The sequence below is a fragment of the Panthera onca genome, chromosome X, assembly GCF_046562875.1.
Source record: "Panthera onca isolate mPanOnc1 chromosome X, mPanOnc1 haplotype 2, whole genome shotgun sequence".
Classification (NCBI taxonomy): domain Eukaryota; kingdom Metazoa; phylum Chordata; class Mammalia; order Carnivora; family Felidae; genus Panthera; species Panthera onca.
The window spans coordinates 32233441-32377619 of NC_138357.1; the positions used below are offsets into that span (position 1 = coordinate 32233441).

At 40.2% G+C, this 144179-nt stretch overlaps 1 protein-coding gene across 2 annotated transcripts; it reads right to left on the reverse strand.

Moving 5' to 3' along the window:
* Window positions 1-909: 909 nt before the first annotated feature.
* Window positions 910-83379, reverse strand: WDR44 (WD repeat domain 44). 2 transcript variants are annotated; one of them, XM_081792787.1, is made up of 20 exons: window positions 82886-83379; window positions 52658-52691; window positions 46219-46293; window positions 40848-41484; window positions 40228-40358; window positions 38799-38894; window positions 36299-36435; window positions 35181-35264; window positions 31919-32025; window positions 30792-30943; window positions 28394-28532; window positions 26978-27042; window positions 16629-16742; window positions 12475-12597; window positions 8245-8436; window positions 7961-8062; window positions 7122-7237; window positions 6140-6267; window positions 5041-5139; window positions 910-2071 (listed from the first exon to the last, which is right to left on the reverse strand). In XM_081792787.1, the coding sequence occupies exons 1-20, from the start codon at window positions 82960-82962 to the stop codon at window positions 1977-1979; spliced, it is 2703 nt and encodes a 900-aa protein (XP_081648913.1). In that variant the 5' UTR covers window positions 82963-83379; the 3' UTR covers window positions 910-1976. The 2 variants fall into 2 exon arrangements, with proteins under 2 accessions (XP_081648913.1, XP_081648912.1); XM_081792786.1 differs by having other exon boundaries at window positions 5005-5139.
* Between the last annotated feature and the right edge of the window lie 60800 nt (window positions 83380-144179).

Consider the following 144179-nt stretch of genomic DNA (forward strand, 5'->3'; position numbering starts at 1 on the left):
ACCAAAGCCCGATGCAGGGCTCGAACTCAAAAACAGTGAGATTATGACCTTAGCCAAAACCAAGAGTCGGATGCTTAGCCAACTGAGCCTCCCAGGCACCCCTCTTTGTATACGTCTTGATTCTGTTTTCAAATTCACTTTGTGATTTGTAAACCTGCAGTGTATTTATGTAGTGATAGCAAACATTCTAAAAACTAAACTGAGCTATGTCAGTGTTACTCTCTCAAACTTGCATCCCAACTATTTTTTGCCTTTTTGCTTCAGAAACCACATAAAACCTACCAGGAAGTATTCATACGGCAGCATCCCAATTATCTGCAGTTTTAACGATTAGCACCACAGTGGACTACAAGTCCTCAGGCAGAAGTCAGTGAAAGCCAAGCTGCCTTGAAGAGTTGAAGACATCAAGCTCTTTGAAACACTAGACCGTCCTACTGCCACCTAGATCTGGAGACTAAAGACACTGACTGGTTAGCAAGCCAGTGGGGTAACAGCTCCATGTGTCAGGCAGAGTACAGAAGAGTGAGCAGAGAGGGCCGGGAGGGAGGAGAGAATAACTCCGGAAAGAGGAGGAAAGCAGCACGGGGGGCGGGGGGAGTGGAAACCAAGGCAAACTAGAATATCCAGAACACTCCAAGACCATGCTCATTGATAAGGATAGGATCATGGCTCCCTGGCTTCTCACGTAGATACCGAAAACAAATGCAATAAAGAACACATAGACGTTCAGATGAACTCTTATTCAGAAATAGAAAAAAACTATTATGTTTCTTAAAGGTATGTAGCCAATGCATTATAACGGGGTCTAAAACCTGACCTTCTGCTTGCTAAAAATCGAAGCATAAAACAAGACCTTGTTTTTCTTACATTGCTCAGTTTACCAAAGTCATCAGAAAATAAAGTCACATATTTAACAAGTGTTTGGCGACCAACTTTTAATATACATATTTAATTTTCAGAAACATATGCTAACCATCAACAACATGATCAGGGTTCCATTGCCCCAGATGTTATTTCATTGGTACATTATATCAATATTTACAAAGGCTTTCAAATTCAACAACACAAAACAGAACAGCTTAATTTTTAAAACTACAATGCTTTAAAAAAATGTAAACAGTTCATTTTTACATTATTGTAAAAAAGAAGACTCACTCCTTAACGCGGCTTAATTTTTTTAAGTGAGCAAAGCCTGGTGCTCATGGATAAAGAATGAAAAGAATCCTTTACATAGAAACATTGTGCTCCAGTGTGGCAAAAAAAAAAAAAAAAAAAAAAAGAAGAAGAAGAAGAAGAAAAAAGAACAAAGAAAAAGAAAGAAAAAGGCAAAAAGAAAAAAAAAAGAGAAAAAAAGAGAAAGAAAAATTATGTATATATACATACAAAGAAAAGAACCCTAAGTCCACAATTTAGACCACAAAAAAAATCTTGTCTCCAAATTGAGAAATTTATAAAAACCATTTACACATGGTTGTTGACCTATTGAAAACCTGTATAACATTTTCAAAACAGTAACTCAGTCAATACCACTTCTCTGAAAAATGAAATTCTGTGCAAAAGAAATTGTTTAAGCTAGAAACAAGACTCCCCCCCTCCCTGTAAGGGGCCAAAAGGGCCACTGAAATAATTTAACTCTGTTAGATTTAGTGCATGTAACCAAAAGGCACACACATGTGATTAATATATTAATATATTTTCATGCAGAAACCTGTGCATGTTCACAATTATATAACAAAAACACAAATATAACAAAACATAAAGCCTAATGTTTGGCAATGTTATTCTAGCCACTTTTCTTTCTAATCTATCAGTCCAGGGTTTAGAGCTCATTAACACTGCCTCTCAAAAAATATATTATATTTGAACAACTTCCAATAAAAATTAAAAAAAAAATGTTAGCCTGAAACAGTATATTTTTTTCAGTTCTGATACATATAGAAACTTACTAATATGTTTATTTTAAATGTCATTTCAAATTAAGATACATTTTTCCTTTTGTTAATAAACACTTTGATAGCTCCAGTGAAGTCAGCAGAAAGAAGAACTTCTGTATTATCTGTCTTCAGAATACCTTAAAAGCATAAAAAAAAGTTTTTAGTTGATTTTAAAGGAATGTAGAGCCTGCCATTATAAGTGTCACACGCTCATGACCCCACACCTTTTCCCCACGTTTTGTCTTTTTTTTTTTTCTTCAAGATTTTAAGTAATCTCTTCACCCAACATGGGGCTCGAACTCACAACCCCAAGGATCAAGAGTCACACGCTCTATTGACTAGACCAGCCAGGAGCCCCATGGTCTTTCTTTTCTAGATCGCTCCTGTAGTCCTTTCACTCTCCTGTACCTCTCCTCCTCTGTGAGGCTCACTTCCCCATACCATATCTTAGCTGGTCTTTCCCTGGCAGGGGATTACAGTTGCTAGGGGCTGGATGCCTGGACTTACTGCCAGGCAGCAGAGGCTTCGAAACTGCCCATTGCTTCACTTCAGGGCAAGAGGCTACTGTGTGATTCAGCCCCAGAAATGGAACGCTGGCAGCATGGGATCAGCTGGGCAAGTGTGTTGCTAACAGGGGTCTCTAATGAGGTTGACAGTGAGGTTCACTGTCAGGCAGACGTACTGAAATCGCCATGAAATGAAGTACGTACGATCGCTCTGGGAATGCTGACAGAGACTTTTTGCCTCTATGGTTTGTACTGGAGAGCTAGGTAGCTATGCTGAATGGCAAAATGCTTACCTCTCATTTGCCGTAAAAAGCATTTAACAAACAAAATTCTCGACTCTACTATGCATAGGCAAAAACCGTAGATTTATGAAGTACTGATTAATAAGGAAGAAAATAATCTAAACTTTAATTGGAAAGTTGTGCACAGAACGAGTTAAGACCAAATGGCTTCATTTAGATTTGCTAAAAACACATCCTAAGCCTGTGAACATTCCTTACCACCCTTTGGCGTATCTCAAAGTTGTCCCATGCGGCAGTAGCAGCAGCAAAGGACTTGAGATATGAGACATGAGAAAGGCTAGAGAAAAAATAATTCGTCGTGTACAGATAAATGCTTTATAAGATATGACAATAATGAAGATGACTGGTCTACGCACCAGGCATTTTGCTAGACACTTTATATATTACACATTCTTTTTCGTTTTTATTACAACCTTATAAACTAGGTATTGTCACTATTTTCTACACGAGGAAAAATGAAGTGTAAATTGCCAACTATGTCAGAAATAGAGAGGGCAATCAGATCTATTTTATGATTTTATACCACGAGTTTCAGAGTTTATTCTTAGATTTTACCTCAATAGGTACAAAACGGCAAACAAAATCTGAGTATGACACATTAAAAGTTGTGCCTTTTTAGAAAGGACCCAGTGAGTTAACTGAACCTTGTTAATATGGTGCGGGGTTTTTTTTGTTTTTTTTTTTTAAAGTTGGCTTCATGCTCCCACAGAGCCCAATGCACGGCTTGAACTCATGAACCTGAGGTCAAGACCTGAGCTGAGATCAAGAGTAGGACACTTAAACCAACTGGGCCACCCGGGTGCCCCAGTATGGTGCAGTTTTGAAAAGTTTTTTTAAAAACTTTTTCCGGGTGCCTGGGTAGTTGCTCAGTCAGTGAAGGGTCGGGACTCTTGATGTGGGCTCAGGTCATGATCTCACGGTTCAGGAGTCTGAGCCCCGTATCAGGCTCTGCGCTGACAGTGCAGAGCCTGCTTGGGATTCTCTCTCTCTGCTCCTATCCTGCCCTCTCTCAACAAATAAACATTAAAAAAAAAAAAAAAAAAAAGCCAGAAATTTCCGTGAAATGTATACAGGAGTTGTATAGAGTTTATATAAAAAGGTATTACTGGGAGAGGAAAAAAAAGAAGAAGAAAAAACCCCAAATGCCTTAAAAGAGAATGCCAGATCTGATTCAGAGAAAAAAAAAAGACAAAAGAAAAAGAAAAAAAATATTTTCAAACAGGCGGTTTAGTAAAGGTAATCCTGACTTGGTGTCTTTTTAAATCTTGTGACTGAAGGGAGTACTAGGCTGAAGTTGATCCCTGCTCTTACAGACAGAAGAAATACTGTATTCTGTGCAGTGTACCGTGCAATGACACCACAAGGGAAACCACCTGAGATTAAATGAAGTAAAAATACTTGAGAACTCTGAAGTATTCAAATACTTTAGGAAGCCCCGTTTGTGCACTGTATCTTCTGTTGTGTCTTTAAAAGTCTCTAAAAGGCCTAGTTGTAGGCCGTAGAACAACAAAGGGATTTAATAAACCGTTCTGGAACTCGTCTTAATAATACAGATTTGTCAACAACTAGTCCGAATTTAAACAGTCTCACCATACACTTAAGGACTAGCAGGGACCATTTTTATATAATGGGCACCTAATACTACTTGTTGGTGGTTTCTTTTCACTTCCTAATCTGATCATTTTATATAACTGGAATTACTCCTCATTTCTCTAGGCGTATGCTGCAAATCGCAGGAAAGCAAAGGCTTGTAAATAGCTATGTATCTGAGAAGTTACAAAGCTATAAATTTGTGGCAAGTAGAAAAAGCACTGCTTTCATTTTGGTTTAATTCATTTGTTCAACACGTGCTTATTAGGACCAAGTAGAAGCAGGCAAGCGCTGTGCTAGGCCCCGGCACTCCAACAACACACAGGACGTAACAAGTCTCTGTTCTCAGAGAGGACAGTCTACTAGAAGAGGCAGATAATAAAGAAATTTTGTATTTGTATGTCTTGTTAGCATGTCTCCAAGGGAAACAACTGCCCGTAAAAAAATTACGAACTTTCAAAATTTTCATTTTTAATTCCCAGATAAATTTAAATGAAGTAAAACTTGCAAGCAACAGGTTACTGAAATAGTCACAAAGGGATACGACCATCACGTTGTAAATAAGAAGTATCCTCTGTACTCATGAAAACCTCATAATACCCGATGTAGGTCAATGAGACTACTAAATGCTGGCTAGAGAAAACGTAGGACAAACAAAATAGGAGTACCTACCAGAGGGCATGGTATCCAAAACTTCGGCGTCTTCACCTTTTTCGTTCCCTTCTGACTTCTCAGATTGCACATCCAAAGACAACATCAAACTTGGGTTTGGAGCAAAGATGGCCGACGTAACAACTGCATTATGTGCTGGGGAAAAAAATTTACTTCAGATTAACTCGTAAATTTGATTCTAAACATCAAGACAAAAAGTGTCATATGCAAAAAATATAATAGTGTATGTTTATGTTAATATCCTTTAAAATGAAATATCCCAAAAGTAGGGGTACCTGGGTGGCTCAGTCGGCTAAGCAGCTGACTCTTGATTTCGGATCAGGTCATGATCCCACAGTTCAAGGGATCAAGCCCTGCGTCAGACTCTGCACAGACAGTGTGGAGCCTACTTGGGATTCATTCTCTCCCCCCACCCCCGCCTCTCCCCGCTTGTGCGTGCGTGCTCTCTCTCTCTCAAAATAAACATTGAAAAAACAAAACAAAAGGATATTCTAAAAAAAAAAAAATACCTCATACAAGCGTACCTCAGAGATATTGCAGGTTTTGTTCCAGACGATTGTAATAAAGCAAATATCACAATAAAGCAAGTCAAATGATTTTTTTTGGCTTCCCAGTGCATATAAAAAAATATGTCTACATGTACTTAGTCTATTAACATACAACAGAATTAGGTTTACAAAAACACTGTACATACCTTAATTAAAAAATGCTTAATGCTAAAAAGTAGTAACCATCATCTGAGCTTTCAGTGAGTCATAATCACTGATCAGTTCACCATAGCAAATATAGCAAAAGTTTGAAATATTACAAGAATGACCACAATGTGACAGAGAGACACAAAGTGAGCAAATGCTGTTGAAAAAAACCTCCCAATTTGTAAAAAACGCAGTATTGGCGAAGCACAAAAAAATGAGGTATGCCTGTACAAATTCTGAGATTCCATGACCTCCCAAATTTTAGACAAGTACAGGTTCTTCCTTGGTATGGAGAAATCAAACAAAGCCGAATACAAAGCAAAAGCGGTTATAACTGCCAAACTGTCTCTGAAACAATGCCTACACAAATTTACTCATAGTACACCTCCACTTTAACTTTATTCGCTTAAGAAGTCACACAAAAGTAGGCATTTACTTACCTTTAATACCTTCCCAAAAGTCATTACGGTCTCTCCTGACTGAAGTAAACTTGCTGAGGTCATGGTAAGTACTCCAGATATAAACATACTTATCTTCTGAGCCACTGACAAGGTAACTAAAATCATGGCTAGATTTGGGAAAGAAAGAAAAAAACCTCAGTTTGGATTTATTTTTTTTAAGTTTCCCTCTATGAGTGCTTCCTCCTTGAAAACACCTAAGCAAACACCCGAGAGAGCGTGTTGAAATATAGACTCCTAGTCTCACTCCAGAGGATCCGAACATGCAGGTTTGACACGGAGGCCAGAGGCGTGAGGATTTTCGTTAAAGCTCTAGGTAACTGTGCTGCTAGCTAACCCACACTGGGAGAAACGCCCACGTGAGACAGGAAAGAGAGGAGAATGCTTTACCAGTTACATTTCCCGGTAATTACTGGGTAATTCAAGAAGAAAGGAGAACCGTGAAGAAAAGGGCTGAAAGAAAGAGGGCTCTAAGGAAGAAGAGGCAGTTCTTCCAGGAGAGTCTCCAGACCCCAAATTAAGAGTTCAAATAATACTGTCATGCAAAGGCGTAAATACAGGATACTGTACTTTAGGGTGTTAAAATGCCTTATTAGCTTCAGTACCTAAAAGGATAAAGACCATGGGTGGGTGGCAGATAAACTTCCTCTTAAAAAGCTTACATAATAAAGTACAGATGCACAAATTCCAGAGCTGGGAGTCTTCTAATCCTAGCGCTGCCACTAAGCAGTAACTTTAGACCAGTTACTTAATTTTCCGAGTCTGGGTTTCTTTGACAGCAGAATAGGGGCAATTCTAACTGTATCTACTAAACAGGTGGATAAGGTAAGTACTGAATGATAATAACAAGAGACAGCAGTTGTAAAAGTGCAAAGAAACTAAACATAAGGCACAGATCAAAGAAAATATGGGAGCAGGGGAGAAATAGTCTAGCTCTTTTGGGAATTTTTCATTGCCGATTTACCTGAAACTTGCTTTGATCTGGCTGCTACTGTTGACATAACCCTTATACTTCATGGACAGTGACAAATCTCTAAGATCATATAGTCTGATTCTGGAGTCATTTGAGGTTACCAGTATCTAAAAATAAATTAAAGAAAAAGTTAAAAATATCATCTTTTTTTTTTTTTTTTTTAATTTTTTTTTTTTAACGTTTTATTTATTTTTGAGACAGAGAGAGACAGAGCATGAACGGGGGAGGGCAGAGAGAGAGGGAGACACAGAGTCGGAAGCAGGCTCCAGGCTCTGAGCCATCAGCCCAGAGCCCGACGCGGGGCTCGAACTCACGGACCGCGAGATCGTGACCTGAGCCGAAGTCGGACGACCAACTGACTGAGCCACCCAGGCGCCCCAAAAATATCATCTTTTTTTTTTTTTTTTTTTTTTTTTTTTTTTTTTTTTAAATTTTTTTATTTTTATTTTTGGGACAGAGAGAGACAGAGCATGAACGGGGGAGGGACAGAGAAAGAGGGAGACACAGAATCGGAAACAGGCTCCAGGCTCTGAGCCATCAGCCCAGAGCCCGACGCGGGGCTCGAACTCACGGACCGTGAGATCGTGACCTGGCTGAAGTCGGACGCTCAACCGACTGCGCCACCCAGGCGCCCCAAAAATATCATCTTTTAATCTACGTTAAGGTATAACCAAAAACGGTATCACGTACACATATATAGCGAGAATATACCTCACAACTACAAAATGCTGTATTTCACATGAGAGAAAATATATTCTTAAGCCCACGTAGTAAGAGTTTTCAGGAGTCTATATATAGTGTGAAGAGAGATGGTTTTGAATGCTTATTACCTTATTTTCTCCGGGTAAAGGTTCAATGCCAGTAATTTTTCTTCCAACTTTGTTGCGTCCTCTGGTAGATCGGACATGTATTTGTGTGTGGTATTTCAAATGCTAAAAAGAAATCACAAATTTAAAACACGAGAATAAGAAGGAACCTCAAAGATCATCTGATCCAACTTGTAGACAGACATGGTGTTATTGGCCCCGATTTATAAAGCCCAGAGAGGATACACCAAGTTTATATAAAACCACTAAGTATTCCATTATGTAATTTATACAAGATAATCATTTACCTCGGTATCATAGAAAATACATCTGCCATCATATGTCCCAATTACTGCGTATTTGCCATTCTGACAGAAATTCGCAGCTGTGATCAATTTTGTTTGACCGTCTACTTCATTCCACAAAGCCACTTTTTTGTCAGGTATGTTCCAAAGGCGGAGCTTTCCATCCAATGACCCACTCAGAAAATACCTGTCATCCTAAAAATGTGGCAAAAGAAAAAGCTTTGGTTTTACCAGATCAAGAAAAATTCATTAGTGAATCAAAACATAAAGCCTATTAGGAAATAATGTTGAAAATATGTAGATCCTGAGGCGCCTGGGTGACTCAGTCGGTTGAGTGTCTGACTTCGTCTCAGGTCATGATCTCATGGTTCCTGAGTTCAAGCCTCGCGTTGGGCTCTCCATTGCCTGCACAGAGCCTGCTTTGGACTTTCTGTCCCCCTTCTCTCTCTGCCCCTCCCCTGCTTGTGCTGTCTCTCTCATAAATAAATAAACATTAAAAAAAATTATTAAAAAAAAATGTAGATCCCATTGAAAAAATATTATTCTTCAAGCATTATTATTATTATGATTTTAAGATTTTTAAGTAATCTCACTCAACGTAGAGCCTGAATTCAAACCCTGAGGAGATCAAGAGGGCTCGGTTGGTTGAGGGGCACCCAGGTGGCTCATTTGGTTGAGCGTCTGACTCTTGATTTCGGCTCAGGTCATGATCTCACGGTTTGTGGGTTCGGGCCCTGCAATGGGTTCTGCGCTGACGGTGTGGAGCCTGCTTGGGATCCTCTCCCTCTCTGTCTCTCTGCCTCTCCCCTGCTCAGGCATGCTCTCTCTCTCTCAAAATAAATAAACTTTAAAAAAAAAAAAAAAAGAGGGCTCAGTTGGTTGAGCATCCGACTCTTGATATCAGCTCAGGTCACGATCCTAGGATTGTGGGATTGGGCTCAGCATGGAACCTGCTTCTCTCTCTCTCTCCCCCCTGCTTTTTCTCTAAAATTAAAAAAAAAAAAAAAAAAAAAAAAGTCATACAGTCCACCGACTGAGACAGCCAGGCGCCCTCAAGCAAACATTATTTTATTCACTAAGAATAACAATTAGAGGGGCGCCTGGGTGGCTCAGTCGGTTAAGCGTCCAACTTCAGCTTGGGTCGTGATCTCGTGGTTCGTGAGTTGGAGCCCCACATCGGGCTCTGTGCTGCCAGCTCAGAGCCTGGAGCCTGCTTCGGATTCTGTGTCTCCCTCTCTCTCTGCCCTTCCCCTGCTCACACTCTGTCTCACTCTCTCTGTCAAAATGAATAGACATTAAAAAATTAAAAAAAAAACAAACCAATTAGAAACTTCAGTATTCGCTTTGGAAATAGGACTTTCTAATTGCTTTATCATATCCTCAAACTGCTTTTCCCAAGGTATAGATGTTAATGGATAATGTGTTTAGAGTGTATATTGTGTAGGAGAATGGTTCAAGTAAGTTTGAGACATTCTGGGTTCCAGAAAGTTAAAGAGGATTCTCAGTTAACATGCGTTCTCAGTCTCCAAAGGAGGGATAAAGTATGTAGTGTTCTCCAATTTATTTAACCAGGGACTTTCCTGGTGGGGGGTGGTGGTTGGGAGGGAGTCAGGCAGGAACTTCAAGGAGCAGGCCTGGGTAAAAACTATCCTGTAATGATACGTTTGTTCGCATCCTCCTCCTCCCTCTGGGATACATGTAAATACTTGGATAGAAGAGTAATGCCGGTTAGCCCACAGAACCAGTTATTTATGTGGGAACTTTGACAGGGTGTCAGTAGGAAATCACTTCAGTATTCAAATTCTCAGTCTCAAAGCAGGGGTTCTCAACAGGGGGCACCTTGGCTCCACAGGGGACAACAAGCAATGTCTGGAGACATTTCTGACTGTCACAACTTGGGGGTGGGGGGCTACTGGCATCTAGTGGGTAGAGGTTAAACATTCTGCGATGCACAGGACTTTCTTCCCTCTACAACAAAGAATTATCCAGCTCAAAATGTCAACAGTGCCGAGGGTGAGAAACCCTGCTCTAAACTAAACCAGGCCTACCACTAAACTAAACTGGTCTAATTTTTGATAACATAAGAATTAAGAGTAAAATAATTGGGATGCCAAAACAAGAAACCTTCCCTTCTCTGCTCAAGGCTATTATTCTTACCTACCCCAGGGCCTGTCAAGAACAATCTACGCAGATTGGACACCTTTATGGCTATGGTAGAGTAGGCTCTGCTCAATGTCTATCAGTAGAAGAGCAGAACAAGTAAAAATACTTCATCTTGGTCTTATAATTCAGAATTTTATTTACATACATGTGTATATGTGTGTGTGTGTGTGTGTACACGTGTGTGTGTGTGTGTGTGTACATGTGTGTGCATGTGTTATCTTCATTTTACTATTTCTTTTGTAATTCTGCTACCCTCCTTCCAGGTAACATTACATAAGAGAGTCACATTTCCTAAGAAAATGTCAACACCACACCATCCTTCCCTAGCCCCTCTTAAAAATCCTTCAGATCTGTAGATTTTTAGAATTAGGGCTTTTTAGTTTCCAAAATAGAAACCAAATAAAAGAAGAGAAAAACTACTGGCTAGAGAGGAACCTTAATAAAAAGTACTACATAGATAACCATCACCACCCAATACCTCTCTCTTTCCATCCTGACACATTATAGTTAAAATAGAGGTGAGGGAAGGATTTTGCTCACGGTCGTGGACAGGAATAAAGCCATTCTTTTGTTGCACCTTGGATGACAGGATGGGGGTGTTATTCTGAAAGAAGCCTCAAAAAGCTTGATGGTCAAAACGGATAAGGTATCAACACAGATGAAATATTTTTAATTTGCCAAAGGTCTTAACCAAAGTCTTCTAAGGGTTCAAAATTATTACTGTCTCCATATCATAAACCCGCCCAGGGAGGGAAATTATACTGAGGAAGAAAAAAAGTCCTCTCCTAATCTGGGAAAAAAGGGGAAGAAATGTGAATATATAACCGAAACGTTGCATTAAAATGACAACGGGTGTTAAACATACAGAGATGAGGACGTGACTAGAAATGTTGATTCACACATCCGCGTAGGGGAGGGCAAGTCAGGTCGGCTCAAGGCCTCCATTTAGTTCGATCTAGCTAGTGGAGTGACACCACACAGGACTCCTCTTGTGCTTCTAGTTGCGAAGAGCAAAACGTAATTAAAGCCTTACTCATTTGGTGGCTCTATCCTACAAAAACATAAGATAGGTCAGCAATTCCATGATGAATTTTCCTCCTCTGGTTGAAATCGTACCAAATACTTCTTTTTCAGAGGAAAGATAGGGATTTTCTACACTGAAAATGAATAAGGATAGACCTCAAGATTAACAGTATTTTCAGGGGCACCTGGGTGGCTCAGTCGGTTGAGCGTCCGACTTCGGCTCAGGTCATGGTCTCATGGTTTGTGAGTCCAAGCCCCACACTGGGCTCTGTGCTGATGGCTCAGAGCCTGGAGCCTACTTCAGTGTCTGTGTCTCCCTCTCTCTCTGCCCCTCCCCCGCTCCTGCTCTGTCTCTCGAAAATAAATAAATGTTAAAAAAAGAAATTTAAAAATAAATTAATTAAAAAAAAGATTAACAATATTTCCAGGGAGCCTGGCTGGCTCAGTCGGTAGAGTAATGGGACTCTTGATCTCAGGGTGGTGAGTTCAAGCCCCACATTGGGCGTAGAGCTTACTAAAAAAAATAAAAAAAACAAAACAAAAAAACACACAAACCCCTCCTGCAAACACACACACACTGTATTTCCAGACATTACACAGGAATTCAGTATATCTTGTAATGAATTTTGGTCTTTGCCTCTTTCAACCTTTTCCTCTTTGTCTCTTCCCACCCTACCCCTCCCACTATTCTTGCCTATATGCTTCCCTCCTATTTATTCACCTGCTGTCTCCTCTTCTTCCTCCGTCTCTAATCTCTCTCACCTTTAATAGAATACTTGAGTTCTTTATTTATACCCTGCATGTCTTATTAAAGATTTGGGATGACTTTTCATTCTTATAGTTGGACCATAACACTTCCAGTTCTTCTAATACAGATTAACAAAATATTTCCTTTCTAAGCAAAATGAAACACTAAATTAAGTTGTCCTTAACTATGTGGCTGTTAATAATTTTTTTTTTCCTGTAGTCCAACTGTCCTCCAGAGAAGCCAGGTTCCCTCACCTTCCTTATAGTACAACAAAAAAAAATACATAAACAATTACTTACTCTTGGATGGAAAGCTATGGCAGTGACAAAATCTATATGTTGAAAACAGCAAAGGCATTCTCTTCGGGAAATGTGCCATAACCTGACTGTTTTATCCATCGAAGAAGAAAGCAGGAAGTAGTTCTATTGAGAAATTGACATTGATCATTTTATCACCCTATGAAAAAATACTACATACACAATAATAAAAGCAAACTTTTGGTTTTATGTATCTCAATAGTTTTGTTATTGCTATATCTAGCATCAGAAAGAACAAAAAGATTACCCATTTCATTTGGAAGATCCCATTTTTCCCCAGTTAAATACCGTATTCTTTTGATTCTAAGACTTTCCTGTATTACCTGTTCTGAAATTAGAATCTTATGATCTAGGTGAAAAAAAATCTGCTAGGCACTGAGAGGACTAAGGTGTATCTTACTTATTATAGTCCGCATATATGGAAACTTAGCTATGAATACAAGGCATCTATTCATTTGATGGTCACTTCAGTTCAGTTACCCTGACATTGGCAACGCTGGCGAATTTTAACTCCCCAGAATTCCCTAATTGTCACTTAAAATGCCTTCAAAAAGATTACCCTATAATGCAGCATGCAAATGAAAAATTACTGTGCACCTGTCACACCACAGGCAAGAAAATGAGAGAAGAGAAATCGTCAAACGTCTCAGAATAGATCATAGAATTTTCAAAGGTAAAAGAGGGTAGTGTAACTGCTTTAGGCATTGTGATGGCCCCATCACCCAGGAACCAAACATTTATCTATCAAATGCTTCAGCTGGCAGAAATTCTTTAACTTTTCAACATAATCTATTTAAGGAGAGAACTATGAGTTATACTGAACGAGGAAACCCAAATGAGACACTATTCTTTGGTATGCCTAAAGGTGCTAAACAAACCAAAGTAATGGTGACATTTATTGAATACTTGCAATGTGCTAAAGACTGTTCTTAACACTATATTATGAGGTAGGTATATGATTATCCCCTTTTACAAATGAGAACACTGAGGCACAGATGCTAAATAATTTGTCGAAGACTACATAGCTCATTGGTGGCAAAACTGAGATTTAAACCTACGTAGTCTGCCCTTAGGTCCAGACTCTAACCACTACACTCTTCTGCAGAGTGCTTAAGTAGAACACATGTTTAAACAAAAAGCCACAAGATGCTTTGTCATCTACTAAAAGTAATAAACAATCTTTAATCTTTGAATGTAAAAAGACTAAGTGCAAATACTGATTTAGATAGGTACTGCAATGATAAATAAATGCTATTTGGGGCTAGTTTTAAAAGTGTACACTTTGTGTGGTATGCCTGTTTTTAAATAGATCATGAAACGTACAATTAAAAAATTGAACTTTGGGGCGCCTGGGTGGCGCAGTCGGTTAAGCGTCCGACTTCAGCCAGGTCACGATCTCGCGGTCCGTGAGTTCAAGCCCCGCGTCGGGCTCTGGGCTGATGGCTCGGAGCCTGGAGCCTGTTTCCGATTCTGTGTCTCCCTCTCTCTCTGCCCCTCCCCCGTTCATGCTCTGTCTCTCTCTGTCCCAAAAATAAATAAAAAACGTTGAAAAAAAAAATTAAAAAAAATTGAACTTTGAGGGGTGCCAGTTGGGTAAGCGTCTGACTATTTTGGTTCAGGTCATGATCTCATGGTTCTTAAAAGTTCGAGTCCCGCATCAAGCTCCATGCTGACAGTGCAGAGCCTGCTTAGGATTCTCTCTCTCCCTCTCTCTCTGCCCCTCTGCTGTTCGTGCATGTTCTCTCTCTCAAAATAAATAAATAAACTTTAAAAAAAAGCCCTGGGGCACCTGGGTGGCTCAGTCGATAAAGTGTCCGACTTCGGCTCAGGTCATGATCTCACGGTTCTTGGGTTTGAGCCCCGCGACGGGCTCTGTGCTGACAGCTCGGAGCCTGGAGCCTGCTTCAGATTGTGCCCCTCCCCTGCTCGTGCTCTCTCTCTCTCTCAAGAATAAATGAAATATTAAAAAAAAAAATTCCCTAAATCTATGGTTTGCTCATTAAGTTGATTTTATTTGATTCTTGCAATAGTCCATTGCTTTAAGCATATGAAAGAAATATGAAAACATCCCTAAAAGCGAAGACACTAGAGACATGCTAAGACGTGTTTCACTATGCCAAGTTCTGTTCAGTAAATACTTATTGAATAAGTGAAATTAAATAATTTTCTTGAATTTCATGATCTTCAGAAGTCAAAGAAATTAGATTCAAACCTAAGTTCTACCTATAGCTAGTTTTGTGGTGTCAGATGGGTCAGAGACCCAGCCTCCTCAACTACAAAATGAAGTACCATAGGGGCACCTGGGTGGCTCAGTCAGTTAAGTGTCTGACTTCAGCTCAGGTCATGATCTCACAGTCTGTGAGTTCGAGCCCTGCGTCGGGCTCTGTGCTGATAGCTCAGAGCTTGGAGCCTGCTTCGGATTCTGTGTCTCCCTCTCTCTGCCCCTCCCTCACTCACACTCTGTCTCTCTCTCTCTCAAAAATAAACGTGAAAAAAAATTTTTTTAAGCAAAATGAAATGCCATCTACCTCACAGGTTACTGTAAGAATTAACAAGGTAATTCTCATTACCTGGCACAAAGTAAGTCTTCAAGACGTAGAAAACCCACTATAAATACTGATTACGCTAGATCCTGAAGAGAAACAACAGTAAAATAAAATCTGGTCCCTACTCTGGAATGTCTTACAATCCTGTTGTAAATAATACCTAGAAATGTGCATGAGTAAACAGGTAAAAAAGAAAGTTAAAGAGAAGAACATCCAGACAGACAGATGAAGGCCTTAAGAACAAAAAAGTTTCCTGGAAAAGAAATTCTGCCTTATGATCCCAGAGTGACTCCTGCTGAATTTCTAGCCTGCCAGACTGCCCTACAGATTTCAACTTGGCTACACCCACAACTGAGCGATCCAATTCCCTAAAATAAATCTCCTTATGCATATATGTTCTCTTGGGTGTGTGACTCTGGAGAACCCTGACGGATAAGTGGTCAACGGAGATCTAATTTCTTCCAGTCAGCATTACACCCGTACAAAATATTGGGTTGCTTTAAGAAAATAAAAGGAGTGCAAGGTTCCCAATTATGTGCTTTGTACTTCTTATCCCAGATGAATGTGATTATCAGATTAAGGACACTTTAGATTTCCATCTCTGACAACTCAGATTTCACACAGGGTTGGGGAGGAGTATAAAGACACAATCAGGGCTCAGTTTAAAACCAGACTACCAGGTGAGGTCTAAACTTCTTCCGAGTTAGAGAAAGACATTATGACAGATGGTTTTTGAAAAGCATCCAGAACATGTAAACAAGTATGGCAGGAGTAGCAATTCATAAATGGAGTGATTCAAAGCTGGAGCTCTGAGAAAGCCTGACTTGCCTAAGGAAACCAGCAGTAACTTTGTGGTACGTGAGGTTCTCCTGACACAGTGAAAATATATGGGCAACACTGGTATCTCTAATAGTATTCCGTTTACTCCGTTGACCTTTCTCAGTTTAAGGCTTTTCAATATTCTAAATATATTTTAGATCCTGATTACTGACAAATTTTAATACGAAGGAAGGGTAAGGTATTACGCAAAAATTCAAAACACTGTTTCATGCTTTAAACATGTTCAATAAAATTTGAAGTATCTTTAAATTTTTGCAAAACTGCTCAGATATTTGTTCCGTGGCAAAATAGGCCCTCTACTTCTGAAATAATTTTGCTCTAAGGAAAAAAGAAAACATAAAACGATGCCTTATCAAAGATTCATATATTTGCAAACTTAATGATTTAACAAATATAGCAGATTAGCCAAAGCAGTCCTGATTAGATAAATCGGACTTCACCTTCGCAGCGCAAGTCGAAAGTCGTATCCATTTCGCGGAGAATACTTTGCAAAATTACTTTGTAAGAGAAGCAAAAAGTACAAGGGTGTAGACAGATCCAGACAGAAACTGTTAAGTAATATAAACATTTTCTTATTTGCCTAATGTGATGTTTCTTTTTTTTTTATGTTTCTCCTCTTTTAATCGATAACTTCCAGGAAGTAAAGACAGTCACTCGACAGTGTGACAATCATACAGATAAAACATTCGTTTTTATCCTAAAGTCATAGTTACATAGGATTCATACACACTTCGACTAACAATTTCTTACTTTGGACCATGAAAGATCAAGGAGATCAGCAGTGTGTCCTTTGTATTTGCAAAACGGCCGCTGCCGGAATGGTGCATTTTTGTCCTCAGGGTCTTCGTCGGCTCCACCGCACACCTATTTAGACACAAAGACAAATGTTGTAAGCGGAGAACCAGAGGCTTCGTACTCGTCCCACCCCATCCGTTCTCTCGGCATTCTGTATGCTGCCTGACTGAAATCTCGATCTACCGAAAACAAACTCCCCTTTACGATGAACCTCCTACTGACCGCTTATTCGCCTCCCTGTCCTAATGAAACAGGATCGTCCCTGAAGACACTGTGCTGTCACCATCTTTCCCTCCCTGACAGAGCCCCTGCCTTGTCCTTTTCTGAGCATCTGTTCCCTCAGGAGAGGTGGGAGCCAGCCCCAGGGTGTGAATCATGCTTGGTCTGAGCTAGTCACGATGAGCTCATTCCCTTTCCCAGTGAAGACCGGTTTGGGCATGGGCATGCGCTACCATTTTTGTCAATTAGGCAGGAGGGCAAGTTCATTGAGGGGAGTGAGGGGGAAGATAGGGGGACGTTTCTAGAAAGATGTCCTCACTCTTAAAAAGGGCCACACTAAAGGGACGCTCCTGCCTCTGAACGCTGCTGTCCGTGTGACACCCGAGACTGTAGTTGCCATCTTACCACCGTGAGGGGAACAGACCCAAGAAAGGCAGACCAAGAGCAAAGCAGGAGGACGGTAGAACCCTGGCGACATTACTGAGCTGTGGAATTAACCAACCCTGGAACCGCCTTACCTCCAGACTTGCTTCCTCATTGTTTAAGCCATTTTCAGTTGGATTTCTGTTATTTGAAGTCAAAAGCATCCTGACAGAGGTAGGTAGAAAATAATGCCATACATGTGTGCCACGCATTTAGTTTACAACATGCTTTTGTATTCATTACCTGAATGAATCCTAATGACTCTGTCAAGGAGGTATATTAACATTATGAAGATGAAGAAATTAAGAAAAAAACCCCGAGGCTCAGAGAGGTCAGGATAACATATTAGAGGACACACGGCCACCTGTAAACAGCAGAACCAAAGCAGAAATACAACTCTAAGTTCAGAGATCGCCCCTCAAATGTTGTCGAGGATGTAGCCTGAGCCAAAACATGGAGCTCTTAGCGATAAGCTGCGAGTATTTACGGAAGGGGGCGGGATGACGGGGACGGAGGAAGAGTGCGTGCAGACACGGCGTGGGACTAGAGCGGACAGGTACTCTGGGAACAGACTGTAAAGAGCCTCGGATTTGCGGCTGAAAAGTTCAAACATTCTAAGGCGATGGGGAGAGCCAGCACAGGTTTCTGAAAAGAAAAAAAATCACACGAGGTGACTGGCGCTTCAGAAAGAGGAAGCTGGGCAAGAAGGTAACAGACGGTATGGAGAAAGAGCAGAGGCAGGAAGGGCCGTCGGTAAAGTGTACCTAACACAATGAGGGCTTAAACTAGGACGGTGGCCATGAGAACAGATAAAAACCACCGCTACTGTGTGTCTAGAACTTTACGGTGTATAATAAAAACCTCCTCCTATCCTCTGTGGAGGCAGAGCAGCCGCAACCCATGCCCTGACCTTCCGCCAGGCACTCCCACTCCTGCAGGACTCCAGCCGCGCCCTCGAACTGTGCTGCCGGCCTAGCGAGCGCGCCTCGAATACAGAACACCCAACGGGCCTGCCCTCTTGCATAAAATTCGGCATTCTGCTTAAGAATCGCTTCCATTTCAGGAACTTCTCGGCAGAATTCCTCTAGCAGTGATTCCAGATCTTATTTTTCTCCTCAAATGTCCCTTTTCTTCTCCTTATATTCTGTATGTCTTTCCAAATGACTTAAATAAATTCTTTGACTGTAAATACATGCCCAATAGAGACTGCTGAGAAAGCACGGGAAGTAGAGAAACTAAAATTAAAACAACAATCTGCTAACATTTTGATTGCCTTCATCTTTCCGTTGTAAACAAACATTCACTGAAATCACTGTGCACAAGATTCACTGTCTTCTTTTTATTATACCACGAGCATCCTAGGTATTTCACTCTCTGAAAACATTTACTAGCTGCATATGCATGTGCCATAATTTAATCACGCTCCGACTTGTTGGTCATTTAGACATCTCCAACTTTTTGCTAGCATAAACGGCAATTCACTGAACATCCTGGAACATAAACCTTTACCCCGATTTTATTATTTATCTTAATACAAAAGGTATTATGGTCAAAAGGTTTAAACCTGAGACTTTAACAGCATCTTCTGTTATTTGTTTTAATAAAAGCGGGCCTATTTACTAAACAGAATTTTAGAAATACAGAGAAGTATAAGGAATCAAATAAAAATGACCTAAAATCCTACCACCTAGAGATGACTACTAGTAATAATTTAGCATTTTTTTCCCAAAGATTTTATTTTTAAGTAATCTCTACACCTAATGTGGGGCTTGAACTCACAACCCCCAGATCAAGAGTCCTATGTTCTACCGACTAAGTCAGCCACGTACCCCTATCTGGTGATTTCTTTCTGATAGGTTTTTAAAGGTAAAATTATTAATGGTAGAATCACCAAGTAAAATGTATTTTATCTATCTATCTATCTATCTATCTATCTATCTCTCTATAGATATCTACACCTAGAGAGAGATTTAGACCTTCTAAATCACCATATATTTATATCTCCATATAAACATATATAAAACTTTATTATGGCCATTTCAAACATACACCGAAACAGAATAATGTAATAAATGGTATAACAAACCCATACATACATCACCTGCTTTAATGATTATCAGTATCTTACTCATGTTGTTTTAGCACTCTCCCACTTTTAAGTTTTGTTTATTTTTGCTGCAACACTTAAAGCAAGACCTAAACACTGTTGTTACCAGTAAATGCTCATGGGCTTTATGTATTTCCAACTAATAAGCGCTCTTTTAAATATAACTACCATGCCATTATCACACCTAAAAAATATCATTCGTATCATCTAATGTCTAATCCATATTCAAATATCCTGGTTATCTAAAAATGTCATTTTAAAGCTGGACTGCTATGAAAACTTGTAAGCCTTTTGATATTTATTACATTGACTATATACCAGATAACTGTGTTAATTATCTGAGATAACAAAATAAGACACTTCTTACCTTCTTATGATCTAGTCTCAGTACTTAAAAGCCAGAAGGAACCTTTTACAATATATCAGATTATGTCATATTCTCTGTTCAAAGACCCTTCACTGGCTTCCATCTTTCTCAGAGTAAAAGACACAGTCTTTGCATTGGCTTGCAAATCGACTGCCCCTCCACACCTCTTGTGACTTCATTTTTTCTTTTCTTTTAATTAAAAAATACATTTTTTAATGTCTATTTTTGAGAGAGATAGAGTGTGAGCTGGGGAGGGGCAGAGAGAGAGGGAGACACAGAATCCAAAGCGGACTCCAGGCTCTGAGCTGTCAGCACAGAGTGCGATGCGGGGCTCGAACTCACCAAGCTCAAGATCATGACCTGAGCTGAAGTCAGCCGCTCAACCAACTGAGCCACCCAGGCACCCCTGTGACTTCATTTTCTACTACCTTCCCCCCTTGCTCACTAGCTCTGGCTACTCAGGCCTCAATGCTCTTGATGGTTTTTTTTGGGTTTTTTTGGCTTAAGTTTTTATTTTAATTCCAGTTAGTTAACATACCGTGTTATGTTAGTTTCAGGTGTACAATAATTCAACAGTTCCATACATCACTCGGTGCTCATCACAACAAGTGCACTCCTTTATCCCCATCACCTATTTCACCCATCCCCCATCCCCCCAATAATGCTGTTTCTGGAACACACCAGAACTCATTTGCCATTCCCTCTACCTGGAATGCAAGACAGCCACATGATCACTCCCTCACTTCTTTCAGATTCTGCTCAAATGACCACCTCTGGGTGAAGCTTTGCTCACCCACCTTATTTATTCCCTGTTACCTCACTTTATCTGCTTTATTTTCATCTACGAAACTTACCACTTTCTAATAATCACAAAACTATGTATTTTGTTTCTCTGTCTCCCACCACTAAAATTTAAGCTTCACAAAAGATATTTTTGTCTCTTTTGCTCACTACTATATAGCCTCGATTTCCTACAACACTGATGAATACATAGTAAGCCCTCAATAAATATTTATGGACTAAATGAAGACACAGTGCTAGACCTTACAATGACAATCAGTGGAGCATAATGGTTAACAGCATAAGTTTTTCCCAAGACAGGTCAGAGATGGGTTCTAACTCTGACGCGATATACCAACTGTGTGAAACCGGTGAGTTGCTTAACATCTCTCAGCCTTCCTCATCTGTAAAACAGGACTCTTAACAGTACCTCACAACAGTACCAGGGCTATTGTGAGGTTAAACGAGATAAGATATCAACTGCACTTAGCAAAGTACATGGCACAGAATAAGGGCTCATAAAATGTTAGCTGTTGTTACATAAACTGATGTATTATATAGTGAGTGCCTTTAAAAGAAATATGAGCAAAGTATCATGAGGACAGTGAGGGAGTATATGAATACTTATGCACTGGGCAAAGTAAGAAATGCTCAAGCGAGGAGACTTGACTCTTAAACGAATTGGCCAGGCAAAGGCGAATAGTAAATATACTCAATCAACAAAGGGTTTGACATTTTTGTTGGGGCAACAATGAACAACCGAGTGAGTTCAGAACATAAGGTTTGCGAGAGGGAAGGGTGAAAAATAACAATGACAGCTGAGGTCAGGCTGATCTCTGAAAGACTGAGCCAAACTAAGGAATTTGGACTTAAATCTGTAGGAAAAAAAGAGAGAACTAAAAGCAGTACTTAAACAGGAAAGGAACATGATCAGATGTGTTTTATAGGAAAGTAATTCTGTTAGCAATGAGGATGAAAGACTGGAATCTGGGAGAATAACTATCATGGTCCAAGTAAGAGATAAAGGCCCAGATTATAACAGTGGAAATGAAAGGAATGGCCAGATTCCAAAGACATTTCTGAGATCAAGTGGGCGGGATTTGATGAATGAGCAAACGTTGAAGGGAGAGAAGACTAAACAGTGAACACAGTTTCTAACTCGGGGAAGATACGGGTGTTAATTAACTGACATCAAGTACACTATCAAAGGAGGGGCTATCTAGGGAAAATGATACTTAATTCTGCTTTGGACATATATTATCACCATTGATACCGGTTTTTTGCCACACAGGGCTCCTTGACAGGAACTGTCCATAGCTCCTTTATATTTTCAGTGCCTAACACACTGTAGAAATGTAATAATTGTTGTTGACTGAACCAAAGCTAAACCAATGCATATTTTTAATAAAATGCTATACATGTACAATTTCACAAAAATTACCTCTCACCCCCCCTTAATCCAAGTTTTATGTCCAAATAATCTTGAAGGAGATCAGATTGTGTGACCTCAAATATTCCCTTTGCATAAAGATTATTTTGAGCTGAAGGCAACTGAAAAGAAACAGACACAAGAAAAGGTATCTGCTCTCCCCGCTTCTACCTGAAAGCAGAGCATGAAATTCTCTTTGTGAAGGTATCTCCCCTTCACCTCTTCTTTGCCAGGAATGGGAGAATAAAGCTTACCTCTGGAGACAGTACTAAATAATCTTCATCTTCCATTAGTTTCCCCCAAGATTTTTACCTGGTCACAATTTACTATACCTAAAGCCCAACCCCTCACCTCCTTTGTGTTGTCACTTCTCCACAAACTTACTGCTTTTGTCAAAATGATGTATGAGCCCCTGGGTCTAATTGCTTCTTTAGGTATTCACTATTCTTCTATGAGGGCCTCCATATGCATGTATAATAAACTGTTTCTCCTACGAATCTGTCTTTTGTCAGGTTATTCACGGATCCTAGCTGCAAAATCCTGGCTGCAGAACCTCAGAGAGTAGAGCGAACTTTTTCCTCCCCTACAATCTCTGAAAAATTCAAAGCAGCAGTTAAATGCTAGAACACCCATACTAATGTTCCACTAATCAAGCACACCAAACATAGATTTAACCCAAGAAAAGCACCCATTTCTAGGTAAACCGCATAGTTACAACACCTAGTGTCAAGGAGAGATTTTACAAAATCTCTAGCGTAATGGAGCAAACGAGGCATGCCTTCTTCCTTTCTTCCTTACTTCAACGGAGCTACTTTTGAAAATCAACAGGAATGGAGAGCATAAGAGGCAGAATTCTAGGCATGGCATGACCAATGAGCAGGTCCGTGATCTTGGGTGTGCTGGTCTGTATGCCCAACTGTATAATAGGTACTTTTGGGTATTCTATTTTACATGAATGCTAACGAAAATGAGGATGCAGGTGGAAAAATAAATATATCACTATCACGAGAAAAGAGGAAAGAACACACACATCAGGAAAATAAAAAAATGAATAAGCTACGCCGTGTATACTGCCCCTCACTGCAGCTAACGCTAGGTTCAAAGATAATAGCAGATACCACACTCCAAAGGCATATGAAGTAGAGGATCCTTCTAACGGTCTCCAAATAGAATGACCAAAGCGAAGGAGCACCAATCTTTTCCTGAAGACAACAGATACAAATGCTACTCCACTGCCACAGGAAAAAAGCACAGTACTCCAGGGGTCACTACTTTGGTGTCAAAGAAATACTACACTCCTTATTTAAAAGGACTGTTTTCAAACAAGATCGGGAGTTACTTGGGTCTTTTGGGGGATGGGGTGCGGTGGATGGACATAGTTGAGGAAGTCTGTCGGTAGGGTTGTTGAAATAAGCATAACACAAGGTGGTGCAAATAGTTCCCGTTTTTAGTGGTCGTCGATGTCTGGAAACCTTATGGGGAATTAAACTAATAAAAGCAAACCCTTTTCCCTAAAGCAAAGTGGTTAAAATCTGTACCGCTACATTAGTCAGGGAAAGCTTCATGAAGGAAGTAGGCCTTGAAGACTGGGCAAGCTTTGAATAGAAAGAAGGGAGCACCGCAGGCATCCAGATAAAGGAGGGCAGGAACGAAGCACAGAAGCAGGAATCCAACACCGATTCGGGCCCACCACAGTAAGGCACCAGGTCAGGTTCCAAGGACACTAAAATCTGGGAAGTACACTTTTTTGCCTTAAATCAGCCTAGAGTCTAACCAGTGAGACAAACTCGTAAGTAATAACAGTGTCAAAGGACCTGTAATGTTCTGTCAGAACACAAATCAGGGACAATTTTGCCTGCTTGATTCAAGGAAGATAATAAGAGAAGAAGAGAAGAGATTTGAACTGAATCCTTGTGTGTGTGTGTGTGTGTGTACTGAATCCCGAAGGATGAGCCGGGCTCAGCCCCGTGAGGAAATGGGGCAGGGAGGGCGCTGCCGGCAAAGCAGACACCGAAGACGAAGGCACGGGAGTGATAGATACCGTAGGGTAAGGACAGACCTACGTTCGGTAAGGCAAGTAGGATACATAGGCACCAGGGAATTAGAGCGGAGTTAAAAAGGTAAGATGAGGCAAGATCAGGAAGGACCTTATCCTGCAGGTGACAAGGAGCCACTGGAAGATTTTAAACCACAAAATGGCATCAGATCTATTATTTTGACAAAAAGCTGGGGACGGCAGAGAAAATGAACTGGGTACAGACCAGAAAAGCAATTAGGAGGCTGCAGCAAACATTTAAATGGGTATTCAGGACCTAGATAACGTGAGTGACAATGGGGAACGAGGGGACGGATTCCGTGGGCATTTGTAGGTGGAGGAAGCGTGGATAGAAATTTATAACTAATTTCATATGTGGGTAAGGAAAAAAATAAGTAATGGAGTATTTTCTGACTGAGTTAGAAAAGGAACTTATGGATGGTAATGCCATTAAAGAAGGCTCACAAAGGGCACCTGCGTGGCTCAGTTGGTTAACTGTCTGATTTTGACTCGGGTCATGATCTCAGTTTGTGGGTTCGAGCCCCATGTTGGGCTCAGTGCTGACAGTGCAGAGCCTGCTTGGGATTCTTTCTCTCTGTCCCTCCCCTGCTTGCTCTCTCTCTCTCAAAAATAAATAAATAAACTTAAAAAGAAAAAAAAAAAGATGAAAAACTGAAAAAAAAAAAAAAGGCGGCTCAAAAGAGAGAGGCAGGGTTGTGGGTAGGTGATACAAATATCTCCATAAGTGACCATTCAACACCTAGCCAGTTACCCAATCTGGACAGCTGACACTCATCCTCGGCTACCATCTGCCTCCCCACCTAGTCGGTCACCTAGTGCCAGAGGTCCGACTTCTTTCACATCTCTCAAATTCAGCTCATCTTTATGGTTTCTAGACCCACTGCTTCATAATCGAAGTACTGTTTCTCTCCTGGGTTGGTAACCTCTTAGGTGGTCTCCCTGTCTCTAGCCTGGAGCCCCGATCTAATCAATCCTTTCCAGCGCTACCAGAATGCTCTTTCTGAAACAAAAATCTGAACGTTAAAAAAAATTTTTTCAGTGTTTATTTTTGAGAGACAGAGAGCGAGCGAGCGAGCACGGGGGAGGGGCAGAGAGAGGGGAGACACGGAATGTGAAGCAGGCTCCAGGTTCTGAGCTGTCAGCACAGAGCCCGATGTGGGGCTCGAACTCATGAGTTGTGAGATCTTGACCTGAGCCGAAGTCAGATGCTTAACTGACCGAGCCACCCAGGTGCCGCAAAAATCTGAACATTTTAATTAAGCTCCTGATCGAAATCCTTCAAACCCTTGTTCCCCTAGCAGCCTGCAGGACAAAGTCCAAATGTCTTAACACACAAAAGGTCATGTAAAATCCTAACCCTGCCCGCCTCTCCTCCAACTCTCACACAGGCCCACTCTGCTCTAGCCGCTTGGAACTTGTGGTAGCACCGTTCACGTGCCATGCTGTTTTGGCCTGTGTTTTAGCACTCGCTACTCGCTCTGATGAACCCCTTCCTTCCTTCTCTCACACAGTTAACTCCTGGCTCACTCACAAAGCCTCCAGAAAGCTTTTCCTCACGCGCTGATTCATAAGGATACCTCCTATACTTGTGTAGTACCCTCTGAAGAGTATTCCCATCCAATACTAGGACTGTGGGTATATACTATTTCACTAGTCGGCATAGCCCTTGAGGCCAAAGACTAGGTCTCACTGGATTTGCAGAATCTAGCAGTATCTGGCACACGTAACAAGCAGTCAAAGAACATTTGTCGAGGGACTTCAGTTTGAGACCTATTCATTGATGTGCGTGGTGAATGTGCTGATGGAGAGATTCTCTATATATTGTGTTTTTTTTTTAATCTTTATTTTTGAGAGAGAGAGAGACAGAGTGCGAGCAGGGGAGGAACAGAGAGAGAGGGAGACACAGAATCCCAAGCAGGATCCAGGCTCTGAGCTGTCAGCACAGAGCCTGATGCAGGGCTTGAACTCACAACGTGAGATCATGACCTGAGCCGAAGTCGGACGCTTAACCGACTGAGCCACCCAGGCGCCCCAAGATTCTCTATATATTGTTATGTGAAAAGGGCAGCATGCCCAATAAGATCTCATCCTTGTTTAAAAACCATACAGCTATTAAAAGGAAACAGGAATTATGAAGGTAAAGCCAGTTCAGGACTGGAGGCAATGAATGAATATGTCAAATGAGGATGGCCAAGGACACAACCCTGAGAAACAGCAACATTTAAGTGGGAGGAAGAGGAAGAGACGGCATGCATATAGGAAGAGAACGAGGGAAAACAGAACCATAGAAAGCTGAGAAGAGTAAGTTTAGAGTGGGGAATAGTGTCAAACACTACAGAGCCAATGAGACCCCAGGAAAATACTGCTGAGCAGGTGGACATTTTAGGTTCTTTGTTTGTATCATTCCTGTGTAGATCAATACACACGAAGCACAGGGAAGAGCTCAGAATAATAATCCCTCCATTCTGCTTTTTAGGTTTAAAATTGGTTATATTTGACCTTCCAGCTCTGAGACCAAATGAAAATCAAGATATTTTAAAGTACCTGAAAGTGTGATAAAGCATTTATTAAACCAAAAAGGTAGAAAAATCTAAATAGTTTAGTATCTTTTTTTCTTTCCTTAATCACCCCTTACTCAGTATCCATTATTTTTTTAAATTCTAACATGGATTTGAGGGGAGGGGATTTTGTTTTATTTAAGTTAACATTGGTAGTTTGGTAGCTTGAGTAGTATCATTCACTGTATGACAACTTTTCAATATCACAAATTTTCATTTACTAATTCTAATAGAAAAAAACTTGTTTCTAACATATCTTAATTTTACATTAAGTGCTTTCATGAACTACAATTTCTAATAGACGATAAGGTACTTCATGGGAAGCAAATCAAATTATATTAGTAACTATTAAATAAAGAACATACCCCTGTATCTGTATCAGACTTTGATGAGTTCAGACTTTCCTGAGAAGGTGATGGAGACACACGTCCTAAAAACAACATAATGATAAAAAGGCATATGTGTATACACACACACACACACACACACACACACACACACAAAACATCAATCAGAAATAATGACATAGTAACACCTAATTAATAGTTGTAGAATGTAACATTCTGAAAAAACACATTTTTTTAAAATAGGCTCCATGCCTAATGTGGGGCTCGAACTCTCGACCCTGAGATCAAGAGTTGCAGGCTCTACTGACTGAGCCAGCCAGGTGCTCTGAGAAAATACATTTTCAAAATAAATGAAGCGTTGACTCGTTAGACACCAAAATATTGTTTTTATCACTTTCAATCAAAAAATCTTTATAAGCCATATTCCCACTTTAATAAAATACTGTTAGATCCTCATTATTCGTAGTGAATACAAAGATGAACAATAAAGGGGCACAAAGGGTCTAGGTTAGTAGAAGTCTCGAGGGCCACTTAGTCTTTCTGTTCCAGGCAGGGCAATAAAAGAAATGTATCGTAAACATAGCTTAACTTTTTGCCAACCCGTTATCATCTTCAATTATGTATCATAACATAATGCAAGCAATACCCACAGGGCTACTAAAGTGTACAGGGCCTCGTTTGCCAGTTTAGTGGATCTCCCTGGGTTTCTATGTTCCTCAAATTGGTGCTTCAAATATACTCTATACTCCAGCCCATGGCCACTGATTCTCCTTTCTCCCATCCCTTAATTTCTTGTTGCAGCCTTAGTTGACTGGGGAAGGGACAGGTTTGTGGAGAAAATGTATTGGAGTTATGTAATTATGAGAAAAGAATCCCATAAACATAAAGCTTCTATTTACATTGATTCAACATACGTTCCTGATAAGTTACCAATATACAGAAAGATTTCACAGTTGTAATCATTGTGTACATACATCACTCTCTGAGGTTTCTCTTTTCCATTTAACCTTTTATCATATACCCTTCGATGTACGACAAATCACATTTACTCTTCATGGCTATGTCTCCTTTATCTTTATTATTGGATGGATATTATTATTCTCATTCTTTTTCTAGAGTTATCAGGTCTTTCATTTTAATCCAGGATAGAACTAAAGGTTGCCAGGGGACACCAAGTAACCTTGTTCCCAATGGTTGATGAAATAAACCCTGCGCTACACCTCAAAAGGGATCAAGTCAAAAACTTTGTGGTAGCGTTTTTCAGGGGATTTAGATGATTTTTCGGTGTTGACTTCTGTCTACTTTTGGGTTTGTGGCTATTATGAAAAGTAGTGATTGCTGCAAATGGTTGCCAGATAAAAGAGCATTATACCTAAAATGTAAAAATACCAGATGTCTCTAGAGTTTTAAAGCCCACAAATAAGTGAAAAATACCTTCAGTATTGTATTTCATTCGCATATTGTTGAAATAGTCAAAAGCATTTTTTAAGGCCCATATTCTCACTACATTGTCTTGTCCAGCTGAGGCAAGTAATCGGCCACAGTGAGAAAATTTCATGGTCCAAACGGCTCCCTATGAAAAGAAAGGAAGGCTCAAAGTTATTACTTTAAAAATTGAAACGTTATTTTCTTTCAGATTTTATTATTTTTTTAAAGTTTATTTATTTTGGGGGGGGCAGAGAGAAGAGGGAGACAGAGAATCCCAAGCAGGCTCCACATAGTCAGCACACAGCCAGATGTGGGGCTCAATCCCAAGACCTGATCCTGGGTCTCACTCATTCATGGAGTGAGATCACGACCTGAGCCAAAACGAAGAGTTGGACACTTAACCGAATGAGACACCCAGGCACCCCTCAGGTTTTATTTTTAAGTAATCTCTACACCCAACATAGGGCTTGAACTTACAAACCCGAGATCAAGTTGCATGCTCTACTGACTGAGCCATCCACGTGCCCCTAAGAGCTGAAACATTATTTTTAAGCCAAAGTAAGGAATTATGCTAAATTATACATACTAAGGTAAGGCTCACATTACTAACACCACTTAAGGCCAATAGTCCAATGATGCTACAACAGCACAAAGAGGAACTTTTAGGAGAAAGGCGGGATAAAATAGTAATTTACCATAACCTAAACTAACAACTTCAAAGCCCCAAGCCATATCCACATATTAATGGAAATGGAGTTGTGAGGTGGCCACGAATCACTGTAAAAACAAATCCTGGGACGCCTGGGTAGCTCAGTCGGTTAAGCATCTGACTCTTGATTTTGGCTCAGGTCATGATCTCATGGTTCATAAGATCGAGCCCCATGTTGGGCTCTGGGCTCTCAGCGTGGACCCCATGTGGGATATTCTTTCTCTCTCGAAATAAATAAATAAACATTAAAAAAACCCCACAGGTCTTAGTTTGGGATCTCAGTCTCCTAGCTGAACATAAGGGGGAAGTGGGATCGGAAGAGGCAGAGCCCTCAGGCTAGCACTAGCACTCCTGCTCAAGGCTGAGGGAAATGTAAGGGCCACCTTAGCAGGGACCCTCATGGCACTGGGCATTTATAAGTATTGAAATGCTGTGGTCTCATTCCTGTTTTTTTCCCCCCAGAAACAAGGTTTCAGAGTATATGGCTAGAATTCCCTGATACTGCTAACAATAGGGGAGTGTGTGTGTGTGTGTGTGTGTATGTGTGTGTGTGTGTGTGTGTATGTGTCTGTGTGTTGGGGGGTGGTTAACGAATATAAACCCTTAAATTGGAAAAGCCAAACGTTATTACAAGAAATACTGTTATGTCTACTATTACAACACATACCTATGCAGAACAAAAAGATTATCCAAGTTATGGGGTGCCTGGCTGACTCAGTTGGGAGAGCATGCGACTCTTGGTCTCAGGATTGTGAGTTAGAGCCCCGTGTTGGGTATAAAGATCACTTAATAAATAAACTTAAAAAAAAAAAAAGATACTCCTCCCTTTAAAAAACAAAAAAAGATTTTCCAAGTTAGAGGCAACAGCTCATTTACTGGAATAACACTGATTTCCACAAAATTCAAGTATATTAAAAAATTTGTAAAAAAAAAAAATTTGTTACTTGGAACCTACTACAATGAGATTTTACTTAAAACTGGAAGTAATGAAAGTGAATTAAAACAGTACAAAAAAATTCATCAGTTCCTTAAGGACATGACTATAATCAAGTCAAACATTTCATATGTAGATTATAAGCACCAAAGTTTAAATTCCAATCTGGCTGCCATCTGATAGGTTTATGGTTGCTTCCTTCCAATTAAGCCAAATTTTAGATTTAAAATCTAAATAGATACATAGATTCCCTGATCAAGGAGCCATAGCATCATCTGTCCAATTCTGAGTTCAGTACCACCTTCCCTGTGTTCCTAGCATTTTTAAGGGGTAACTGCAATATCATTGGTACATTTTAACTGATAGAAAACTTGTACCTCTCTCTCCTGGTTTTAGCCGCCATCTTACAAAATACATCGAACTACTGAAATATTTGTTAATTATTTAAAATATACCCAGGGAACATTTTAAATGTCTTCCAAAGTGTGATAGACCACCTTGTAAATTTAACTCTTTCAAATTTGGTACCTTTACATAGCTTTCTTAAAGATACGAGCTTAGAGTTGACTTATTCAATAACGTTCACTTCTTGAACAGTAATTCGGAGAGAGACTCTGAAGTCATCAAATCATGTTAATATCAATTTATTCTTCTTGAGTCAGTTTAGAAAAATTACATATATAACAAAGGATTGCCTTTATAGAAGCCAAAGTACTCCTCTCAATGAAAACAGAATCCTGAAAAATATAAACGTTTCTTACCATATGCTCACCACTAAGATCTTGCACCACTTTGATCTGATCAAAATCATAAGGTCCTTTGAAACCATGCGCTGCTTTGAATTTGACTGGTCTCGTGTATGGCATTCCTTCATCATCACTCGATGAAGGATCATCTTGATCAGTATGAAACACTGAATAGAAAAGCAATATAAAAATCATCACTAGCTAACATAGATATATAGCTACTATCATATTTTCATATCCATTGTTTACTAAGAAAATTCATTAAATGGGAAAGCAAAATCTATTACTAAATAGCATATTAGTTAAGAGCATGGAATCTGGTGCCAGATTGTCTAGGTCCAAATCCAGCTTTGTCATTTATCATCTGTATGACCACAGCTATAGCACTGGACCTTTTTGTGCCTCGGTTTTCTCATCTATAAAAGGGGGTAATAACAGTACTTACCTCTTAGGGCTTTTATGAAGATTAAATGAGTTAATATAGGTGAAAATGCTTAGAACACTGGCACAAAATAACTACTATGTTAGTGCTTATTAAATAAAGCAAATGAGTACAACAAAGGCACAGGAAGTTAAGATCTGTGCAATTCAGAAAATTTACCTAATTTTGAAAATGTTTACAAAAACTAAATAGCCTTGGGGCACCTGGGTAGCTCAGTCAGTTGAGCATCTGACTTCAGCTCAGGTAATTATCTCGCGGTTCATGAGTTTGAGCCCCGCATCGGGCTCTGTGCTGATAGCTCAGAGCCTGGAACCTGCTTTGGATTCTGTGTCTCCCTCTCTCTGCCCCACCCCCGCTCATGCCTCTGTCTCTCTTTCACTCTGTCTCAAAAGTAAATAAACATTAAAAAAAAAAATTAAATAGCCTCACATAGCTAGTTTACCACTGATTATTACAACTCTTCCAGGTTGCCACAAAGTACGTACAAATTCATGTTTAAGATGCACAAATTTCTTTTTCTTCCTGTTCATAAAATTAAGTGATAGATATCTAGAGTAACATGACTTACTGAAATGCTAAGGTGTTAGCTATAAAGGCTTATTACTTTCAACAAAATAGAATGTTTCTTATAAACTACAGGCTAAATTTGGACAATTACAAATCATTTAAATATTCAGTTGCAATGTTCTATTTCACTTACCTTCGTCTCTGACGCTTTTAACTTTATTTACAGCACGTTCACCATATTCCTCTGCAAGGTGCTTTGCTCTCTTTACTGATTTTCCTAAGAACTTCTTTAGTTGAGTCCTTACCAAAATTACAAAAACAACAAAATTATTTCTTATTAACTAACTGTAAAAATTCAACAATTCACAGATAATCTCATTAGCTGTGACAAGTATGTATTTTGAAATAACTTCTTTTTAACGTAAATAGTAGGTCTTTGAGTTCCTCTATCCCTTGTCTATGGAATAAATATATAGAAGCCAATATGACTACAAAGAAAATACAGACACTTCTTCCCAACGTACAATATCATACTCTAAGAGCACTGGCTTTTCAATGGTGAATAATGAATTGGTGGGGATGGAGTGGGAGGAGAGTGTTTAAAGTGCATGAACTTGAGATCCATCTGTAGATCATCTGATTTAGAGGGTCTGGGGTGAGGCCATGAATCTGCAATGAGAATTGCTTTGAGAAGACAGCTTTAAAGCGTAATCCTTAAAAACACATTTTATCAATAAAAATAAGCTATAAAGAGGTATTTATTTACAGAATAGGATGTTTGGTACCCTCTGATGGCCCTTTGTCTCTTCTCTTTCAGTTTGGGTGTTTGAAAGCAATACAGTCAGGCTGAGCTTTCCCAGGAGGCATTCCCAAACACAATGTAATGCAAGTATGCATCTCACACTTCCATAAATAGGACTTATTTATTGCTTTTTAAATAATCTTGGTCTCAAATTTCATACATTAAGATTATAAAAAACAAAGCACAGTACATAAATGATATCTAAAACCAAAGCAAAATTTACAGGAGTAAATTTTTACCAATTCATGGGAGCTCATGATATTAAGGACAGTATCTGAAAGACTTGCTAAGCTACATATACAAAGATGTTCACTACAGCATTATTAACAAAGTGTAGAAAGTAGAGATTTCTCACAAAAGCCCTCCTTGACTCTTTAGAGCAGGTTTTCCTGTTTTATACTCCCAGAGTACCCCATACATTTTTTTACTGCAATTACTACAAATGTAGTTAGATTTATCTGTGTAATTATATTTAGTATCTATTTCTCTTATTTAACTGGAAGCTCTATGAGGGCAGAGACTAAGATTGTCTTCTTAACGATGGTGTCTGCAGCACTGAACCCCCATATCTGGCTGATAAAAAGAATACAATAAATTTACTGTTGGTACTGATATGAAGATATGTCCATTACATATTAGAGATTTTAAAAAAGCAAGCCAACAGGGGTGGTTGGCTGGCTCAGTCAGCAGCGCATCTCAGGGTCGTGAGTTCAAGCCCCACATTGGGCATGGAGCCTACTTAAAAAAAGGGGGGGGCAAAAGAAGCAAGCCGACAAACCAGACGCACAGTATCATTTCCACTTTTGTGAGGGAAAACATTCTATGGAGAATACACCTAATTATTAACACAGATTATTTCTGGGGGTAAAAGTATGAAAGGCTTTCATTTTCCATTTTCCTCTATTTATTTTTTGAAATGTTTATTTATTTTGAGAGAGCACAAGCAGGGAAGGGGCAGAGAGAAAGAGAGGAAGAGAGAGAATCCTAAGCAGGCTCCACGCTGCCAGCACAGAGCCTGATGCGGGGCTCAATCTCACTAACTATGAGATCGTGACCCAAGCCAAAATCAGGCATTTAACAGACTGAGCCACCCAGGTGCTCCTTGCAATCAAAATATGACCTGACATTCTTTTTTTTTTTTTTTTTTTTTTAATGTTTATTTTTGAGAGAGAGAGAGAGAGAGAGAGAGAGAGGCAGAGCACGAGCAGGGGAGGAACAGAGAGAGAGGGAGACACAGAATCCGAAGCAGGCTTCAGGCTCTGAGCTGTCAGCACAGAGTCCTATGTCGGGCTCGAACCCACGAACCGTGAGATCATGACCTGAGCTGAAGTCGGATGCTTAACCGACTGAGCCACCCAGGCACCCCATGACCTGACATTCTTATGTGTCAACTTACCTGCTGTCACAGTTTGCTACTTTTATTTTGCCGGGAGCTCAGACGAACCAGATAACCAGATATTAAAAAATTATGTAAAAAGTAAGTACAGTGGCTTTGAATAAACCTAAGGAGCTTTTCTTTTGGAAAACTAATGAGCTTTGGGGCACTTCTCTCTCAAATAAATAAACATTTTTTAAAAATGAAAAAAAAAAAGCAAAAAGAAAAATAATGAGCTTAAATGAATGGAGTAAGTGACAGCTCTCCTGGATGTTTACCTATCTCCTTCATAATTCCTAATTTTTCCTATTCCTGTTAGTTGCCATTGCTGACAACCAAGTTCCAGACACCTGAGCTTTCATCCTATCCCTGCACTGTGGGTAAATCTTTTCGAAGAATTCTCAATGCTTTCTTTCCACACTAGGAAAAGATCAGACTAGAGTGGAGATTTGCTTTGGACCCTAGACTGAATTATTGTCAAATAAGTGACTGGTGTATAATGAAGCAAAATCTACATGTCCACCATTGTCTTGACGTTTGCGAGGGAAACAGAGGGATGGCATGATCACAATCCTTTTGCAACATATGATTTAGTTATTTAGCCCCCATTTATCTCGTTTTTTAAAATTAGAAAACAATTTAAAATAAAATAAAGGGGAAATGTAAGTTACGTAGACCGTAGGTGCCAATGAAATTGAGACAAGCAAATTTACTATGAACTGGAGAAGTTAGGAAAAATTGTGTTAGTTGGGTTTAGAAAAACAAATAGGATTTGAGAGCAACTTCAAGGACAATCATGTCCCTCTACGAACACTTCTCATATCTACTGTCAGAAAAATAATCCAGGCATGATGCAAAATTTATTGATCATTTAGCATTTCTCAGATACTATAGAAATGACCAATAATACAGCCCCAAGTAATTCGTCATCCATTGGCTGGGGGTAGGAAGTGGTGGTGGTAGACAGACATATACACTAGATGGGACACAGACTGAAAGCAGTAGGGCAGGGGCGCCCGGGTGGCTCCGTCGGTTAAGTGTCCGACCCTTGATTTCGGCTCAGGTCACGATCTCACAGTTTGTGGGATCGAGCCCGGTCAGGCTTTGCTCTGTCTGACAGGGAGGAGTCTGCTTGGGATTCTTTCTCTCCCTCTTTCTCTGTCCCTCCCCCCGCTCACGTGTACTCACTCACTCACTCACTCAATAAATAAGCATGGCGATTCTCATAATTTTTAAATAAAAGCTTGGAATAAAGAAAAAGGATGCACTGTAACTCACGTTTTCTGTTTTAACCTTCCACCATCAGTATCTGTTGTTTGAGACTGCAACTTCTCTTCATCATCTGACTGTGCTGCGTCATTACTACAAGAAGGGGAAGAAATCATTGTAAGAGAAGACATTTCCCCATCACCTCAAACGTCTTATGGATACTTACTATATACTCAGATACTCGGAATAAGAAAAAAAAAAAAAAGACTATGCTAACATACTTTTTGTAAGTTTCATTTAAATGATGATCCTGAGAAGCTAGACTTGAGAGATCAAATAGAATCTTTAAGCATGGTATAATGTACAAAATGCAAGTGAAAGCAATTTAGGAACTCATGGAAAACCTACTACCAATGAGCCTTTTTGCTGGACAAAACCTGCTGCACAGAAATGACAAATTAACTTTCTCCTAACTCTTCAGGCACATCATGTATTACACTTTATTAAGATTTGCTTTCAAAATAATTATTCCTTCGATCTACATATATCGCACAGTAAAGTCAATCCCCTTACTCTGAAGCCATTTTCTGACCTACAAAGATAATACAATTACTTTTAAAATCTGTGGCCCTTAAAGCAAGGTTTCAGAACACCAGGTGTTCATTCTGCATGGCTTTTTACCTTCAACATGTTTCAATAATGTCTCTAGTATTATGTACATCATTTTAAAAGAGAAACCAAGGAGCGCCCGAGTGGCTCAGTCAGTTAAGCATCCAACTTGATTTCGGTTCAGGTCACGATCTCACAGTTAGTGAGTTCGAGCCCTGTGTCTGGCTCCGCACTGACAGCACAAAGCCTGCTTGGGATTCTGCGTCTCCTTCTCTCTCTGCCTCTCTCCTGCTGGTGCATGCGCTCTCTCTCAAAAATAAATAAATCAACATTTAAAAAAATACATAAGAGAAACCAAATACTATGAGATTTAAGATATATACTATTGTCTCTAAATAACTGTATGGTCTTAAGGGAGAACAATGTTGAAGAATACATACATCAACTAACTCTATTTTAATTCCAAATTAAAAAAAAGAAGATTGAATGAAATCACATTAGGGTCTGTTAGAGTTCATAAACAGAGAAATCTTCACCACTCCGAAATACTATGAATAAATAATAACAATAGCCCATACCTTACATATTCCTTAGTTCTTCTCATGATGTGCAGAGTGAGGGGATTAATACCTGTTGGCAGTTTCTCTTCCGCAAGGCTCAAAGGGATTTCTTCGCCAGTATCCAGGTTTTTAATCATGACACTGGCTAAAATTTCCTGAGGTAAAGAAGAACACCAAGAGGACCTATAATTTAATTATCTTTTTGAGTCTACGAAATCCTCAAACATTTAAGCTAAGGACTTTCTGGATACCTTCAGTACCGTGTACAATACTTTTCAACTTTTTCAGTGAGATACAATTCACACACTGCAAAACGCACTCATTTAAAGTATATACAGTTCAATGATTCTGAGTAAAATCGGAGTTGTGCAACCATCACCATTATTTAAGTTTAGAGCATTTCCACTACCTCAAAAAGAAACCCCACGCCCATTAGACAGCATACCTCATTCCCCTCTCCTCCCAGCCCCTGGAAACCACCAATCTGATTTTGTCTCCGTGGTTTGCCTATTCCGGACACTTCATATAAATCAAAACATACAGTACGTGGTCTTCTGTGACGGGCTTCTTTCACTTAGGACCATATTTTTAAGGTTCATCCACACTGCAGCATGTTTCAGAACTTCACTCTTTTTAATTGCCAAAAAGAAGTGCCACGTGCCCTTGTTGGGATGAGCACTGGGTGCTACATGTAGGGGATGAATCAATGACTGGATTCTCCTGAGATCATTATCGCACTAGATGCTAACTGACTTGGATGTTAATTTTATTTTTTTATTTATTTATTTTTTTAATTTTTGTTTTTTAACGTTTATTTATTTTTGAGACAGAGACAGAGCATGAACGGGGGAGGGGCAGAGAGAGAGGGAGACACAGAATCGGAAACAGGCTCCAGGCTCTGAGCCGTCAGCCCAGAGCCCGACGCGGGGCTCGAACTCACGGACCGCGAGATCGTGACCTGAGCCGAAGTCGGACGCTTAACCGACTGAGCCACCCAGGCGCCCCTGGATGTTAATTTTAAAAAAATTAAAAGAAAATAGTCCACATGGATAGGATATACCATATTTTATTTATCCATTCATGAGCGATGAACGTTTGTGTTGCTTCCACACTTTGGCTATTATGAATTTTGTGTGTGGACATAGGTTTTCATTTCTCTTTGGTGTATACAGAGGACTGGAATTGCTAGGTCACGGTAACTCAGTGTCTAATATTTTGACCAAGTGCCAAACTGCTTTCCAAAGTACAATAGGTTTTTAAAATGTGTTTAAATGAAACGAAAACTGGAGCACCTGGCCGGCTCAGTCAGTGGAGCATGTGGCTCTTGATCTCAGGCTTGTGAGTCTGAGCCCCACGCTGGGTGTAGAGACTACTTAAACTTAAAAATTAAAAAATAAAATCTTCAAAAAGAAGAAAAGAGGGGCGCCCGGGTAGCTCAGTTGGTTAAGCATCTGACTCCTGATTTTAGCTCAGGTCATGATCTCGCGGTTCGTGAATTCGAGCCCCGCATCAGGCGCTGCACTGACAGCAAGGAGCCTGCTTGGGATTCTCTTCCTCGCTGTCTGCCCCCTCCCCTGCACTCTCTCTCTTTCTCAACATAAATAAACTTGAAAAGAAAAGACACATGGACACTAAGATTTTGCTTCAAAACTTCATTCGGAATAAATTGGCCAATAGATGTATACTAAATTTTAACGGTAAGAAGCACTGAGTCTGTACTGTATATTACCTAACAAGTATAAAAACATATAACTATAATTAACATCAAGTTCTTTTTAAGCCCACTTGCTATAAAACTTGAGCCTTGTTTTCAACACATTTATTCTATCATAATTATATAAAAAGGCAAGTTTAAGTTACAGTTGCAAACCCTAGCATATTAAAGAAACAAAAATGGGGCACCAGTCAGTAGAGGATGTGACTCTTGATCTTGGGGTTGTGAGTTTGAGCCCTATGTTGGGTGTAGAGTTCACTTAAAAATAAACACATCAATAAATAATCTTGTAAACTAAGAAAATCATCATGGGGCGCCTGGGTGGCTCAGTCGGTTAAGCGTCCGACTTCAGCTCAGGTCATGATCTCACAGTTTGTGAGTTTGAGCCCCGCGTCAGGCTCTGTGCCGACAGCTCAGAGCCTGGAGCCTGCTTCGGATTCTGGGTCTGTCCCTCTCCCTCTACCCCTCCTCCCCTCATGCTCTGTCTCTCTGTCTGCATCAAAAAGAAATAAACATTAACCTAAGAAAATCATCAATTTTCATTTTTTCTTCTACATGTTTTTGCTTAACGGCAATAAACTTAAAAAAAATTTTAATCCTGGTAAAATACACACAATATAAAATTTAACCATTTTAACCATCGTTGTATAGTCATATAGTTCGTTGTATAGTTCAGTAGCATTAAGCACATTCACAATGCTGTGCAACCATCACCACCATTCATCTCAAGAACTTCTTCAACTTCTCATTATGATTTTTGTATTTTATGTTTTTAAGAACAACAACAAAAAAATCTAATTATACCTCATCAGTAAGCTCTCTCCCAGAGTTGGATCTAGGTCTCTGAGGGCCCATCACTTCACCTGCTATGGTCTGCCCATCAGGTGCTTTTCCATTTTCCTAAAATTATAATTTCATAAATAGAAAGTAGATGGAGTCAATTTCTATAAATACTCAATTATTCATTACCACACACAGTTCTAAAGAATTCCATAATTCAGATAATGGAGGCTACTGAAAATTTAAATGAAACACTCCATTTCAGTCCTTTATTATTCCCAGCATGCTGAAAAACATTAGGTATCAAAACCATTGCTGCCCATGAAATAATGTCTTAGTAGTCTTGAAAGCAAATAGATGTTCTATTTGAACCTGACCCAAAAGCAGTTCTCTACTAGCAGAATGCCAGCACTAACAATGCCATTAATCAGGGCTATCCGTGCGCATATCTCAAAGGCAGGGGCTGGCAAACTTTTTCTGTAAAGAGCCAGATAGTAAATATTTTAGGCTTTTTGCTTCATATGTAGTTTCTGTCATGTATTCTTTTTTTTTTTTTTTTTTTTTTAACAGCTCTTTAAAAATGTAAAGACTGGAGTCAGTTGAACGTCTGACTCTTGGTTTCGGCTCGTCATGATATCATGGTTTGTAGGTTCGAGCCCCTCATTGGGCTCCACGCTGTCAGTATGGAGCCTACTTAGAATTCTCTCTCTCCCTCTCTCTCTCTGCCCCTCCTCTGCTCACTCTGTCTCTCTCGAAGTAAATAAACTTAAAAAAAAAATGTAAAGACCATTCTCAGTTTGGGGACCCTATTAAAAACAGACGATTGCCAGTCTTTGCTCTAAGGCTACGACAAGACCGGAGTGCTGTATCTCTGAGTCTGCTAACCTGCCCCAACCACAGCTACCACGTAAGTAAGCCCTGAGTCCCAGAAACCGGCCATGGTAATATACATGCCATCAGGTCCTTTCTATTGCCTCACATATGGATATATAGCTTAGTACATGAAGTTTTTGTTCATGATTATATAAAGGCAATTGTAATTTGACCACAATTATCAATAACTTTGACCACTATAGGTCAGGTAAATGAAGACTGTAGTCGATGTTTATTAGTATTACAGTAATATCACAAAATGCAGCATTCTTTCGTTATTTTAATTGTCTACTGAATGCCAGGTGCTTGGCCCACATTAGCTCATTTCATCCTTTAAGACACCTTCAGGGAAGGTTTTCCCCTCATCCTATCCATGGGCCATCTGAAACTCAGATGTTAATATAGCTTTGCTAGAATCACCGAGCTATGCAGTAGCAGAGCTGGCAAAGGGACAGAAGAAAGCCAGGTTTAGGGACAAGGAAATAATTTTGCCTGAAGAAAGAAGGCCCAACAAGCAACAAACCAGCCAGCTGCAGAAAGTTGTTAACGCTTATATCAAATACAACATGAATTCACCAACCTGGGCAGTAACTATTTTATCTCCACTGGTAGCACTCGCCAAATCAAGAGAAGGCTGAGAATCCTTGACTGTATTCTCTGAAGCCATGTTCGTACTTAGGAGAGTATCAGATGTAATATTCTCTTTGGGAACTGCAATGATGATGATGATAATAATGATGATGATGACAATGGCAACAACTAGTATTTATACAGGACCTTATATAGAGCTTGAAAAGTGCTTTAACCTTTGTCCGATTCTTACGACAATCTCACGAGGAAAGTGGTTTTATAATTCTCATCTTATATATGGGGACACCAGGGTTCAAACAAGTTATTTAAATTCTTCAAAGCTATACAACTTATACATGAAGAGATCTAAGTCTTGAATGCAAATCTTAAGCCCCCAATGGAAACGGATTTCAAAGTTTGAAGTCTGCTGAAATGTTCTGTTCGAGTATAGTAATGTAACTTATGACCAATGTAAAACACTGTCACTTTTAATTACTAAAATAACTTTTAGAACTTGGTCATGGTCATCAACATGGCTGTATATGGTATAAACTGAAATAAAATTGGAAAGTTAAATAGTTTCAACTCCAAAATCTCCCCACCAAAAGTTATTTCTCAGTTAATACTTGCCATCTAGATCAGGTGTTTTAAGGGCCTCAAACTCCAATTCGCTTTTCTTTTTTCTTGGTGGCGGAGCAGGTCGAGATGGAGGTGGGGGTCTAGGAGGTGGGAAATTAGTTGGAGGGGGAGGGCGTGCCGGAACAGGCTTCTTTGTACTAGCCACTATATCGGGTTCCGGAGTAAGTTGTCTTGGGGGTTTGGCAGGAGCCGCTTCTTCCATGGCAGCAAAATCTTTAGTAGATAAAGAGTTTGAGGACACAGGTTCTAGAACATCACTTCCTTTGACTTCCACGGCTTCCTTGTTCAATACTTCTGCTTCGCTTTCAGGCACGTTATGCTGCTCAGCTGAACTTATTTCAGTTAACTTCGTGATTTCATCTATTGACTTCTCACAGGTGTCATCAGAAGGAAAACATCTATTCGATTCTAATTCAGTTTCTTCTATGGCATTTTGACTGTCTGCCTTTTTGGAATCTTCCTGCAGGACTTGATCTATGGCTAACAGTCCAGGTATGTTGCTAAGATCTGATCCAGCTCCAACAGGACTGGCAGTAGCCTGATCAGAGTGTCCTTTTCCTTTGGAATCCGAAGAGTCATCTTCAAGCTGTAGTACTTTCTGACTCTCCTCAATAATACTTTCAATAATCTGGTGAAAGGTTCAAAAGCAGCTTTTGAAAAATGAAGCTATTTATAAGAACATAATAACAGCTAATCATTTACATAGTACTTAGTATGTGCCAGGGCATGTTCTTAACACTTTACACATTTTAATCTTCACAATAACCATATGAGATAGCACTCTTAATGTCATTATACAAATGAAGGAACAGAGCATAGAGGGATCAAGTGACTTGTCTGGGGTCACAGAGCTAGTAAAGTGATGAAGCTGGCAAAACTCCAGGGAGTTTGGTTCTGGAATCTGTACTCTTAAACCATCACAGAAGGGAATCTGTTAGTAGGTATAATCACAACAGTTCAACCAACCCTGTAAAGTTCAAACCTAAATTTACATTTACACTCTTGACGTCCTAGCGCACGTACATATTTACGCCAAGTTAGTTTTAGTAACAACCTGTTGCTTTGAGCCTAGTTAACAAAACCATGAGAATCAAAACCACCTAGCGCAAGAGTTCAAACTGTTTAGTTCTGAACTTAAGCCTGTGACAGAAAAAGCCAGCAGGTGCAGAGAGATTAACATTCTTAAACAAACTACACCTAATACTCCAATATTCAGAGAAACAGTAGGACTACAAAAAGGGTTCAAACACTCAGCTCACCTTGCTTTTTTCCCTTTTATTTCTTGCCTGTAGCTGAAAAATACAGACAGGGTTTTTATATCTTCTAACATTTGGAAAAAAAGATGTTCTCTATCCAGCCCTGTCATTATTACCACTTAAAAACTCCCAGTCCACTTATCTTTCCACCAGGCCCAACCATGGATGACGTCCGCTTTCTCAATTCCTTGGCTCCGGAAAGTTAACAGAACGTGTCACAGGACCATCCTGATGTGGCGTACCACAAATTCACGCTGACTTCAGCTGGATATGACTGCTGCTCAACAATATTCCTCCCTGATTTCCCAGCACGGTCCACACATTAATTGGTCTCAACCTTCACATTTTTATCCTCATCTTACCACACTTTTACCCGAGGGATATTAACTAGAGTCCACCTACTTTGTCAATTAGGGGGTTACTGAGCGCTGAGTACCCTAGTGATAACAGAAGCCAGCGGGTTGAAGAAAGAATAAGAGGTGACAACACAGAGATAGCCAGCACGATGTAGGTTTTCCCAACGCTTGGCTGTAAGCGGAAGAAGCTGCAAGAAAGTGACCCAGCACTTTTATAAGCTGAGTGGAAGGAGCCAATGGAAAGTAAGATAACAAAGTTCTGGAGAAGAAGGGAAAGAGGGTCTCTTGTGTATTAGACCAGTACACGTATTTTCCATTTAATCATCACATAGGCCTTGACATAGCTGGATTATCTCCCTTCTACGGAAACAAGAAACAAGAATCTGAGGTAAAGCCATTAAGAATTTTGTCCAACGTCCCACAGCTAGTAAACTACAAAGTCAAAACTGAAATCCAGGTTTTTCTCAAAAATCTAGTGGATTTTTTTTTTTTTAATGTTTATTTTTGAGAGAGAGAGAGAGAGAGAGAGAGAGAGAAAGAGCAAGCACGGGAGGGGCAGAGAGAGAGAGAGAGAGAGAGAGAGACAGAATGTGAAGCAGGCTCCGAGCTGTCAGCACAGAGCCCGACGCGGGGCTCGAACTCATGAGCCGTGAGATCATGACCTGAGCCGAAGTCGGACACTTAACCTACTGAGCCACCCAGGCGCCCCCAGGCTTCTTAGTCTCTAATGTGTACATGAAGCAGCTTATCTGCTGAAAGTGAGAAGGATATATAAGTGGGCACAGTGAATGTGAGATGACTGTAAAGGTCTGAAATAATCACTATGCATAATGGAAAGACTGACACCAGAAGAGGGGTTAAAACAAGGTTAAAAATCACAGGTCTTCTCTGATCCCTTATATGAGAACAATTTCTCCCTTGACTGAACTCTACCCTTCTTACCGTTCACTACAGTGTGAACTATAATATAAACACAAGGTGGTACATGGGTTAGCTCTACATAAAGACTTTCTCCATGGCAGATAAATAGCTCTTGAAAAATAAAGCCTGTGTTGTCTTCCTCCTGATATGCCCCCATAGCACCTACTACCAGTCCCAAGCTCTGCTTCAGGAGGTAGCAAATAGGGGAAAGACCCAGAGAACAGTGGGGATTAAGACCAACAATGGAGATGATCGTGCTAAGGCGACTGTTGGCTTCCTATCACCTCCCTGCTTCAAAAAACTCACTGCTTTTCCAGTGACTGTACAATAGAAACCAGATGTGTTAGTATGACCTAAGAGGCATTCCCATAATTTGGCCGGAACCTTGGTCTCTATTCTCATCTGCAAACATGCTGCACGTTTCTCCATGCCTTTGGTTATGCCTTTCAACTCCCATCTTTGCCTGCCCAAATCTTATCCATTCATCGAGAACCAGCTCAGATGTTACTTCCTCCATGAAGTCTTCCTCATTCCTATCCTCAAGCAGGAAGTAAAGTCTCCCTTTCTGTTCTTATAATAGTTTGTAAGTCTACTTGAACACTTTTTACATTCAGTTTTGTGTTCATCTAATTTCCTCTACTAAAATGTAAACTATGGGGGACAGGGATTGTGTCGTGCCTGGTGCAGTGTATATCCCACAGCCTTTATCATTCATTTGTGATACCTAAATTGATCGAAAAAACTAGAGCTTAAAAAGTGAGACCGAGTCTTGAGCCTCACTCAACTGCTCCAGTGTTTACTATGTTTTTCAGTTTCTAAACTACTTAAAAATCATTTTTTGGCCACTATTAGTTACCCATTTGCATCCTAAGAAAAAATTCTTAAAAAGGAAAAGAAAAACTCTAGTGGGAAACACAGAAACGTTCCAAGTTTTCAACAATAAAAATGGGCTAGATATATTGTAATATATTTGCTTGATAGAAACTGACACATGAAATAAAAACTGAGTATTGAGACTGTGTGATGAAATATGATGAAAAGTAGTAATGGCAAGAGGAAAAGGTAAAATATAAAATTCTATCTACACTACAATTAGGTAAAAAAAAAAAAAAAGGCATGCAAATGGGTGAGAACCAGAAAGGAATGCTGAAAAATTAAGATGGCTGTTTGTTACAATGTAGAACTGTGGACAATTTCTGATTTAAACAGAAAAAAAAGGGTATTGCTCATATCTTACTTATGCTGATACACAATACATTTCTCCCAAAAAAATTCCTTTTAAGGGGGGAAGTATGATCACTATTGAAATATGGAGTCCATTAAATGTATAAATTCCGTAAGGGTAGAACAATGGAACTTCATTGGGGGGTGATTTTGCCCCCACACTCCTCCCCAGACATTTGGTGATGTCTGTAAGACATTTTTAATTGTTGTGATGGAGTGGGGGTAGGGAGGAATCTATTGATATCTAGTGGGTAGAAGCCAGGAATGCTGCTAAATATCCTACAACGCATAGAATAGTCTCCCCTTCCCTCTGCAACAAAGAATTATTCAGCCTAGGGGCACCTGGGTGGCTTAGGCAGTTAAGCATCTTGATCTCAGCTCAGGTCTTGATCTCAAGGTTGTGAGTTCAAGCCCTGTGTTGGGCTCCACGCTGGGCGTGAAGCCTACTAAAAAAAAAAAAAAAAAAAAAAAAAAAAATTATTCAGCCCAAAGTGTCACTGTTGAGAAACTCTGGGATAGAGAATGTGTCATTTTGCTGGTCCCCAGAAACCCACTGGCTAGAACGGGGCCAGGGGCACAGAAAATACTCAAAGTAACATAACTGAACAAACACACAGCATCCTTTCTCCTTGGGTTTTATCCTGATACTGTGAACTGCCCATGGTCAAAATTTTTATCTTGTGTTCTGTCCCTTCTAGTAAACCAAACTCTGAAGCTTTTCTTTTCTTTTTTTTTTTTTTTTTTACTGTTTATTTATTTATGGGAGAGAGACAGAGCACAAGCAGGGAAGGGTAGAGAGAGAGGGAGACACAGAATTGGAAGCAGGCTCCAGCCTGAGCTGTCAGCACAAAGCCTGATGTGGGGCTTGAACTCACAGACTGTGAGATAATGACCTGAGCTGAAGTAAGATGCTCAACCGACTGAGCCACCCAGGCGCCCCCAAACTCTGAAGCTTTAAAGCATCAATTCTATAAAAGGTATTGAAGGCACTATCAGAGTAATGATTTCTTATAACCTCTAACTCATAAAGACATCAGGATTTGTTGCACTGAGCGTTTTAATACCTTTAACTCTTGGTAGTAACCTCAAGAAGAGCTGTTCTGGGGCGCCTGGGGGGCTCAGTCAGTTAAGCGTCCAACTCTTGATCTCGGCTCAGGTCACGATCTCATGCTTTGTGAGATGGAGCCCTGCGTTAGGCTCTGTGCTGACAGCGCGGGTTCTCTCTCTACCTCACCCTCTGCCCCTCCCCCGATCTCTCTCTCTCTCAAAATAAATAAACTTAAAAAAAAAAAAAAGAATAGTTGTTCTGATAATGGCCTCTAAGAACAGCTTATTCTAATACAAATACAAGCATAAAAAATAAAAACACATTACATTTTTCTAAATACTGTTTCAAGGAAAAATTATTGATTAGTTCGATTATCAAATGACCTCTAAAAAGCCTGATGTGTCTTCAATCAGAAACTCAAGATTCAAAGAACATTTACTGAACATCCAGCAAGTACACAGCACTATACTAAAAGAATATAGAAAACTTTTCCACTTTAAATATATCATATAAATAGAATATCTGTTAAACTAATACTGATATTATATCTTACTAACCTTTTTAGACACATCTTGTTTCAATTCTTGTACAGGAGACTCATTTCCAATTTTGTATGCAGTGTTCTCAGTTTCCTATATTAAAAAGAAAAAGCAGAGACCAAATGATGACTTGCTTTCTTTAAAATTCTGTTTAAGGGGCGCCTGAGTGGCTCAGTCGGTTAAGCGGCCAACTTCAGCTCAGGTCATAATCTCACAGTGTGTGGGTTCAAGCCCCACATCGGGCTCTCTGTTCTTTAGCGTGGAGCCCACTTCGGATCGTCTGTCTCCCTCCCTCTCTCTCTCCCTCAAAAATAAATTTAAAAACATTAAAATTCTTTTTAAGATGGGTACAAATTAGAAAATACAGCATTGATAAAGCAAAGGCCCATAGAGCTTAGATGTTTGTATACTGAAGATGGCCGAGATTTTATGTCAACTGGGACAATCTGATTTGTGTAAGGTTACCAATCAGCAATTTTCTATTTTTGTACAGCAATCAGATATTTTCCTTTAAAAGTGCCCCTCTTTTTAACATTAAAAACCATACCGGAAGATAAGAACTACCAAGTACCTCTGTAGCTTAAAAAGATTCAGGACTTAAACAAAGGGTTGAGTCAGAATTGTTCTTTTTCCCAGAGTATTGCTCCATAAATATGCATAAATATAAAAGTACATAATGCAGAAAACCACATTCAGAGAATAGTTTTCTTAAAAGCTCTACATGTTTTAGATGAAAGCAATCAAGACAAGAAGTTAAATCAAGTTCCCCCAAACAGTAAGAGATGAAAAACATTAAACCCACCAAAAATACATATATATCTACGTATACATTCATATACACATACGTACATATATATATATATTTGGGAGGTCAGAGACGGTAGAAATGGATACAGTTTTTCTGCTGGAAAAAAATTCTGGTAAAACAAGACAATCGCACATTTGCAAATGTAGCACAGTATTTATCTCCATCCTAAATTGTCACTACATTTACTAAAGTATAGCAATTTGAGTGCTACTAACAACACTAAGAAAAAAAACTTTTCATAATTTTTATACACACATAGAGTTAAAAAAGGTCACTATAACCATTTTTGACAGATAAGCAACCTAAGGCACATAAGGATGTGTGTAAGTATCAAGGTAGCACTTATACAAGTATTAGGATATGATCATGATCGGTGCCATGATAAAATTACTCCAGATCAATATAATGCTGAAGATTTAATGTGCTAGAGAAATTTATGTAGAACTTCTGATATCTTCAAGCTTAAAAGCTGTTTCATGGAATTTTAAGTGTCAGGTAAAACCCAAACTACCACAACCCATGAGGGCCTACATCTTTGCCATCTGTATTTCTCACCTCCCTTGTCCACCACAACCCCACAATTACATTTTGGCCAACTGGATGGTTCTTTACCATCCTTAGAGCGATAGCTCAAGTGTTTTTAGAAAAGGGTGCCTGGGTGGCTCAGTTGGTTAAGCATCTGTCTGACTCTTGATCTCATCTCAGGTCTTGATCTCAGGGTCATGAGTTCAAGCCTTACAGAGGACTCTCTGCGCTGGGTCTGAAGCCTACATTAAAACAAACAAACAAACAAACAAACAAACAAAAAACGCTTTCCCTAACCACCTTAAAATAGCCTTACCTGCTTAACTTTCTATCACATTATCATATTTTCTGTTTCTTCATTGCAGTTATCACCATCTGAAACAACCTTGTTTACTTGTTTATTTATTTTTTTTGTCTCTTCCCTGCCCCACTAAAACGTAAGCTCTATGAGAACAGAGACTTTTTCTGTCTACCACTGCACAGCCAGTACCTAAAAGAGTGCTGGGCAAAAGTAACCATTTGCTAAATGAATGCTGAATAACACATGCCTCTGGCTTTTCTTCAGTAAATACACATATCTTAAGTTTACATATCCTTTAATCAAATCCTGGTTTTACACTAAAAAAGAACAACTCTAATCAAAACCAATTAGTAAGATAATCTTGACAAGACCAGGGAGAGAGAATACTTGAAAGCTGATGGTCATTAAGAATAGTTAATGAATATTAGAGAAACACCTTCAGCTGTCGTATGAATTAAGTATATTTATCCAATTATCCTCCAATAATTGTTCATTAATAGGAAAATCAGAAGCACTGCACAACATAATCCCATGGGTATGTTTCCTAAGTTAACCAAAGCAAAAATACACACTCATAATTCCTGTACCTCGATTTAATTTGTTTTAATTAAGTATTTACAAGGGTCACAGATTAACATTCTCACACTGATCAAAACTGCCAAGCAGTGGGGTACCTGGGTGGCTCAGTTGGTTACGTGTCTGACTTTGGCTCAGGTCATGATCTCAGGTCATGAGTTCGAGTCCTGCATTGGGCTCTCTCCTGTCAATACAGAGCCTGCTTTGGATCCTCTGTCCCCCTCTCTCTCTCTGCTCCACCCCACTCTCAAAAATAAACATAAAAAAAAAACAACTGCCAAGCTAAGCAGCGATTGCACTTCTATCTTACTTGGCTTTAATAAAACTCTCCTGGACTTTGAACCTTTGAAAGGTATCAACCTCTATAAGGTAAACTGTGATTAAGTCACAAGTTTAATGGAGTGATATGGCACCTACCAGAGGATCTAATCTCCAGAGAAGTTCATCAGAAGATTTCTCAGTAAAACTTAATTTGGGGTTTATATAGTCATCTGTGACTCTCAGTGGTGTGTAAGGTCCAGGTCCTTCCCCTAGCATCTTGATCAGGCTTGGGAGATGAAACCATGGAAGCCAAAAATGTGTCTGCAGACAACCAACACCAGCTTAGACTTCACACACTCCTCACTTATCACCTCCTTCTGGAGATGGGCCTGCCCCATTACTAAAGCACAGGGCCTACTAAATCCCAGCTTCCCACCATTAGGCCGTTTCTTGAACCCCTGCCGATCACAACCTCAGAAACACACGTCCTTAAAAGGTATGGTAGATCATTCAATTTCTAGTCATTCACACCACGGTTTCCCTCCACGTCTGTTGGATATTAGAGAGCTACGTGGACCCTCCTCACAGTATTCAGTTCTATGACTAGAGCTTTTAATTTTAATAAGCACATCCAACAAAAGACTAATAATTTTCACAAATCATTTGTACAAAAGTAATCTACGCTCAAGGAAATCTTCACTATTATTTACTAAAGAAGAGTAAGCTAAAAATGTTAGTTATTGAGGCATCTGGCTGGCTTAGTTGGTGGAGCATGCAGCTCTTGATCTCAGGGCTGTGAGTTCAAGCCCCGTGTTGGGTGTAGAGAATGTTTAAACAAACTTACAAAAATTCTTTAAAAAATAAAATAAAATAAAAATGCTAGTTATTAAAAAATTCAGGTCACTTCTAGTTTTTAGTAGCGAGGAATGGGAAGGTATTAACAGTGACTAAAGTGAAATTTTATTTATTTTTAAAAATTTATTTATTGCCTTTTTTTTTTAGTAATTTCTACCCTCAACGTGGGGCTTAAACTCAAGACCCTGAGATCAAGAGTCCCATGCTCTTCCGACTGAGCCAGCCAGGTGCCCCAAAAATGAAATTTTAAAAAAACGTTTTAGAGATGTGATCTCTACTCTTTTTTGCTGAGAAAAGTTAAAAAACAAAAACAAAAACAAACAAACAAAAAAGGAACAACTCTTAAATAGTGGTCATGTCCATCCACCGATTCCTATCAATGTGATCCCTTTGTCCAAGTCTCAAGTCTTGACATTCTAACTGCCTCTTAACAGCTCTCTGCACTTAGTCTCTTCCCTCCAAACTGTCTCCCACCCTTCCACCACTTATCTTTCCATTAATTCCTCCATAAACAAAACAAAACAAAACTCTGAAGAGCACAACTGTAAGACGTATAAAACCTGACTTTTAAAATGTCTTGCTTCAAAATTTTAAAGCCCAGAGTTCTTAACCTGACATTCAAGGTTGATCGAAATCTGGCCCCACTTTACTTCTCCATCATTTTACCACTGAAACGTTTACATGGGTCACGCCAGTCTTTCAATGCTCCCAGCAAATTCTATACCTTTGCATCGTAAAGAGCTCATGTTACTGCCTAACATACAATGCTTTCCCAGTTTTTCTCTGCCTATGCAGATTTCTCCCAATTTTCAAAGCCAGACACAAGTTCTACCTCTTCCCTGAAACTTTTCCCTGATACACCAGGTACCTGTGCTCTCGGGATTGTTCTATCTTCCCTTCCCCTTCCAAACTCGTTGTGGCACTTCAAGTATATTCTATTCTACAAATCATCAAAAATCATCTATTTTGATTCTACAAATCATCAAAATTTTCTTTGGATTGCTTAAAATATCAATAGGTATGCTGCTATACATGATATGCATTCAATAGTCGGAGAACATTCACACCACAGACTACCATTTAACAATACAAAGGAATAAACCGTTGATAACACGCAACGACTTGGATCTCAATCCTTTGAGCCAATCTCAAAAAGTCACACACTATATGACTGAAGTTATAGGACATTCTCAAATGACAACATTACAGAAATGGAAAAGAGCTTATGGGCTGCCTGAGGTTAGGGATGATTTGAGGTAGATGGCGGGTGTGACTTTTATAAAAGGGTACATAGCTCAAGGGAGAGCTTTGCGGTGATGAAAGAGACCTCCATTCTGTGGTGGTAGTTACACAAATATACATATGTAATAAACTGAAGCAGAACTATACACTCATATTGTACCAATGTCAAATTTCTGGTTTTGATATTGTACTATAATTGAGATATTGTACTATAATTAAGATATAACCACTGGGTGAAATGGGTGAAAGATACACAGGAGTTCTCTGTACTATGTTTGTAGCTTCTTGTATCTATAATTATTTCAAAATGAAAAGTAAAAACGAACACTATCCAACTGCATGTTTATTTACTAAATATGTATATTTTCTAACTTTATTCAAGTTAAGCACAATCTATAATTACTGAGATAAAGTAAATTTCCCAAACCGGTTTGTTACAACCTAAAAACATCTTAGAGCTAAGTGGCTCTTAAAACCTACAAGCATAAACAGCAATTGTCTCTGGATATGAGGATTGGGAGGTGGAGGATGAGGAATGGGAGGGAAGCTACATTTTCAACCATCTACTTTTTGTACTAGACAAATTTTCACCATGTCCACGCATTATTTTTAAAAATTGTTTTTATCAAATACAAGTAAATTTGTATAAAATAGAAGAACTAACTCTTCTTAAGCATTCAGTTTAAGAAAAAGAACATTACCATTAGCTTCCAATCTCTTAAATACCCTTCTCCATCTTCATTATATTCTTTCTCCCTGAGAGATGACTGATACCTTCAAACTTTGTGTTTATTATTCCCTTGCCGTTCTTTATAGTTTTACTATGTTTGTATCTTTAAAGAATATATTCTTTAATTTTACATGATTTTGAACTTAATATAAATGGAGTATTACTGTATGTATCTTACTGTGACTTGTTCTTTTCCCCCACTCAACGCTATGGTGCTGAATTCATCCATGGCATTGTACGTAATGAATTCATTCATATCTACTGCTGTAGAGGATGCCACATGAACATGCCACAATTTATCAAAAAGATCGATATCCAATGTGTATAAATAGAAGGTAAGAATACTGGTAGTAAAAAAAAAATTCGGCACATTTGAGATTATATATACATTATATACAGACACACACAAACATACACAAACAGTATGTACTCTATTTGACGTAAATCGTTCTGTTGGGTGATGTTCTTGGCCTTAAAATGGCTCTCATTGGCACAGTATCTCATAATGTCTCAACACCAAACTTCTTTGCTTGGATATAAGGCTGGGATTGCTTTTTATATATAATGATGATACCAATGCATGTGCCCATAAGAAGTATAAAAGTGTTTTGGGGCGCCTGGGTGGCTCAGTCGGTTAAGCGTCCGACTTCGGCTCAGGTCACAATCTCGCGGTCCGTGAGTTCGAGCCCCGCGTCAGGCTCTGGGCTGATGGCTCAGAGCCTGGAGCCTGCTTCCGATTCTGTGTCTCCCTCTCTCTCTGCCCCTCCCCCGTTCGTGCTCTGTCTCTCTCTGTCTCAAAAATAAATAAACGTTAAAAAAAAAAAAATTAAAAAAAAAAGTGTTTTGGTTATTCCACATTTTTGTCATGCAAGTATTACTTTTTCAATTAACACACACGTATTTTATAGTATTCTTTTATTCTAAACATTATAAAACAAATGGAAATTAGTGGAAATCTAAAAAACGTACAATCCTTTTCCTCATAGCACAATATTTGTTATTTCTAGAGCACCCAACCACACCTGGTAAGATACAGTGACAATACTATTTAACAAAAATAATAAGCAACAGAAAAGCAAGAAAATTTACATAAAATAGAAAAATGAGTGAAAAGTATACACAATTTGTAGAAATAGAATTCTCAGAAAACACAGCTTACCTTTAATGTTGAAATCCCAACCTTTCCTGGAGACCTGTATAGAAATAAAAGGAAGGAGGTATTGAATAGTGGAGGCAAGAAGGGAAATACATCTACACACTTATTAAAGACAAGCCCACATTTTAAAACACTTATATACTTTGTGATTGAAAAAAGTCTTCTGTGCACATAGAAAATGTAGAAAACATAAAAAAGAGAGAAGAAAATTAAAGTGACCTATAATCCTACGATCTAGGGATTTGAGTATGTACCTTTTGTCTTCCCATATACATATGCTGTATAATACTATAATAAACATTCTTGTAAATAAAATTGGGGCACCTGGGTGGCTCAGTTGGTTAAGCGTCTCTTGGTTTTGGCTCAGGTAATGATCTTGTGGTTCGTGAGTTCGAGCCCTACATCCAGCTCTGCACAGAGCCCACTTTTGGGATTCTCTCCCTCCCTCCTTCTCTTTCAAAATAAATAAATAAACTTTAAAATAAGCATCCTTCATAAATAAAATTGTGTGCTCTTCCATGATAATTTTTTTTAAGTGTATTTATTTTGAGAGAGAGAGAATCCCAAGCAGGCTCTATGCCGTCAGCACGGAGCCTGATGATCCCACAGAACTGTGAGATCATGACTGGAGTCGAAATCAAGAGCTGGATGCTTAACCGACTGAGCCATCCAGGTGCCCCCATGGTAAATTTCCTTAAAATAAATTTTCTAAAAGTGGAATTGCAGGCCAAAAGTATACATATTTTTCAGCATTTTGAGAAACTTTCAAAGTGCCCTTCAGAACAGTTGTACCAGTTTATACTCTCACTGCTCTGAGTGCCTGTTTCTTAATACCCCCGCCAAAAATGAGTGTTATGTTGAAAATCTTTACAAATTTGACAAGGAAAGTATCTCATTATTATCTTAATTGCAGTTCTTTGATTTGTAGTGTAGATGGAAAGTTTGATATGCATTAGACAGTTACTCTGCTTTTGAAAAGAGGTACCCATTTTTGTTTGTAGCTCATTTATCTACTAGAGCAAAACTATTCTTTTCAAAAAATTTTTTAGTGTTTATTTTTGAGAGAGAGAGTGTGAGTGGGGGAGGGGCAGAGAGAGAAGGAGACACAGAATCTGAAGCAGGCTCCAGGCTCTGAGCTGTCAGCACAGAGCCAGATGCGGGGTGAACTTGGGAAGGGCAAGATCATGACCTAGGCCAAAGTCAGACTCTTAACCAACTGAGCCACCCAGGTGCCCCAGTAAGAAACACTTTTAAATGAATATTAATATGTCATTTCTAAAACTTTTTTGTAAAATGTAATGATTACAGATGATACTTTATTTTGAAAGGCATCTTCAACATTATCGAATCAGATAGCCTCTTTTTACAGATAAAGAAACAGAGGTGCTCAGAGGTTAAATGAGTTTCCCCAAAGTCACATATGTAGGGGATAAACCAAGAGAAGCATCAAGTTCAACTACCATGCTCTTCAAATGGCAAACTGAGTAATCCATATTTGCTGTAGCAATCTTGAACTTCTAATCAAAACTTAGTGTGCTAAAAAAATTATTTTGGTCACTTAACAGAACATCAACCCCTTTATTCAACAAACACTTATGGAATATCTACTATATACCAGGGACTACAGATATGAAGATGAATAAAACATAATTCTAGTTTAGGAGGTTTTTAAAGCTCGTTTAAAAAACAAAAAGGTAGTAGGGGCACCTGGGCTGCACAGTCGGTTGAGCATCTGACTCTTGATTTCGGCTCAAGTTATAATCCCAAGGTCATGGGATCGAACCCCACATCGAGAGCATAGAGCCTGCTTAAGACTCTTTCACCCTCTGCCCCTCTCCCTGGCTCATGTTCTCTCTCTCTAAAACAAAAAACAAACAAACAAACAAACAAAAAATGGTAGCTATATAAAATAGTGCTGACCATTTAGCCATAGTGCCCAGACAATATAATTTCATGTTGACAAAGGACAATTTGCAGAAATGAAAAATATATTCCCAATTATTTGGCTTCCCTGGCATACCTATACAGTACTGCTATGTAACAAAATCCTCTTTATCCAGGGGTGATTAGGACCAAAGCTAGTCTGATTTAAAAAAAGAAAAGAAAAAAAAAAGTGTTTGACTCTTGATTTTGGCTCAGGTCATGATCTCATTTTTTGAGTCTGAGCCCCAGCACTGGGCTCTGCACTGAAGGTGTGGAGCTGGCTTGAGAGTCTTTCTCTCCCCCTCCCCTGCTCTCTCTCAAAATAAATAAACTTTAAAAAAAAAAAAAAAGAGGGGTGCCTGGGTGGCTCAGTGGGTTGTTTTCAGCTCTTGGTTTAGGCTCAGGTTGTGATATCACTGTTTATAAGTTCAAGCCCCGCATTGGGCTCTGTGCTGATAGCGCAGAGTCTGCTTTGGATTCTCTTCTCCCGGGCTCACTGCCCCTCTCTCTCCCTCTCTCTCCCTCCCTCTCCTTCTCTCTCTTTGGCGCGTGCACACGCACTATCTCTCAAAACTAAGTTAGCATTAAAAAAACTAAAAAAAAGAGAAAAGATTCTACACAAAGAATGTCTAAATGTAAGTGGAAATCAAAAGAACAAAAATAAAAACAAAAAACCTCGAAGGTTATCGAATTTCTACATGGCACATATTCTGACTGCCAATTAGAAAACACAAATCATCTGCCTCAGAGGTGTAACAGCAAATGGAAATAAGATTAAAAAAACCTCAAGCCCCAGGGCACCTGGGTGGCTCAGTTGGTTAAGCATCTGACTTTGGCTCAGGTCATGATCTTGAGGCTTGTGGGTTCAAGCCCTGCATTGGGCTCTGTTCTGACAGCTTGGAGCCTGCTTAGGAGTCTGTGTCTCCCTCTCTCTCTCTGCCCTTCCCCTGCTTGCACTCTCTCTCTCTCAAAAATAAACATTAAAAAAAAGGGTTTTTTTTAAATGCCTTAAGCCCCATATGAAGTAGAAGAAAAAGAAAATCTGCCTTCCCATGACCCTCATCACTTCAAGAAATCTGACCAGGTTTTTAATTTTTTTTTAAGTTTATTTATTTATTTTGAGAGAGAGAGAGCACAAGCAGGGAAGGGGCAGAGAGGTAGAGAGAATCCCAAGCAGGTTCCACGCTGTCAGCATAGAGCCTGATGTAGGGCTTGAACTCACGAACCATGAGATCATGACTTGAGCAGAAACCAAGAGTCAGACGCTTGGGGCGCCTGGGTGGCTCAGTCGGTTCAGTGTCCGACTTCGGCCCAGGTCATAATCTCACAGTTCGTGAGTTTGAGCCCAGCGTCAGGCTCTGTGCTGACAGCTCAGAGCCTGGAGCCTGTTCCGGATTTTGTGTCTCCCTCTCTCTCTGTCCCTCCCCTGCTAGCTCTCTGTCAAAATAAAGAAACATTTAAAACTTTAAAAAAAAGAAAAAAGACGCTTAATCAACTGAGCCACTCAGGCGCCCCTGACCAGTTTTTTTTAGCTGTCAAAAAAAGAAAAACACACACAGAATGGGGAACTACATTTATCTCTTGTATGTAACATTTAATAAAGGGCACTTTTTGGCTATTGATTCACAGGGTCTAAATTATGGACTAATTGTTGACACACATGGAAATATTCCAGATTGGTGCTAACAGGGCTTTACCTATGCGTGTACAAACTATAAAATTTATTATTTTTGAGAGCTAAGGGAACATAGTGAAAAGAGCAAGAGCTTTCAAGCATATGGCCCCCGCTTAAATTAAATATTCTTCCTACCATTTACTCTATGTGTGATCTTGATGAAATCACTTAATTTTTCCAAGCCTCAATCTCCTCTGTAAAACAGGGTAAAAGCACTCTACTTCATAGACCTTTCTGTAAGCATTAAATGAGAGCACATGGGGCACACACAGTAAGTGGTAGCTTCTTCAGCAGCTTCGAATTGCTTCATCGAAATTCACAAACGAGGACCTTCAGCAAGTTTCTCTACGGTACTTTGGCAGTCTGTTGGTAGTGGGGAGACTGAGACCAATTTCTTAAACACAGAAAAGATACCCTACAGGCTGTCAAATTCCAGTCCACCTACCAACAGGGAATACGAGAAAAACCAGATTATATTGAGCTGGTGATTAAAATGGGATCCGGCTTACATTTTGTGATGGCATTAAACAAAAAACTAATAACAAAAGACAGTCATGTTTGAGACATATTTTAAATGTTACAAAGTTGTTATGATCTTGATAGGCAGTAAAACAGCTTCTTCTAGGCTAATCAAGCCTAAAATTGTCTTTAATAGGGGTAGCCTGTATGACCAGGATTCTTTTGTGATACATTTTTTTGATCCATTTATAGAACACTGGCATCTAGTAAAAAGTGAAAGCATATTTATAATTTGTAAAGTTGGCTAAAACAACGTGTATGATTTGTATCACGCACCAAGACGAGAAAGGAACAATGCGTTTCACCCTAAGAAACGGTAAATCATAATTTAGTATTCCCACAGGAAGTATTCCTAATGGGGTATTATAATAATAACGAAACAATGGCCATCTTTTATTAAGCATGTGCCCAAAACCTTGCTAAGACTTGACTTAGTTTTAACTTCTTTTGTCCTCACAACTTTCCTATGAGGTAGTGTTATTACGTTCCCTATTATACACAACAAAACATTTGAGGCTTGGGTCAGATTAGGTCACCTAAACTGCACTGCTAGTAAATTGTAGGGCCAGAATCTGACCCCAGGCAGTCTGACTCTAAGAGCCCACTCTCTCAAATACTTTGCAATATTGCCTCGTTTCCGGGCAAGGTCTTAAAAGATGATGATTATGAAAATACTATAATTGGCGCTATGAACACCAAAGTGAAGGCAATTAGTGCTGCTTCTTGGGTTGGACTAGACTAAGTCAAAGGCTCTGAATCCTGATCTGCCTTTAACAACTACAATTAACACCTAATTGATTTGGCACTGCTAGGGAATAAAATAATGAAATGCTCCATATATAAAAGTTCAAGAGTGATGAAGCTTCTCTTTTAGTGCCAAACTTCTGAAAGTATTTTAATTATTTTTGAATTTCCATTTCAAAAGCAGCTTGTAAATAAGTACATTATAGGCTAAGCCTTGCCCTTCCAGCAATCTTTCCCTTGCAAATACCTTCTTAAACAAAGGATATACAATTTTCCCTTTCTTACTGACCTGGAGTAATTATGCTCAAATACCACACTATGTTTTAATATAGTAATGCCCTCCAGAGACATTTATTTGCAGGGGATTTATTTGCCTTCACACTACAGGACCCCAGGCTATTATGCCTGGAATGTCTGTGTTTTACAGTTTTGCATCACTTTCCTCAATTTAAGTGGTCACTTTAATTGGTCACTTCTTCCAGTTGGCCATGTGCTTGTCTTTAAAAGCTTCCCTCCCTTTCTAATTTTTGCTTCTAATCTGCGTTGAGCTGGGAAACCAGGTTTTTAAAAATGGAATTGTACGGTAAAGGAAGAATCCAGAGATTCTCAGTAAAAGTCTCCCGTGAAAAAATTTTTACACGACTTTACTGTGGACTTCATGGCACATTGTTTGATTGCTCAGGGGCTGTTTAAGTGATTATTTCTTATTTTCAGCTGTACTGGAGAATCTATTACCAAAGAAGTGGCTGTCAGGTAAGCAAGGTGTCACTAATCTTTGGTATCCCTGGACAACCACTCAAGTCTTCTCTGTTTCTCAGTCTCTGACTTCAAAGTAGAGATAAGAACATTATACTATTTCAAGGTGATTATGTGCCTAAAGAAAACAACTATTCATGTTCAAGTTTGGAGACAGGAGAAATGGGCATCTAGAGGTCAAGAAAATTAAGTTCTATTCTAGGTTTTCCCAGCCAACTAGCTACATGACCTTTAAGCATGAGTTTTTAGACTTCCCATAATTTTAGAAAATTTTAAGACCCTTCATTAGTTTGAGAGTGAAGGTGTTAATTTATACCATGATTAATGGTCTAAATTTTATATCCTCTGATATCCCTTAAAATTGAGAAAAATTGTAGGAAACACTGACATAATCCAACACACATACATCCTGAAATGCCCAGTAATACTTTGATACATCTAGTTAAGTAGAAAAATAGTCCTTCAAGATTTCTGTAGATACTAATTATAGCAAATTAGATTCCTCCTGTTTACAGGTTAAGGTCAGTAATTTTTCCCAGAAAAAGTCCAAATGCCTACATAAAATAACTTTTATTGCACCCCACACAAGAGAAATTTTGAAGAAACTCTGAAATGGGGCACCTGGCTGGCTCAGTCGGTAAAACATGCAACTCTCAATCTCAGGGTCATGAGTTCAAGCTCCATGTTAAGGTATAGAGCCTACTTTAAAAAAAAAAAAAAAAAAAAAGAGGAAGAAAAAAAAGAAACTCTGAAGTAACAGGTAGACATATTTAAGTATTGGTGGTATACCCCACTTAAATAAAACTTAAGAAACCAAAATGAGAGCTTCAAAAGTTCATTTTTTCATTTGAAAAGTTTTTATTGTAGGGTATTTTTCAATGAAATATTTTCAACACATTTAAATATCTGACAAAGCTTAATTCAAATAATAAACGTGCTTCTTATGAAGTTGAGCAAAAATATAAAGGGCTAAACTTCCTTGATGACCTAATAGTGTAAGAAAAACTTCCAACATACGAATACTAGTTACAAACACAGAAAGTCTTTGATTTTTGCAGCAGTTTCTGAAACTGAAAACATGTCTACCAATTGTACTATTAAATTTAAACATGAAAAACAAGCAACTTCTAAAACAGCTTCAAAATACAATCTGCTTTAAAAAAGTATCGGTATTCTGCTAAAAAAAAAAAACACCCTATACGGCTTACAGATCAAATATTAAAATTATTTTTAGTGTGGTTTCCACTCAGCTTTTGAATATAAAAGTAATTTTCAAATTTGTACTTCAGTAACTTACAATACAGATAGAATATCTTAATTCATTATACCTTAGTTTCTAAAAGTTATTTTCATGTACTCGTTATGTTGAGTTTATACTAACAAAGCTCATGTTTGAATATAAAATAATGTGTGACAGATGCTTTCTCAGAGTCCCTATCCATTTAGCATTTTAATTACAGTTTTCCTTTTGCAGCTAGGGTATTTGTGTTTAGAACCAATTCATTTTAATGTCTGCACAACATTCATTATTTTTAAAATTTACGTGGCTTCAAAACATTGCTTTGTGGATTTTGCAAGACAGTATAGGAATTGTTTTTCTTTTATACACTCTGACCTGATCCAGCGATAGCCTTCACATACCTCAAGCAAAATTTCATTAGAATAATAAGTTCACTAATCCAAAGGTAGGTCCTGGATTTGGATCTGATGACAAAAACTGCAACTTACCTAAAAGGTTGCCCACCAAGTTTCCACAGGAAGCACAAAACTCTGACAAAATAATACTGCATTCAATACAATTTCAGTGAACACTAACAAATATGCAAGCAACACGTTTTATTAACCCTCTTAGCTTGACTTTGGAACTTGCTAAACCTGACTCTCTGGTAATGTCGAGAACAGTACTCATTTACTTTAAAAAAACAAACTCAATCTCACAGAAAATGCATAGCACGAGGCTATTTTCAAGAGATCTGGATGCACCCTAACTGTGGGGTTTTCTGTCACAGGTGTTGGAAGTGAGTATCCTATCTATTGATGTTACTTAGCACCAAAAAAATTTACAGTAATCCCTCTCAAAATTCTAAAAGGACTTTAAAAAATCAGTCAGAAAGGAAGAATAATTTTTTTAAGTGTTTGAAGGAAGCTTAAGAACCATTTAGACCGGGGCACCTGGCTGGCTCAGTGGGTAGAGCATGCGACTCTTGATCTCGGGGTTGTGTAAGTTCAAGTCCCACATTGGGTGTAGAGATTACTTAAAAATAAAATCTTAAAAACAAAAAACAAACCAACCAACCATTTAGACCAACAATCTCATTTCACATGTGAGGAAAAGAAGCTAAATAAGGTTAAATGAATGGTTAAATGAATCCATTCATTTAACCTTTACCTACTGCTTACCATGTACCAGCATTGTGCTAGGCACTACGTGTAATAAAACAGTGAACAAGGCCGACAGGATCCCCACCCTCCTAGAGCTTAAGCTAAGATCAAAGGCCTACTTAGGACTTGGACTCAAGTCTCTGCGGATTTTAACAACTCATGCAGCCTGTGAACTCACCCTAATAATTCTAAAAACCCTTCATGGTTTCACATGGGTAGGTAGCCAATCAAGTAAAACTGGCCATTTATTAAAGCCTTGATTACCTAAAATACCACCACAAATTTCCCAGGGAAGATTTGGGGATCCCAGAGACTGAAAGGGCAACATGACATCAATTTGGAAGTAGAAGGACTATTAAGCTTAGCTACATAGTAAAAAAAAAAAAAAAACAACAACAAAAACTGAGAGCTGGAATCAGGAGATCTGTGTTTTAGTCCTGAATCTGCTAGTAACAAGGACTGTGGCCATAAAAATATATTCTGGGGGAGTTTTTCCAACTTTTAATTGTGGCCATTTCAAACATACACAAAATTGGGAGAATAATATTATGAACCCACATGTACAACATATCAGCCATGTTCAATAATGATCAATATCAATACTCTTCCCTCCACACCCCTGCCATATTATTTTGAAGCAAATCCCAGAAATTGTTTTATTTTTACCCATAAAAATGTCATACATATCTAAAAAAGATATTTTTTTTTAAATTTTTTTAACGTTTATTTATTTTTGAGACAGAGAGAGACAGAGCATGAACGGGGGAGGGTCAGAGAGAGAGAGAGAGGGAGACAAAGAATCTGAAACAGGCTCCAGGCTCTGAGCTGTCAGCACAGAGCCCGATGCGGGGCTTGAACTCACGAACCGCGAGATCATGACCTGAGCCGAAGTCGGACGCTTAACTGACTGAGCCACCCAGGCGCCCCTCTAAAAAAGATATTTTTTAAGACATAACCACAACACTATTACCAATTTAACAATACCTTATTATACACAGTCATGATTCATACTTTGATACACAATTCATACTGCCCAGATTGTCTCAAGTATTTTTTACAGTTGGTTCATTTCAATTAATATCCAAATAAGGTTCACGTGTTACAATCAGTTGCCACGTCTCTCTCAATCAGTAGGTTCCCCTTCAATCTCTTTTATTTCTTGCTATTCATGTGTTGAAGAACTAGTTTATTCATCCTGAAGAGGATTTTTAGGGCAGTGAAACTATTCAGTATGATACTGTAATGGGGGATACCCGTCATACATTTGTCCAAACCAGTAGAATGTACAACACCAAGTGTGAACCCTATGGCAAACTACGGACTATGTATGGGTGATTATGATGCGTCAGTGTAGACTCCTGAATGGGTAACAAGTGTACCACTCTGGCAGAGGATGCTGGTAATGTGGGAGGCTCTGCATGTGTGCATGGGAGGAGGTAAATGGGGAATCTCTGTACCTTCCTTTCAATTTGGCTGCGAACCTGTAACTGCCTTAAAAATATAGTCTTTAAAAAAACACCCAAACAAACAACAGCAAACAAAGAAATGAGGTCGTCCATCCTGTAGAAATTCTCACGGTCTGAATTTTGTTGGTTGCATCTCCACCATGTCACATCATAAAAAATATTTTAAAGGAAAACCTTCACAAGAGGCTGGAGGGATGGAATGTGCACATACCCAAAGAAAACTGCAAACACCTATAAGAACAATATCAGAAAGACTGGTGCTTAGAATGTGCTCGGATTAAAAAAAATTCCAGACACAGCTTTCCTTTATTTTAATTTATATTCAGAACAAGAGCAACAAAAGGTGCGGGTCTGTTTACATGTAGACAAAGAGTATAATATAAAAGGCTGCTCCAATTCTTTTTTTTCTAGTGAAGATTACCGATAGTCAAACCAGAAAAGGAAAAACAAATTGTAATGAGGAAACTGAATCCCAAAGCATTCAAGGAGATAAAAGTACCTAGATAATCTAAATGAGTTCAGTTCTCCCGTCCCAGACAAATTATATCCCAGCATACCCTAAGAATGTACACAGCTTCCTCCCTATCTAAAGCCTTTAAAGAATCAGGTAGGATAGAAGAGGAAAATGAGAAAAACACTCAATAGTCAATAATGGAAAGCAGGTAAATGCTAAAAACTATAAGCAGATTTGCTTGATGTCAATCCCAAGCAAAAAAAAAAATTTTTTTTTAATGTTTGTTTATTTTTGAGAGAGAGACAGACAGAACGTGAGCAGGGTAGGGGCTGAGAGAGAGAGGGAGATGGAGACACAGAATTGGAAGCAGGCTCCAGGTTGTGAGCGGTCAGCACAGAGCCCGACGTGTGGCTCGAACTCACAAACTGCGAGATCATGACCCGAGCCGAAGTTGCACACTTAACAGACTAAGCCACCCAGGCACCCCATTTCCAAGCAAAATTCTTAAGCACACTGTTAAATGGTTTGAGGGCCCTAGGCATGGGTAAGATAATCATTAAGAGTCAGTAAGCATTCAGGACACCTTAGGTGGCTCAGTGGGTTAAGTGTCCACACTCTGGATTTCAGCTCAGGTCATGATCTCACAGTTTCTGAGATCAAGCTCTGTCTCCCTCTCTCCTGCTTGCATATGTGCTCTCTCCCTCAAAATAAATAATAAACAAACCTAAAAAAGAAACAAAAACAAAAACCTAGTTTTAAAAAAAGAGTCAGTAAGCATTCACAGAAAGCCTGTCATACAAGATTAACCTAATTGCCTTTTTTGATAGGGTAACTGGCTTAGAATATAAAGAGAATACTATAGAATACTATACACACGTGAAAAAAATTTGGATTTAAGCACTCAATTTTATAATATTCTCACCGATATCCTCTTTAAAAAAAAAAAGACTTCATTTTTATTTATTTATTTTATTTATTTATTTATTTTTATTTGTGAGAGAGAGGCAGAGCGTGAGCAGGGGAGGGGCAGAGAGAGAGGGAGACACAGAATCTGAAGTAGGCTCCAGGCTCTGAGCTGTCGGTATGGCGCCCAACACGGGGCTCGAACCCACAAACTGCGAGATCATGACCTGAGCCGAAGTCAAATATGTAACCAATTGAGCCACCCAGGCACCCCAAAGATTTTATTTTTAAGTCATCTCTACACCCAAGTGAGCCTCGAACTCACAACTTTGAGATCAAGAGTCACACGCTCCACTGACTGAGCCAGCCAGGTCCCTCACAAAAATATCCTTTTAGACAAGGATATTAACAAGGAGATGTTAAGCTAGAATACACTTAGATGGGTTTGTAACTGATTGAACATTACTCAAAGTATGCTGATTAATGCATCAATAAAAAACCATAAGGAACTATCAAATAATTTCTACTGTACTCTATCCTACTTATTTTTTTAAGATTTTTTTTATTTTTTATTTTTAAGTAATCTCTACACCCAATGTGAGGCTCGAACTTATAACTCCAAGATCAAGAGTCACACCCTCTATGACTGAGCCAGTCAGGTGCCCCTATCCTACTTATTCTTATTAATGTCTTGAATGTGGACACTGCTGGCATATCTACCTAATTGGCAGATGACACAAAGTTGGGAAGCATAGAGAATATACTAGCTGACAGCACCCACAAATATTTTAAGAGTTTACAACAATAAGCCAGTCTTAACAGAATGCAATGGAGTGGGGATAAATATAAAATGAATGATTGGGGATATACAACTTAACAGCAAACCATGTAAAAACATTTAGGTATTTCTGCTGATTGCTCAGACACAGCAAAGGCTGTGATATGGCTGCTGAAATAGCTGGTGTAATCTGAGGAACTATTATGGCCAGGGCAAGGGGAGTGGTTCGATTCTGCTCTACTTCTCACTGATAAGAACACATTTGAAGAGGAACACTGATGAAAGAGAACAGATCTGCAAGAGAAAAACCAATTTGGTGAATGTTCTAGAAACCAAGTAGAATGATATACAGAACTAAGGATGCTAACCTGATGAAGACAAGGAAGAAATGAATACCTCTTTATTTGGGGGATCTGGGATTTATTTTGGTAAGTACAGGCAGTGAAACTTTGCAGGTAGTCTGATGTTTTCATTGCAACCTATATTTTAACTCTTAAACTGATATTTTATATTTGATATGCAGCACATACATGTAACTATGAAGCATAACAAACAAAATGAACTGATTCACCATCTTACCTGACAATGAGAATAGCACGAAGACTAGGACAGCTACTGTGTTGCCCTATTCCATCTGCTGCCTTTCTCTTAAAGGGAACCGGTAGCCCAGATTTGATTTATTGTTCCCTTACTTTATCATTTTAAAAAGATAAGGTATCCCTGAACAATGTATTGTTAAGTTTTGTTATTTCTGAGCTTTGTTTTCACTGATGCACTTCCAAAGAAAAAAGTGTTGGACCCTAAAATAAACATTGCACTCAAAAATCTTAGTATTCCTGGGGCGCCTGGGTGGCTTGGTCGGCTAAGCGCCCGACTTCGGCTCAGGTCATGATCTCACGGTCTGTGAGTTCGAGCCCCGCATCGGGCTCTGTGCTGACAGCTCAGAGCCTGGAGCCTGTTTCAGATTCTGTGTCTCCCTCTCTCTCTGCCCCTCCCCTGTTCATGCTCTGTCTCTCTCTGTCTCAAAAATAAATAAATGTTAAAAAAAAAAAAAAAAAAAAAAAAAAAAAAAAATCTTAGTATTCCTGTCAGAGTAAAGGCTACCTTTTATCACTGCACACTCCAGTTGTATTTAAGTCTCCTAAGTGTGCCCATACCCACCAGTCTTCTGCTTCTCCCCCACCAAGGGATGCCAGATTTAGCAACCAGAAGTACAGGCTGCCCAGTTAAATTCCAATTTCAGATAAACAACAAATACATTTTCAATATTAAATGTTTGTCTAAAACTGGAATTTCACCGGGAGTCCTGTATTTTATCAGGCAACCCTACCCCACACCCAAGTTAATTAAGTGGACAATTAATCCTATGATCTGTTGCTATGTGATAAAGGGACAAAGCGGGAAGAACTGCATGGCCAATGTCATTGTATAAACATTCATCTAAGTATTCAACAGTGTTCACTGACCAGAAAAAAAATAATTTGCACATGTGTGAATTCAAAGCTTTCCCAGACAGTGCGTTCAGTGTGTATGCCCAAATGCAAATACCACTGTATATATGCAGTTAAGTACATTTTTCAAAAACACTCAGTGAAGAATAGGAAGGTATAGCTTAATTATGTTGGCTTGGATTGTCCCCTCTCCAAAAAACCAAATTCTCTAGATATGTAAATTGACTTATAACCATTATGTAAACATATTCATATCATTTGTAAGCTGTCCTCAGTATGTTCAAAATGAGGTTAACCTATATAGGTTAAATAAACATCAAGCCAACTTTCTAGATAAATATCAATTAAAATGATGTTGTCATTAAAAAGGGATTCAAGGGGCGCCTGGGTAGCTCGGTGGGTGGAGCATGTGATTCTTGATCTAGGGGTCATGAGTTTGAGCCCCATGTTGGGTGCAGAGATTACTTTAAAAAATAAAACCTTGGGGCGCCTGGGTGGCGTAGTCGGTTGAGCGTCCGACTTCAGCCAGGTCACGATCTCACGGTGAGTTCGAGCCCCGCGTCGGGCTCTGGGCTGATGGCTCAGAGCCTGGAGCCTGTTTCCGATTCTGTGTCTCCCTCTTTCTCTGTCCCTCCCCCGTTCATGCTCTGTCTCTCTCTGTCCCAAAAATAAATAAACGTTGAAAAAAAAAAAAAAATTAAAAAAAATAAAATAAAATAAAATAAAAAATAAATAAAAAATAAAACCTTTCAAAATACATAAAGAGGGGCATTTGGGTAGTTCAGTCGGTTAAGCGTCCCAGTTTGGTTCAGGTCATGATCTAACGGTTTGTGAGTTCAGCCCCGCATCGGGCTCCCTGCTGTCAGCACAGAGCCTGCTTCAGATCCTCATTCTCGCTCTCTCCCTCTCCAAAATAAACATTCAAAAAATGTCTTTTAAATAAATAAAGGGATTCAGTTACCATATACACAAAACCACTTTAGGACATGCTTCACTTTACAAAAAGGGATACCAGAAATATTTCAGATGCAATCAATACAGGTGTGTATTAAGAACGTACATGGATTAGATTCCCCAAACAGAAGCTAGTAACATGCACTCTTTTGCCTGGCTTACTAACCACAAAGCTCATCTTTTGGAACCAGGTATTGAAATGCCTGACTGCATAGGAGTCTTGGTTTATCAGAGCTGCAGCAAGTGGTTTCTCTCCAATCACTGGATCATCTTTTCCAATTTTCAACTTAAATCTTCATCACTCATGTGCTATGGCTTTAGGGTAATCAGGCCTTAAAATCACGTAGCAAGTGCTTAAGTCTACTTTAGAAAAGAACACTGCGTTTGTATGGTTTCAAAGAGCCAGATCCCATAAACCATCCTACCTCTAGTGTCTCACCCTTTAGCTACAGACAGATCCTTCTGCCTTTTGGGCTTGGTGTTTCTTTACCTCTTACCTGAGGGTTATCCGAAAAACAAACAAACACAATCTGTAAGCCTTCTGAGAGCAGGCAGGAAGAAGAGGGCAAACTAAACCTACATCTGCCACCTGCTTCACGGTCAACTGAACAACGAGGAGCTCAAAGACCCACCTCCTAAAGTACACAAAGTATTAAAAGCAATCTCACACTTCACATTCGTGTTTCCAGACTTCTTACTGTACTGGGTGAAAAGAATATACCCAAACAATTTGGCAGCACACAGAAAAACAGACGAACAAAGTATTTTTCTGTCAGTAAGAGGACGCACCTTTTTTTAGGCTCTGAGAAAAAAAAGGTGGTTGGCTCTGAAGAAGCCTCTTGTCAGGTTGCAAAATTCCTGACAGGCTCCTAAAGGGTAAAAAGAGGCAACGACATAGAAGGAGGGAGTAGAGTCAGTCAGCTGGAATAAAGCTGGTAGCCTGGAAAACACTGTTCTTCTAGGAAGGTGACTACCAGGGGCCAACAGAGAATTACTCTATAGCTTGATTTTGTTTTTATCCTCCTCTTTTTTTTTTTTTCGCCTTTGCCATCAGGAAAACGAAAAAGATGAGCCTCAACAGTTTGTCAAGAAACTGAATCCACAGAACAGAGAACAGCTTTCCTGTACAAAGAAGGTGCTGGAGAATCTAAGGCCCTTGAGGTGAACAGGATATGAGCATAGATAAGGCCTTAGCCAGTCATTAGAGTAAGCAGGTAATCAGAAGAGTTTTGCTTTCTAAAGCCCAGTCAACTGAATAGGAAATAGTCTGCTTAGGGGAAACTGAGATCAACACAAAAGTGCTAAATCTAAATTATGAATCAGAAGGGTTCTGGTGATTAAAACACCCTGACATAAAGATTTTCTACCCACTAAGGCCAGGCAGAAAAACAACATCAAACACAAAGCCAAAAACTAAAACAAAACCCAAACCCCAGGTTGAACAAAAATTGAAAACAGTTCAAATTTAGATAAGATACTGTTTTATTTAAAAAAATTTTTTTTAACGTTTGTATTTATTTTTGAGACAGAGAGAGACAGAGCATGAACGGGGAGGGGCAGAGAGAGAGGGAGACACAGAATCGGAAGCAGGCTCCAGGCTCTGAGCCATCAGCCCAGAGCCCGACGCGGGGCTCGAACTCACGGACCGCGAGACCGTGACCTGAGCTGAAGTCGGTCGCTTAACCGACTGAGCCACCCAGGCGCCCCGTTTTATTTTTTAAATCTTGCTCTAAGTGCATAGTTTTTAAAATTTGGTATGCAATACTGTTCGTTGGTATTGAAGTGTATTTACGGATCTTATTAGTTACATTCTTATGGGACATTTTATTAATCATATGTGAAGTAATAAAGTCACCCATAGAAAGTGGAAGTCAAGTAACACCTTCAACTAACAACAGTCCTCAAATTAAAGAAATGGGATCTAAGAGAGAATCATTTGCTAGCTTTTCAAAATCAAATCATTTATGACAGTATCACATCCATTCTCAGAGCTCTATTTTAAGTTGGCTACTACCAAAAGTGACAATCCCAACTAAACCTGAAAAGCCTAGGAATAGCAGGAAAAACATAAGTGCTAGGCAATCACAAACAAGTCTTATTTTCCTAGTATAACCTATCATGTCATGTTTTCACTAGGCAGTTGAAAATAGGACTCATTCATATTTCCCTAGATACATGGTAATACTGACTTATTAACAAGATTAATAAAAAGCCAAGAACATACTTATAATTATCAAATAAGGAATTAACTGAATCCCTCAAGATGTGAATTACTACTTCTAGTATTCTTTGAAAGGCCATTTTATGTTTTAAATACTATGAAAGCCAAGAACAATGTATCTAAAATACCTAATAACTATTTTGTCAATGACATTAATGGGAATAGATGGTGAAAAATTTGGCACAATGGCTGTTTTTTGAAAGCAGGTTTTGTGGCAATATTTATAAATGATCTTTAATAAAATAAAACCTCATGAAGAAACATAAATCTAGTCACATATAAAGTAATTACAAACTTTAAAAATAGACTCTTAAGCAAATGTGTGTATTTTGTCTAAAATGACAACTTGATTTTTCAAAATTGATTTACATAATTTATGTAGTTTTATGCCATATTCCTGAAGGAATATCTTGATAATCTACTTACTGACAAAAATAACAGAAAAGCATATCCATTCCCTGGGCCCACTCAAAAATTCTAAACTAAAAACATTCTACTTTGCACATTTACAGCCATTCAATAAATACCCACATTGAAACAATAACTCCAGGAGAAGACATCTATTTCACAATGTCCCAATTTGTTAAAGGGGGTTAGTTAAAAATCATATCTATTAATGACTTAAAGTAATTTGTAAAGGGTGCCTGGGTGGCTCAGTCGGTTAAGCATCTGACTCTTGACTTTGGCTCAGATCATGATCTTGCAGTTGTGAGATCAAGCCCTGTGTCAGGCTCCCTCACTGAGTGTGGACCCTGCTTGAAATTCTCTCTCTCTCTGCTTCTGCCCCCCTCCCTTGCTCTCTCTCTCTAAATTAAACTAGGAAAAAAAAGTAATTTTTAGGGGCGCCTGGGTGGCTTAGTCTGTTAAGCGTCTGACTCTTGATCTCAGCTCATGTCTTGATCTCAGGGTTGTGAGTTCATGCGCTGTGATGGGCTCTATGCCCAGTGTGGAGGCTGCTTAAAAAAAAAAAAAAAAAAAGTAATTTTTAGTAAAATCCTAACAGAAACAGGTAACTAAATTTATGACTGCCTGGAGAAGTCAATACTAATGCAGTCATGCTAAATCACTTTTAACTTATTTTTTAAAAAGTAAACAAGAGGTTGGACTACAGGCTGTATCAGAAGTGTTATCAAGTTAATGTGCTAATATGATTCTGTAAATTATCTAAAACACCCTATAGTGTACTAATCTTAAAAAGTAAATGCCCCGGGTGCCTGGCTGGCTCAGTAGGTGGAGCATGGGACTCTTGATCTTGGGGTCATGAGTTTGAGTCCCACATTGAGTCCCACCTGACTGACTTACTTGGTAGAGCATGTGACTCTTGATCTTGGGGTCATGAGTTCAAGTTGAATGGTGGGCATAGAGCTTACTTAAAAAAAAAAAGTAAATGCCAATAACTTCTAAGGTCACCCTATATAAAAATTAGAGCTCTGAAGAATCTGTCACAACCCCCTCTTTAAAAACTTTACATAAGGGGCGCCTGGGTGGCTCAGTCGGTTGAGCGTCCGACTTCGGCTCAGGTCATGATCTCATGGTCTGTGAGTTCGAGCCCCGCGTCGGGCTATGTGCTGACAGCTCAGAGCCTGGAGCCTGCTTCAGATTCTGTGTCTCCCTCTCTCTCTGACCCTCCCCCGTTCATGCTCTGTCTCTCTCTGTCTCAAAAATAAATAATAAAACATTAAAAAAAATTAAAAAAATAAAAAAACTTTACATAAATAAATTCTATAATCAGTGAACTGATTACTCAGACTTTGAGATCCTTTGCTTTTCTCCTTCTGAGTTTACTGCTCAACACCAAAGATGGGCAGAGGAACAAAACAAACAAACAAAAAAAATCAAAGCAAACCATTTATTTTTAAAATTTAAAAAAAAATTTACTGCTGTGATAAAAGGTTTGATGGGAAAGGAAGTTGTAAACTAATGACTGAACTGAGGTTTTGGTATAAGTGGTAGCTTTTAATTATTCATGTTCTCCCTCCATATCATGAATAATAGAAAAATGAACATATTTCTGTACATTTAATATTAAGCATTTTATTTAAAAAATTTTTTTTAACATTTATTCACTTTTGAGAGACAGAGAGAGATAGGGTGTGAGTGGGGGAGGGGCAGAGAGAAAGACACAGAATCCGAAGCTGTCAGCAAGCACAGAGCCTGACTTGGGGCTCGAACCCAAGAACCGTGAGATCATGACCTGAGCTAAAGTTGGACGCTTAACCGACTGAGCCAGCCAGGCATCCCAAGCATTTTATTTTATAAATTTGATTACCATGCTTTATGTATCTGAATTTCTACTTCTGCATTCTTTAATGAAATATGTATTAGATACTTGATAAACACTCTAGAAAAATCTCAAATTACCTAGAATGCTTACCTACGTAAAACATTCTGAGTGGCAAGTTTATTATTGATTATAAAAAAGGCTATTCAATCTTATTTATAGCCTAAATGGTAATTACTGACAATGTAGGTTTTGTAATTACTTAGCTACTATGAATGCATTTTTCCCATTAATTTGACAGCCAGAAGAGGTTTGATTAGGTGGAAAATATTAATAACTACCACATGCATTCATTGTGACTGCTAAAACACACCTTTGAAGGGGAAGAAAAACAAAACAAAACATGGTGTTTCCAATTAGTGGCTTGTAGCCAAAAATATGAATCAGTTATACTAAAAAAAAAAAAAAAAGGAAAAGAAGAAAAAGAAAGAAAGAAAAAGAAAGAAAGAAAGCCACAAAACCGTGGCCTAAATAAACAACTGACAACAATCTACAAAACAAATACAGGGAAAAAAAATCCAGGATCAAGACGTTTTGATGAGGCACAGAACACAGAAGCCCCATCAGCACTGGCTCACATCTTGAGGGGTTTTCCCTTAGGAACAAAGAACATACCCTTTGAAATGCAGTAGCAGTATCTGGGATTCCAGCGCTTTCAGTAGCAAGGTCATTTTCTGACCTAGCTACTGTACCATAATCAATTCCATCAGCGCTTAAAAAGAACATTAAAAATACTGCTTTTTGGGGCGCCTGGGTGGCTCAGTTGCTTAAGCGTTCGACTCTTGATTTCGGTTCAGGTCATGATCTCCCAATTCATGAGATTGAGCCCCGAGTCAGGCTCTGGGCTGAGCATGGAGCCTGTTTGGGATTCTCTCTCTCCCTGCCCCTCCCATACTGGCTCTTTCTCTCTTTCAAAATAAACAAGTAAACTTAAAATATATATATTGCTTTTGGGGGGACGCCTAGGTGGCTCAGTCAGTTAAGCCTCTAACTCTTGATTTCGGCTCAGGTCATGATTTCCCAGGTGGTGGGATCAAGCTCCGCAGCAGCCTACCTTCTGAGCATGGAGCCTGCTTCAGAGTCTCTCTCTCTGCCCCTCCCCTACTCACACTGGCTCTGTCTCTCTCAAAATAAATAAACATTAAAAATATACTTTGTAGTGGCGCCGGGGTGGCTCAGTCGGTTAAGCATCTGACTTTGGCTCAGGTCGTGGTTTCTGAGTTCGAGGCCCCATAGGGCTCTATGCCTAGGGCTCAGAGCCTGGAGCCTGCTTCTGATTCTGTGTCTCCCTCCCTTTCTGCCCCTCCTCCACTCGCACTCTCTCTCTCTCAAAAGTAAATAAACATTTAAAAAAATTATATATATACTTTTCATTGTTTTAAATGAATTATACATACCCAAACAGCAGAAGAGTTAGTCTCATCATTCTAATAATTCACATTTAAAACTTAACATCACAAATGTTTATAGTTTAGAAAAGAAAAGTAGGGCAAAACCTAATGTTTTATATCTTCATTCAAAACCATCATCTTAATTACCACAAAGTGGTAAAGCTCCACTTTTGCTGGCTGGCCCTTATCTACCCTGAGATGAGTTTTATTTGCAAAATTAGGGTAATAATTGTCCTACCTGTCTCACAAAAATTGTCCTTCTGTTTCACAGAACTGCAGGATAATCAGAAGAGATAATGTAACCAAGAGTACTTTGAAAACTAATGCCCAACATTGGTAGAGAGTATGGCATTACCATTCTTTACAAGTAACAACATAATACTTCTTTTTTTTTTTTTTTTTTCAACGTTTTTTATTTATTTTTGGGACAGAGAGAGAGACAGAGCATGAACGGGGGAGGGGCAGAGAGAGAGGGAGACACACAGAATTGGAAACAGGCTCCAGGCTCCGAGCCATCAGCCCAGAGCCTGACGCGGGGCTCGAACTCACAGACCGTGAGATCGTGACCTGGCTGAAGTCGGACGCTTAACCGACTGCGCCACCCAGGCGCCCCAACATAATACTTCTTTCTTGCTGTGAACACATTCATCCCTGGAAGAAACAGTTGGTAACAAGGAATTGATATGGCTATGGGATAACTGGAAACACCTCCCAAGGCTTCACTGTTAACATTTAATATTTGCTGAGTACAGGGCGTCCTCAAGTTACAAGGGTTCCATAAATCCAAACCACTGTCCTTGCCTCAGCCCCCTCCATTTCCTCCCTCTTTGCTCTTAATAGGAACTGGTGTGGGGGTGGGAGTACAGATTTGAGAGAACCAGGAAGTTCAAAAGTAGAAGAAAATGTGAAGAGAAGTGGAACACCACAGAGCATGCCTAGTCACCATCCCTATCACCATCTAGACCTTTCTTTCACTACTACACATCAGCTGTGGACATCTCTCTATGCTGGGAAATAAGGCAAAGGTTAGAAGTCAATAGCTAAGAGCTATGACGTGGAACAAAAGAGGGATAGTAAAGTTCACTTAAAGGAAAAACAACTGATCTCAGTCATTAGCCATAATCTCTAAAGCCAATCCAAGAAAGTCAAAATACCAATTGCAAAATATTGACAAACCTACTCACTTTCACTCACAAAGGTGTTAGTGGGGTTTTTATTATTATTATTATTATTATTATTTTTTAGTAATCTCTACACCCAATGTGGGGCTCAAACTCAGAACCTCAAGATCAAGAGTCGTATGCTCCTCCGACTGAGCCAGCCGGGCACCCCACAAAGGTACTAGTTTTCTCAAGCTACCTATTTATTCATTCTGCTCACCTACCTTCTACTAACCCAATGAACCACCCTCACCTGCGATGCTAACCAATCCCACTTACCAATGTATTTACAATATCCAATTTAACCAATCTTTCCCTTGCTTGTTCTCAAAGATCCACCCATTATATGTCAGCCATCATGGTCCCTTCTCAGTTTTAAGGGACAGACAATAAGTTATTGAATCTCTGTACTGATGACATTGGGTAATCGAGGAAGGAGACAGCTGGGAATAAGTGGAGTAGAATTGAGCCTGCAGAAATGTTCAAACAACCTGCCATTTCAGTTTGACAGTAGATAAGTGTATTTTAAAGGAGATTTTTTAAAAAACACACAAATTGTTAATAGTACTGCTAATAACCAGAAAGAGGATTCCCTCAGTCTCCCTGAGGATTCTCCTCAGTCAATTTAAACAGACTTTCAGGAACAAATTTAAAAGAGAACTATGGATATTAAGTTCATCCATGGCTAGTTTTTCCAGTTCAAGAGCAATGCCAGAAAAAACACTCCCACCTCTTCTTTTGAGCCTATTTAGTAACCAGTGGGTTTGAATACAGCTCTACATTCTATTTACTGGTTCTCTAGAAAGTCTGACCTGTAAGAATGCCTACAGTTCAATGAATTTGTACTGGAATAGTTTGTGACAATTAGTAGTGGTCAAGTAGGTTTTATACAGGTATGGCTTGCTCTGTACAGGCTGCCTACTGGAAAATATTGTTAAAATTTTCTGTCAGAACCTTCCAAAAATTTTATGCTTCATGCTTGGCCTTTTAAAAAAAAAAAAAAAAACAAACACATTTTCTCTCCCCCCTGCCCACCTCCTTCTTTCTAAAAATGTTAAGGATTGGGGCCCCGTGGACAAAGTAAACCTTTTACTGCCCCTAAATCTATTTGTGCAACTAAAATAAAGTTTTCCTTGGAGCATTAGCAGAATTTAACCACAGTTTTGATTAGGATACACAAGTCTTAAAATGAAACCGTTCTAATCACAATTTCAATAAAAATTCAAACCAGGAAGATTTAATCATTTCATAAACTTACAGTCTTACAAAATAATCTTTTATTTAACAAGATAAACACTTGGGACGTCTGGGTGGCTCAGTAGGTCGAGCGTCCAACTCTTGATTTTGGCTCAGGTCATGATCCCAGGATCATGGGATTGAGCCCAGTGTTGCCTGCTTAAGATTTTCTCTCTCCTCCTCCGTGCACACACACACGCACGCGCACTCTCTCTAAAAAAAAATAAAAAGATAAACACACTTTGAAAAGTAAAAAAAAAAAATCTTTTTTTAAATTAAAAAAAATTTTTTTTTAATGTTTATTTATTTTTGAGACAGAGGGAGAGAGAGAGAGAGAACGCATGAGCGGGGAAGGGGCAGAGAGAGAGGGAGAAATAGAATCCGAAGCAGGCTCCAGGCTCTGACAGAGCCTGACACAGGGCTCGAACTCACTATCTGTGAGACCATGACCTGAGCCAAAGTCATGGCTCAACCCAGGAGCCACCCCCGCAAAAAAAAAAAAAAAAAAAAAAAAAAAAAAAAAAAAAAATCTTAAGACTAAAATTCTACTTTGATTTTTAAAAGATTATTTATCGTTATGTATGGAAATGGATACTATTTACTAAATCATAGTGATTATGTCACTTAATGTCAGAGATTAATTGTGCATATTTAGAAGTCACTACTACACCCTACAATATTAACAAGCATGAGCACCAAAGACAAACACTAACACAAATACCAGCAGTTTATATATCCTAAATATTTGTTCAATATATTTTTTTGTTTGTTTATTTTTGTTTTAAGTAGGCTCCATACCCAGCATTGAACCCAGCTCGGGGCTTGAACTCACAACCCTGAGATCAAAACCTGAGCTGAGATCCAGAGTCGGTCGCTCCCCTGACTGAGTCAGCCAGGCACACCCCTCCCCGCTGTTTCTTCTTCTTTTTCAAAGTAAACTCTATGCCCAATGTGGGGCTGGAACTCACGACCCCAAGATTAAGAGTTGCATGCTCTACTGACTGAGCCAACCAGGCGCCCCTTCAATATCCTTATTTTTAGCAAGACGAGTAAAGTCTTATGGTTCAAAACTATTTTATTTTCATGAATTCTGAGGTTTTTAAGAGATAAAAAATGTACTTGTCAAGTAAATATGAAGACTTCTATTATAAAGACCCATATAATAATTCAGTCTTTACCTTTCAGAATTTTCCTGTTTATTCCAAGGCTGCAAAGGAAAGATAACCCTTCCTATTAAATTTCTAAACAATTTTTCTCAAATTAGAATGAATTAATCTAAGGGCTAAACATTCTTTCTACAACGTACAGAAATCATTTTTGTTAGAAGCCAGATTACTTATTTGGTAGCTGCTGATAAATCAAGGTGCTTTTGGGTCACTTCATTTAGTGTGTGATGATACCAAGTCTAAAATCACATTTACAGGGGCGCCTGGGTGGCGCAGTCGGTTAAGCGTCCGACTTCAGCCAGGTCACGATCTCGCGGTCTGTGAGTTCGAGCCCCGCGTCAGGCTCTGGGCTGATGGCTCGGAGCCTGGAGCCTGTTTCCGATTCTGTGTCTCCCTCTCTCTCTGCCCCTCCCCCGTTCATGCTCTGTCTCTCTCTGTCCCAAAAATAAATAAAAAACGTTGAAAAAAAAAAAAAATTAAAATCACATTTACAAATACATTTCTTAAATGGTCACTCTTGATCTTGAAATTTATTCTAGCTTGTATCACAAAAGGATGGCCATCGGATGTCAGTTGTGCAATGTACTCAATCTTCAAGACAATGACTAACAATGGAACTGAGAACAGGAGTATGAGGAACCGTTCCCTAAATGCATTCTTGTTAAATTCTGTATGCTTAAAATGTTTGGAGACAAAAAGGTTTTGTGGACTTAAAACTAATTGACCCTGATGGAATGCCAAACTGTAAACTGCCAGACAGCTGCAGCTGGTAATAAAATGCTAAGACCTGAAGAGCTTTAGCAGAACCTGATTATATGGTAATCCTAGTAGCTGAGAGAAGGCAAAAGAGCTAGAAGAATAACTGATAGGCTGGTTGCTATGGTAACCAAGATAAATTTGTATACTGACTGGGGAAAACATTGGGATTGCCATCAGGTATGAGGCCCACACTATGTCTCACGTGCTTTTTCTTCAATTTTGAATCACGAGATGACAAACTAACACAAAGACCGCTCAGTTTGAAGAATAGGGTTCTGCTCTGAAGAGTAAGGAAAGCACCCAATTAAAGGTTTAGCTGTTTAGCTGCATAATTTGACAGACAGCTAGAGGGGAACAGACTTTGTGAACGTTTGTAGAAATCAGTTTAACTCTGGGTAGAAAACAGAAATGTAGGTTATTTATCAGTTCAATTTAGACGTCAGGAGGATATCATAAAGTACCTACAATTTTTGTTACTTTAAATTTTGTTTGAGGTTATTTCTTATGGGATATTAATCTTTTACAAAAAGGATTATTTAATTCCCACTATGTAGGTGTGAATGTAAAACAATAGTAACTGGTGTGCTTTGTTTTATCTCAGTTATCTATACTCCAGGAAGCAGCCTTTTAACTTGGGTCTCTATTCACCACCTCTACCTCGATCACCACTACCCCCATCAACCAAACCCTTCCTCCACCTACACTACCCCGGAAGTAATTACCAGAATTGTGGGCAGAGTATGAGGAGGAAACAAACAGTGTCTTCAAGGGGCTTTCCTAGCAAAGTCACTCGACTTTATCTAAAGTTAAAACAATGAAGAGAACACATGGATGGCTGTGGAGTGTATAGGTTACACACTTAGGTCTCAAATACCAATAATTAGAAATCATCTTCTGTTCTGTAGGGCTACAACTGAATTGTCACCATCCTACAAGTATGTAGGCTTTCAAGATTTTAAAAATCAAATTTTATCTACCCTATTTTATGCAGTTATCACAAGAACGGAGTAAAGTTTTCAGTTAATAGGAGTTTGTACAGATTCAAATTGAGTCCCCAAATTGCCATACTAATACAGACTGTTCTACCTCCATGAGTCACCAATTGATAGTTGGAGGCCACTAAATTTAGAGCCTGAATTTACCTTATATGTAGGTCCCTCTCCCCACCTCCATATAATGTTACGTGGGTGTGATAAACAGCATTTACAAATATATTTCTATCAATCCACAAAGTCAAAAGCAATCAAATATAATCCATGATTTATAAATATAATCTGATTAAATGCCAACCCATGAACAGCCATTTTTAAGGAATCTTTCCTAAAGTAACCCATACTGCACAAATTTTTTTTATTGAAACTTGTATCAATTTTCTCTCAGAAAGAAATGTTTCTGATGCTTAAGTAAAGTGAGAAGCTGCGTTTCAACAAAGGCAGCTATGCAACTTGTTGCTTTTAGACTGAGCTATTCTTCAGGACAGTTTGATCTCAGTTCTCATCATTTAAAAATCAAGATTTCACCATTACTTCAATCTAAAATGATAGACTGGTGGGGCTCCTGCTTGGTTCAGCTGGTAGAGCATGCAACTTTTGATCCCAGGGTCGTGAGTTCAAGCCCCACATTGGGCAAGGAGCCTACTTTAAAAAAAAAAAAAAAAAAAAAAAAAAAAGAGGGTCACCTGGGTGGCTCAATTGGTTGAGTGTCCAACTCTTGATTTTGACACAGGTCATGATCCCAGGGTCCTGGGATAGAGCTCTGCATCGGACTCCGAGCTGAGTGTGGAGCCTGCTTAAGATTCTCGCTCTCTCGCTCTCCCCCTCTCCCCTTCACTCTCTCTCTCTCTTAAAAAAAAAAAAAAGAAAGAAAGAAAAAAGATAGACTGGGGTTAATACTAACTAGACTCCTTTTTCTTTTGTTTCTTCCTAGACTCCTGAAACTGAACTAAATAACAACCACTGTTCTTAGATCAACCTTTCTGCCACCTGTTTTCATCCTGATTTGGAGAAAATTAGTGGGCAAAAGTTAGAATCCTAGACAGAACAGTCAATATCCTCTGACAGCAGGGCATGAAAAAACAGAATCAAGGTAGACAGACCATCTTAAGATCCCACTAACAGGGTAAGGGCCAGTAACCTAGAGCAGGGATAGCTAGCAGTATTTTCCCTCCTTCCACAGACAAGGCAACATGGTATAAATGAGGAATCAGGAGACTTGGGTTCTAGTTTCAAGTCTGCTACTAATTAGCAATGTGTTGCCTTCCCTCACTGAGCCTCGTTTTCTCTTTCACAGTTAAATGGGAGGGCTGGACTGAATGATCTCTGATCCTTTCCTATTCTAAAAATGTCAACCATTCTATCCTTCCTTCCAAGGCCTGAAAAATATTTTGGTTGCCATTAAAAAAAAAAATAAAGAAAGAATGCTCAAAAGGTCACATTTATTTTCATAACATGTTCTCACTGCCAGCCTTTAGTATGCGTATGTATGTATAATCCACACAAACTAGCAGGAGCATTCATCTTATATCTAATTTACCCAGTAAACATTTAACTTAAAATCAATGGGTCTTGAATCATGTACCAAATATCATCAAGTCGGTTAAACTAAAAACTTTTTTAAAAAATCATGGAAAGATTTCCCAAGAACAAAAGCTTATCAATAAAAGCACACTATTAAACCTCAACACGATGACAGACTTTTAGAGTTGGAGGAGTTCTCAGAGTGTAATCTCAATTTAAAGATGAGGAAATGAAATGACTCAGAGTCCAGGGCTTTTTTTCTACTATACCTCACTTCCTCCTCCCTTTCCTGCTTTATCAAAAGACAGCATAGTAGCAAAAAGAACGCTAGACTGTGAGACTGACCTGGATTCCAGTCCTCATTGACATTAATTTGCTGTGGCACCTTGGACAAGTCATTTCCCCTCTTTAGGCTTTGGTTTTCACAATATTTTATATGTAGAAAGTTAACTGTATGCCCCTTCTACCTGTAACATGCTAGGATCTTATTAAATTCTTATACAACAAAATACACATTCCTGAAAGAGAAAGTGGAAATTTCTAGTCAAGAGAACCAAAAAGCAGGCTGCTGCTTTTAAACAGATGCATCAGTTCAATTTAGCAAGCTGGTCCTAAAGCAATTTACTCCAGAATCTCTTGGAAGAAGATATCCCCGCCCCACCCCCGCCTCTAGACAGACAGACAGACAGACAGACACACACACACACACACACACACACACACACACAATGTGAGGCAGCTATGACATACTGCAAAAAAAAAAAAAAAAAAAAAAAAAAAATACTGGACTAGGAGTCTGAAGAACTGGCTTCAAATCCTAGCTGTCACTTACAAAGCTGTGTGTCTCATAGGCCAATTCATTAACCTCTCTGAAGCCTAAGGTTCCTCATATATAAAAACGGAGAGAACAAGGAAATCTGAGCTAAAATATCACTCAAAAGAAAGCTTTACAAATGTGGTGCATATTGCAAAGCTGGGCAAGTGGAGATGATCTGCCACTATGGAAAAGTAGGCTGGACTAGAATGAAGTCTGTCTATTAAAAAGCAGGGCTGATTTTTAACTTACTAAATTTGCTTTCCAAGACTAGAACAACAAAGTTGAAGATACCACTGGAGGGGAACAGAAGAAATAAATCAATTTTAGGAAACGGACTGTGTATTTGGATTCTGATTAACAAAACATATGAGATAACTCTCGACTGTCTAATCAGTTCACTAAATTTCATGAAATGGTCTGTGTACTGTGGCACACCCAACAGCAAGGAACACTTCTTAGTTTGCAAACTCAGTCTGTTAACCTCTTAGAGTTTGCACGGTGTGCCACTCCAATTCCTATCAAGGGACAGAAGGCATTTCTGATAACCAGATATCCAGTGACACCATCTGTTTCCACAAATCAAGATTTCTCACTGCATTTCTAGGTTGTTAGTTACCCGGCCAAATCTCTTCACAGTACGTTATGCAAAAGACAAAACCTGTCACAAAGGGTAGAGGAAATGTTAATGATGCCAACCTTTTTCAGTCCTCCCAGTACTGCTAGTTCTTTTCAGATTCAATTCTCCAGATGAGTCTAATTCTCTTCCAAATTTCCCCCACGAATACAGAATGAAACCGTGAAATTCACAGACTGACACCATAGTTTTATCCATACAGCTCAACACGTTGAATATTTGGACAGGTTATAGAGTCAAAATTAGAAGGGTGGATCCCAAAAGACGTTTTTACTTTTCACCTACTACAGAAGGATCAAAGTGCTTGAGAAGCTCTATTATCCCAAGAGGCAAAAAGTGATTCTATTAATTCTATCAAGATGACTCACTGGGTTCAAATAAGTTAAATAGCTCCAAGTTCTGCATACTTCCTCCCAAAGTAAGCACCATGTGAAGTTAAATTTGTTAACTCCAAGAAAGGAAGGAGAAGGGAATGGACATTTGAGTTCTTCCTCTGTGCCAGGTACTAAGCTAGATAATATACACTCCTGATATAACTGTCCTTCAAAATTAAATGTTTCGTTCATTGAAAAGAAACAATACTCACATATTTCTAAACTGATTACAATCATATACATAGATTGTTATTTCCTCCCCCCACTCCACACACATTCAAAAGGTCTGTCATTTAACCTAAATCAACAGTTCCTTACTTTGAGGGGAAAAGCACAAAAACAGAATTTTGAGGGTATCCAATGTATCTGGAAATCCATAAGTATTTTCAATCCTCCACTGTCTAGCGATGAGCTTGTTTCAGATACTGAACTTGAAGGAGACTCTGTGCCATCTCAAGATTGGCCACTGCCACCCAAAAATCTTTTAATAGTGATAGGAAGGTTGGTGGAAACACATCTGCGACCTACCAATGAACATTTCTGATTTTCGTGCTGTAACTCTTTGGGTATATATCATATATAATATATATTAGGCTTTCGAATGTCTTCTAGAAAGTACAAATAACTTGATTTGCAGCAAACATGATATTTCTTCCATGGGGGTAAGCTTGAGAATTGAGGGCAGATCAACGCCTGTAACCATACAGCGTCTACTGACACTAACATACGAAGTTCACCAATTCTCAAGTTCTTACAGCACGAAAATACATTTCCCTGCCTCTACTTCCACACAAGCCCGCAGAAGAGTTCGGCGAAATAGCTTTAAATCCCGTTTCAACTTTTGAGAAGAGGAGGAGTGGGTAAGAACAAGTCCCAGGCAAGCGGAGCATTCCAACTACCGCACTTCCTTACTCAGAATCTCCCATACTAATCATCACTAAAACATCTTGCAGAATTAGATAAATAACACAAAGCTGTGGCTCTCCTTCCAACCACCAGATTACTCAGCACTTGTTTGTATCTCTGTAGCCGGTTGTGTACAATTGCGTCCGGCTCCCCTTTTAAGACAGCGTCCTCCCGAATGGGAAGGACCTCGTCTTCGATTTCCTTTGCCTCGCCGTAAGGTGCTATTTTAATAAAACACTGTTGATCTAGAGTACATCAGCTAGAGGACTCCCCGAAGTAAATACCCAACCTTCCCCCCCGCTCCTTCTCTTTCTGGGCAACGAAAAGAGGACGGCGAACAGTTACGGCCACCTCTGAAACGAACAGGCAAGTTAGCGGCACCAGAAAAAAACAAACGAGAAATGCAATTTCTCCTTTAATCCGTGGTCCCCAAGGCCAAAACGGATGTTTCAAAGGTAAAGCGCGGAACCCCACCAATACAGATCGCCGGCTCTCGGGCACGTAAACTGTCCCACCTCGAAGAAAGCCGGACGAGACGAGAAAGGGGCTCCGTAGCCCCAGGGACCGCTCGCCCAGGGAATGGAGGGGGTTTGGCCGAGGTGGGCGATTCCCCCTCCCCCGAGTCCCTCTGAAGTGCCCGAGCGAGACACCGAGGAGCAGCGGTGGCGGACACAGCGGGACCCGGGAGGGGTGCGGTGGGGAGGCACTGGGGGAAGCCGGGGGACTGGAGCGCCCGGCTTCTGGGCCGTAGCTCCAGTGACTTACCCCACAGGGTCGCCGCCCCCTAGGTGCACATCTTCGGGGGCATCAAAGAATTCCTCGGTGTCGCTTTCCGACGCCATTTATAGGACACACCCGCGGGTGAGGGGGCCGACGCCGCCTGGAGGGAGGGTGACTTTCGTCTCCTCCTCGTCGTCCTCCACCCCGGCGAGACCGTGGGGAGGTGGGTCCCGGGCGAGGACAGGGACGGAGCGGACTATCTAGAGTGAGGAGCCGGTGAGGGGCAAGGGGCCGCCGTCAGCTGCCGGGCTGCGAGGATGACCGGCCGAGCGGCAGCCTGAGTAGGCGGCGGTGGGTCCAGGGACTGTTGCTGCCGCCGCTCCCGGCGATAGGTGTACAAGGAGAGCGAGAGAAGAGGCGGTGGCTCTCTGTGGGGGAGGGCGGGCTCGCCGACGACAGCAGCTCCAATTTCTCCCGCAGCAGCAATTACAGCAGCTGGGAGAGCCAGTTGCCCGCAAAATACGGACGCGCACCTAACCTCGCGAGATTTCGGGAGGGGCCGGTGAAAGCGTGGGCGGGGCGAAGAGAAGGCGGGGGCGGTTCCAGAGCGGCGGCGCTCAGATTTCTTCCACCCGAGAGGCCTATCAAAACGGCGCAAGCGCGTTGAGTGCGTTCGGCGAGGGCCGGAAGTAGCGGAGGGGGGCGGAGAAGAGCCTCCTGAAGGGAGGAGCCGAGAACCTGCGCAGGGGCGGCGTGGTGCCTCGGTTCTGAGGGAGAGCGCCCGGCGTGGGTGGGGTCGTACAGATCGACTCGTCCCCTAACTCGGCAGATGCAAAGACGGGCATCTTCAGAGGGGTGGTGTTGAGTCCTTTTTTTCACTTGTGAGGAAATGCTGTCGGGAGACGCTGGCATTGTGTCATCAGCATTTACGTCGTCCTAAGGTATCCAAGCCCAGGATATCCCACCACCTCTAGGACATAGGCAAGTCCATCACCTCTAGCGTTTCGGAAATAACCTGCCCTAGGTACTACAAGATTTCTAATTGAGATCCCTAGATACGACCCTGCCGGCCAGAGGGTGGGGTCCATGAGAGCTACTTGGGGAGTGTGCCAGTTTCATGGAGTAATGATGGATTTGTTGCTGGAGCTGCGCCGACGTAAGGCCTCCAGTTACTCTTTCTCTCCGAATATTTGTTGCCACCCACACTTAACGTGAGGGAAATTCTTACAGACTGGCCGAGGTGTGCATCAGTCAAGTGGTAAATATATATTGAACAGATACCGTTGCAAAGCTAAGAGCTAGTAGCTCCATTCTGACCCTCGATTGCCCAATGTCCAGCGATGAAAATAGAAAAGTATTTTTTCAAAGACCAAGGTGGTCTTTCTTAACGGGTCATTGACCACCAAAGTGAAAACATCGACTTTCTTCTCTAAGAGCGCTGAAACACATTTGTTTCCCATTGATGTCACGACAGGAAGGCTCTCAGACCTGTTAGCACAGGCTCAGCTAACTGCTCAAGATGGCACCCGGGAAAGACCGGATTGGGTCTGGGTGCATGCCCTTAGAGGCTAGAATGGGGTTCTAAATTTCTGTTTGTAATGCAACCAGGAAAAGACCTGGCGTTGCCTGCCTTACTTGAGTAAAACCGAATGCCATACACTGTCACTTCTGTAACGTCCCAGGGAGTTCGGGGGAAACGCTGCATATTCAAATACTGTAATATTTTTTGCCGCAAGCCACGTGATTATTGATACGGGGTAAAGGAATACCGGTAAATAGCCTCATTCAGTTCAGGTCAGATACTACGGCCAAATAAGTTTAGGTTAGATCAATTAGACTATCAAATAAGTTACTAAAACTACAAAACAAAATTTTTAGCTTCCAGAGCTTTTTGGATTTCAGAATTGCAGACAAGGGATTTCTGGGTCCTTGTGAGGATGTGACTTTTGTCACGACCTAGTAATTATTAGCTTTTATGTGTTTTAAACATGTTAATTTCCCGGATAGAAAACTGTGTCTCCGAATACTTTTTCTTTTGTTGCTCACTAGGAAAGATACGCTTTTTTCCTTATGGAGTTTGGAAAGATAAAAGTAAATAAACTACCTGAATTTATTCTCTTCCTAGTCATCTAATAGTGAATTTATGTTTGCCTTAAAAATTAAGTTTGGCGTTGGGGTGCCTGGTTGGCTCTGTCGGTAGACCATGTGGCTCTTGATCTCGGGGTCATGACTTTGAGCCCCACCTTGGGTGCAGAGATTACTTTAAAAAAAAAAAAAGATGAAGACAATTTAGTTCCTGTCTTCCAGGAGCTCACAATCTAGCAAAGGATCCAAATATGGATTCCTAATTTGGTATCTTTTTTCACCACACCGTATTACCATATCACCTCTCTTGGACCTTCTTTTTCTCTCTCTCTCTCGGACCTTTTAAGGTACCTTAACATTATACTTAGAAAAAGTCAAGAGTGGAGAAATGATTAGGTGATAACATTCTTAGAGCTATTAAAGTTGTCGGTTTAAATGCTTTTTATCAGTTATGTGAGAAAGTGAATTTCTGGTAACATGAAAACATGTGTACTGCATGTCACAATATTTTTATAAGATTTGAAGCAATTTCTACACCCAGCTGGGGGCTCCAACTCACCACCTTGAGATCAAGAGTCACACCCTCCACCAACTGAGCCAGCCAAGCCCCTCCCCTCCCCCCCCCTCCCCGCCCCACGTGTCATAATTTTAAGAGATTAAGAGATGTTTTGGCTAAATCATCTAAAGTTTTAAAGCAGCAGATTTTAGGTCTAGTACAAGGCAGTAGTTTTAAAGCTTTTCTCCTTATTAGAACTGAAACTTATTTTTTTTTAAGTTTATTTATCCATTTTGATAGGGGTGGAGGGGCAGAGAGAGAGAGAGAGGGAGAGAATCCCAAGCAGGCTCTGCTGTCCGCACGAAGCCCAACGTGGAACTCCATGTCACAAACCATGAGCTTATGACCTGAGTCGAAATCAAGAGTTGGGCTCTCAACTGACTGAGCCACCCAGGCACTCCTAGAAATGAAACTTTTTCATCAAACTTAATTCCATGCAAAAGTGTACTTCTCATAAAAATAATAACTGCTCCAGTTGAAGCAAGACTAGTCCAGGTCCCTGCCTGCATGGCCTTCCCTGAGGTGCCAGAGACTGCCCCAAGGAGCCGTTAAAAAAAATTGAAGGCTGTTGGTCCAAAGCAGGAGTTGGCAAATTATGGTACACTGGACAAATCTGTCCCACCGTCTGTTTTGGCAAACACAGCAATTCCCCCTTATCATTATTTCGCTTTCTGCAGCTTCAGTTGCCCGAGATCAACTGTGGTTCAGAAGCAGATGGTCCTCCTGACGTATCTTCTCACGGTACATCAGAATATCTACATCATTTACCTCACTCTATTTCATCACACAGGCATTTTGTCATTTCATGTCACCACAAAAAGGGGTGAGTACAGTACAACAGCATATTTTGAGATAGACCATATTCACATAAGTTTTATTACAGTATGTTGTTACAATTATCCTATTTTATTATTAGTTATTGTTAATATTTTACTGTGCCTAATTTATACTTTTTTAAAGTTTATTTTTACTTATTTTGAGAGAGAGAGAGAGAGAGAGCAGGCAGAGGGGAAGCAGAGAGAGAGAGAGAGAGAGAGAGAGAGAGAGAGAGAATCCCAAGTAGGCTCCATGCTGTCAGCACAGAGCCTGACATGGGGCTCGAACTCATGATCCGTAAGATCGTGACCTGAGCTGAAATCAAGAGCCAGATGCTTGAGCCACTCAGGTGCCCCTATAAATTGTACTTTTCATAGGTTATGTATGGATAGGGAAAAACATAGTGTATATAGGGTTTGGGACTATGTGTAGCTTCAGGCACGGCAGGGCCCAGTTTCACTGGGGGTCTTAGAACATAGCCCCCATGGATAAAGGGGGACTACTGTAAAGTTTTATTGGAACACAGCCAGGCTTATTTGTCTCTGTACTGTCTGTCTGCTTTTAGGGTGGAGTTGAGTAATTGGGACAGAGACTGTATGGCCTACAAAGCCTAAAATATTTCCGATTAGGCTCTTTGCAGAAAATTTTGCCCACCTTTGGTCCATGGGATACTATTTTCTAAGGTACCTCAGAACTGAAAACACACGCACATTAAATGGTTATTTGAATTCGTTTCACGACGGAATTGTATAATGCCACAAAATCGTATATACAGATAAGAATGAGGATAGAACCTTTTCCCACCTGGCTCGTTCCTAGTGACTTTAAAAACTACACAGGCCTAGTGGAAACTTTTCATGCCTCCTTTTCTTACTCTCTTCTCTTGGCAAGAATAATACAAACTGGCAGTGTACTTGGGGCCAATTTTTCTGCAACCTCAAGGGTAATCACTGGGAACATCAGTAACCAGACTGTCATGGGCATAGACTTTTGTTACAAACAAGAGCTAAAGTGATAACTCAGGGAAAAACTTTTTTCCTTTAATATTTTTGTAACATTTCTTTATTATTTTTTAATTAAAAAATATTGTAATGTTTATTTATTTTTGAGGTTGGGGGGAGACGGAGTGGGGGAGGGGCAGAGAGAGAGAGAGAGACAGACAGACTCTGAATCAGGCTCCAGGCTCTGAGCTGTCACCACAGAGCCCAACGCGAGACTCAAACCCACAACCCGTTAGCTCATAACCTGAGCTGAAGTCAGATGCTCAACCGACTGAGCCACGCGGGAGCCCCAGGGAAAAACCTTTTATATACAGGGTTAGATGATTTATATACAGGGTTAGATGATTTGAGAAACAATATTGATGTGAACTGATTTAATATTATAATCTCCATGAGAGTTTTTATGGATTTTGAAGTGTCAGAATCCATAAAAGAAAATCATTCTGAAACTGGCCAAAATTTCTCAGGGGCAAGACGAAATTCTGTAATCATCAACCTTCAATTATGTTTGAAAGGTCAACTGTGTTCCAGATTACGATGGTAAATATTAAAAAAAAATTCTATTTGGCTTTGGAATCTTTATATATTTTTTAGGTCCATACCACCTTCTTCATAATGTTTTGTTTGTCTTAATATTAAAATGAATTTTTGACCTCTGAGCACACAAGAACTGAAAGTAGAGAAAGCTGGTCTGAAATTTGTTAAGAGATGCAGAAAAGCCCGTTCGGGATTTAAGTTGTGTTATTATTGGGGCGCCTGGGTGGCTCAGTCGGTTAAGTGTCCGACTTCAGCTCAGGTCATGATCTCATAGTCCGTGAGTTCGAGCCCCGCGTCGGGCTCTGTGCTGACAGCTCAGAGCCTGGAGCCTGCTTCGGATTCTGTGTCTCCCCCTCTCTCTGACCCTCCCCCGTTCATGCTCTGTCTCTCTCTGTCTCAAAAATAAATAAACATTAAAAAAAAAATAAATAAATTGTGTTATTATCATGTAATAGAATACTAAGTAGCCATGCATGTATTACTGTTCGGGACGCTGGAATAAAACTAACTGGGGTTATCTGAAACACAAAAAGGGTATTTATTCATTTGCACAATCAAATACAGACTGCTCTACCACTTGTCTGTTCCTTTGCGATTAATACATTAGAGAGCAATTTGAGCGTAAGGTGAATTTTGCATTTCCTTACGTGTGATTCTGCCAGCCAGAAGCACTAGGCGAAAGCAGAAAACTACACCCAGCTGAATCAAGTCACATAGGAATGCACAAAATACACACACACATACCTCAGACAACTACCATCTGCTTCGGTTCATCGTATGTGTTTGAGTCCCACCCATCCCTGTCTAAGTGTTACGACTTTCTGTCAGAGTCTGATTTCAGATCACTCTCCTATCACCTCACAAGAACTCACAAGCCCCAACCCATTTCCACACGAAGCAAACTTCAGGCCTTTTTTATTTATTTTATTTTTTATTTTATTTTATTATTTTTTTTTAATGTTTATTTATTTTTGAGACAGAGAGAGACAGAGCATGAACGGGGGAGGGGCAGAGAGAGAGGGAGACACAGAATCGGAAGCAGGCTCCGGGCTCTGAGCCATCAGCCCAGAGCCTGACGCGGGGCTCGAACTCACGGACCGCGAGATCGTGACCTGAGCTGAAGTCGGACGCTCAACCGACTGAGCCACCCAGGCGCCCCTCTTGGTATGGTTTTTAAAAAATTTTTTTGTTTGAATACAGTTGACATACAGTGCTATGTTAGTTTCAGGTGTACAATATAGTAATTTAACATCTCTATATCTAAAGTTTTTGAATGTTGTACTCCTAGCCTCATTTTCCACGTAAACCCTGGGGTTTTTATTGAACAACTTTGTGCAGTGATTGTGAGGAAAGCATATGTCACCGCCTAGCAGCACTAACTGTAGTCCAGATGAAGTAGCTTTAGGCGTGGCTGGATCCAGGGTCCAATATATCACTTCTCTCTTACGTCCATCTCTCATCTTTGCTGATCTCTGCTGCTTTTTGTGCACTGGCTTCAACTTTCCTGTCGCAGACAGCTTCCTTCTTGAAGCCAGTGAAGAGGGCTGCAGGCAGCTTTGGTTTATAATGTCTTAATAATTGTCAATCCCAAAGGAAGTGAGACTTTCTTTTCCCCTGTGGTCCTATATTAAATCCGAGAGATGATGTTGATTGGCCTCAGGAGATTCCTCTAGCTAAGGACAAAGAGAACTCTTCTTTGTGAGGCCTGGGTCAGCCAATTCCCTGCTACACACCAAGTGGGGAGAGACTGCTGTGAGTATTCCAGGACCACATAGAATATGCCATGGTTGTTTTTGTCCGAAAGAGAGTTACCAGCAGACAGGAACAATGTGCTAACCCCAGTTGTTAATGGTTCAGTCTCTGTACTCTTCGACATGACAAAAGCTCACGATGTGTTAAATGAAAACAGATGTTATGAAATACTGCATGTGGAATAATCCCATTTATGTAAAGTCATTTATCTGTGTATATGTGTATATAAGCACAGAGAATTCTGGAAGAATGTTCACAAATGATTGATGGTGATTGTGTTTGGCTGCTGATTAAAGTAATGAGATGTGTGCCTTATTTGTACCTTCATATGATGATTGAGTTTTCTACAGTGAATATGTACTAGTTTTTCTGTAATTTTTTTATTTTCTTAGATTTTACTTACAAAAAATTTAATGTTTATTTTTGCGAGAGAGACAGAGTGTGAGCGGGAGAGGGGCAGAGAGAGAGGGAGACACAGAATCAGAAGTAGGCTCCAGGCTCTGAGCTGTCAGCACGGAGCCAGACTCAGGGCTCGAACTCACAGACAGTGAGATCATGACCTAAACTGAAGTTAGATGCTTAACCAACTGAGCCACCCAGGTGCCCCTAGATTTTATTTTTAACTAATCTCTATACCCAAAGGGGGGCTTGAACTCACAATCCTGAGATCCAGAGTCACATGCTCTACCAGCTGAGCCAGCCAGGCATCCCATATTACTTTTTAAATGAGAGAGAATAGTAAAAGAAAATATATAACCAATCATATACAAGGTAGACTTAAATACAAAATAAAGACCTGAGATTCATTCCCTATATGGTACATGAGTACGAGTCCCGGGCCTTATTGTTAGCTTCTGGAACATTTCAGTAAGTACCACTAAGAAGCTGAACTTGGACAAAATACCCACAAAGGAAATCTTGAAATGTAGTTAATCTACCAATAAAAAGTACTATTTTTTTGCACTGCAGGCCTGACACACAGAGAATGGTAATGGGAATTTCCAAAGCAACTATGAAATGATGGACTGATGTGAAGCTTCTAGAGGAAAGGATAATATTAGAGGTTCACTTATGAACTAACCGTGATTTTGTTTTGCAAAACAATAAGCAATATATATGGCCTGATCTAAACAGGGATAAATAAAGACATATGAACTTTATGCTTCAAAAAATTATTTCAGGTCAAAAACTAGAGATATTTTTGTTTTTCTCCTGTGACATTACTTACATTTTTTAAATTTTTTTAATGTTTATTTTTGAGAGAGACAGAGCATGAGGAGGGAGGGGCAGAGAGAGAGACACACACACAGAATCCAAAGCAGGCTCCAGGCTCTGAGCTGTCAGCACAGAGCCCGACTCAGGGCTCGAACTCATGAACCACGAGATCATGAACTGAGCTGAAGTCAGATGCTTAACCAACTGAGCCACCCAGGTGCTCCTTTTACATATATTTTTAATTGCTGACACTGAATTGAATGGCAAACATTTGTATAACAATATCAGTCATCAGGCTAATACACACGTGTGCATGTACACACACACACTCAACAGCAACAACTAAAATTTCATGGACTCTTACAATTAGAAGGGACTTTAAAGATCATGAGTCCAAACTGCACTTCTGATATATGAATTCCTTTTAGAAGTTTCCCTGATAAATGGTCATTCAGGGACCTGGCGCTTACTATTTACCCGATACGCTTTTTTTTTTTTTAACTATTGTTTTTACTTTATTTTATTTGTTAACTAATCTCTGCTGAACATGAGGCTCAAACTCATGACCCCAAGATCAAGAGTTGTATGTTCTACTGACTGAGCTGGCCAGGCACCCCTACCTCATCCGCTTTTTGATGAATGTTAACAAATTTCTTCATTGTATTTAGCCCAAATCTGCATCTGCATTTCTTTTTTTTTTTTTTAAGTTTTATTTATTTAAGTAATCTTTATACTCAGCGTGGGGCTCGAACTCACAACCCTGAGATCAAGAGTCGCATGCTCTTCTGACTCAGCCAGCCAGGCGCCCCCCACCCCCACCCCAAATCTGCGTTTGTAATTTACATCCACTGATTATAATTCTGGCTACTAAATCCATATACAACCTTTTAATCTATTTAAAGATGGTTATCAGTCCTCTTTATATTTTTTATTTTGAGAATAGACACTGATGTATTTACACTAAATGTGTTCAGAGACAAAAACAAATGGGAATTTCAAATGCACAAATGTATGTTAATTAAATATGGGATAATAGGTATACATACTAAACATGTCCACCTATATATGGAACACTTGTCTAACGGTATGCTCTTTGTGTGTGTACCTAGTAATAATATATTACATTAGAATAGCTCTTCATACTTTCTGAGACAGCTTCACATCTCTTATATCATTCAATGGTAATAAAATAACAATAATTGCTATCATTAAGTTACTGCTAGGTACCTTATTAAGGGCTTTGAATATATTATTTCACTTAATCATTATAATATATGAGGAATATACTATTTTCTAAGCATGGAAACAGGTTTAGACGAGTTGAGCAACTTGCCCAACGTTTCACAGCTCACATTTAGTGGTCAAGATTTGAGTCTAAGGTCACACTTTTATTTTATTCATTATCTCCCCAGAGTTTGCTGTAGTTTTACTACCCTGTAGCAACTGAGCCAAGTTAAAGAGTGAAGTGTCTGAAACCATAATATGGCAACAAAAAAATTAAAGCAATTGGTTGACATTTCTTTTCTTTTCTTTTTTTTTTTCATTTTGTAATGCTATTCTTAATCGAAATGAGTACGTCTCAACATTGGGAGTTGTAGTAGGCAGAAGTTTAAGATAGACCCCAAGATTTCCTAGCTTCTAGTGTACTCACCGTCCCTCCCAGTTACTCAGTTCAACACTAATCTAGGTGCCGCTGGGAAGGGATTTGGCAGATGTCATTAAAGTCCAAAATCAGTTGACCCTAAGATAGGGGGGATTATACAGGTGGATTTGACCTAATCACTGAGCCCTGTAAAGGCAGAGTTTTCTCTGGCTGGTGGGGAAGAGGAAGTCAGAGAAAGGCACTCGGGCTGGCCTGGAGGAAGGCAAACAGGCTGTGAACTGCGTATGAGGTGTGGAATGTGGCCTCTAGGAACTGAGAATGGTCCCCTGCTGATAGTCCGTGAGGAATCAGAGACCTCGGTCTTGTGGTGCAGGGAACTGAACTCTGCCAACAACCGGAATTTGTATTTTTTAAAGCCACTAATTTGTGGGTAATTTGTTATGAAGTAATAAAAACTATCACAGGGAAGGGGCGCCTGGCTGGCTCAGTCGGTGGGGCATGTGACTCGATTTTGGTTGTAAGTTTGAGCCCCACGATTGGGTGTAGAGATCACTTGAAAGTAATATCTTTTTTTTTAGTGTTTTTATTTATTTTTGAAGGAGAGAGAGAGACAGAGCATGAGCAGGGGAAGAGCAGAGGGAGAGGGAGACACAGAATTCGAAACAGGCTCCAAGCTCTGAGCTGTCAGCACAGAGCCCGATGCGGGGCTCGAACTCACAAACTGTGAGATCATGACCTGAGCCGAAGCTGGACGCTCAACTGACTGAGCCACCCAGGCGCCCGAAAATAATATCTTAAAAAAAAAAAAAAAAAAAAAAGAAGGACAGATCTAAGGAGGTCATGGTAAAACAAGTGTAATTCATCAACAGATGCTTGTTTGCTTTCTGAAAGGCTTGAGTGTACTTGGGAATAAACGTAACACTGGAATGAACATTAAGGTATAATTTAACAGAAGAGAAAAACAGTGAATTTAGAAAAAGTAACTTAACATGCATTTAAAATATGAAAGAAATATCTTGCTTCACATACACTCACAGACAGACCACACCCCAGATTCAACTCCATTTGCAAAATACCCAGAGCCTAGTAATCCTGCTACCCATGTGGCGTTAGGGACTGTCTGATCCCCTGCTTCTCTGGTCTTTTACCATCGCACGAACCTGCTTGCATTCAGAATTTGGGCTTAGTTTCAATGTTACTCTTACTACTGACCTCCCAGTATTGTTATCAGACTTCACTGTGGTTGCTTGATCATCCATTCATTCACTCAACAAGTATTTATTAAGGGCTTACTGTGCACCAGGCATTGTGCCATGTGGTGGGTTAACAATGGTATGGCCTAGTCCTTCTGGGTTGGGCTATTCATCCTGTCATCTACGCTCTTGATCTGAGCTCTGACTTATAGCTTCGGTACCCTGCTCCTGGAATCTGGCATATGTGACCTAGGTCATCTGGGAATGGGGCTTCCCCTGGTCATTGCTCAGCCTCTGAATAACTAAATCTCTAGCTTTTCACTTACGGCTTTTGCTTATGTTCCTTATCTTTGAAGCCTAAACTTCTGGACATCAGTCTTTTCTAGTTTTGGAGAAGCCTTGACCACAGTCTTCCTATGTTCCCTGACTAGTGCTAAGTTATGGACTTCAAGTCTAGCTTGCCCTGCCACATCCTTTCGCCTACTTCAGTTCTCCTGTCCACCTGAGTCTCATTGGCTGGCTGTTCTGGTTTGTCATTATCTCTTCAATCCTTAGACCCAGTTTGCCCACATAGATGTTTAGGTTGAGAAACAGTAGATATAATTTTAGCTTTTCAAATTTTCTAACAAAGTTTTATACCCCAAATGATCATTTTGTCAAGAGTAGATAATTTTAAACAGGTTATCTGTGGAGCATGCAACTCTTGATCTCAGGGTTGTGAGTGGAAGCTCTATGTTGGGGGTAGAGCTTACATTTAAAAAAAAAAAAAAAGAAAGAAAGAAAAAAAGTAAAAAAAAAAAGACCCACAAAAACTAATCTTTGATCTGGCCTCGGTCTTGGGTAAAAAGTTTGAAAGTCATGACCTAAGAAGAGAAATGGGGGATGAAAAGAGAATAGTCATTTGTTCTGTACCAATATTCTGGCTAGCATTTAACATTTTATCTCAATCATTCAATTTTCCAACCTCCCCACCCACTGTGCTTTTATTTTTATTTTATAGGTGGAGACCTGAAGCACAGTAGCAGGGTCAGAATTTGAACTTAGGTGAAGCTGGCTTTTTTTTTTTTTAAGTTTATTTATTTTTGAGAGAGAGAAAGAGAGAGTGCACAGGAGGAGCAGAGAGAGGGAGAGAGAGAATCCCAAGCAGGCTCCACGCTGTCACTTTGGAGCCCCGATGCGGGGCTGGAACCTAAGAACTGTGAGATCATGACTTGAGCCTAAATCAAGAGTCGAACACCTAACCGACTGAGCCACCCAGGCGCCCCTGAACCTGGCTTTTCAATGTATGCTTTTGCTAGTATATCTCACCAAAATACATACTTTTATTTCTGCTTTTCCTTTTGGAAATTGCAGAGTTAGAATTAACAGAGCTCACCTACCAGATACCACTTCGGACTCTGAAGGAACGGTCACGTTGACTATACATAATCTCAGTTCTAGCATTCTGAAAAAAAGAAAAAACCACAAACACAAACAAACAAACAAAAACACATGAGGCTTATTCAAGCAACTCCACTAATTGTCCTTTGCTCCTTTTGGGGATGAGACATGACTGGGTACCTCACATAGGTAAATGAAGGGTTGGCCTTATCCTATTCAGTTTGGTAGACAGAGGAAGGTTGCTACGTAAATGTGGCCTAAATCTGAGGGTTTGTTTATTTCACTAATTGTGGAATGTGCTCAGCCATTATCTATTATATATTGTCTCTCTTCTGCTTTTTTTTAATCTTTAAAAAATAATCTAAAAAAAAATCTCTATATCCAACGTGGGCCTGAACTCACAACCCCAAGGTCAAGAGTCACATGTTCTACCCACTGAGCAATCCAGGCACCCCTCTCTCTTATTTTCTAATATTTCCTTCTAGGACTCCCATTAGATGCATTTTGGCCCTTCTCATTATATCCTTTATTTTTTTAAGTCATTTATTTATTTATTTTGAGAGAGACAGAGACAGCATAAGGAAGGGAGGGGAAGAGAGAGAGAGAGAGAGAGAGAAAATCCTAAGGAGGCTCCACACTGTTAGTGCAGAGCCTGACATGGGGCTTGAACTCGGGAACCATGAGATCATGACCTGAGTTGAAATCAAGAGTCGGACACTTAACCGACTGAGTCACCGAGGCGCTCCTCTCATTATATCCTTTATATGTTTTAACGTGTCCTTCATTTTTGTCCTTGTGTGTATGTGATATTTATTTGTGAGCACACCTTTATTGTAACCTTCTCTTTGGAGATTCTTTGAGATCTGGGTTTGAAGTGAATTCTTCCAGAAAAGAGGTGCATTTACTCCTACTAGTAACTTGGAAATCCATTTGGCCCTTGAACAACGTGGGGGTTAGGGATGCCAACCCCCTCTGCGGTCAAAAATCTGTATGACTTTTGACTCCCCAAAAAGTGAACTAATAACTTGCTGTCAAACAGAAGTCTTACTGATACCATAAACAGCTGATTAACACATATCTCGTATGTTACATGTCTCATATACTGTATTTTACAGTCAAGTAAGTTAGAGAAAAGAAAATGTTAAGGAAATCAGAAGAGAAGCACCTGCCTGGCTCAGTAGGTCGAGCATGTGACTCTTGATCTTGGGGTTGTGAATTCAAGTCCCACATTGGGCATAGAGCTTGCAAAAAGAAAAAAAAAAAGAAAAAGAAAATCATAAGGAAGAAAAGTACATTTATAGTACTGTACTGTATTTATTGAAGAAATCTGCATGTAAGTGGACCCATGCAATTAACGTTTATTTATTTTGGGGAGAGAGGGAGACAGAGTACGAGCAGGGGAGGGCCAGAGAGAGAGAAGGAGACACAGAACCTGAAGCAGGCTCCAGACTCTCACCTGTCAGTACAGAGCCCAACGCGGGGCTCGAACTCACGGACCATGAGATCATGACCTGAGCTGAAGTCGGTCAACCATACTGCCAATACAGACCTATTTTAAGCTAAATTTCTGGTATGAGGTGTTTTGGCCATATAGGTAATGTGAATTCTGGACCCAAGCATGCCTGAGTACAGGTTTGAGGTTATGATGTCTAAAGGGAATTTTTCTCTCTCTCTTTTTCTTCTTCTCCTTTTTCTTCTTTGTCTTCTCCTCCTCCTCCTCCCCGTCCCCCTCCCTCTCCCCCTCCCCTCCCCCTCCCCCTCCCCCTCCTCCTTCTCCTTCTTCTTCTCCTTCTTCTTCTCCTCTACCCAGAGCACAAACCAAGACAAGCACATATCTCTATCATCTGCCTCTGGGTAGTGTTTTTTTGTTTTTTTTGTTTTTTGTTTTTTGGTTTTTTTGGCCCTGTTCATCCATTAAAGGCGTCATCTTTAGGGATGTGACTTTGAGCAGAGAAGGAGGGAGATGCTGTGTACCTGATTCAACTTATAACCTAGCCTCGACCCCTGGATTTGTTTCTTTTGTCCCTTGCCCTTGATTGGCCCATTAAAACTATTCCCTAGTGTTACTAAGAACCAGTAGCTATCCCAAGGTAAATGCCAGCTTTAGAACTTCCTTTTTTTCCCTCTGGATTAGCACTGACATATTCCTACTGGCTCTTGTTTTCCCACCATCTCAACCATCAGCCCTGCATTTAAAAGGAAATTGTCTATCTGTCCCCTCTCTCTTTCTCTCTGTCTCTCTCTCATCTATCATTTTAAGATGTGCTATACTGGAAGTATTTCTTCGGTCATCTCTGCTGCTATGATACCTCAGTTCAATTCTGCTGCACAGAAAGACAGCGATTTGATGAGGCGCCCGGCTGGCTTTGTCAGTGGAGCACGTGACTCTGGATCTCGGGGTTGTGAGTTCGAGCCCCACTTGGGTGAAGAGATTACTTTAAAAAAATAAAAAAATTTAAAAAAGAAAGATAGGGATTTGGCTAGGTGGATTAAGTTCTGGTAGAATTGTCATGGAGGCAGTCTTTCAGGCAAAGAGTAAAACTGTACAGGAGCTTTGCCTTTGGGTTTATATTGATAAGGCTATTATATAGTTGTTGCGGTGAATGTGTTGTTACCAGACTTATAGTGTCTTTTTTTTTTAAGTTTATTTATTTATTTTAAGAGAGAGAGTGTGTCAGCACGGGAGGGGCAGAAAGGGAGAGGGAGAGAGAGAATCCCAAGCAGGCTTCGCACTGTCAGTGCAGGACCTGACGCCAGGCTCGATCCCACAAACCGTGAGATCAGGACCTGAGCAAAAATCAAGAGTGAGACGCTTCACTGACTGAGCTACCCAGGCACCCCCCAGATTTAGAGTGTCTTTGAAAAAAATAAGGATGTTTGAGGTCCTGAATCGGGTAGTGTGTTGTAACTATTACCAGCGACAGGTCCTGAAGAGGACGCTTTCTGGACTGGAGAATTGCAGAAAGGGGATCAATCACTGTTTGGGTGGAAAGTGAGCATCCGTTCTCCCTGCCTAGCAAGTATGGAGGTTCGATCTGATTGAAACTGATTTTAAAAATAAAAATTTCAGGGGCCCCTTGGTGACTCAGTCGGTTGAGCGTCCAACTTCGGCTCAGGTCATGATCTTGCGGCCCGCGGGTTCGGGCCCCGCACCGGGCTCTGTGCTGACAGCTCGGCACCTAGAGCCTGCTTCAGATTCTGTGTCTCCTTCTCTCTCCGCCCCTTCCCTTCTCATGCTCTGTCTCTCTCTCTCTGCCTCTCAAATATAAATAAAACTTAAAAAAAAAAAAAAAAGCTGAGTACATAATATATGATGGAAACTGAATGGCACAGCAACTAGGGAGTCAGCCTGGAGAGAGAAAACAGACAGAAACTGCAGACCATTTAGGATGCTATAATCCTGAGCTCAGGGATTGGAACAATGTGGGATCAGGGCCTCTGTCACAAGCAGGGAGGAGGAGATAGAAACAGGACATCCTGGGAGCAGCCAGAAGGAAACTAAGCCCTGTGGGTGTTGAAAGGTGGTCAGGAAGTTAGTGCTGTTTCACTCCCAAAGCCCAAAACCATGTCTGTTGAAGGCCAGATAACAAAGGACTTTGCTTCTCAAAACACCAAAGAGCTTATATTGTAATCTGAGATTGGGAGGTGAAAGTAGGGAAAATTAATTAGAAAAACTAGACTGCAAGGTCAGAGTCTACTGACTATTGTGAATCCTCTGGACTCTAGGGAATGTTACCATGACTACTGGAAGGACCTAGTCAGTAGCTCAAGCTGTTGCAAAGTTGAGCAATACTTTTCCATCACTGCAAATGTAAATCGCTTTCCCCCTGATCTTCCTCTTAGTGCTTTAAGTTTGTGTCTGGAATAGACCAAGGGAGCTGGTCAGTAGAGAAAGGAGGACCCCAGCTAGAGGGCATCCGGGTGCATTTCATCCCATCAGCAACCCCAGTAGACCTTTCGGTTGAAGAACAAGATGCTCACCCTTTAAATCCTGAGAAGAGGAAGAATGTTTGCCATTTTTGTCTCCAAGCAGTCCTCCTGAGACTAGAGCTGAAGCAACAATGAGCCTCCAGGCCGTCGGTTGCTTTAGATTATGCTTCTGCGTATATGACGGCCTTATCAAATATTCAGGTCCCTGTTCGCTCGGAAAGGGATAATGGTCCTGGTCCACAAATACCCTATGTATGTCAGGTAAGGTGAAAGGAGTTGAGAGGGCCCTTTAATAGGACACCCCTGTCAATGCAGGGTGCAGATTAAGACCCAGCTCAGGTCAGACCTTCACATTTCCCCTTGGCCAGAGACCTCCAAATCATGAGTAGGCACTCCTACCTGGGGTAAAGGCCCAAGTTTTCTGGTATCTTCTTTGTTGTGGAATGACATCAACAGATGTCTTCTATTTCCATGGTCTCTCAACTATCTTCTAATCCCAGAAATATCTTCAGGTTCTTTGGGCTGGGTTGGCTGAGCTGTCCTCGGGACTTTTTAGCTCAGCAGCTGTTGATAAGAATGTGATGGCGTAGTGAAGGCATCTAGGGAAGCTGCTCGGGGGATAAATTGTCCTTGGTCCCAGGATCAAGTTCTATCTAAAAAAGAAAATTTTAGGTGGCTTCATTGCACTCTGTGTCTTGGAATGTTGCTGCATATGCCAGTAGTAAATCTATCCCCACAAAATAGGACTAGCTAGAATTATAAATATCCTCTGAAGAGATTTATTAATTTACCTACAATGGTTTTATAATACATTATTCCAGGGAGCTAGAGTTATTATGGCTCTATCTTTCAGCAGGTTGAGGTAGTTTTTAGTGAGGACAATCACATTCTTTACGCAAGTAACAGTAGTTAGTCCACATCAGCAAGACAATTCTTGCACTCTTACAAGGTAATGTTGCAACATATTTTAAATATATATTTTTAAGTTTGTTTATTTTTGAGAGAGAGAGAGAGCATGAGCAGGGGAAGGGCAGAGAGAGAGAGAGAGGGAGACAGAGAATCCCAAGCAGGCTCTGCACCATCAACGCAGAGCCCAATGTGGGGGTTGGTCCCACAAACCTTGAGATCATGACCTGAGCCAAAGTCAAGAGTTGGACACCTAAGCGACTGAGCCACCCAGGCGCCCCTGCATCATATTTTTACAAAAGAGAACTGTATGTGGTTATAACAAAAATATTAATGGAGGGGATTGGTAGAGCATGCAACTCTATTTTTTTAAATTTTTTATGTTTATTTAGTTTTTGAGAGAGAGAGAGAGAGAGAGAGAGAGCGAGTGAGCAAGTCGGGGAGGGGCAGAGAGAGAGGGAGAAAGAAATCCCAAGCAGGCTCTGTGAGCCTGACATGGGGCTTGAACTCACAAACCCTGAGATCATGACCTGAGCTGAAACCAAGAGTCGGACGCTCAACCAGCTGAGCCACCCAGGCGCCCCTAGAGCATGTAACTCTTGAACTCAGGGTCATGAGTTCACGCCCCACGTTGGGAGAGAAGCCTACTTAAACAAAAACATTAATGGAAACTTGTGTTTTTACATTCCTGATAAGGCTTATTCACTCATTCATTTATTCTCCATAGGATTAAATTGAGTAAGACATGGTTTATTCCCTCAAAGACCTTAGAGTTTAGAAAGGAGGACAAATACGCAAAAAACTGGTTGAAACACAGAGTAGTGTTAGAGATATATGGTAGAAGTGGTTCGCAACCTTGGATACAGATCAGAATCACCCGGAGAACCATGAACAATTCTGATGTCCAGATACCCGGAAAAGAGAGGAAACTCTGTAGCTGAATTTTGAAGAATGAGTAGTTCACCAGGTTGGAAAGAAGAGGAAGGCCTTAGGCCTTATAGGCAGAGAAAATAGCACTTGCCAAGGCACAGATAGGGGACCTGCAAGGTTGGAGACGTCAGATCTTAGTGTGTAGAGAAGGGGCTACGAAGGATGTGTTTGAAAAAGGAGGCAAGCACCAGGTCTTAAGAGGCCCTCAAGAGATATTTATTATCCATGGAGCCACTGAAGGGTTTTAAGCAGGGGACTGTCATGATCGTGGTCAGCTTTTTGGTTTTATTATTTTTATTATTATCATTTTTTTTAAATTTATTCATTTATCCTGAGAGAGACGGAGACAGTGCTAATGGGGGAGGGGCAGAAAGAAAGGGGGACAGAGGATCCCAAGCGGGCTCTGTGCTGATATCAGAGAGCCCAATGCGGGGCTCGAACTCACAAACTGCAAGATCGTGACCTGATCTGAAACCCGGAGTTGGACGCTTAACTGACTGAGCCACCCAGAGGCCCTGCACACACTACATTTTTAAAAAGTGTGTCCTGATCTCGCGGTCCGTGAGTTCGAGCCCCGCGTCAGGCTCTGGGCTGATGGCCTGGAGCCTGTTTCCGATTCTGTGCCTCCCTCTCTCTCTGCCCCTCCCCCGTTCATGCTCTGTCTCTCTCTGTCCCAAAAATAAATAAAAAACGTTGAAAAAAAAAAAAATTAAAAAAAAAAAAAAAAAGTGTGTCCAAAAAAATAAATAAATAAATAAATAAATAAAAAGTGTGTCGCTTCAGGGGCGCCTGGGTGGCTCAGTCGGTTGAGCGTCCGACTTCGGCTCAGGTCACGATCTCGCGGTCCGTGAGTTCGAGCCCCGCGTCGGGCTCTGGGCTGACGGCTCGGAGCCCGGAGCCTGCTTCCGATTCTGTGTCTCCCTCTCTCTCTGCCCCTCCCCCGTTCATGCTCTGTCTCTCTCTGTCCCCAAAATAAATAAACGTTAAAAAAAGTGTGTCGCTTCAATTAATGTGATCGTGAAATGGATATTCAGAACCCTGATTTGCTCAAAATATTCTCGTAGGAAGATTCCAGTATTAGTGCCTGGTGGTACATCTATGCAGCAAGGGTCTCAGATGGAGCCTGAAGTTATTTGCCCTAATTTGGAAAGAGTCAAAGGACTTGTGGTTTCCTACCAGGAACCTATTTAGATGAGAAATCAGAGGGTCCTCCATGAAAGAATTTATTTTTTATTTTTTTAGTGTTTTTATTTATTTCAGAGAGAGAGAGAGAGACAGAGCATGAGTGGGAGAGGGGCAGAGAGAGAGGGAGACACAGAATCCAAAGCAGACTCCAGGCTCTGAGCTGTCAGCACAGAGCCTGATGCAGGGCTCGAACCGGTGAACTGCGAGATGATGACCTGAGCCCAAGTCAGACGCTTAACCAACCGAGCCACCCAGGCACCGCGAAATAATTTATTCTACAGCAGCGGTTGTCACCTTTGGCTGCACATCAGAATCACTTGGAGTGCTTAAAAAACAATTCTGATGCCCACGATGCATCCCAGACCAATTAATCAGAAACTGAGGGTGACACCCGGACAGGCGTTGATATTTATTAAACTTCCTCGGGTAATTCTTCATGCAGCCAAGATTGAGAAGTGCTGCCCTGGAGGATGAGAGCATATTGATACACAGGGTTGAGTCAAGAATCTCGGCTGAAGCAGGAGAGGAGGAGCGGTTCTGGGTGCTGGATGCCACATGGGTCTACCAATCAAATTGCCCCTGGGTTCAGCCCCCAGGGAGTCCTACCTGTGGCCACGTCTGAATCGCCATACTGGAGACCTGGGTCTAAGGAGCTACAAAAGAGTAAAAGCTAAAATAATAGTGTCCTCTAAAACTCAGTAGGATAAGGGGCACCTGGCTGGTCAGTTGGTAGAGCATGCAACGCTTGATCTCGAGGTTGTAAGTTCGAGCCCCACGTTGGGTGTAGAGAGCACGTAAAAAAATAAAATCTTAGAAAAAAATAAAACTCCGTAGGATAGTAAGAACGTGAGGAATTAACAGCTTTGGCACTGGCAACGCCACTGGCAGTACTGGCGATCGTAATTCCTCCAGCAAAATTTTATTGAGAGCCTGTACTAGGAACTAGACACTAGTCTAGGTGCCACGGATACAGTGGCGAACAGGACTGACAAGGTTCTTTCTCTCTGGGATCATGGATTCTAGTAGTTTTGTCGGTGGGGATGGATTAACAAAATGTCAGGTGGTGAGAAGCACTATGCAAGATATTAAAATAGAGTGGTATAATAGAGAATGAGTGTCTATTTGATTTGGCAGGTCAGGGAGGTTGCTCTTTGCAGAGGGGACATTTAAAGTAATGTGTGAATGACAAGAAGGAGGCAGCCATATGAAATGCAGGGAGAAGAACATTCTAGGCAGGGGCAATGGCAACTATAATGACCCGAAGGCAGGAGAAGCTTGGCATGTTTGAGGAACAGAAAGGAGGCAGTGTGGCTGGACCAGATTGACTGAGGGCAAGAGTGGCACAAGATGAGGTTCTAATGATAGTCGGGAGCCAGATCATGTACAGTCTAGTCAGCCACAGTAAAGTCTGAATTTTTTTGTTTGTTATTGTTAAGTCTGAATATTTTCTTAAGTTTATTTACTTATTTTGAGAGAGAGAGAGGGAGAGAATCCCAAGCTGATCGCACGGAGACCGATGTAGGGCTTGAACTCATGAACCATGAGACCATGACCTGAACAGAAATCAAGAGTTGGACGCTTACGTGGATGGAACTGGAGAGTGTGATGCTAAGTGAAATAAGCCATACAGAGAAAGACAGATACCATATGGTTTCACTCTTCTGTGGATCCTGAGAAACTTAACAGAAGACCATGGGGGAGGGGAAGGAAAAAAAAAAGAGGTTAGAGTGGGAGAGAGCCAAAGCATAAGAGACTGTTAAAAACTGAGAACAAACTGAGGGTTGATGGGGGGTGGGAGGGAGGGGAGGGTGGGGGATGGGTATTGAGGAGGGCCCCTTTTGGGATGAGCACTGGGTGTTGTATGGAAACCAATTTGACAATAAATTTCATATATTGAAGAAAAAAAAAAAAAGAGTTGGACGCTTAACCGACTAAGCCACCCAGGTGCCCCTTAAGTCTGAATTTTAATCTAAGCATGATGGAAAGTCACTGAATGGTTATGAGCAAGGAATTGATAAAACCTAACATATATTGTTGTTTTTTTTAAAAATTTATTTATTTTTGAGAGACAGAGCGTAAGCAGAGGAGGGGCAGAGAGAGAGGGGGACACAGAATCTGAAGCAGGTTCGAGGCTCTGAACCGTCAGCCCAGAGCCCAACGTGGGGCTCGAACCCACAAAGCAAGATCATCACCTGAGCTGAAGTCGGACGCTTAACCAGCTGAGCCACCCAGGTGCCCCATAAACCTAATTTATATTTTAAAGGATCATTCTTACTACAGTTGTGGAAAATATATTGGATTGGCATAAGAATGGAAACGGGGAGACCAGTCAGTAGGGTATTTGCAATAATAGAAATAAAGATACGGTGGTGGCCTGAGTCAGGATAATAATAGTGGACCTGGAAAAAAAAGCCGGCATATTTGAGATATGTCTTAGAGGTTGAATCCGTATGACTTATAGACAAATGGGACATAGGGGTGAGGGCAAGAGATATATCGAGATGATGGCGACGGTGCCAGCGGCATTGGCAGTGGCATTCCTGAGGACGGGAGCTCTTTTGGCAACGGTACCGTCAGTGTCTTTGACAACCAGCATAGGGGCCTCCAGCTCAGACATCAAGTCATCAGCTCAGACATCAGCCTTCGTGGGCATTCTGAGCACACAAGCCACTCTTGGGCACGGAAGAAACAGGAGACATCGTTACTGGAGAAAAATGGCAGCCACATGGCAGCAAAGCAGACTCATTTACAGAGCATATGTGACATGGCCTCTGGGGATGTACTGCCAGAAGTATCTGGGAAGAACTTAAGAAGGGTTATTTATAACTTCTGCAGAGCAGAGGAAGTGGAGTCAGAGATAATACCATTTTGTGATTGTGAGCCCATGTTATCCACAATCTGCTTTGACAAAACGAATCTGGATTACTCTTGAAAGAGGTCCCGGTCAAAGCTATACTAAATGAAGCATTATCAGATATATGTTTTTGGTAAAAATTTCCCCACCAGCTATGCACACATGAACATTTTATATCACAACTATGCAAGATATCTTCAGATACATGCTTATGAAGATTCAAATCATGCAGAAGTCAAATGTTATAATTGTTAGCCTTCCTCCAGCTGTTCCCTGGTCACCTGCCCCAACAAGAGGGAACCACAACAGTTTACAGTTTCCTTCAAAACTGTTTTGTATATGTGTACGTATTTTATTATTATACGTGTACACATAGATGGTTTTTTAATATGTTTTTAGTACCTAAATGCATATATCATATATATGTATTTTATCTTTATACATATATAAAAGCATATAAAAAAGCATATATTTGTACCTATAGATAAAAGCATAGAAAAATATTTTGAAGGAAAAACATGTAGAAAAAAAGCATATGAAAAAGCACCATATATAGGGGGATGCCTGTGTGGCTCAGTTGGTTAATCATCCGACTGCGATTCAGGTCCTGATCTCACGGTTCGTGGGTTCCAGCCCTGCATCAGGCTCCAAGCTGACACTGCAGAGCCTGCTTGGGATTCTCTCTCTCTCCCTCTCTCCCTGCCCGTCCCCTGCTTGTACTCTCTCTCTCAAAAAAACAAAAAACAAAAAATAAAAAACAGAAAACAATTTAATAAAAGCATACAGAGGGACACCAGGGTGGCTCAGTCAGTTATGCATCCAACTTCGGCTCAACTCATGATCTCACCCTTCATGAGTCTGAGCCCCGCATATGGCTCTCTGCTGCTAGCAGGGAGCGCACTTGGGATCCTCTGTCTCCCCCTCTCTCTGCCTCTTCCCTGCATGCTCTTTCTTTTTCTCTCTCTCTCAAAAATAAATATTCAAAAAACCATATATTTAACATTTACATACATGTTATTTATTTCTGTCTATAAACAAACATATAGTTTTTGAATTTTTATTTCTTAAGATTTTATTCTTTTAATTTTTTTGTAATGTTTATTTACTTTTGAGAGAGAGACACACACACACAGAACATGATGAGGGAGGGGCAAAGAGGGAGACAGAATTGGAAGCAGGCACCAGGCTCTGAGCTGTCAGCACAGAGCCTGATGTGGGGCTCAAGCCCACAAATCTCGAGATCATGACCTGAGCCAAAGTTGGACGTTTAACCAACTCAGCCACCCAGGCACCCAGTCTTGAGATTTTATTTTTAAGGAAAAAAATTTTTTAAACTAAAAAAAATAATTACAAAGATTTTATTTTTTGGTAATCTGTACACACAACAAGGGGCTCAAACTCACAACCCCAAGGTCAAGAGTCTCATGCTCTACTGACTGAGCCAGCCAGGTGCCCCTACCTATTTTTTTAAAAATAAATAAAGTCATAGCATTTTTAGTATAATATATGTGCTACTGAAGTGAGCACAAAACCATACCAAAAATACCATCTGCATGTTGGTTTCTTTTTTTCTTTTTCTTTTCTTTCTTTCTTTTTTTTTTTTTTTTTAAGATGTTTAGGCTTCAGACCCTCTGTCCCCCTCTCCCTGCCCTTTCCCTGCTTGGGTATGTGCTTTCTCTCTCTCAAAATAAATAAATAAACTTCAAAATAAAGGGGTCCATTTCTCCACACCCTCATCTGTAGCACTGAATATTAACAAGCATTTGATTGTTTTCTTTCTTTTCTTTTTTCTTTTTTTAAATTTTATTTTCTTTTTTTTGTTTAATGTTTGTTTATTTTTGAGAAAGAGAAACAGAGCATAAGCAGGGGAGGGACAGAGAGAGAGAGGGAGACACAGAATCCGTAGCAGGCTCCAGGCTCTGAGCTGTCAGCACAGAGCCCGACTCAGGGCTCGAACTCATGAACCACGAGATCATGAACTGAGCTGAAGTTGGATGCTTAACCGACTGAGCCACCCAGGTGCCTCCAAATTTGTTTATTTTCTTTTTTCAAGTTTATTTATTTTGAGAGAGAGAGAGTGAGGAGGAGCAGAAAGAGAGAGAGAGAGAGAGAGAATCCCAATCAGTCTCTGTGCTGTCTAGACAGAGTCCCAGGTGGGGCTTCAAGTCACAAACGGTAAGATCATGGCCTCAGCCAAAATCAAGAGTCAGATGCTTAACTGACTGAGCCACCCAGGTGCCCCTTTTTTGTTTCTTTTTATTCTTTTTAATTTTTTGTAGAGGGAGAGGGCAACTGGGGGACAGGGGCAGAGGGAGAGAGAGAGAATATTAAGTAGGTTCCACGGCCAGCTTGGAGCCCCACGTGGGGCTCAATCTCATGACCTTGAGATCATGACCTGAGCTGAAATCAAGTGTCAGACACTTAACTGATTGAGGCACCCAGGCACCCATTCTCATCTTTGAATTACCTGTTTGACTATTTTCTCTTGGATGATCTTTTCCTATTGCTTTGAGGAAAATATTTTTTAAGTATTTTAATCCTTTAATTTGTAAATATATTTTCTCCCATTTGCATTTATTAGTTTTTTTAATAACAATACTTGATTTTTGTTTATTCTGTCATTTCTTGTAGAATTTTAAATTTGTTTGCAGTCAGACTTATTTAAAAAAACATTTCTAAATGTAATTTTGACACCCAATGTGGTGCTCAAACTCATGACCCTGAGATCAAGAGCCATATGCTCTACCAACTGACTTACCCAAGAGCCACTATAGGGTTTTTTTGTTGTTGTTGTTGTTCACTTTATAGCCCCTTTGTTTTGTTAGTTGCATTAGAAAGCTTTTCCTATTTCTTTTTTTTTAATTTAAAAAAACTTTTTTTTAACATTTATTCATTTTTGAAAGGCAGAGAGAGACAGAACGTGAATGGGGGAGGGGCAGAGAGAGAGGGAGACACAGAAACAGAAGCAGTCTTCAGGCTCTCTCTGAGCTGTCAGCACAGATCCCGACTTGGGGCTCGAACTCATGGACCGTGAGATCATGACCTGAGCCAAAGTCGGCCGCTTAAGGGACTGAGCCACCCAGGCGCCCCTTTTTAAAAATTTTTTAATGTTTATTTATATTTGAGACAGAGAGAGAGAGAGAGAGAGAGACAGAGAGACAGAACATGAGCAGGGGAGGGGCAGAAAGACAGAGACAGAATCTGAAGCAGGCACCAGGCTCTGAGCTGTCAGCACAGAGCCGGACATGGGGCTCAAACCCACCAACTGTGAGATCATGACCTGAACCGAAGTCAGATGCTTAACCAACTGAGCTATCCAGGTGCCCCTTTATGGTTTTCTTGATATCTGTGTTGCACAGTTTTTCTAAGCATTTTATAGTTTTGTTATTGTTAGGAATATGTTTTTTCATTGCATTTTCTAGTTGGTTATTATTATACTGAAAGAAATTGATTTTTGTGTATTCATCTTTTATCTTGACTCCTGAAATTTTATTAGTTTTTATGTTGTACTTTTCAAGTTAGGTCATCATATTGTCAACAAATAAGTTGTCTCTTTCCAATATTTAGCACTAATCTTTTTCCTTCTTTTAATTTTTTATTAAGATAAATGGGGTGGTTGGGGCGCCTGGGTGGCTCGGTCGGTTAAGCGTCCGGCTTCAGCTCAGGTCATGATCTCACGGTCCGGGAGTTCGAGCCCCGCATCGGGCTCTGTGCTGGCTGCTAAGAGCCTGGAGCCTGTTTCGGATTCTGTGTCTCCCTCTCTCTCTGCCCCTCCCCTGTTCATGCTCTGTCTCTCTCTGTCTCAAAAATAAATAAACGTTAAAAAAAAAAAAAAAAAAAAAAAAAAAGATAAATGGGGTGGAAATGGATATTTTTTTTTCCTTGTCACTTAGTCCTGTTAAGCTTGCATCTCTTGCATTTTATTTTTAAATTATTTTTCTTTATTTAAAAGTATTGAAAATTAATTAGAAAGAATAAATTCATAGATTATTATTTATTTATTTACTATAATTTATTGTCAAGTTGGCTAACATACAGCATGTACAGCGTGCTCTTGTTTTGGGGGCAGATTCCCGTGGTTCATCGCTTCCATACAACACCCAGTGCTCGTCCCAACAAGTGCCCGCCTCAATGCCCCTCACCCATGTCCCCCCTCCCCGCCCCCCTCCCCATCAGCCTTCAGTTTGTTCTCTGCATTCAAGAGTCTCTTATGGTTTGCCTCCCTCCCTTTCTGTTTGAAACTATTTTTTCCCCTTCCCTTCCCCCATGGTCTTCTGTTCAGTTTCTCAAGACCCACATATGAGTGAAAACATAGGATATCTGTCCTTCTCTAGCTTATTTCACTAGCTTATTTCACTCAGCATAATACCTTCCGGTTCCATCCACGTTGCTGCAAATGGCCAGATTTCATTCTTTCTCATTGCCAAGTAGTATTCCAATGTATATATAAGCCACATCTTCTTTATCCATTCATCAGTTGATGGACATTTAGGCTCTTTCCATAATTTGGCTACTGTTGAAAGTGCTGCTATAAACATTGGGGTACATGTGCCCCTATGCATCAGCACTCCTGTATCCTTTGGATAAATTCCTAGTAGTGCTATTGCTGGGTTGTAGGGAAGTCCTATTTTTAATTTTTTGAGGTATTTTTATTATTTTTAAATAAATATTTATTTTGAGAGAGAGAGAGAGCACAAGTCAGTGGGAGAGAGGGACAGAGAGAGAGGAGAGAGAAAGAATCCCAAGCAGGCTCCGTGCTATCAGTGTGGAGACTGACGTGGGGCTCGATCTCACAAACTGTGTGATCATGACCTCAGCTGAAATCCAGAGTCAGATATTTAACCAACTGAGCCACCCAGATGCCCCTAGTATTATTTTTAAGTAAGCTCTATGCCCATCATGGGCCCTGAGATCAAGTCAGATGCTTAACCACCTGAGCCACCCAGGTGCCCTGGATATTTCCTGGAACCTTGAGCTTAGCATGTCCAAAATCAAAGTACATCCTGATTGCCCAAACCTGCCCAAACCCATCCCTAGCACTCTTTTCTTTATTTCTGTTATTTGGGTTCAAATGACTCAAGTGTTCTAGCCATTCAGGTTCAAAACCTTAATCATCCTCGATTTTCTGCAAACTCCTTTCTTCCCTCTCACTACTTTTGTTCAGAAATTTCTCTTGATTTGGTCTTTACCCATTGTTACAACACATACCTCCTCCTTTCTATTCTTACTGTTATCCCTCCCTTCAATCTAATTTAACAAACTATTAATTAGGGTCTTCAATATTTAGGTATCTAATTGGAGATACAGATGCAAATAAGATGAAGTTTCTGCTCTTGAGGAATTCACAAATAGTGGGTAATGGTTCTTAAATTCAACCAACGACGGTACCATGTAGTAGATGCTATAAGAATGATATGTACAGAGGTGCCTGGCTGACTCAGAGGTGCCAGGCACTCAGTGTATGTGACTCTTGATCTGGGGGTCGTGGGTTCGAGTCCAACGTTGGGGGTAGAGATTACTAAAAACAAGAAACAAAATCTTTTTAGATGTTTTTCTTTATTTTTTAGAGAGAGAGAGAGAGAGAGAGAGAGAGAGAGAGAGAGAGACAGAGCATGAGTTGGTGAGGGGCAGAGAGAGAGAGAGAGAGGGAGACCCAGAATCTGAAGCAGGCTCCAGGCTCGGAGCTGTCAGCACAGAGCCTGATGTGGGGCTTGGACTCGTGAACCATGAGATCATGACCTGAGCCGAAGTTGGACACTTAACCGACTGAGCCATCCAGGCGCCCCAAGAAATAAACTTTAAATAAAAGAACTATATGTACTAAGAAATATGGTAGCTCGGAGGAGGAAATGATTATGTCTGCTTTATGCTGAGTCAGAAAGGTTGACATTTGAGCTGAACTCTGAAGTACAGGTCTAATTTTTTTAGATGGAAAAGGAGAGGGAGAAGAGACATTTCTGGTAGAGGAAACAGCATGAATGTATGTCTTATATATTTATTCAACAAGCATTTATTGAGTGCTTACCATTTGTCAAGCATTTTACTAGGTGTGGAGGCTTAAGCAGCTCAGTCTCGTGGGAGACACAGATACATGAACAGGTAATCACAGTAAGACATTATATAAAATTATGTGATTCTTTTTTTAATATTTATATTTATTTTGAGAGAGAGAGAAGGAGCATGAGGAGGGGTGGGGCAGAGAGAGAGAGAGAGAGAGAGAGAATCTCAAGCAGGCTCTGTGCCTGACATGGGGCTCAATCCCAGGAACCAGGAGATCATGACCTCAACCGAAATCCAGAGTCAGCCGCTTCACTGAGCCACCCAGGCACCCCAAGTGATTCTTTATTAGAACAGTCACTTCACTCAGTGAAGATGTCCTTTTGGCCAAATATTTGGGTCTAGAAGCTACACATACGCAGTGCTAGAGAGTCTTAACCAAATCTGACAGATTCTTCGAAATGTGTTTGTGACTGAGTTTGTGGCAGATTTTTCCCCTCCCCCAAGGCATTTCTTCAGTGTTAGGTTGGGGCAAGGAGATTGGTTTAGCAAGCAACTGATAGGACATAGGCCATTTCCTTGTTAATTTAATCAGCAAGCGTTTATTGTGCCTATTGTGTACGATACATTGTTAGACTTTGGGGATACGCAGAGGTTAATAACGAGTCCCTCCCTTGAGAGAAAAGTATAACCCAACGGGTTCATTGGCACACAAAAATATAATTAGGATACAATGAACTAAAAACTGGGATGGAAATTTACATTCTGTGTTAGAGAAGGCTGTATGAGAGGTGCTCGTGTGGAGGTACCAGGGAAGATTTCCGGGAGGTAATGGTATCTGAGCTGAGTCTTAGAGAGTCTGTAGGAATTAGGCCGAGGAAGGGGCTGGGGCTGCCTGCGGCGTTCTTAGGAGAAAAAAAGCACCCGCAAGTCAGAGCGAAAAGTGCAAGTGACAAACTATAGGCAGTTTGGATTGCCAGAGCATGAAATACAAGGCAGAGAGTGGTGAGGAATTTGATTAGAGAAGTCAGAGGAGGCTGGATCATGGATGGCCTTGTGTGCCATGTTCAAGACTGAATGTTATCCTGCAGGTGAACGGGAGCCAGCCGGTGCACATGTAGTCATTATGTTCAGTGTGTTGAGGGTAGACTTGAATGGAAAAATTAAAACAGTTACACCAACAATAAAAAATTCCCGCCAACAAGATTGGATTGGCATGGAACCTAAAAGTACGTGGTATTGAAGGGGTGCTGGATGAGTCACCCCAGAATGTGCCACTTTGGCATAAAGATTATTTTGCGTTAAAAGTAATCAGGGGTACCTGGGTGGCTCAGTCGGTTGAGCATCGGACTCTTGATTTCTGCTCAGGTCATGATCTCACGGTTCGCACACGTGTGCAGGAGCGTGCACACATTCTCTCTCTCTCTCTCCCACAAAAAAAAAAAAAAAAAAAAAAAAAAAAAAAAAAAAAAAAAAAAAGAGTAATCAAAGCCCAGACGGTGCAGGAAAAACTCTCTGCCTCCCCCTCAACTGCCTAAATTTACATTGGAAAGGAAAGCCTTACCGGGAAGACTGCTGTTAACTGAGACTGCCCTTTACCTAAGGAGCTTATCTGCATAATAGAGCAACCTTTGTTTGTCCAAATATTTCCTGTCCCCTTATTGCTATCCTCAGGGCCTTACCCCTCTCCTTAGGTCTTGTAAGCTTCGTGTTGCTTAAGTGTCTTACGAATTTCCCTGTCTGTGTGGATTCCCAGTCTGCACGCCTATTAAATTTGATTTTCTCCTATTACTCTGTCTCACGTCAACATGATTCTAAGTCCAGCTAGAAGGACCATAGGGCAGAGGAAGGTCTTCCTCCCTGACAGTATCTTTGGGGAGTAGTTGAGTGGGGGCTAGAGTTATGCATTGGGAGAGATCTGGTGGTAAATGGCAGAATCTGAAAACAAAATAGATTGTGGCCAAATTGTGAAGGTCGTTGGTTGTCAAGCTAACCACGGAGCTTGATTTATTTAGTAGGCACCAACAAACTTGAAAAAAATTTGTATCATGATCAGATTTGTGTTTTAGGAAGATGATTCTGCTAACAGCAAGATGATTCATAGCTTTAGGGAGAGCTATGTCATATTACCAATAGAGAGAATTTTCTGGAGCATTTGGAAATTAAGAATAAGTAGGGGAGGGGTGCCTGAGTGGCTCAGTGGGTTAAGTGTCCAACTTCGGCTCAGGTCATGATCTCTCAGTTCGTGAGTTCAAGCCCCACATCAGGTTCTGTGTTGACAGCTCAGAGCCTGGAGCCTGCTTGCGATTCTGTGTCTCCCTCTCTCTCTGCCCCTCCCCTGCTCACAGTCTGTTTCTCTTTCTTTCAAAAATAAATAAGCATTAAAAAACTTAAAAAAAAAAAAAGAATCTGGACTTGTAATTGGCATCCTGAGTTGGTGGGGGGGTTTGTTGAAACCTCCCACTTTGTATCCTCTTGGTCAGAAGCACAGGGAACAACCTGGGCTCATGGCTGATGTGTGTGTGTGTGTGTGTGTGTGTGTGTGTGTGTGTGTGTGTGTGTATGGTGCAGTCTTGTGGGACTGAACCCTTAACCTGTGAGATCTGATGCCTTCTCCAGATAGACGGTGTCAGAATTGAATTGGCTGGTAGGACATCCAGCTGATGTCCGGAGAATGGCTTCTTGGTGGTGTCGAGGAACACCCCCACCCCCACACACATTAAAATTGGGAGCAGATGGGGCGCCTGGGTGGTTCAGTCGGTTGAGCGTCCTACTTCAGCTCAGGTCATGATCTCACAGCTCATGAGTTCGAGCCCCGCGTCGGGCTCTGTGCTGACAGCTCTGAGCCTGGAGCCTGCTTCCGATTCTGTGTCTCCCTCTCTCTCCGCCCCTCCCCCGCTCATGCTCTGTCTCTCTCTCTCTCTCTCTCTCTCTCTCTCTGTCAAAAATAAATAAACATTAAAAAAATTTTTTTTAATTGGGAGCAGAACCCTAAATAGGGCATTTGGGCTTTATGGGTTTATCTTTGTGAATCAGAGTAGTATGTCTTGAAGCAGTATGTCTATAGCGAGAAGACCAGAATTAGTGTTTCCGTACTTCTATTCTTCAGTGAAAGCTAGATTCCTCAAGGTGTAGGTACAGGAATAAGGTAATATATTTTGGAGGAAACATGTGATTAATGAAGCTCTCCATAAAATTGAGGTTGGTTTTATTTTTTATTTTTTGATGTTTATTTTTTTTTTTTAAGTGATCTCTCCATGTGATGTGGGGCTTGAACTCATGACCCCAAGATCAAGAATCGCATGCTCTTCCAACTGAGCCAGCCAGGTACCCCGAGTTGGAGGTTGGTTTTAATAACTTAGGAGTATGTTGGGGCAGGTAGGGGAGGCAAGGGTAGACGAGGAGGTAAACAGGGATTTCAGTTGCTGGCATGTTGTGACCGTGGCCAAGGATTAGGTAAAAGCTTTCGTCCTTAAGAAGGTGTGTTAGTGGGGTTACTAGGGTGGTGGTGGAAAACTGGGGGAATTCCTGTAATTGGTTGATGTCCTGAAGAGTTTAGGGGCTTTTCCACTCAGAAGATAATGATACATTGTCCAGCATGCTGAAGATAACTCAGCCCAAAAGAACTTGTCCTTTGCATGTCTCAGCCTTCTAAAATAAACATCTCTGGATTGGCTCAGGAATGATACGTTGTGACAGCAGAGATACAGGGAGTTCTTCAAGACTGCTGAAACTCTGGGCAGGACATGGTGAGGAATCCCAGTGATTGGTCTTTGGAGAATGGTCAGGGTGTGACACAGCAGGGCAGAGGGCATTATCAGATATTGTAGCTCCCCAAGGTATATCTGGAAGGTCCCTTTCTGTTTACCACACTCACTCAAGTCCAGATGTGTAAGTGCCTTAGGAGATTGAGCTGAGGTTAGAGCTAGGTGCCTCAGAGTGGGTGTCATGTCAGAAGATAAGTTTATGGTGGTCACTTACACTTACTCCATTGAAGACACGGTGCCTTGGGAGATCAAGAGCACTAGATTTTTCTTCTTTACAAAGAACACCAGGACATTACGACAACTCGTTTATCGTTTGGTGAAATAAAGAGCCTTACCGTACATCTTGCACCAAAAGACATTGTGTCCTTAAATGAAAACAGTAAAATACATATTCGTATAATATAGATGCAGATTCATATAATCCATGTGCAGAGGCCCTTCTAAACATGAAGACAAAGTAAATATAAAAGGAATAAGATGGTAGAGATTTGACTTCATAAAATTTTTTAAAATTCTGAGGGGCAAAACATACCATAAATAAAATTAAAAGACACATGGCCAACTCGTTAGTATTTTTATATCTAAGCGTAAGCGAACCAACACGAGCTTTGCTCCTTGGTGAGACAGAAAGTACACCCGGTTGTGTTGTCCCACAGAGAAAACTTTCAGTCGAAGCAAAGGAGGAGATCGTGGGAAATGGTTTCCAAAGCCGTGACTCCTGAGAGAGGGCGGATAGGTTCCTTTGTTTAGGGTTAGGGTTAATATTTAAATAGGGAAGCCTTGTCATCCTATATAGAGGTGGGCATAAGTCACACACATGCGCTTTAAGGAGATGTGTCTATACATACATCGTATGTTATGTAAATGAGGCCTGTGCTCCTCCTGGGGCAGAGATTTTAGTATTATAATGAGGTAAAGGTAATTGTGGGTCATTCCAGAGGTCGCTTCGTAGAGGTTTAGCTCAAGAGGCCTGGGTGGTCTGGGCTAGTGGGAGGTCTTCTCAGGGCACTGGCCGCCATCACCTGGAGGATGGTTTGGGGTTTCATTTGCCCGAGTCCAGAGGAAAGCCAGAAGGAAGAGCTCAGAGGAAAATGTAAGACAAAGGTTAGTGAGTACAAGCAGGCAGGCAGTAAAGGCCAGGTCTTGGGGTCTAGCTGGTGACATCAGGAGCTCTCAAAAATCAATAAGAAAAATATAAAAAGATGAGTAGAATAATGGGCAAAGATCTTAAGCCAGAAATTCACAAAAGAACAAATAAACATGACAGAAATGGTCAACCTCACTAATACTTGAAGAAATGCAAACTAAATAAGATTTTTACACAACGTTTTGGGCAAGTTTAGTGTCCACTGTTCGAGGATCACGAGAAAGGGCATGTCCTATATTGCTACCGGGAGTTTAAATGGGTTCTAAATTTTGTAGGGTATTTGGTAACAAGTATTAAGGTCCTAAAATGTATGTCACATGGATAATTTTTCACATACCTGTCTGTGTGTTTCCTTTTAATAGTAATCTGACTGCTTTCCATCATTAAGTCCCTGGGGAATGGAAAGAGTGAATGCCACCTTGAGAAGGAGGGGACATTTTGTCTTGTCCAGATAGGAAGAAGTCAAATATAATCCTTTCTAGTTCCTATAAGGGGTGGGCTGGGAAGGAGAATGGAGTGATATCAAATAAGTCTGAAGGATTCTTCGAGCAGCAGAGCCCATTTTTTTTGCATCCCAAGTGCAGGCTGGGGAAATGGTAAGCTTCCTTGGAGAAGTATCATGTCCAACATGATGCTCCCCAGATAAAAGGTTAAAAAGGGCATGATGGTACAGTGAGTTGGAAGAAAGAAACAATCATCCCCTACTTTCCCGTGACACTAAGATTGGCAGAGCTGAGACTTGGAGAAGGCTCTGGAAAGTTACTGGAACATGGGCCAGCTAACTCTCCAAATGACACTAGAAGGAGATGTTAAAGTATTAAAGTGTATTTATCTCTGTATCTCAGGATTTGCAATGAGTTTTGTAGATTTTTCTTTTTTTCAATTTTTTTAAATGTTTATTTATTTTTGAGAGACAGAGTGTGAGTAGGGGAAGGGCAGAGAGAGAGAGGGAGACATAGAATGTGAAGTAGGCTCCAGGCTCCGAGCTGTCAGCACAGAGCCCCATGTGTGGCTTGAACTCATGAACCGTGAGATCATGACCTGAGCTGAACCCGGCCACTTAACCAACTGAGCCACCCAGGCGCCCCTGTATGTTTTTCTTTTTTGATGAAATGTGTTTTCTAATTTTCTTCTAATAAATGTGTTTTGTGAAATGAAGGTTGGGGGGGGAGAACAAAATATCATCAAATCCCGGGTTCCTTGAAGCAGAGCTAGAGTGCCTCAGTGTCCTCGAGGCAGTCGTTGGAGTGTCTTGCCAGGAAAATGTGGTGGCCGTGCAGGACTGGCTCCCTAATTGGCCAAGCCCAGCGCAAAATGAAAATGCTTTTATCAAAAGCAAGAACAAAATTGCCGTTCAAGGTACTAAATATAAAGCTTTTTTCTTCTACATGATCTTCTTGGTTCACGTGCATGATCCATGGTCTCCTGGAAAGTAACTTATAAATTCAAAGATAAAATTATTAGGAATTTCAAGGTGACGATGGCAGAGCATTGAATCCAGCGCCTGGCCCTTGTGACACAAGGGGAAGAAGCCTGGCTCTGGATACCATTGGCCAGAGGCACTTGTGAAACAATGGCAGCGTCTCTTCCCACAAGTTGCAGAACAATTTGGAGTGGCGTATTTAGTTGGAATTCAGATCAGGCCTCTCTGCTCTGGTGTGCAAAGCTGATAATTTGCCAAATTGTGTGTCTGGAATCCACTTCAACCTATTCTGACTTCTACGAAGGACTAGTATTTGTTAGCAGCACAGTGTTGAGGTGACCAGTTGTCTCTCTTTCTCTTTTTCAAAAAATTTTTATTTTAATTTTTTTAGAGAGAGAGGGGTGGGGGGAGCGGGGCAGACAGAGAGGGAGAAAGAGAATCCCAAGCAGGCTCCACTCTCAGCGTGGAGCCCAGTGTGGGGCTTGATCCCCTCACCCTGAGACTGTGACCTGTGCCGAAACCAAAAGCTGGACGGTCAACCAGCTGAGCCACCCAGGTGCCCTCAACCAATTGTCTCTTTGTTTGTGGGCTACCTGTTTCCTAACAGTGACTGTGGTTGTGTTTTGGACAGAAAAAAAAAGGGACCTGTCCTCCCAATGTTTAGTGAGAACTTGACCCAAATCTGTCAACATTTTCCTCCCCCCGTTTGGAGATAGTTCCTAAGCTTTGACTTCAGCCTCATGCAAAAGTATGTTCCCAAAACCTTGCTACCTTGCTAACTCAGCACTCCTTACCCTAGTTCTAGAACAGTCCATGCCAATCCCTGACAAGCAGGATTGCAAATTCTCCAAGTCCAAGCAGCTAGTGGCAGCTTCCCCGGTTCACGGTTCTGTCTCAGTAAGATGAATGCAGGCTGGGGGTGCCTGGGTGGCTCAGTCGGTTAAGCATCTGAACGGCATCTCGCCGTTGGTGAGTTCAAGCCTCATGTTGAGCTGTGTGCTGACAGTTCAGAGCCTGCAGCCTACTTCGGATTCTGTGTCTCTCTCTCTCTGCCCTTCCCCGGCTAGCACTCTGTCTCTCTCTCTCAAAAATAAATAAACATGAAAAATTAAAAAAAAAATAGACGAATGCATGCTGAATTAGGGATGGGAGGTAGACATGACAGGTTCCTGAGTTGAGGACCCCTAGGGTGAGGATTCTGTAGAAAGCAGTGGAGTGGAGATAATAGAAAGGTGAGGAATTAGAACAAAGTTTGGAGAAAGGGAAAGGTAGTTGCAAAGGGATGTGTGAAGAGGAGCAGGGACTCTCAGGTAGAGAGAAGCATGGCCAATTTTATTCCTGGGGATATATTAAAAAAAATCAATGTTGGGGGCGCCTGGGTGGCTCAAGTGGGTTAAGCATCCGACTTCAGCTCAGGTCACGATCTCGCGGTCCGTGAGTTCGAGCCCCGCGTCGGGCTCTGGGCTGATGGCTCAGAGCCTGGAGCCTGCTTCCGATTCTGTGTGTCTCCCTCTCTCTGCCCCTCCCCCATTCATGCTCTGTCTCTCTCTGTCTCAAAAATGAATAAACGTTAAAAAAAAATAAATAAATAAAAAATAAAAATAAAAAAAAAATCAATGTTGGATGAGGGTTAAAATTGTGGTATATTTCCAGTGTATACATTTAACAGATTAATGTTTTTTCTTAATACGGGCCATACTGTGCAGTATAATTGTTCAGAATAATCGCTGGGTTTGTATAAAATAAAGATTTGTGGTATATACACTATATAGGCAGTTACTAGAAATGAGGGCAAAAAGGTTGAAAGTTATATGAAATATATATATTTACAATTTTTTTTTAAGTAATCTCTAGACCCAATGTGGGGCTTGAACTCATAATTCCAAGATCAAGAGTTGCATGCTCTACCGACTGAACCAGCCAGGCGCCCCTAAAATGTTTTTAATTTAAATATGCGGCGGTGCCTGGGTGGCTCAGTTGGTTGAGTACCCAGCTTCGGCTCAGGTCATGATCCCACGGTTCTCGAGTTCCAGCCCCACGTCAGGCTCTGCTGTCAGTGCAGAGCCTGCTTCGGGTCTTCTCTCTCCCTCTTTCTCTGCCCCTCTCCTGCTCGAGCTCTCTCTTCCTCTCTCAGAAATAAACATTAAAATAAATTAAAAATAAATAAAATAAAAAATAAAAACAAAATAAAATATGCATAACAAAAATTTACTACTGTAACCAATTTTAAGCATACAGTTCAGGAATGTTAAGTACATTCACATTGTTGTGCAACCAGTCTTCCCAACTCATTTCATCCAGGGGCGCCTGGGTGGCTCAGCCGGTCAAGCCTCCGACTCTTGATCTTGTCTCAGGTCATGATTTCACAACTTGTGGGATCAAGCCCCAAGTTGGGCTCCACGATGTCAGCTTGGAGCCCACTTGGGATTCTCTCTCCTCTCCTCTCCTCTCCTCTCCTCTCCTCTCCTCTCCTCTCTCTCTGCCCCTTCCTCGCTCTCTCTCTCAAAATAAATAAATAAACAATAAAAAAAGAAAGAACTCATTTCATCTTGCAAAGCTGAAATTCTATACCCATGAAACAACTCCCCATTTACCCCTTCCCACTAGTCTCTGGTTAACCACCATCGTACGTTGTGTTTCTATGAACTTGACTATCCTTATACCTTATATAAGCGGAATCCTACAATATTTGTTTTGTAACTGGCATATTTTATTTAGCATAATGTCCTTAGGGTTCGTCTGTATTGTAGCATGTGACAGGATTTCCTTCCTTTTTTTAAAGATGGAATAATACGCCATTGTATGTCTTTATCACATTTTGTTTATTCATTTGTCCATCGATGGACATTTGGGTTGCTTCCATCTCTTGACTTATGAATAATGCTATGAACATGGGTATGAAAATATTTCTTTTTAGATCTGCTTTCAGTTCTTTTGGCTATATACCCAGAAATGGGATTGCCAGATCATTTGGTAGTTTTATTTTCAGTGTTTTGAGGAAACTCCACACTGTTTTCCATAGTGGTTGCTCCATTTTACGTTATCCAAAACAGTGCACAGTGGTTCCAATTTCTCTACATCTTCACCAACACTTGTTCTTCTGTTCTCTTTCTTTCTTTCTTTTTTTTTTTTCATAGTGGCCACTACCATGGATGTGAGGTGACGTTTATTCCACTAAACAGTTTGTTTAGCCATCCATCTGTTGAAGGACATATGGGTTATTTCCAGTGTTTGACTGTTATGACAAAAACTGCTATAAACACACATGTGTGGGTTTTTGTATGTTTTCATTTTTCTGGGATAGATGCCCAGGAGTGCAATTGCTGGGTCATATGTTAGTTTCATGTTTAGTTTTTTTAAGAAATTGCCAAACTGTTTTCCAGCGTGGCTATACCATTTTATATCCCTACCAGCAACGTGTGAGTGATACAGTTTCTATACATCCTCATCAGTATTTGAAATTTGCCATAATTTTTTTATTTTAGCCCTTCTGATAGGTGAGTAGTAATATCTCATTGTGGTTTTGATTGCCCTCTTGGTGGCTAGTGTTGTTAAATATCTTCATGTGCTTCTTTGTCATCTGTATAGCCTCTTTAGTCAAATGTCTCTTCATGTATTTTGCCCATTTTCTAATGGATTGTTTGTATTTTACTGTTGCACTTTTAGAGTTCTTTATACAGTCCATTTATTAGTCCTCTGTCATTCATGTGTTTTGCAAATATTTTCTCCCATTCTGTAGCTTGCCTTTATGTTCCTTCACAGAGCAATAGTCTTTCTTTCTTTCTTTCTTTCTTTCTTTCTTTCTTTCTTTCTTTCTTTCTCTTTCTTTTTCTTTCTTTCTTTCTTTCTTTCTTTCTTTCTTTCTTTCTCTTTCTTTCTTTCTTTCTTTCTCTTTCTTTCTCTTTCTTTCTTTCTTTCTTTCTTTCTTTCTTTCTTTCTTTCTTAAAGATTTTATTTTTAAGTAATCTCTACACCCAACATAGGGCTCAAACTCATAACCCCAAGATCAAGAGTTGCATGTTCCACCCACTGAGGGACCCAGGAGCCCCAATATAGTTTCATTTTGATGAAGTCCGACTCAACGCTTTTTCCTTTTATGGATCTACTTTTGGTTCCAAATCTAAGAACTCTTTCTTTGCTTACCCTAGATCCTAGGGTAAGATTTTTTTGCTTAGATTTTTTTCTGAAAAGTTTTATAGTTTTAAACTTCTCATCCATTTTGAGTTAGTATTCATATAAGGCATGCGACGTAGATTGTTTGATTTGTTGTTGTTGTTGTTGTTGTTGTTGTTGTTGTTGAGGGATGACCAGTTGCTGCAGCATCATTTATTGAAAAGGCTATCTTTCTTCCATCACACCTTTGTCACATTGGGCATATTTGTGTGGGTCTAGTTCTGGACTCTTTTAATTTGTTTCATTGATCTATGTTTCTGTTCCTCCAGCAGTATCACACAATCCTGATGACTGTAGCTGTGCAGTAAGTTTTGATATCAGGTAGACCGATTCATCCCACGTTATTTTTTTTAATTGTTTTAACTGTTCTACTTACTTTGTCTTTCTATGTAAATTATGGAATAATTTTATCTATATATATAAAGAAATCTTGCTTGGATTTTGACAGCAATTGCATTAAACCTGTATATCTATTTGAGAGAGGATTGACTTCTTTACTATGTTGGATCTTTCAGTCCATGAACGAAGTGTGTCTTTCCATTTATTTAGATCTTTGATTTCTTTAATCAGCATTTTGTAATTTTCAGCATGCAAGTCCTGTACATGTTTTGTTATATTTGCACCTAAGCATTTAATTCTTTTTTGAATGATTGTAAGTGGTATCATAGTTTTTATTTTGGTGTCCATATGTTCAATGGTAGTATATAGAAATACGATACATTTTCATGTGATTATCTTCTATCCTGACACTTTCCTGAACTCAATAGTTCTAAGAGTTTTTTTGTAGACTACTTGGGATTTTCTGCATAGACAATCATGTCCTCTGCAAATAGGGACTGTTTTATTTCCTCTTTTCCTATCTGTATGCCTTTACTTTAAAAACTTCTTCTATTTGACACACACAAAATTTTTTTTCTATTTGAGTTTAGTTGACACACAATGTTACATTAGTTTCAGGTGTACAGCATAGGGATTCAACATCTCTATACACTGTGCTATGCTCACCGAAAGTGTAGCTAGCATCTGTCCCCATACAATGTTTTTCTTTCTTTCTTCCTTCCTTCCTTCCTTCCTTCCTTCCTTCCTTCCTTCCTTTCTTTTGGCCTTATTGCACTGACTAAAATTTTCAGCACTATGATGTATAAGAGTGGTAAGAGCAGATATCCTTGCCTTTTTCCTGATCATAGGAAGTAAGCATCTAGTTTTTCACCATTAAGTACGATGTTAGCTGTAGGGTTTCTGTAGATGTTCCTTATCAAGTTGAGGAAGTTCCACTCTATTCCTATTTTTCTGAGTTTTTTTTTCTTACGAATGAGTGTTGGATTTTATCAAATGCTTTTTCTGTGTGTACTGATGTGATTGTGTGATTTTTCTTTAACTTGTTAACATGGAAGATTGCGTTGCTTGATTTTCAAATACTGAAGCAGCATTGCATTCCTGGAATAAACTCTGCTCATGGTGTGTGTGTGTGTGTGTGTGTGTGTGTGTGTGTGTGTGTATTTTTAATATTTAAAAAACATTGTAAGCATAATGTACCCCCAACATGGAGGCTGAAACTCATGACCCACCCCCAAGATCAAGAGTCACATGCTCTACTGACTGAGCCAGTCAAGTGCCCCTATATATTTTATTTTTAAATGGGTTACCGAATTCTGTTTACTAAAAACTTTAAGAATTTTTCCACCTATGGTCATAAAATGCATAGTTTTCTCTTTTTGTACTATATTTAGTTTTTGTATCAGGGCAATACAGTAATTTGGGAAATATCCCTTCCTCTTCTTTTTTCTGGAAAACATTATATAGAATTGCTGTTAATTCTTTAAAGCCTTGGTAGAATAGTTCAGTGAAACTATGTGGATGTGAAAACTTTTTTTTTAATTGAAGTTATTTATTTATTCATTTTATTTTTTTTAAGTAATCTCTACACCTAACATGGGGCTTGAACTTACAACCCTGAGATCAAGAATCATTTGCTTTACTAAGGCAGCCAGGCACCCCTTAAATTGAAGTCTTTTAAATCAAGCCTTTTATGTATTTTTGTATTTATTTATTTATTTAAATGTTTATTTTTGAGGGAGAGAAAGTGCGATGTACGGATGGGGGTGGGGGGGGGAACAAAGGATTTGAAGCAGGCTCCTTTGACAGGCTCCGAAGACAGCACAGAGCCTGATGCACTGCTCGAACCCATGAACCATGAGGTCATGACCTGAGCCCAAGTCAGAAGCTTAACTGACTGAGCCATCCAGTAGTCCCTAAAGTGAGTCTTTAAAATGCTAAATAAATTTCCTTATAGTTATAAGGTTATTCAAACGATCTATTTCATGTTGAGTGAATTGTGTCAATGTGTGTGTGTTTTTTTTAAAGATTTTATTTTTAAGTAATATCTGTACTCAACGTGGGGTTCAAACTCGCAACCCTGAGATCAAGAGTCACATACTCTACTGACTGAGCCAGCCAGGCACCCCCTAATTTGTGTTTTTTTGAGGAACTGGTTAATTTCACTGAAATTGACAAATTTATGTTTACAGTTGTTCTTAGTATTTCCTTGTTATCCTTTTGATGTTTGCAAGGTATACAAAGTGTGTGTTCGCTTTTCTCTGTAAGGCTGACTAGAGGTCTGTCAATTGTTTTGATCTTTCTAAAGAGCCAGCTCTTTGTTTCACTGATTTTTTTTCCTATTGTTTTCTGTTTTCATCTCATGGGTTTCTCTTATCTTTATTATTTCTTTCCTGCTTGCATTGCATTTATTTATTTATTTACTTACTTACTTATTTTATTTAAATGTTTTTTCATTGCATTTATTTTGTTCTTTTGCTAGGTCCTTGAGGTGGGAGTTTGGATTATTGATTTCAGATTTTTCTTTTTTTTTCAATTATATGTTATTAGTGCTATAAATTTTCCTCTCAGCACTGCTTTAGCTGTGTCCCACAGATTTTAATATGTTGTGTTCTTATTTTCATTCAACATCAATATATTTAAAAATTTTTTTTAATGTTTATTTATTTTTGAGAGAAAGACAGAGCACAAGCAGGGGAGGGGCAGAGAGAAAGAGGGAGACACAGAATCCAAAGCAGGCTGTGAGAGCCTGATGCTGGGTTTGAACCCATGAACTGTGAGATCATGACCTGAGCTGAACTGACTGAGCCAGGCATCCCTCAATACCAATATATTTTTTATTTCCCTCGAAACGTCCCCTATGATTCATGGATTGCTTTTTATTTTATTTTATTTTATTTTATTTTATGTTATTTATTTAAGTTTTTTAAGTTTATTCATTTGTTTTGAGACAGAGACAGAGCAAGCAAGCAAGCAGGGGAGGGGCAGAGAGAGAGGGAGAGAAAATCCCAAGCAAGCTCTACGCTGTCAGCACAGAGCCCGATTTGGGGCTTGAACTCATTAACTGTGAGATCAGGTCTGAGATCATGACCTGAGCCAAAATCAAGAGTTGGACACTTAACCGACTAAGCTACCTAGGTGCCCCATGGATTGTTTTTTAGTAGCGTGTTGCTTAGTTTTTCACTTGAACTCAGGGTTGTAAGTTCAAGTGCCACACTGGGTGCAGAGTTTACTTCAATCAAGCAATCCATCAATCAAATCTTTAAAAAAAAATGTGGGGGGAGGTGCCTGGCTGGCTCAGTTGGTGGAACATGCAACTCCGGATCTTGGGTTGTGAGTTCAAGCACCATGTTGGGTGTAGACATTACTTAAAAATAAAATCTTAAAAAAAAAAAAAAAAAAAAAAAGTTTGCTCAGTTTCCAAGTTTGGAAATTTTCTTGGTTTTTTTTTTTTTTTTTTTTTTTTATTTTTTATTATTGATTTGTAGTTTGATTCCACTGTGGTTAGAGAACATACTCCATATGATTTTAGTTATTTGAAATTTGTTAGCGTTTTATGGCTTGGGATAGGGCCTATCTTGATATATGTTCCATGGGTATCTGAAGAGAATGTGTATCCTGCTGATGGGTAGAATGCTCAACAAATGTTTATTAGATCCTCTTGGTTGATGGTGTTGAGTTCTTCTATATCCTTGCTGATTTTCTGTCTACTTGTTATGTCAATTAGTAAGAGAGGGGTATTGAAATCTTCAACAATAATTGTAGATTTTTTTATTTCTCCTTTTAGTTCCATTAGTTTTGCTTCACATATTTTTTTAATGTTTATTTTTTATGTTTTTAATTCTTTTTTTTTAATGTTTATTTTTGAGAGAGACAGATAGAGTGTGAATGGGGGAGGGGCAGAGAGAGAGGGAGACACAGAATCCAAAGCAGGCTCCAGGCTCTGAGGTGTCAGCACAGAGCCCAACTTGGGGCCTGAACTCACGAACTGCGAGATCATGACCTGAGCCGAAGTCAGATGCTCAACTGACTGGGCCACCCAGGCGCCTCATAATGTTTATTTGTTTTTGAGAGAGAGAGAGAGAGAGACAGAGAGAGAGAGAGAGACAGAGACAGAGAGAACCCAAGCAGGGGAGGGGCAGAGAGAGAGAGGGAGACACAGAATCCGAAGTAGGCTCCAGGCTCTGAGTTGTCTGCACAGAGCCCGACACCGGGCTCAAACCCAGGAACCGTGAGATCATGACCTGAGCCGAAATCGAGAGTCAGGCACTTAACTTACTAAGCCCCCCAGGTATCCTTCCCGGGTGTTTTTTTTTTTTTTTTAAAGATTTTATTTTTTTAAGTAATGTCTACACGCATTGTGGGGCTTGAACTCACAACCTTGAGATCAACAGTCACACGCTCCGTCGCATGAGCCAGCCAGGTGCCCCTCTTCTGCTATTATTGCTGTTGACATGCCTGCTGTCAGTTTTTCTTTATAATAATCTATTTTTCCTTCTGGGTGCTCTAAAATATTTTGTTTTTGATATTTGACAGCAATATGTTTAGATTTGTGTGAGATAAAAGAAAACATATATATTGGTCTCTGCTCCCAGTTCCTGGCACCGAACTCCCAAAACCCTTGTGATTTCCTAATATAGGAGCATTAAGAGCATCTTTTGTGCTGTTGGAGTGACTCCGCATGGGGTCCTGCATGGCTCTTGGGTGGGGGCTGGTCACCAGAAAGCCCAAGCCGTGATTAGTAGCTTGGAATTTTCAGCTTCAACCCCATCCTCCAGAGCGGGCACAGGGGATGGGAACGGGGCTAATAATTGGTCATGCCTGCATGATGAAGTCTCCGTAAAATCCCAGAGAGCTTTCAGGCTGGTGAACACGTCTACACCGGGAGGGTGATGAACCCAACTCCGTGGGGACAGAAGTTCCTTTGTTTGGGAATTGGCCATATGTGTCTTTTCATCTGACTGTTCATCTGTATCTTCTGTCATATCTCTTTATAAACTGGTAAATGTGTTTCTTTATGTTCTGTGAGCCACTTTAGCAAATTAATTGAACCTGAGGACGGAGTCATGGCAACCTCCCATTTGTAGTCAAATCGGATGGAAGTTATGAGTGACCTGGGGGCCTACTACTTGCATTGGCATCTGAAGTAGGCAGTGGGAGGGTGAGCAGTCTTGTGGGACCTGAGTCCTTAACCTGTGAGGTCTGGCACTATCTCAAAGATAGTGTTAGAATGGGGTTAAATTATGGGATACCTGGCTGGTGTCACAGAGCGTTGCTTGGTGTGGGTAAAAACCTGCATTTGGTGACCAGAAGTGTCAGAAGGGAAGTGTTCTGTGTGAGTAGGGTGTCTTTGTAAAAAAGTAAAGAAGAAACACAGGAGGGGAGAACTGAGTTTTTCCCAACACACTAGGTAGACTATGATAAGGGAGTGTGGGGCGAGCTAAAGGCAAAGTACATGCTAACAGCACTGCCACCCCCCTACCCCCACCAGGTGGGATATGTGTGATATGCCTTGGACACTCCTGGCTGCCCAAGGACAGGGGAAAGGAAAGAAAGCAGATAGTTGACCGATAGAGATCACAGTCATGCAGGACAGGAGTGTCCTTCAGTTCATGGATAACTGAGTAAACTGCAAGAAAAAGGCAACCTTCTCCATAGCCTAATCTCCAGAAACCTATAGACTCTGTCTCCTGAAGCCCTAATATCACCCTCACCAAGATGGAAGGGGTTTACATGCTTGCCATGGTGATGTGACAAACTAAGGCAAATGAAAAATTAAATTCCCTTGCTGCCTACAGCCCATTGACAAGTCCTTGAGACCAGGAGAGTGTCCTCCCTCTGGGAGCTCAGCTGCCTCGATGATGACACTTTGCTAGGGGCAAAAGGCAATCTTGGCTTAACATTATCCTGACCCCCCAGGATCCTATAAGTCTACTGTACCATATAAAAATTCCTTTGGAAACTTCCTTTATCTCAACTCCCCCAAGATATATGCTGGCAATCATACTCCAGGCTTCTGGCCCCTGATATACATCTAAAGGGTCTCATGACTGAGGTTTTATTAAATGGTAATAAATGATGTTTCCCTAGCAACAGCTGACCCCCCAAGGTGCTGGAAACCTTGCTTCCAAAATATCTTAGAGACGTATGCTGTCCCTAACAGCCTCCCAATTTAAGGGTATATAATCAGTTATTCGTCACAACCCCAATGCAGCTCTTTCTGCCCACACATCCTGTCCCCATGCTTTCATAAAATCACCTTTTTGCACCAAAGATGTCTTCAAGAATGCTTTCTTGGCTGTCAGCTCCACCCCCCTCCATCACCCCAAAACCCCATCAGACTAGATTGAGGTTTTTCCCTACATAGGAAGAACAAATCTGAGTTTTTCCTTTACAACTTGGAATTTCTCTTTTTCAAATCCTGCTTTTGGTTTGTGCCTTCTGAATTTGAGGATTCATAACTTTCATAAATTCTGAATATTTCTCTGCTAATATCTCTTTGAATATTGGTTACAGACAAGTGTGAAAACACCCAGGGCTGTTGAAGCGTTAACATCTGTTTACTGTTCTGCCTTCAGCATCTTTTTTTGTTTTTGACTTTTGGAGATTTCCTCTTCTTTCTTGATGGCTGAGTTATGTTACACATCAAAAGGATTCAAAACAAACCTACAGGGGTGCCTCAGTCAGTTAAACAACCCTTGATTTTGGCTCAGGTCATGATCTTGGCTCAGGTCGTGATCTCACAGTTCGTGGGAACGAGCCCTGTGTCGGGCTCTGCGTAACAGTGTGGAGTCTGCTTGGGATTGTCTCTTTCCCTCTCTCTCTCTCTGCCCCTCCCTCTCTCTTTCTCAAACTAAATAAACTTAAAAAAATAAAAGCAAACCTACAGAATTTCTAGGTATTTTGTAGGAGGAGATTTTTTTTTAGGAGACCTAGTCTTCCATATTCCTGGAAATGGAAGTCCAAAGACCTTTCCATCCCTTCATTTGTCTCTGAGACTGTGTGTATGGCTTTATTGTAGGTACCATTTAAGAGTTAACTTTAAGGTAATATTAAGAGTTACAGTTGAAGGCTCATTGAGAATACTAGGCTGGAGACAACTGGCCCTGCTGGTCTCAGGAAGATGAGCCCTGGGGTTGAGGGCTGGAGAGATGTGGTGAGGAGGAAGATAAGCAGAATTTGCCTTCCTTTAAGTGTTTTGATTCCCCTTGTTTCTTTAAAACATTTTTTTTAATGTCTATTTTTGAGAGAGATAAAGAGGCAGAGTGTGAGCTGGGGAGGGGCAGAGAGAGAGGGAGACACAGAATCCGAAGCAGGCTCCAGGCTCGGAGCTGTCAGCACAGAGCCTGACGCAGGGCTCGAACCCAGGAACCGTGAGATCATGACCTGAGCCGAAATCGGATGCCCAACCGGCTGAGCCACCCAGGCGCCCCCGAACCCTTGTTTCTTTTATGACCTGTGTTAGCTGTGTAAGTGTCGGGCATATTTTTTAAAGGATCCGTGTGGCCTCTGTTTCATCATCTGTACAACTGAAGATAGTAGTTCCAATTTTGTAGGGTTGGTACAGAATTAAATGACATGGCACATAAAAATGCTTGGCCCAGCCCCTGGCACAAAACAAGTATTCAAGGAACGTTAGTTCCTCTCCATCTCTTGATCTCTTGAGTAGCATTCCCTTTCTTTTTCCTGTCTCCATTTGCCTGCCAGCACTTAGGCCAGATGGGACTGGGGCTGGGTGGAAGGGGTTATAGTGGAGGCAATGTAGCACGGGACAAAGAAGAGCTAAGAAAAGGGCGGGGGGGGGGGGGGGGGGGAGGGGAGGGGGGAGGGTCCTATAATAGAACAATAGAACAAAAGGGAAGTGTTGGTTGCCACTCCCAATGGGGCAGCCATTCATACATAGCATGGGGACGGAGAATGAAAGACCACCTACCCGCTCGCTCATCGTCTGAAATAGTGTGGTGATGTTTCTCTTTATAAGCAGTATTTCCATCTCACGCAATTTACGCTGATCCATGATTCTTAGAAAACCAGCATCAAAGGGAAAAAAGAGGATGGGAAAGAGTCTAGACTTAAATCACAACCAAGAGTAAAAGAGGATATAATTCCTCTTACTTAGAATAAATGGAGTGTAGATTTAATGACATAAAAATGCTTTCTGGTTTTTCATTAATTGGAAAAATGTGTTTTCAGAGGAATAACTTGTCAGCTGCAGATTACAGGCTTTTAGTTAAGATCAAAAGGCCTTACTCTATGTAACATGCAATGTAAATGAAAACAAAATATACATCTATTTAGCATGTTATATATTGCAGCATTAAGGTATAATACTAAGAATTAAAAGCAGAGTTTTAATCTTGTGTCTTATGAGTTTCTGGGTGATAGAGTTAGATTTTATAGTCATTTATATGGGCTTGCTTCGTGGTTTAATTTTAACCATATATTACTGTTCCTAATTCAAATGTCAGAGGCTTAGATTAAGAACTCAAAGAGGATTTAAATTATGGGCTCGTGCTGTTTTTCACTTGCCTGATTTACCCATTGCAGTAAAGCATGAATTATAGCCTCGCTATTCCCTGGAAACCATGACTAATACTAGAAATAATAATAATTGCTACCACTCCTTAATCAAGAGAAACAGCATAAAAGCAGTAACTGATTTGGGATGTGGACAGGAGATTTATTTTAGAGAGTGAAAATAGGTGATTTGCATATACTTTAAGGGAAAAGATATAGGGCTGGTTTTGTGATAATCAGGCAATTGTTATTCAAGAGGAACTTTGAGAGATTTTATAGAGAAGAGAGATTATTTTGCAAGCTGGGGGGTTGGAAGAAGGACCCGTGTATAGTTCTGAGGTCGGGATACAGCTCAACTGGTTAGTATATATATATTTTTAAGTACATCACTCAAAAAAGAAGATCATTGTTTTAGAATCCCTATTTTCTAATATGACTTCTTGACCATAAAACAATAATCTGAAATAGCAGTATTAGGTATATTAACATATTTAGTTAGAATTGTGTTCTATTGAATCTCCTGTAAAGTAAGGATTGTTATTTTTAGCTGTGTAAGAATTTGCAATAATTTATATTCACACGAGGGTTGAGTCTTGAGAGCACTGGACTAGTGTGCTCCAGGCCTTTCCCGCCATAGTCCTCAGCCAAGCTCCAGGAAAACAGTCTTTCCCATTTCTCTTTGTAGTGCTTCTCTATAAAAACGTGCTGTCGGCTACTTGTCCCAAAGACATCAAAGCTACAATGTTTGTGTGGGGGTAGTGGAGTTCAATTTTAACCTAATTAAAAACCATTTACAGATACATAGTATATTGACAGAGTCCAACTTCAGTTAAATAGATGTCTCTCATTTGTCATTGATTTAGAGAAACTGAAATCAAGACATTTATGTAGTAAATACAAACAGCAATTGTGTGTGCTCATGTTTTGCAACTTCATTTTTTTAATGTTTATTTTTGAGAGAGAGAGAGAGAGAGAGAGAGAGATAGAGAGAGAGCAAGCAGGGGAAGGGCAGAGACGGAGACACAGAATCCAAAGCAGGTTCCAGGCTCTGAGCTGTCATCACAGACCCCGACGTGGGGCTCAAACTCACGGACCATGAGATCATGACCCCAGCCAAAGTCGGATGCTTAACCGACTGAGCCACCCAGGCACCCCATGCAACTTCATTTTCTTTTTAAAAGACAAAGTTGCTGCTGTTATATCTGCTCCCCGCTCCCCCCCCCCCCCCCCCCCCATCCATCATCAATAGAAATGCCCAATTCTTTCCTTAGTGTAGCAGTTGAATTCCGGCTCTGAAATTAGTCTGGTTTCATATCAGACTCTACCACTTACTGTGATCCTTGTCAAATTACTTAGCTCCTCTGTGCCTCAATTTCTTCTATAAAATGGTGATACCAATGCTTTTTGTTTTATAGGGTTGTTATCAGCCTGAAATGTGATAATGCACGTACAGCACTTCCCATAGTATCTGGGATATAGTACACAGTGAATGCTCAGTAAAAGTTAGCTGTCATTACTCTATCCTGGAGCGATAAATGACAGCACAGAGTTAATATGTAACTATGATCAGCATTTTGTCAATCTCAACAGCCACTGTTTTGATACAATAACATGTCTTAATGAGAGCACTACTACCCTTTTTACCATTAGGTTGGGAATAGTATAGTCACAATTTAATTTACTAATAATTCTTTAGACATTAATTAAGCAGCTGCCAGTCAACTGCATATTTGAACAGACCTACTTTATGCATCATTATCTTCTATCAAAGCAAATCATTTCACAGGCCATATAGACTTCATCTGATGAAGAGGTCTGAAAAGGGGATGGCAAATCTAAAACGGGGAAAATATTAGAAATGGTGCAAAATTGAGCTTTCATAGAGGAACGATACGTGAGGCAGTATTAGTTAGGTAATTCTATTACCGGAATCTCTGACACATTACTGTTTTTGCTTTTAGTCATTGTACTCTGACATTTTGAGTAAAGCATGTTATTTATTATTTTAGTGTTAATCACATTTTTCCCTCTAAAATATGTATTTGAAAATTCTGCTGCATTTGTAAGTGTAATTTTTTTTTTTTTTAACAACCAGGGAACAAAACACTTTGCAGGGCATCGTGGCTCCAATTTGGTGGGTAAGTCAATGAAAAGATGAATTCCTTAAATTCTACTTTACAGTAAACTTTTCAGAAACTAGGCAGTTGTGTTCAGTTAGGGCTACCCATGTACATTCAATGCCATAGTGTGTGATTACAGGGGAAACCAGAAAATATTCTTCTCCCAACACTTTGACTGTAGCCTGTGTGTGATCGCTAGAAATGGAGCGAGGAGTTGTCACAGAGAGTGCTTCTTCGGCAGTGCGCATTTACCTCCCTTCCCCCCATGGCTAGAGACGCCCGGCCCTTTGCCAGCTGCTGTGTTCAGTTGTCTGGGTTATTTTGGGTGGCAGTGGGTTGATTCCAGTGGGGGAAACAGTTGTATAGCTCTGTTTTTTAAAACGTTCTGTTCAAACCTGTTATGAGAAATTTGGGGGTGGAGATCGGTCTTCCTGAAGCAGTTTGCCTGAGTTCTGGGGGATTGGCGACACTGTAAATTTCAGAAGCCTGTAGAACGTGGTAAAGAAACCAACCATTTATTAATTTTAACTACCCACTGTAAAAGGGGTTTCAGAATAGCTTACCGAACAAGGGAATGCTATGGACACTGCAGTAAAACATTTGGATCTTCAGATAACCTTTGGGCAAGGGTAAGTGGGAAGATGTGAGTGGAATTGATAGATGGTACAATCACTTGGATTGGTAGCTAGCTCATTACCCAAAGAGATGGATTGATGAGATCCTGGAGGAATGCCTAGTCCCACCAGCAGAGCACTGCTTAAGCTTTGTCATGTGTTAAACATTTTCAACAACAATGTGGGTGGAAATACGGAAAGCATGCTTGCCAGGTTTAAGGGGATCATAAAGATAAATGCGATGGATCCAGAATCATGATGCAAAAAGAGCCTAGCTAACTGGCTATGGATACAAATGATGAAATTTAACAGGGATACATTCAAAGGTTTATACTTAGAAACAACAATGTATTATTGATTGGCTGAATAGTTCATACTTGTATACAATTGGTTTCATTACTACCTGTATAACCTTGAGCAAGTTACGTAACCTTGTTTGGGCCTCAGTTTTCTCATCAGTAAACATATACTCACAGTAAAAAAAAAAAAAAAAAAAAAAAATCCAATGGCACAAAAGCACATACAATGAAAAAGTAAGTTCCCCAGGCTCCCAGTTCCCCAGTCCTTTTCTCCAGATATTTATTTATTATTATTAATTTTTAAAAAATGTTTATTCATTTATTTTGAGAGAGAGAGAGAGCACAAGGCAGGTAGGAACAGACAGAGAGGGAGACACAGAATCCAAAGCAGGCTCCAGGCTCTGAGCTGTCAGCACAGAGCCTGACGCGGGGCTTGAACACATGAACTGAGATCATGACCCGAGCCAAAGATAGACACTTAACCGAATGAGCCACCCACGTGCCCCTTTAACTTATATTTTGAGCCCTGTGCTGACAGCATGGAGCCTGCTTGGGATTCTCTCTCCCTCTCTCCCTCTCTGCCCTTCACTTGCTCATTTGCTTCTCTCTCTCTCTCTCTCTCTTAAAATAAATAAATAAAACTTAAAAACAAATGAAATACGTTCTTCAAGAGATAGCATGTGTATGTAAACCTTCTTTTTATAAAACATAATATGTACACTATTTTCCTCCATGATTTCTTCAGCTAATTTGTCTTTAGGGGGGTTCCTGCCTGGCTCAGTCAGTAGAGCATGTGACTCTTGATCTTTGGGTCATGAGTTCAAGCCCCACGCTGGATGTAAAACCTATTTTTTGTTTTTAGTCTACTTAAAAAAAAATGAAAAAAAATTTGTCTTTAGGTAATTTTATGTCAACATATATATAAACTACATAATTTCCCCCCTATGATTTGCTTTATTTATCTAGCATACAGATTAAAAGCTCCGATTCTGAAACCACGCTTCCTGGGTTCAAATCCCAGTTTTACCACTTACTGGCTGTGTTTCCTTGGATAAGTTACTTAGCTTCTCTGTTGCCTGCAGGAGACACAATGCCTAAGACCTATTATACTTTTATGAGCCCATAAATGTTTTACTTTCCTTTAAAATCAGAAGTAAAAATGAATATAAAACTAATGAGTATATGGGGCGCCTGGGTGGCTCAGTCGGTTAAGCATCCAACTTCAGCTCAGGTCATGATCTCGCGGTCGGTGAGTTCGAGCCCCGCATCGGGCTCTGTGCTGAGCGCTCGGAGCCTGGAGCCTGCTTCGGATTCTGTGTCTCCCTCTCTCTCCGACCCTCCCCCTTTCATGCTCTGTCTCTCTCTGTCTCAAAAATAAACAAACGTTAAAAAAAAAAATTTAAAACTAATGAGTATATAGTAATGAATCCAGGGGCGCCTGAGTGGCTCAGTTGGTTAAGTGTCCAACTCTTGATATCGACTAGGTCACGATCTCACGGTTGTGAGATCAAGCCCTTTGTGGGGCTCCTTGCCAAGCATGGAGCCTGCTTGGGATTCTCTTTCTCCCTCTCTCTCTACCCCTTCCCTGCTCGCACACACTTCTCTCTCTCTCTCAAAATAAATCAACTTAAAACAAAATGAATCCAGCCTGGTATTATATTTGTTGTTACATACAAAAGCAGTTTTAAAATATAATTTTCAATATTTTTTATGATGGAATTGTTCCACAACATCCAAAATACCGAGGGCCCACAGAAGTCATAATGTGACCCTATATGCTTGGGTTTCATCATCTGTAAAATGGAGACAATAATAGTACTACCTCATAGGGTTGTTAAGAAAAATACCTGAGTTAATATTTGGAAAGCTGATAGTGTTTGGCATATGCCAGTTTCTACGAGTTTATTAAATACATAAAAATAGTTTAAAAAATCAGGGGCTCCTGGGTGGCTCAGTTGTTTGAGTGCTGCTCTTGATTTCGGTTTAGGTCCTGATCCCAAGGTCATGGGATCAAGTCCTATGTTGGGCTCTGTGCTGATCTTGGAGCCTGCTTAAGATTCTCTCTCTCTCTCTCTCTCTCTCTCTCTCTCTCTCCCCCCCCCCCTTTGCCCCTCTCCTCTGCTTGTGTTCGCTCTAAAAAATAAAAACAAAAAAACCACAAACCCCAAAATAGGTAAATTATGGACAGAATAAAAACCTCAAGGAGTATTTTGAAAAATGTATACAGTAGGAAGTAAGTCTCCTTGTAATCACTGAACCCCAGTCTATGAGTTTGCTTCCTCAGAAATAGCTTTTACCATTTTTCATGTGTCCTCTAGAGATTATGTAGAATATAATCATATAGATCTTTTATCTATCTATCTATCTATCTATCTATCTATTATCTATCTATTATTTTTAAGTAAGCTGTACGCCCAACTTCAGGCATGAACTCACAACCCCGAGATCAAGAGTTGCATGCTCTACTGGCTGAGCCGACCAGGTGCCGTGATCTTTTATTTATTTAAACTGTCCCCAGGGCACCTGGGTGGCTCAGTGCGTTGGGCATCTGACTTTGGCTCAGGTTATGATCTCACAGCTCGTGAGTTCGAGCCCTGTGTCAGGCTCTGTGCTGACAGCTTGGAGCCTGCTTCGGATTCTGTCTCCCTCTCTCTGCCCCTCCCCTGCTTGCACTCTTGTCTTTTCTCTCTCCTTCAAAAATAAATAAACACTAAAAAAATTAAAAAAAAATTTAACTGTCCCCTATTTGACGGGAATGTGGTTGTTTGCAACACTGTTGCAAACAGTGCTGCAATAAATAACCCCATATATATGTCGTTTCATAAATGTGGGAGTATAACAGTACTATAAATTCTATGAAATATAGTTACTGGGTCAATTATTTTAAATCTTGATAGGTATTGCTAAATTGATCTCTGGGCTGGTTGCATCAATTTACATTTCCGTCAGAAGTGTGAGAGTGCCTGTTTTCTTACACCCTCATCAAAAATAGTGTTATCAGGGGTGCCTGGGTGGCTCAGTCGGTTAAGCGGCCGACTTCGGCTCAGGTCATGATCTCGCGGTCCGTGAGTTCGAGCCCCGCGTCGGGCTCTGTACTGACAGCTCAGAGCCTGGAGCCTGTTTCAGATTCTGTGTCTCCCTCTTTCTGACCCTCCCCTGTTCATGCTCTGTCTCTCCCTCTCTCAAAAATAAATAAAATGTTAAAAAAAAAATAGTGTTATCAAACTTTTGGATCTTTCACAGTTTAATAGGTGAAAATGGTATGTCATTGTAAGTGTGCATCTTTTTAATATGCGTGAACTTTAATAGTTTTGACATTCTAAAACCAATACCCTTTTTTTGTGAACTGTCAGTCCATATCCTTTGTCTATCTTTTTTTAAAAACACATTTTATTTGTTTTAATTAATTTATTAACAATTAAAAAATGTTTATTTTTGAGAGAGAGAGAGAGAGAGAGACAGAGCATGAGCAGGGGAGGGACAGAGAGAGAGGGAGACACAGAATCCAAAGCAGAATCCAGGCTCTGAGCTGGCAGCACAGAGCCTGATGTGGGGCTCGAATTCACGAACTTCAAGATCATGACCTGAGCTGAAGTTGGACACTTAACCAACTGAGCCACCCAGTGGCTATTTTTGTTGGCCTTTTCCTTTTTGAATTGGAGGAGTTCTTTATATATTAAGGAAACTAGTACTATGTTTCATATGAATTGCCAGAATTTGTCCAGGCTGTCTTTTAACTGTGGTTTTAGTAGTTTTTTTTAGGCAGACCTTTTAAATTTTCAGACATTCAAATTTTTCATTATTTTCTCAATAGCTTCTAGATTTGATGCCCTATTGGGAAAGTTCTTCCCCACTTAGGAATTATTTTTTAAAAACTCTCATTGTTTTTTATGATTTAAAAAAATGTTTAAATCTTTGATCCATCTAGAATCATTTTGAGGTAAGGAGTGTTTTTTCCTGCAGAACATTTTAATTTTTAATGTAGTCAAGTATATAAACATTTTCCTTATGGCTTTGTATTTTGTGTATTATTTAAAGGGACCTTTCTTATTCCAAAGTCCTAAACATATCCAGTTAATTTTTCCTAATATATTTTTGTTTCTTAAGAACTAATCCCATCTGTAATGTATTTTGGTACAAGAAGTGTGGTAGGGATCTAGTATACATCTAGCCAGTTGTCACAATGCCATTTGTTGAATATAACCATTTCCTTCACTGATTTGAAATGTGGCTTTTATTCCACCGTTCCGTATATGTTTGTCTCTATTTCTGGACCATATTCTGGTCTGTTGCTATGTCTGTCTTTCTGTTTACACATCAGTATCAAATGGTTTTAAATATCATGTTGAGCAAGTCTCTATCTATCCCCAGTTTACTAACAGCATTTGAAATATGCAATCAATGTTGAATTTTGTCAAATATGTTTTCAGCATCTATAAAAATGATCGTGGTATTTTTCTCCCTTGATCTGTTAATATAGTGAATTATATTGATGGGTTTCTTCACGTTAAACATTTCTTTCTTTTAGAAATAGACCACTTGGTCGTTGGTGTGTTATTCTTTCAATAGGCTGCCTAATTCTATTTGTTTATATCTGGTATAATATGTTTGTGTTGATATTCATAAGTGAGACTGAGCCCAAGCTTTCTCTGAAATTTGAAGAAGATAATTTGGATTCTTTCCTGCCATGAAACAGGTGAAATAATATCAGAGTTATTTAGTACTTGAAGATTTGGTAAAATTTATCTGAAATTTCTGGGCCTCCTTGATTGTGAAGGTATTCTTTGACAACATTTCCAGTTTCTTTCATAGTACCCTTACCCATTTAGCCAATCCCCCCTCCCACAACCCTTCCAGCAACCCTCTGTTTGTTCTCTGTATTTAAGAGTCTCTTATGTTTTGTCCCCCTCCCTGTTTTTATATTATTTTTGCTTCCCTTCCCTTATGTTCATCTGTTTTGTCTCTTAAAGTCCTCATATGAGTGAAGTCATATGATATTTGTCTTTCTCTGACTGACTGATTTCGCTTAGCATAATACCCTCTAGTTCCATCCACGTAGTTGCAAATGGCAAGATTTCATTCTTTTTGATTTCTGAGTAATACTCCATTGTGTGTGTGTATATCTATCTATCTATCTATCTATCTATCTATCTATCATATCTTCTTTATCCATTCACCCATTGATGGACATGTGGGCTCTTTCCATACTTTGGCTATTGTTGCTAGTGCTGCTATCAACATTGGGGTGCATGTGCCCCTTTGAAACAGCACACCTGTATCCCGTGGATAAATGCCTAGTGGTGCAATTGCTGGGTCGTAGGGTAGTTCTGTTTTTAGTTTTTTGAGGAACCTCCATACTGTTTTCCAGAGTGGCTGCACCAGTTTGCATTCCCACCAGCAGTGCAAAAGACATCCTCTTTCTCTGCATCCTGGCCAACATCTGTTGTTGCCTGAGTTGTTAATTTCTGGCCATTCTGACAGGTGTAAGGTGGTATCTCATTGTGGCTTTGATTTGTACTTCCCTGATGATGAGTGATGTGGAGCATTTTTTTCATGTCTGCTAGCCATCTGGATGTCTTCTTTGGAGAAGTGTCTATTCATGTCTTTTGCCGATTTCTTCACTAGATTATTTGTTTTTTGGGTGTTGAGTTTGTATGCCATGATTTATTTAAATATCTTATGGATGATCCTTACTGATGAATGTTTGGGATGCCATGAACATTTTAGCTATTGCAAAACACCCTGAACACCATTGCAGTAAAGATCCTTATGCATTCATCTTTGTATTCTTACGGGATTCTGTAAAACAGTTTCCTACAGGTCTAAAGACTATATTCAAAGGTTATGAATATTTAAAATGTTAACAAATGCTGCCAAATTTCACAGCAGTTTTTAACTTGAGGGCAGTTTCTGCATCAGGTGAAGCCTGTTGGCAGAGACTACTTTTCCTGAAGGGGATTGAGGTCCATGTGGACCTCATGCTGTCCTGTCCTTTTGAGAAGCCCATTTTGGGAAATTTCCATATCCATTTGGGGGAAATGCTGGTATAACGTTATCTTTTAAACTTTGCCTATTAGGCTTAATAATATTTATTTTTTTGAGAATATATTCATTATTATTAGATAATGATTATTGAGTACCTACTACATGTCAGGTATATACTAAATTGCTTTACTTGGACTTTGTCATTTGATTCACTTGAAAGAGTATAAATAGGAATTAAAAAAATTTTTTTAACGTTTATTTATTAAAAATTTTATTTTTAACATTAATTTATTTTTGGGACAGAGAGAGACACAGCATGAACGGGGGAGGGGCAGAGAGAGAGGGAGACACAGAATCGGAAGCAGGCTCCAGGCTCTGAGCCATCAGCCCAGAGCCTGACGCAGGGCTCGAACTCATGGACCGCGAGATCCTGACCTGAGCTGAAGTCGGACGCTTAACCGACCGAGCCACCCAGGCGCCCAACGTTTATTTATTTTTGAGAGACATACAGATCATGAGCCAGAGAGGGGCAGAGAGAGAGAGAGAGAGAGAGAGAGGAAGACACAGAATCCAAAGCAGGCTCCAGGCTCTGAGCTGTCAGCAGAGAGCCTGATGTGGGGCTCAAACCCACAAACCATGAGATCATGACCTGGGCCGAAGCCAGACGCCCCACCGACTGAGCCACCCAGGCGCCCCAGTAGGAATTATTTTTATACAGTGTTACAGATGAAGTAATTAAGGGTTAGTTAAGAAACGTGGCCAATGTCAGAAAGATAGTTCATGGTAGGGCAAAGCTGGGTAATTAGGCATCTGGTTTCCAGAGTCGGGGCTTTCCAATGCTGTGTAGTATAATTAAATCATAGTTTCCGTGAATGAACAAAAGTTGAAGAAATAAGGGAATGGAAATCATTTTACTTGATACTGTCCAAATTCCGTATCTTTCTAGCAATGAGAACCTCTTTATTTAATTATTTTTTTAAATTAAAAAAAATTTTTTTTAATTTATTGTCAAGTGAGATAACATACAGTGAGTAAAGTGTGCTCTTGGTTTTGGGGGTTCCCAGGGGATTCCTGTGAGTCATCGCGGGATGAACACCCAGTGGGATACATGAACATCGTGGGATACAACACCCAGTGCTCATCCCAACAAGTGCCCTCCTCAATGCCCATCACCCATTTCTCCCCTCCCCTGCCCCCCCATCAGCCCTCAGTTTGTTCTCAGTATTTAAGAGTCTGTTATGGTTTGCCTCCCTCCCTTTCTGTTTGAAACTATTTTTTCCCCTTCCCTTCCCCCATGGTCCTCTGTTCAGCTCAAGTTCCACATATGAGTGAAAACATATGATATCTGTCTTTCTCTGACTGACTTATTTCACTGGAGGGTATTATGCTAAGTGAAATAAGGTTTAATAATATTTAATGAGAAATACACTACCCATGTTGGAAAAACTATGTATATGACATTGCAGTATTTGATGCAGATCCTTTTTTTCCCCCTTTTGGTCGTCTCTTCCAAAAGCCACCATATGACTCCTTCCCATCTCAGCAATAGGACTATGAATTATGATTATGGCAATTCTCTTTTCCCGTTAAAGATAATGAACCCACTCATGGGTATGTTTTATAAAATATGTTCATAATGAGGTTGCCGCATAATCCTGAAAGAGTGTAATTCTCCTATATCTCTGTTATGTGTGATGTATTTCTGTTCAAAATATGCTCACACAGCACAAAGTTGACATCCCAGAACTATGATTTCTGTTTAAAATGAACCCTCATACACAAAATGCATATTATTGTATTCATGATACAATATGTTCATGGTCTATGCCAAGATTTTTATACTTGCAAAAATATACAATATTTATATGGAATATAAACATCCTTGCAACCCAATGTACAGTAAATGATACCTGCCATTGGCGTGAGATACAGGCAAGAGGACTGTCCCAGTCTCCTGCTACATTTTGTTTTTTCTTTTCCTGTTACCATGCCAGCAATCTTAACAGTTTCCTTGTTACTGTAAACTGCCTAGATTAGCCTTCTACTTCAAATCAACAAGGCCAGCATTATTCAATTACAGCCTAAGGATGGCCTAATCTTCAAGGCCAGCTGCCATAGGATAGCGTAGCCTTCCCTTTAGCCTTCCCTTTAATCAAAATTATGACATTTTATCCCTTCAGTTTTGCCCACTGCAACAATGGAAATGCTGAGCACGAACACAAGAAAATAACTACATTTTGCATTGATTTGTTTATCGCTTCTCCCAGCTTTTTGACATAACGTAGCAGAATAATACATTCAGAGAGTGTTTGCTTGAAAATAGCATTTTCCAGTATGTTCTTTCTTTTGTCTTAACTGTTGTTGCTTTGAGTTTTCCTAAAGAAGACTAGGGTTGTGTTCAGGCTCCCTTGATTTCTTTTTAATTGTCCCTACTTAAAATATATATATATTTTTACTGCTTAATGCATGCTTATTGTAAAACAAAACAAAAAGTTGCAAATGTAGCAGATAGTGGTAGTAGGTTGCAATGCAATCCTCTAGACACAATCTTAAGAGTCAGGTGCATATTTTTTGCATGCTTATTCCAACATATATGTGACTTTAATTATTCCTATAAAATATATACATATACATGATTTCTTATGCTTTGCTCATCTCTTTTAACTTATTTTTTAAAATATGAATTCTTTCTGACATAGAGACAAGAATAGGAAGTAAAATAATGAATGCCTGGGTACCCACCACCTACCTTCATTAAATCTTAATATTATGTTTTAGTATTAAATAAAAGAGGTTTAGGGGGCGCCTGGGTGGCTCAGTCAATTAAGTGTCTGACTCTTGGTTTTGGCTCAGGTCATGATCCCGCAGTTTTAGAGTTCAAGCCCCGCATCGGGTTCTGCACTGGCAGCGCAGAGACTTCATGGGTGTCTCTCTCTCCCTCTCCCTCTCTCTCTCTCTCTCTGACCCTCCCCTGCTCGTGCACACGTGTGTGCTCTCTCTCTCTCAAAATAAATAAACATTTTAAAAAATAAATAAAAATAAAAAAGAGGTTTTGGAAATAGAAATGAACATGTACAGGGTTTAGATACTCTGTATATTCTTCCTTGATCTCATGCTTTCTTCCCAGCGATAACTGCTGTCACAAATTTTGTGTTCCTCATTCACCCATAAACATTAAGTGGTTTTGTCCTCTGGGCTTTTTTAAACTTCATATGAATTGTGTCATTTTATATGTATATATATCTGCAACTCACATCTTTTCACTTAGTTTAGATTCCACTTATCAACCATTTTTTTCCTTGCTTCTTCCCCTCCCCACCCCACCTCTGCTGTCCAACCTTCTGTTGGATTAATAAAGGTTTCTATGTTCCCTTTATTTCTTCTGCTGGCTGAGAAGCTAAATATTGTGTTTTTATCTGTTTAAGGTATCCCTTAACATTGTATGAGGTATACTTACCCTTTTGTAATAAAGCCAACAAGTTATTTGCTGGTCCTGTCATTTTGATTAGCACCACAAGGATCTTAGCATACTTGACTCACTTACTATTTCCCCTGTATTGTTACTGTCACTTTAAGCTGTTCTCCACACGTGTCCAGCCTCCACCACTGTGGACATCCCATAGCAGAGCGAGCAGGTGCACGGTTGTTAGACTGCATGCATCTACACTGACACATTATAATCATCCAAAGTCTATAGTTGGCTTTAGGGTTCACTCTAGGTGTTGCACATCCTGTGGGTTTTGACAAATGCATAATGACATGTATCCACCCTTATAGTATCATACACAATGTTTTGCTCCCCTGAAAATCCTCTGTGCTCTGCCTGTTCATCCCACTCTCCTCCCTAACCTCTGACAGTCCCTGATCTTTTTATGGTCTCCATAGTCTTGCCTTTCAGAATGTCACATAGTTGGAAAAGTACACTATGTAGCCTTTTCAGATTAACTTCTTTCACTTAGGAACACCCATTTCAGTTTCTTTGCTGTCTTTTCATGGGTTGATTTTTTTTTTAAGTGGGGAATAGTATTCCCTTGTCTCGATATATCACTATTTAGTTATCCATTCACCCAGTGAAGGATATCCTGGTTGCTTATGTTTAGGCGTTATGAACTATGAATATCTGAGTGCAGGTTTTTGTGTGGGCATAAGTTTTCGGCTCATTTGGGGGAATATCAGAGAGCACAACTATTCATTTGTGTGGCACAAGTATGTTTAGTTTTAGAAGAAACTGCCAAACTGTTTTCCAAAGTGGCTGTAGCGTTTTGCATTCCTACCAGCAAGGAATGAGAATTCCTGGTGCCCCACCTCCTCGGCAGCATTTGGTGTCGTCGGTATTTTGGATTTTGGTCATTATAATAGGTGCCTAGTGGAATCTCATTGTGGTTTTAAATGTTTGTTTATTTATTTTTAAATGTTTCTGTATTTTGACAGAGAGGGCAAGAGAGCAAGGGAGGGGCACAGAGAGGAGAGGGAGAATTCCAAGCATTCTCTAAGCTGTGAGCACAGAGCCCGAAGCAGGGCTCAAACTCACCAACCTCAAGTCCATGACCTGAGCCGAAATCGAGAGCTGGACGCTCAACTGACTTAGCTACCCAGGTGCCCCTCATGTTTATTTATTTATTTTGAGAGTGAGAGAGCGTGAGCGGGGGAGGGGCAGAGAGAGGGGGCATGGAGAGAGAGAATCCCAAGCAGGCTCCGCCCTGCCAGCTCAGAACCTGGTCGCATGAACTGTGAGAGCGTGACCGGAGCCCAAAGCAAGAGCCAGATGCTCAACTTACTGAGCCATCCGAGCGCCCCTCATTGTTGTTGTAATTTGTAATTCCCTAATTTTTTTTATTTATTATTTTTTTGTAATTCACTAATTTTAAATGACGTTGAGCATCTTTTCATATGATTATTTGCATACATATGGTGTATCTTTCTCCATTCCTTTACTTCTAACCTGTATGTGTCTTTATATTTAAAGTGGTTTCTTGTAGACACCATATAGTCAGGTCTTGTTTTTGATCCCCTTTGAC

Coding starts and splice junctions, on each gene's coding strand:
- WDR44 (XM_081792786.1), bottom strand. CDS start 82,962: ATGGCGTCGGAAAGCGACACCGAGGAATTCTTTGATGCCCCCGAAGAT. Junction 46,294..52,657: donor TTGGGATTTCAACATTAAAG/GTAAGCTGTGTT, acceptor TTTTTAATATAG/GAAACTGAGAACACTGCATA. Junction 8,437..12,474: donor CCATAGCTTTCCATCCAAGA/GTAAGTAATTGT, acceptor CCACATTTTTAG/GATGACAGGTATTTTCTGAG.